General features: G+C 39.6%; 10 protein-coding genes across 24 annotated transcripts in view; 3 read left to right on the top strand and 7 right to left on the bottom strand.

Moving 5' to 3' along the window:
• Positions 1–682: 682 nt before the first annotated feature.
• On the bottom strand, positions 683–14,272 carry LOC116687989 (mucin-5AC). 3 transcript variants are annotated; one of them, XM_032513763.1, is made up of 8 exons: positions 14,052–14,272; positions 4,124–4,226; positions 3,520–3,979; positions 3,330–3,422; positions 3,209–3,245; positions 2,897–2,968; positions 1,431–2,813; positions 683–1,332 (listed from the first exon to the last, which is right to left on the bottom strand). In XM_032513763.1, exons 2-8 carry the CDS (start codon positions 4,186–4,188, stop codon positions 1,046–1,048), a joined length of 2,397 nt encoding a protein of 798 aa, XP_032369654.1. In that variant the 5' UTR covers positions 4,189–4,226; positions 14,052–14,272; the 3' UTR covers positions 683–1,045. The 3 variants fall into 3 exon arrangements, with proteins under 3 accessions (XP_032369654.1, XP_032369662.1, XP_032369645.1); XM_032513771.1 differs by lacking the exon at positions 14,052–14,272 and adding an exon at positions 5,134–6,189 and having other exon boundaries at positions 683–1,329; XM_032513754.1 differs by lacking the exon at positions 14,052–14,272 and adding an exon at positions 5,134–6,186.
• Positions 8,612–15,362, top strand: LOC116688007 (transcriptional repressor CTCF-like). The gene is given in 14 exon segments (XM_032513780.1): positions 8,612–8,705; positions 8,708–8,813; positions 8,816–8,886; positions 9,013–9,195; positions 9,318–9,693; positions 9,797–9,967; positions 10,211–10,344; positions 10,447–10,567; positions 10,672–10,821; positions 11,109–11,269; positions 11,379–11,561; positions 11,656–11,797; positions 13,717–13,860; positions 14,068–15,362. Coding segments are annotated over 14 exon segments (2,274 nt in total). The 5' UTR covers positions 8,612–8,630; the 3' UTR covers positions 14,325–15,362.
• A 5,825-nt stretch (positions 15,363–21,187) lies between these two features.
• LOC116688101 (rho family-interacting cell polarization regulator 1) lies at positions 21,188–31,637 on the top strand. 2 transcript variants are annotated; one of them, XM_032513911.1, is made up of 18 exons: positions 21,188–21,366; positions 23,848–23,935; positions 24,053–24,186; positions 24,328–24,406; positions 24,540–24,563; positions 24,684–24,737; positions 25,319–25,468; positions 25,649–25,712; positions 25,808–25,851; positions 25,934–26,053; positions 26,501–26,649; positions 26,746–26,854; positions 27,282–27,413; positions 28,309–28,947; positions 29,037–29,269; positions 29,950–30,040; positions 30,142–30,235; positions 30,325–31,637. In XM_032513911.1, exons 3-18 carry the CDS (start codon positions 24,095–24,097, stop codon positions 30,393–30,395), a joined length of 2,145 nt encoding a protein of 714 aa, XP_032369802.1. In that variant the 5' UTR covers positions 21,188–21,366; positions 23,848–23,935; positions 24,053–24,094; the 3' UTR covers positions 30,396–31,637. The 2 variants fall into 2 exon arrangements, with proteins under 2 accessions (XP_032369802.1, XP_032369810.1); XM_032513919.1 differs by lacking the exon at positions 27,282–27,413 and having other exon boundaries at positions 21,189–21,366.
• On the bottom strand, positions 30,748–38,478 carry vrk3 (VRK serine/threonine kinase 3). Of its 2 annotated transcripts, none has more exons than XM_032513936.1 (16): positions 38,382–38,478; positions 37,308–37,531; positions 37,042–37,200; positions 36,738–36,830; positions 36,462–36,623; positions 35,895–36,041; positions 35,241–35,296; positions 34,960–35,026; positions 34,412–34,496; positions 34,227–34,329; positions 34,031–34,123; positions 33,774–33,906; positions 33,323–33,440; positions 33,111–33,169; positions 32,889–33,025; positions 30,748–32,286 (listed from the first exon to the last, which is right to left on the bottom strand). In XM_032513936.1, the coding sequence occupies exons 2-15, from the start codon at positions 37,528–37,530 to the stop codon at positions 32,889–32,891; spliced, it is 1,635 nt and encodes a 544-aa protein (XP_032369827.1). In that variant the 5' UTR covers position 37,531; positions 38,382–38,478; the 3' UTR covers positions 30,748–32,286. The 2 variants fall into 2 exon arrangements, with proteins under 2 accessions (XP_032369827.1, XP_032369820.1); XM_032513929.1 differs by having other exon boundaries at positions 36,738–36,833.
• A 568-nt stretch (positions 38,479–39,046) lies between these two features.
• Positions 39,047–51,749, bottom strand: rab27a (RAB27A, member RAS oncogene family). 3 transcript variants are annotated; one of them, XM_032518062.1, is made up of 6 exons: positions 51,535–51,749; positions 44,412–44,580; positions 42,811–42,896; positions 42,581–42,684; positions 42,098–42,221; positions 39,047–41,081 (listed from the first exon to the last, which is right to left on the bottom strand). In XM_032518062.1, the coding sequence occupies exons 2-6, from the start codon at positions 44,562–44,564 to the stop codon at positions 40,886–40,888; spliced, it is 663 nt and encodes a 220-aa protein (XP_032373953.1). In that variant the 5' UTR covers positions 44,565–44,580; positions 51,535–51,749; the 3' UTR covers positions 39,047–40,885. The 3 variants fall into 3 exon arrangements, with proteins under 3 accessions (XP_032373953.1, XP_032373952.1, XP_032373960.1); XM_032518061.1 differs by having other exon boundaries at positions 51,361–51,597; XM_032518069.1 differs by lacking the exon at positions 51,535–51,749 and adding an exon at positions 44,668–44,690.
• A 548-nt stretch (positions 51,750–52,297) lies between these two features.
• Positions 52,298–52,688, bottom strand: pigbos1 (PIGB opposite strand 1). Its single transcript, XM_032514067.1, has one exon. The coding sequence runs from the start codon at positions 52,642–52,644 to the stop codon at positions 52,489–52,491; it is 156 nt and encodes a 51-aa protein (XP_032369958.1). The 5' UTR covers positions 52,645–52,688; the 3' UTR covers positions 52,298–52,488.
• A 1,274-nt stretch (positions 52,689–53,962) lies between these two features.
• pigb (phosphatidylinositol glycan anchor biosynthesis, class B) lies at positions 53,963–59,339 on the top strand. Of its 3 annotated transcripts, none has more exons than XM_032514042.1 (13): positions 53,963–54,107; positions 54,221–54,361; positions 54,480–54,609; positions 55,348–55,465; positions 55,579–55,683; positions 55,838–55,968; positions 56,055–56,195; positions 56,283–56,334; positions 56,424–56,635; positions 57,329–57,393; positions 57,473–57,692; positions 58,316–58,493; positions 58,585–59,339. In XM_032514042.1, the coding sequence occupies exons 2-13, from the start codon at positions 54,253–54,255 to the stop codon at positions 58,696–58,698; spliced, it is 1,575 nt and encodes a 524-aa protein (XP_032369933.1). In that variant the 5' UTR covers positions 53,963–54,107; positions 54,221–54,252; the 3' UTR covers positions 58,699–59,339. The 3 variants fall into 3 exon arrangements, with proteins under 3 accessions (XP_032369933.1, XP_032369940.1, XP_032369947.1); XM_032514049.1 differs by having other exon boundaries at positions 53,969–54,129; positions 54,239–54,361; XM_032514056.1 differs by having other exon boundaries at positions 53,969–54,107; positions 54,240–54,361.
• On the bottom strand, positions 58,664–68,428 carry ccpg1 (cell cycle progression 1). Of its 4 annotated transcripts, none has more exons than XM_032514029.1 (11): positions 68,281–68,428; positions 67,220–67,309; positions 66,291–66,408; positions 65,783–65,868; positions 65,502–65,688; positions 65,262–65,354; positions 63,829–64,164; positions 63,207–63,325; positions 62,374–62,499; positions 60,344–61,650; positions 58,664–59,604 (listed from the first exon to the last, which is right to left on the bottom strand). In XM_032514029.1, the coding sequence occupies exons 2-11, from the start codon at positions 67,277–67,279 to the stop codon at positions 59,415–59,417; spliced, it is 2,622 nt and encodes an 873-aa protein (XP_032369920.1). In that variant the 5' UTR covers positions 67,280–67,309; positions 68,281–68,428; the 3' UTR covers positions 58,664–59,414. The 4 variants fall into 4 exon arrangements, with proteins under 4 accessions (XP_032369920.1, XP_032369911.1, XP_032369903.1 ...); XM_032514020.1 differs by having other exon boundaries at positions 63,207–63,322; positions 65,262–65,357; XM_032514012.1 differs by having other exon boundaries at positions 65,262–65,357.
• Positions 68,429–73,617: 5,189 nt separating this feature from the next.
• On the bottom strand, positions 73,618–104,829 carry prtga (protogenin homolog a (Gallus gallus)). Of its 2 annotated transcripts, none has more exons than XM_032518659.1 (19): positions 104,651–104,829; positions 102,877–103,179; positions 93,922–94,066; positions 91,285–91,418; positions 90,646–90,942; positions 90,284–90,443; positions 89,652–89,899; positions 87,967–88,131; positions 86,847–87,152; positions 85,753–85,941; positions 78,791–78,886; positions 78,496–78,682; positions 77,581–77,708; positions 77,295–77,465; positions 75,712–75,891; positions 75,283–75,406; positions 75,042–75,174; positions 74,750–74,821; positions 73,618–74,071 (listed from the first exon to the last, which is right to left on the bottom strand). In XM_032518659.1, exons 1-19 carry the CDS (start codon positions 104,715–104,717, stop codon positions 73,643–73,645), a joined length of 3,534 nt encoding a protein of 1,177 aa, XP_032374550.1. In that variant the 5' UTR covers positions 104,718–104,829; the 3' UTR covers positions 73,618–73,642. The 2 variants fall into 2 exon arrangements, with proteins under 2 accessions (XP_032374550.1, XP_032374541.1); XM_032518650.1 differs by having other exon boundaries at positions 74,750–74,863.
• Positions 104,830–120,736: 15,907 nt separating this feature from the next.
• The window catches only part of nedd4a (NEDD4 E3 ubiquitin protein ligase a), a 30,795-nt gene continuing 9,838 nt past the window's right edge, over positions 120,737–141,693 (bottom strand). The window contains exons 1-25 of one of the 3 annotated variants that reach the window (XM_032515120.1): positions 139,364–139,883; positions 133,477–133,527; positions 132,991–133,052; positions 132,725–132,827; positions 131,691–131,854; positions 131,384–131,501; positions 130,903–131,067; positions 129,131–129,214; positions 128,040–128,159; positions 127,614–127,898; positions 127,300–127,377; positions 127,061–127,115; positions 126,909–126,967; positions 126,678–126,743; positions 125,292–125,521; positions 124,565–124,686; positions 124,385–124,455; positions 124,196–124,291; positions 124,019–124,092; positions 123,873–123,933; positions 123,717–123,776; positions 123,530–123,637; positions 123,309–123,405; positions 123,019–123,091; positions 120,737–121,355 (exon numbers count right to left, since the gene is read on the bottom strand). In XM_032515120.1, coding sequence (XP_032371011.1) covers positions 121,253–121,355; positions 123,019–123,091; positions 123,309–123,405; positions 123,530–123,637; positions 123,717–123,776; positions 123,873–123,933; positions 124,019–124,092; positions 124,196–124,291; positions 124,385–124,455; positions 124,565–124,686; positions 125,292–125,521; positions 126,678–126,743; positions 126,909–126,967; positions 127,061–127,115; positions 127,300–127,377; positions 127,614–127,898; positions 128,040–128,159; positions 129,131–129,214; positions 130,903–131,067; positions 131,384–131,501; positions 131,691–131,854; positions 132,725–132,790 — 2,355 coding nt within the window. In that variant the 5' untranslated portion in view covers positions 132,791–132,827; positions 132,991–133,052; positions 133,477–133,527; positions 139,364–139,883 and the 3' untranslated portion in view covers positions 120,737–121,252. Of the gene's footprint in view, positions 121,356–123,018; positions 123,092–123,308; positions 123,406–123,529; positions 123,638–123,716; positions 123,777–123,872; positions 123,934–124,018; positions 124,093–124,195; positions 124,292–124,384; positions 124,456–124,564; positions 124,687–125,291; positions 125,522–126,677; positions 126,744–126,908; positions 126,968–127,060; positions 127,116–127,299; positions 127,378–127,613; positions 127,899–128,039; positions 128,160–129,130; positions 129,215–130,902; positions 131,068–131,383; positions 131,502–131,690; positions 131,855–132,724; positions 132,828–132,990; positions 133,053–133,476; positions 133,528–139,363; positions 139,884–141,693 lie in introns of those variants that run through there. The other 2 variants (XM_032515113.1, XM_032515128.1) reach the window with 2 other exon arrangements.

The following is a 141,693-nucleotide window of genomic DNA, read 5'->3' on the forward strand; positions in this document are numbered from 1 at the left end:
CCAAACAACAAACAAACAAACGGGCAAACAGTGTTTTTTTTTTTTAATTTTGTGAATGAGGCTAAATGAGGATCACCTTCATTACACCCTATAGCCTACTACAGGCTTTGGCCAGTTGTCTTTATAAAAAACAGGAAAAACACAGTCACTTCTTTGAGTTTGTTGATATACATATCTGCAAATTATAGCTAGATAAGATAGAGAATTAGGCTTGGTGCTGTAATGTAAAACAAAATATAACTTCAGCATTTATTTGCTTTAAAACCTGTCTTACAATTGTATTACCAAGAAGGCATAGAAATAAATTAAAAAATACCATTTAACATCTAGGGTTACCTGTGATTTAGATTATTTTCCAACATCATTACTGGAATACTTCTAGTCCAACCAATATCCATTTATAAAGCAGACCTATTTATCCTATTTGCTTACTGGCTTTTTTTTAGAGCTTTCAACATTTCACAGCCCTTCTCAGCAAATCAAGCTATTCTGGAACCAAAGACCATTGTTGAACAGAGACAATGATATAACCACCTCTGATCAACTAAGCTATCTCCATGGGAACTGATGAAGACCATGGGCTCCAAAAAAAGACAAAAGTGTACCTTGAGTATAGCTTTCTTGTCAGAAAAAATTAATTTGTTAGTAATTTATGCAGTCACACAAAAAGCACAGGGAATGATTCAGTTTATTCAATATTCCATTTAATATTCATAACTATGTCTCTTATCCATCTATTGTAAACATGGTGTATTTTACCACAGTAGTTGTCTTATGATACATAATCATACGTGCAATGCAAAAATTCAAACAAAAGTTAAAAAAGGACAAAGACACTGCTGGATTTGTTGGTTACAACACACAAGGGGATCTCAGTTCTTTGGTCCAGTGGCCCACCCTTTGTGGTGTGCTGCTGTAATGTGGTGGTCCCTGTAGGAAGTGCCATGGATCATCACCCCCCCCTCTTCCTTTACCCTTTACTGTGGCCTCTCCTGCCCCCGTCACAGTAGTTGGTCCCGTGTTTAGCTATTTCTTTATTTTTGATTTACTTATCAACCTCTTCTTGCTTTTGACCTTCCATCTCCCCCTTGTCGCTGCACAGCTCATCCTCTTTCCCTGATGCAGGTTCAGCCTTTCCCACTTCGGCTTTCATTGTGTCTAATTCAGGTTTAACACTTTCTTTCTGCACTTCTTTTATTATGACTTTGCTGTCAGAAGTGAGAGCTGGTTTCTCGTTTTCATTCTCGTTCTTCTCTCCACTGTTGCCGACTTTCTTACTTTCATCCATCTCAGTTTGCTCGCTGTTTCGAACCATTGCAAGCTCCTCATCTGCTGTTGAGAGAGGAAAATAACACACCATTCAACATACTTATTAGAGCAGAGAATTACATACAAGCATACAATACATACTCACAGAACTCAAAACTTACCTGTGCCCTTTTCTGCATGCTCTACACTAGATCTTTCTTCAGGAGATGGCTGATCGTCATTGTCCTGGACTGGACGACCATTAGAGGGGGCTGGACTGGTCAAATGAGGAGAAGTAGCACTTGAGTTATCAGTAGTTGGTGTGAGGGTAGTGCTGATGTTGTCAGTGTAAGGTGGGTCTGAGTCAGTCATGAGTGGGGAGCAAACTGCAGCTGTGGTAGCTGAATTGGTGGTGGAAGTGATATCTGCACGGTTTAAACTGGTGGTGGTGGTGGAAGTGGTGTCTGTTTCACTGGAAGAAGTGGAGGGAACAGAGGTATCAGCAGGGCCAGGGGTGGCTGGGTGAGTAATGATGGAAGCAGAGATAGAGTTCATGCAGTCGGTGGGTGTTGGGCTTGTAGTGGTGGTGGAAGAGGTGGAGATGGTGGGAGGAAGGGCAAAAGAGATCAGGGGGGAGGAAGAAGTAATTGAGGCGATGGGTGAAACTGCAGTTGAAATGATATCACTCAAGTTAGGAGGTGGAGATGTTGTTTTTGTGACTGATAAAGCTAAAGGTACAGAGCTAGTACAGGTGACTGAAGTAGTATCATAACAAGCTTCAGTAACTGAATTAGCAGGAGCAGACAAGCCTGGTGGCACATCTGATATGCTGGTGGAGGGTGAAGAAGCTGTGGTGATGAACGAAATAGCTGCATCACCACCAGCAGCAGGAGTAGCGTCGATGGAGGGGACACAATTTGGATCTGGGAAAGTTGATTTAGTTGACAGATTTGTTGATGTTGTGGAAACCAAGCTTTCATTGCTGTGAGCAGAAAGTGTTTCTGAGGTGGTAATGGAAGGCGTAGTTATTGTTGTTGAGTTGGAAGTGACAGAGAGGATTGGAGTCATGGACTCAAAGGAAGTTGAAGTAACTAAAACTGTGGGTGTAGTGGTGCTTGTAAGGGTTGCCGTAAAGGTGGAGTCATAGTCAGTGATAGTAGCATTATCTTCATGGATTGAAGGTTTTCTGTCAGTCTCTGTAACATTTGTGGGTGTTGTAGCTGCTGCAGCGGGGTTAACAAAGTCAGTGCATATATCTGTGTCAGAGGGAGGTACAGAATTTGCAAAATTGGTTGAGTCTGGGACTGAGTTTGAGATTGTCAGTACAGTAGGAGTAGTGGTAGTAGTGGGTGTAGGAGCAGCAGGAGTCGACGGAGCTGCAGTTGGACTCAGTTTAGTCGGCGTGTTTGTCTCCCCTTCCTGTATTTGGGCTAGCTCGTTCTCAGGTGTGTTGCGGCCAGATGTTGTGGGGGGTGGACCTGGCTTGATAAGGGGCTTTGGAAGCAAAGCGGGTTTCCCAGCTGACTCGTGTGCTGACAGGCTTGGGCGAATTTGATGTCTTGTATCTAAAGAAATAATGCAATGTGTATATTATTTTGCTTCTCATATACATTCTGTATGCAAACGTAAATGAGTGCTTGTTTTTTACCTGATGATGCAGACATTGTTCGAGGTTTTGTGAAAGTAGGTGGTGGCTCAGGTTTACTGTCAATGATAGTACCTGAGACACAAAGATCATTTAAAGAAGGAATTAATTCACTATTATGTCACTATTGTGGATGGAGAGCAGTCTTATCCGCCCAAAGGGACATTACATCTTTATAACAGAGAAGTGAACCATGTTTTAAAAGTCTCTCCTTTTGATAAAAATCCCCTAAATTCAAAGATTATTTCTGCTTCATTCATACTAAGTGGGAGCAGAGAGGATTTTAATCCTATTAAAAGAGATAAAGGGACATACCTTCAGATTCTGCTTTTTTCATCTCTCCCTCCTGATTCTACAAGAATAAAAGAAACAATTAAACACTTCTGAAGACTCCTACAGTGTACATATGTAAATTCAGACATACACAGTCACACACCTGTGTCTCTCCTGGCTGGACTTTGGAAACTCCAATACGTTGAAGCATGAGATGAAGTTTCTGTTCAAAACTATGTTGGCCTTCAAATTGTTTCTGAAATCAACAACAGGAGAGTAGTAAGCGCTTTAAAAAAAAAAAACATATCCAATGATCTAAATTTATATATGACTTAAACTCAACTAACACTCACCTTTGAAGTGTTTCTGGCATTAGTAGTCCCTGCTGCGGCTGATCCAGACAGCAAAATGAGAGACTGGGACTTCCCCTCTCTGAGAGCTCGACGGGGAGGCACAGTTTCACCTCTCAGCAGAGAACCAGGTGTCTCCTGAACAGCTGACTCTCCAGTAACAGCACTCGGATGTTCTTTCATTTTCTCCTTTTCATTTTCCTTGTCGTGTTCCTTGACTTTGTCCTTATCTTTTTCTTTCTCAGCTCTGGCAACCTCCCTGAGCGGGCGAATGAGATCAGCGATGGAGGCCTTTTTGGGTCGCCCCTCCTGGCTTGTTTCTGATTTCAGACCTCTTCTCTTTTTGAGTGTAAAGAAATCTCCGAGTTTCCTCCTGAGTGTTTTTGTCGGGGGTGGTGGACAAGGGACAGAGCTGGCAGGAGCCACTTCGTGCACTGTGATAGATTCCTCATCTTGCTTATTCCTAAAGGATAATATACTGTCAATCAAACCAATATTGTGTGCATTCAGTTCTATTGAATATGTATATTTTTATCATAAGTATGTTTAGATTAGCTATATATCAAGGATCAATGAAGAGGCAAATCGGGCAGATGTTGATACTCACAGTGTATCAGTAGGAAGTACTCTCTTAGTAAAGAACTCTTCAACTCCTTCATCAACTCTCCCCATGAGTCAAGGACTTCATTGTCACTCTCAATTATCGTCTCCTAATTAACACACATGCATTGAGAAACAATTCACACCAATGATCTAACAAACTGATGTTGAAGAGCAACTTGTATCACATGTAACTTTACATTACATAACCGGCACCTATGAAAAACCCACACACTATGGCACTACTGTTTCTTCTGCCTCTATAGGTGTATTTTGGTTTGAATCTCTCATCTAGTCATGCTACAAACCCGTCTCATGAGAGTCAGTTGCTCAGTAACGTACAACGGGGGGGGGGGGTCACTTGAGAATAAAAGCAAAATAACTAATTTTGCTAATGTGTAGGTAATGCAATATCAAAATTGCAGTGTTGCATCACCCTGATCATATTAACATCTGTAGCCACAAGTCGCAATAAAAACCAGGAGGTTGACTGCAGAACACAAATTTAGTAGAAGTCACCGTTACATGAGGGGGGATTGTTTGAATTTTGTATCCCTGGTCATTGGCTCCAAGTGAGTGAATGTCTACAGCCTAATGGCTCTGTGACAACATGATCAGCTCTGTGAAAAATGGAGATGATAACACACATTTGGATACAATCCCATGCAAAAATCAAAACAGCAGTAGTATTTTTCAGTGAGAGAAAGAGAAGACATTCATACCAAACTACCACTCACACTCATTCATAGTCGTCATGCTCTTACACGCAGAAAATACCAAGTGTGGGTTCATCAAACAGCCGGTGACCAGTACAATGGGACAACCTTATTCAAGCAGGGACCAGGCATCTTTTATAGCACTCCCTCTCATTCCTTCCCTTCCCCCTGCCTCTCCCCTCTGTACCCTATTACATCTCTCCTCTCTCCCTCCCTTCCATTTTCTCTCATCACACACAACACCTTTTCTCTCACACTCCATCTTTAAAAAAAACTACCTCTCTGATCCTCCTCACAGTACCTGTGGTCTGCTGGGACGATAGTTCAGTTTTTGTCGGTGAGGTCTTGGTCTGCTCTGGGTGTAGTGCCTGAGCGCTGGTCCGCCCAATGGCAGCTCCATTGGGGAGACACGGCACGCTGTTGCCGTGGAGCTCTGTTGCCGTGGCTCTGTTGCTGAGGCACCGTTGCTAAGAGCGCAAGCAGCAGCAGTATGTAATGCCTCCACTGAGGTGGGAGGGGCCAGGCTGGCTAGACTGACAGATTTGAAAACAGAACCTCGCCTTTTCTCTGTCCCCTCCCCTCCGAGAGGAAAACCATGAGAAAAAGATGGTGATAAAATAAAAAGAGGCTGAGAGATGGAGGAATAAAATGACAACAGTGACATTTGTTACATCCCTGCATCCTAGTCTATAACAGGGACATACATATGAGTAGGCTATATACTGCAATGGAAACGGCTGAAATGAACAACATGTTCTATTGGTTATGTAACAAATTAATAATTTATTTTATATGCGGAAAAGATGCTCAGAAGGGCTGTAATTCAAAGCAAGATGTCTCACTGATACAAGATGAAAATGTCCCAAATAGTCCTGGAGGATTATTTATCTTGAATATGAGCTGTAAAACTTGCTCAGAACCCATAAAATAAGACACAGACACTGAAACACCCACAAGCACCAATCTCTGTGTATCTTATAATACTAATTCCCCTGTGTAGGGAGTTTCATGGGAATTGTGTTTAAATATTTGATATTCGAACCAGGCAGCTTGATTCCCAGTTTGAAACACTTTGATATAAATATAGTATTTACACTGGTTTCCAAGGGCAGAGTAGACATTCAACATTGATTTATGACTGTAATAGTTTAACTAACTGGCCAAATCCGCACAATTTCTCAATGGGGATCATGTTTATTTTATCTCTGTTTCTTCAGGTAGGCCTACGGAAAGGCCTGTCTCCTAACTGAGCGGTCAACAAACAACCAGAGATAACTTGTTTTGCACTTATGAACCCATGTCAGATTTTCCATGTGGAGTAATAAGTAATATTTTAGTGCTAGAGTGCAGATGTAATAGACTATGTTAATTTAACTAAGAGACAATGTTATATTATATATATATATATATATATATATATATAATATATATATATATATATATAAAATACCTATTGCTTCTTAGAGCAGGTCATAACAAAAACTAAATTTCTCAAGTTAGAACACAATGACAATGAGTTTTTGTTGTTGAACAATGAGCTAACAAAAGATCAAATACAATTTTAAGACCAGATGAGATTAAAATTTTGGTTAAATAAGCAGTTTAACTTTAGGGCTCACTCTGTCCAGATATCACCAGGGGTATGACTTGCAACAAAAGAGCGCAGTCAGACTTGAACCATGGATGGTGGGATTGATGTGAGTAGCCTACTGTTAAACTCCTAAACCACCAGGGCCTACCATTTATTTTAGAATTTATTTATTTATAAATGTTGCATAGGCTATTTCTAATTTAACCTTTTCAACCAAAATTATCAAACAATAAATCTGGGGCCTTGAAGTAGTCTAGTGACAAAAACTGATAACACTAAACAGAGAGTGTGAGGACCCAGCAGCTAATTTCTCCCTCCAGTTTCTAGCCATGGTAATATTAGGATTTGGGACAGTAGGCCTATCAATTTTCTTTTTTTATGCCAGTTGGTAACCAAATATCACCAATAGGCTACAGTCATTATTTGGATGTAAAAATGCCATCTTCAATCTACTCTATGATAACCTTTAAATTATACATTCAAATCCTTGAGAATGGTAAGTAGCCTACAATCACGACTTTCTGTGTTGTGAGGCCCGCCCTACACATAGGCTACACTCATACTGCCCTCTTGTGACTTACTTTATGAATTGCTTTAATTCACAAAATTACTTGTAATTTCGATTTAAATACAATTAGATGTTTTTTTTATTTATTTTTTACGATTAGACGTTGTTGGAGGTCTAGTCACTCTATCATACAATATTGATCTGCATTCGTTGTCCGAAAAGTAATCACTAATCTAGTAGTCAGTTAGTCAGTTTCCGGTCGCCGCGCCCAGTCCCCACGGCTGAATTCAAATCTGGCGCCCATCACCCAGCCACAGCTCGACCACGCCCCTTTAGTCCCTCGGGTTCTGTGTTTGCGCAGCCGCGATAGGTCTTAAGGGCCGCCATTTTGTGTTAGGCCCACTCTTCCTAAGCGGGAGAAAATTATTAGTCCGGCGCTCAACACGTACGGACGTTCACACAGGAACTGAAGAGCAATCAGATACACCGAGCATCCGACTGAATATAACGGGAGGAAGAAGCAGTCGAGAGTAAGTGAAGCCGCTACTTTTCCTCTAATACGGAAACGTTTTTGTAGGAGCCGTCGCCGGCCTCTAGGTGTCACGGTAGGGCTTACCGACCAGGCGGCTGGCGGGGGGTGTTTGTCTCCCTCTATCGTTATCCAAAACGCACTAAATCTGTCTATAAACGGTAACTCCATGTCTCAATTGAGCATTTTGCTTTTCGGCTTGTATTTTGCGGTATTTGCACGGGGGTGGTTGTATGTATTAGTACTTCTGTTTTAACTTTGTTTAGGCCTGACGTCCATCTTATCCTGCCCTTTGTTTCCTGTTTTCAGACGTAACGTTACTCGCGCCTTCCGAGTAAACTGACAAGAGTTGATGTTTTAGTAACCGTTAGTTTGTATCGTTTTAACAATGTATCATTTTGCGACTGATTACGAGAAGTAAGTTAAGCGTTATTACGATAGACGAACGCGTGATGCCGAAGTATCGATTGATTGATCGACTGTTATCATTGCCTAATCACCACAGGAAGACGTAAATAGTCACTTTTCCAAAGTTGTCCTCACTGTTGGACAGTACTACAGTGGGATTATGCATGATAAACTAACACGTTTGCTTTTTCACAACAAATTGCTCACTTGAGTTTTACTCTAAGATCAACCCATCAGCCAGATGTGTCAGTGAGATATATTTTTATATAAATCCCATCTATAAGTCAGGCCATACCAGGATGTCCTTTATGTTCTTTATATTCACCTAAGCGTAATATGTGACATGCTATACATAACTGCTCCCTATGGTAGAAGTATGGTCTATATATGACACTTTTTAGTAACCCAGTACATTATATAACACTAAACTATTTCAATTTATTTACTATCACTACAGAAAATAAATTGGGGGGGGGGGGGGGGGTTAAGTGTCCTCCTTAGGAAAGTTGTGTTCATATAAAAAAAAAATGTTATTTCACATCCTTAACCCTCAAAAAGCTTGAAGGGAAAAATGGCTAAAGAAGTCCACTGGGGACCAACTACAATAATAATATAACCACATGTCTTTGTGTGTAGCTCCAGTGTGATGTCCTCGAGTCACCGGGCCAGCTTAGCAGGAGTAAAGGATGTCCCTTTACTTGCCTGTCTATTTATTTTTTGATACATGTCCTCTCTGTTAAGGCTATCGGTTGGCCTATCACCATGGAGGGTGAGATCGTTTCCATGGAGACCACTCAGACTGCTGCCCTGGCTCCTGAAGGAAAGGTCCTGCCAGAGGTGGTGAGGCTCTAATACAAGGGGCAGTCATAACTACACAGGGGGAGGTGGCTGACAATATGGAGATGATGGTGATGGACGCTCTGGATCCGACTCTGCTGCAAATGAAGACGAGGTGTTGGAGGGCGGCGGCACAATGACTGTTTCTGGTGGAGATGAGGGTCAGATCATCACGCTACAGGTTGGTTTAGCACTCGTTATAAGCAATAAAGTTTATTCTAATCTAATGTTGGATTATCTGTAACTGGTCTTGTTGTGAAATGTTTTTGTCATGCATCACGTTGAAAAGGTGCTTTCTTCTATGTAGGTGGTGAATATGGAGGAGCAGACAGGGGCTGCATTAGGTCTTGGACAGCTTCAGCTGGTGCATGTACCTGTCACAACAACAACTGTAGAAGGGCTCCAGGCCACCTATGTTGATGCATCAACTGCTAACAAGGACACAGATCCGGTTATCTGTCACACTCTTCCTTTGCCTGAGGGATTTCAGGTGAGAAAATAACTCATGGCTCCTGTGAAAGAAGATTGGCCCATTTTAGTTATGATCAACTTGGCACACTCAGTGAACTCCCTTTGAGTATGGTCACAATACCATTCGTAATGTTCTTTTAGGTGGTAAAAGTGGGTGCCAATGGTGAGGTAGAGACCGTAGAGCAGGAGGAGCTTCAAGCAGCCCACGAGGAGCTTCAAGTGGTGAGGGGAGATGTGGAGGATGAGGAAGAGGCAGCAGAAGTCGAAGCCACTGTTCCTGAGGAAGAACAGCCAGAATGGTCCAAGGACCCAGAGTACCAGCCCATCACTAGTATCCGTAGTAGGGGGAAGAAAGGAAAGAAGAGCCGTCTGCGCTACGGAGAGGGTGATCGTGACATGGATGTTTCTGTGTATGACTTTGAAGAAGAGCAGCAGGAGGGGTTGCTGTCAGAAGTGAATGCTGAGAAGGTTGTGGGCAACATGAAGCCACCAAAGCCCACCAAAATCAAGAAAAAAGGTTTAAACAGTTTCTTTAGCTATCTGAACATTATGCTGAAAAAGACTCATTTTAGATTATATGATGTGAGGTTCTTATTATAATACTAAAATGGTGTGTCCAGGTGTAAAGAAGACTTTCCAGTGTGAGTTGTGTAGCTACACCTGTCCAAGACGCTCCAACCTGGACAGACACATGAAGAGCCACACAGATGAGAGACCACATAAGTGTCACTTGTGTGGACGAGCCTTTCGAACTGTCACACTGCTGAGAAACCACCTCAATACACACACAGGTAATGCAAAAACGTACACTTACACTTGTTAAATGTTTTTTTTTACTAGTTTGTTATAATTTAGATAAATCTGTACGTTAAGACTTTAAACTTTGGTAAGCTTGAGAATTCACTTGGATTTTCTTATTTATCCCATTCTGTACTTTCATCCATGCTTCATGCTACTTTTTAGTCAACTCAGATGTAGAATATGTATCAATAAATCTTGGCGGTGTTCCTTCATTCTCACTTCCATTTCTTTAGGCACTAGGCCGCATAAATGCACAGATTGTGACATGGCATTTGTGACCAGCGGTGAGTTGGTGCGTCATCGTCGCTACAAACACACACATGAGAAGCCCTTCAAGTGCTCCATGTGTGACTATTGCAGCGTGGAGGCAAGTTAATCGCATGTTGATCTGTGTTAAGGACTTGTCTGTGACTGGCACTCTGGGATAATCTCTTATTCTAATTTGCCAGTCTTCTTTTTTTTTTTCTAGGTCAGTAAGTTGAAAAGGCACATCCGCTCTCATACAGGGGAGCGACCTTTCCAGTGCAGTCTGTGCAGCTATGCTAGCAGAGACACTTACAAGCTGAAGAGACACATGAGGACGCATTCAGGTAACATACAGTACTTGAACCATCTATTGGCTGAAAGAAGGGTTACTCCCAGTTTGAGGAGAGTACTGTATCTCACGTACTAAATTCTCTCCTCTTTGGTGTAGGTGAAAAGCCATACGAGTGCTACATCTGCCATGCACGTTTCACACAGAGCGGCACCATGAAGATGCATATTCTGCAGAAACACACAGAGAACGTAGCCAAGTTCCACTGCCCACACTGTGATACTGTCATTGCACGCAAGAGTGACCTTGGTGAGTTAAGTGCTGCATTTTACTTAAAACTCAATGTGACCATATGCAGAAAATAAAACTGAGTAAGTGCTGGGAAGGCTAGGTTTTATTGGGGTCTTTAGAGCTTAAGATCACAAAGTATGTAAACATGCCGGCTCCAATCATTGTAATCTTTTGGTGTGTAAATATAATCCTTGTAGAGAGGTATCGGACAAAGGGAAGGCTTCAGAAGCATTTCTTAATTTATATAATAGGCTAAAGTAACATTTTTCAAACAGATTTTCATGTCTTTACTGTTTGTATTCCAGGTGTTCACTTGCGGAAGCAGCACTCTTTTATTGAGAAGGGAAAGAAATGTCGTTACTGTGATGCTGTGTTTCATGAACGATACGCTCTCATCCAACACCAGAAGACCCATAAGAATGAGAAACGCTTCCGCTGTGAACAGTGTGACTACTGCTGCAGACAAGTGCGTGTTAAGTGGAAAATGAAACCCTTGCGCAATGTTAATTTTATTGCTTATATTGCATTTTTATACTTCTAAATGCCTATTTTTCTCTAACCTATTACCTCCATAGGAACGTCACATGGTAATGCACAAACGTACACATACGGGGGAGAAGCCGTTTGCCTGCAGCCAGTGTGAGAAAACATTTAGGCAGAAGCAGCTTCTGGACATGCACTACAAGCGCTACCATGATCCCAACTTTGTCCCCACTGCTTTTGTATGTGGCAAGTGTAACAAGACGTTCACCCGCAGGGTAAGACTGAGCCCCCCCCCCCCCTTTTTTTTTTATTATTATTATTAAATATAAATTTTAACAGTAAGTTGTGATGGTTATGTGTGGTCCTTAGAACACAATGCTGCGTCACTCTGAGAACTGCACGGGTGAGGTTATAGAAGAAGAAGAAGAAAATGGAACTCCTGCACCCAAAAAGGCTCGTCGGGGCAGGAAGAGGAAGATGCAGGCCAGGAAGGACGATAGTGATGACACAGGTATTGTATACAGTCAGGTCCATAAATATTGGGACATCAACACAATTCCAATCTTTTTGGCTCTATACACCACCACAATGGATTTGAAATGAAACAAACAAGATGTGCTTTATCAGCAGACTTTCAGCTTTAATTTGAGGGTATTTACATCCAAATCAGATGAAGGACTTACAACAGTTTGTATATGTGCCTGCCACTTTTTAAGGGACCAAAAGTAATGGGACAATTGGCTGCTCAGCTGTTCCATGGCCAGGTGTGTGTTATTCCCTCATTATCCCATTTACAAGGAGCAGATAAAAGGTCCACAGTTCATTTCAAGTCTGCTATTTGCATTTGGAATCTGTTGCTGTCAACTCTCAATATGAGATCTAAAGAGCTGTCGCTATCAGTGAAGCAAGCCATCATTAGGCTGAAAAATCAAAACAAACCCATCAGAGAGATAGCTAAAACATTAGGTGTGGCCAAATCAACTGTTTGGAACATTCTTAAAAAAAGAACGCACCGGTGAGCTCAGCAACACCAAAAGACCCGGAAGACTACAGAAAACCACTGTGGTGGATGACCGAAGAATTCTTTCCCTGTTGAAGAAAACACCCTTCACAACAGTTGGCCAGATCAAGAACACTCTCCAGGAGGTAGGTGTATGTGTGTGTCAAAGTCAACAATCAAGAGAAGACTTCACCAGAGTGAATACAGAGGGTTTACCACAAGATGTAAACCATTGGTGATTCTCAAAAACCGGAAGGCCAGATTAGAGTTTGCCAAACAACATCTAAAAAAGCCTTCACAGTTCTGGAACAACATCCTTTGGACAGATGAGACCAAGATCAACTTGTACCAGAGTAATGGAAAGAGAAGAGTGTGGAGAAGGAAAGGAACTGCTCATGATCCAAAGCATACCACCTCATCAGTGAAGCATGGTGGTGGTAGTGTCATGGCGTGGGCATGTATGGCTGCCAATGGAACTGGTTCTCTTGTATTTATTGATGATGTGAATGCTGACAAAAGCAGCAGGATGAATTCTGAAGTGTTTCGGGCAATATTATCCGCTCATATTCAGCCAAATGCTTCAGAACTCATTGGACGGCACTTCACAGTGCAGATGGACAATGACCCAAAGCATACTGCGAAAGCAACCAAAGAGTTTTTTAAGGGAAAGAAGTGGAATGTTATGCAATGGCCAAGTCAATGACCTGAATCCGATTGAGCATGCATTTCACTTGCTGAAGACAAAACTGAAGGGAAAATGCCCCAAGAACAAGCAGGAACTGAAGACCGTTGCAGTAGAGGCCTGGCACAGCATCACCAGGGATGAAACCCAGCGTCTGGTGATGTCTATGCGTTCCGGACTTCAGGCTGTAATTGACTGCAAAGGATTTGCAACCAAGTATTAAAAAGTGAAAGTTTGATTTATGATTATTAATCTGTCCCATTACTTTTGGTCCCTTAAAAAGTGGCAGGCACATATACAAACTGTTGTAAGTCCTACACCGTTCATCTGATTTGGATGTAAATACCCTCAAATTAAAGCTGAAAGTCTGCAGATAAAGCACATCTTGTTTGTTTCATTTCAAATCCATTGTGGTGGTGTATAGAGCCAAAAAGATTGGAATTGTGTTGATGTCCAAATATTTATGGACCTGACTGTATGTTGCAAATCTGGTATTCTGTGAAGCAGTCCCTCAATTTGACATCAGAATATGCAATTACATTTGTAGAGAATAGGCCAAAGGGCCTATTTGTCATTTAACCTAGCTGGATGAGCTGGAAAAAATGTTTTGGCCTGCAGAATCCTCAGTCTTGATAACATAACACTTTGAGTTAGTGAAGATTGTACAGGCAATTGTATTGCAATTATTTGGCACATGCTGATGTCAAAATCTAATATCTGCATGATATCCTTACTCATTCATCTGTAGCAGATGAACTGGATGAGGTAGAGGAAGAAGAGGGGCTAAGTGAGATTGAGGTGGAACAGGCCCCACCAGTTGTCCCTATTCCAGCCCCTGTGGGGCCACCAGTCAAGAGGAAACGTGGACGGCCCCCAAAGAGCAAACTAGACAGTAAGTGTTGAACTACGATACTTTTGGGAATGTTTTTAACTGTTTCCGAGCTCACAAAGTGAGATTTGATAGCTGCTAATCACTAGTACATAGCTAAAATATCAAATCATTAGTTTTTCCTTTAAAAAAATTAATAAAAATCAATTTAACATTGTCAAATGTATTTATATCTTATAGTACTTGAATCTAACCTGAAACTCTTAACAGCGGCTGCTATCATCCGTGTGGAGGACGAGGTTACTGGAGAGGTGGATGACATAATTGTGAAGAAAGAAGTTGGAGCCGATGACTTGGATGGCAACGATGAAGCTGCACAGGAGGTGGTGGTCGGTGGAGGAAATCCAACCATCCAGCTGGAGGAGATGCCCCAGGAACAAGGGACGGCACCGGAAGTGCAGCAGTCTGAAGCCCCAGCGAACGGAGACCTCACTCCTGAGATGATCCTCAGCATGATGGACCGGTGATGGATGCGAGGGTTGAACCTGTAAACACACAGACGCCTGATTACATCTTCATTTTTATTTCTTGCCATTTAGGATTACAAACCCTTCCATCCAGCACAGAAAAACATCACTGATGTTATTTAAGATTTGCTTTTTAATCATGTATTGATAAAAAGTTAGATGAGTTTAAACATTTTAATAAGGATTTACCTACCCAAAGAATGCATAAACTATCTTTTCTTTCTAAGTCCTTTTTGTTTTTACTGGTTTATACACCTGTGTGCCATTCAGTAAAAGTTGTAAGTAGATAGCAATGCACCCATAATGTGGACTTACTTTTTGGTCATAATTCCAGTCAAGTCAACGTTAATATCCTCACTGAAGAGCATCATGTACCTCTCAGTGTGGAACAGAATTTTCTTTTCTCCAGTCACATTTGAAGATGAAAATTTGGCTGTTTTTGCTTCAACTTTTTAGGGCAGCAGAAGTCGGCAAAGAAATGTACATTTAGGTCCAAGATTAAAGGACACATCATCAAAAATGTCATATGATGGGGGGAAAAAAAGTTAACCGATGATATCGCTGTTAATCAAAAGCCACAATATTAATTATTGGCTTCCTTTTCTGTGGTAATTCCCTCTTCTTTTCTTTTTTTTTTAGCCCATTCTAGTTTTTAATAGCTTAAGACTGCTTATCTGCATATGCTTTCCTTGCTACTGTAACACCCCTAGGACTTGTATGTGCTAAACAGTGTCACAAAGTGCAAGAAAATGTTTTGCTCTCTTTTGTAGCCATTCCACTTTGGGTTGATGTTTTAATTTTGTACCATTGGCAATGCAACGTAGCAGCTTGAATGGCATTTTAATAACTGTGTGGCAGACGAACAGCTGTGACTGTACAACCAATAAAAGTAGGGGTTAAGACTCATGTTTTGTTTTTTGTAGCTGTAATAATGTCAATCATGGATATTTGTTTTTCAACATTAGCTGAGAAACAACTGAGTGCTAACGCAAATGTCTGTATTTTGCTTGCAAATCTATTTTATTAAATGGACAACTTTATATTAAGAGCTTCACTCATTTGTATGTCTAAAGAATGTATATGAACTGACAAGACACCAGTGGGCTTGACTATTCTCTACACGTATTCCTCCAAACTAACATTTTTACCTGAGTTGAGTCTGAGTGCTGCTTTTGCAGTCCCAGGATGCATCTCGTTTACATAACCAAGGGCTGTGGTGGCTTTTATCCACTGTAAAGTCAATCCAAAATTATGCAGCTGGCAAGCTCTGGTTTCATGTAGAAAATGCTCGGCTGTGGCCTTTGGCTCCAATGTAACTAATGCTAATAGGCAGTAGCATTACGCCAAACAAACAAATTATTTTGCATGAATTCATATCGTGAGAAGTTTTGGAACTAATTCAAAATGCTATCACTGATATTCCATAATACTTTCCCCAGGTTTTCTATTTTTTAGTGCAGTCACTTATATAAATATCAAACAGTTACTTCAATGGCAAAGAAGATGGTTATGTGCCTCAAATGATACTTGAATTAAGGAACTTTTTATTTGAACTAGTTTTCAAAAGACTAATCCCCATTAGCTGCCAGGCATTAGACATAGCAGCCTTCACACTAGCATTGAGCCCCAGGCTTCTATTAAAAAAATGTCGGTACTACTGAAACAAGGCCGGAAGTTTACCGGCACTTCTCTGTTCAACCACATCTTCTAAAACGTGTAACGTTTTTTAGTGCGAAAGACTACAATCATGAAGACATGAAATCTGAAAAAAATTATTCCACGTAATACTCTCTGCGTTAATGATACGCCTTTCCTGTAAAATAGGTGGCTCAATAATTTTTTGTTCATTGAGGCGACAGAAATGTCTTGATGGTTTCTTAGGTTTGGGATAGGGTGACCAGACGGTTTCTGGGGACAGTCCCCGGTTTTAGAGACCTGTCCCCGGAAAAACTTTGGAAACTCGTGCTAGAAGTATAGCTAGCAAGAGATCCCTGTAACTTTGGCTAAAGCTAATTATTGTTGTAGCTCAGTGGTTTTCAAAGGGGGTCCAAGGATCCCCAGCAAAAGGGGAATTTATTATTTTCCTTATAATTCCATCCATAAGTAGCTAAAGCTAGCTAACACAATGACAGAAAGTATGGCTTTTCATGAGACCATACACGGTCTGAAATAAAACATCTAAAAGCAAAAACCCTAACAAATGTGGGACCCTGGGAAGAAATCGTGTTTCGTTAGTTAGATAGCTAACTAGCTAGTGATAGTGGCAGGAGACCTATAGCGCTTAGCGTACTTTTAAAACTTTGTTTACCCGTCGGTAGCAGTATTCTCTCTTTCCAGCTTTTCTATTGTCTAACGTCAGCTAGTTAACGTTAACCTCACTCTGAATTATGGTTATTATCGCACAGTTTAGTTTTGGCTGGCAGTGGGCAGTAATTTTATACTGGAAGATTAAAAGCAACTCTCTTGGTTTTGTCTGGTGCTATATGCCCTGTTTTGAAGGAAATCTGGTGGAAAAAGCGCCACGCTGTCCTTCATCGCCACCCCGTCCCCGGCTCGCTAAACTCGGACAAACGGCCGCCGACGCTGCCGCTCTTGATACATTTAACTTAGCTAGCTAGCTAACTGCTACGTTAAAATTGAACCTACAAGTTTTACTGGGTCACCTATGGGCGACGACTGTGGTTTTGTGGGAGACGTTGACACTTTTTCTCCTTCGGAAAATCCTCATGTCTGTTTTGTTTGTTCCCCGTTAGATGTCGTCGCCAGCCAAGCACAAGCAGCAAAGGAGAAAACAGTGACAGACTGAGGGACATCCTTGTTGCCACAGCAACTAGCCAGAACACGATTTCCGTTTGGAGGAGTGACTTTTCAAAATAAAGCAAGTGCTCTCATTTTGTGTTGCTCTTTTGGATGAATTTACATGGAGAAGTAATGGAGAATTCCCCTCCCAAGCTGTAGGGGGAACAAAGCCCGGGGCTCTCGCATGGGGCCAGGCCCAGATGGAGGGCTCGTCAGCGAGCGCCTGGTGTCCGGGTTTGTTTACTCACAAGCCCCCGGCTGAGCGCCCCTGCGTTGGAGTTTACCCCGGTTGAAGGTCCCTATGCCTGCGAGGGATGGGGAGGAAAACTCTGACTGTTGTTTGTGTATATTCACCAAACAAGAGTTCAGAGTATTCTGCCTTCTTGGAGACCCTGAATGGAGTCCTGCATGGGGCTCCAGTGGGGGACTCCATAGTTCTGCTGGGGGATTTCAACGCACACGTGGGCAATGATGGAGAGGCGTGATTGGGAGGAACGGCGTCCCTGACCTAACTCAGAGTGGTTGTCTGTTGTTGGACTTCTGTGCTAGTCATTGATTGTCTATAACAAACACCATGTTCGAACATAGGGATGTTCATAAGTGTACGTGGTACCAGAGCACCCTAGGTCAAAGGTCAATGATCGATTTTATAATCATTTCATCTGATCTGAGGCTGTGTGTTTTAGACACTCGGGTGAAGAGAGGGGCGGATCTGTCAACTGATCACAATCTTGTAGTGAGTTGGGTCAGCGGATGGGGGAAGACTCTGGGCAGACCTGGTAAGCCCAAACGGGTAGTGCGGGTATATTGTGAACGTCTGGAGGAGGCCCCTGTCCGACGGACTTATAACTCAAACCTCCGTCGGATCTTTTTGTGCAACCTTGTGGAGGCTGGGGGCATCGAACCTGAGGGGGCAATGTTCAAAGTTTCCATTGCTAAAGCTGCGGTGGAGAGCTGTGGTCTTAGGGTCTTTGGTGCCTCAAGGGCCGGTAACCCACGAACACCCTGGTGGACACCCATGGTCAGGGAAGCTGTCCGACTGAAGAAGGAATCTTTCCGGGACATACTATCCTGGAGGGATCCAGACGCAGTTTCAAGGTACCAAAGGACCCAAAGGGCTGCAGACTCTGCCGTGAAAGAAGCTAAGCAGCGGGTGGGGAGAAGTTTGGAGAAGACTCGGCATCAAGGTGCTTCTGGAAAACCTCAGGAGGGGGAAGCGGGGAACCATCCAAGCTGTGTACAGTAAGGATGGGATCCTGTTGACCTCAACTGAGTAAGTAATGGGCGGTGGAAGGAGCACTTTGAGGAACTCTTAAATCCAGCTATCACACCCTCTGTGGTTGAAGCAGCACTGGAGGATGATGGGGGATTGTTGTCAATTTCCCTGATGGAAGTCGCTGAGGTAGTTAAACAACTCCACAGTGGCAAAGCCCCAGGGATTACTGAGATCTTTCCAGAAATGCTGAAAGCTCTGGGTGTGAAGGGGCTGTCTTGGTTGACACACCTCTTCAACATTGCAGGGAGGTCTGGGACGGTGCAGAGGGAGTGGCAGACTAGGGTGGTGGTCCCGGACGACGGATAAGCGGACGAAGATGGATGGATGGATGGATGGATGGACGAACACGGCTAAGGCACCAAAAGCGTTAATACTAATAGTAATTTAATGATGTAATAGTATTGGATCTGGATGGCAAGGATAACTCTGGGAGTTAAAGGGGTGTGTCGCAATTCTGCCTTCTTACTCAGCAATGCAGGTTTTTGGAGCAGTTCCGCGATTTCGCTTTTATTTTGCATATCGGTACAGCCCTAGATATTTGGTTTAGCTAAACTAATTTTGCATGTCATTGTATGGCTTGTTGCAACATTTTTTCTATCAGAGATGTGGTTGGGGTTTTCTTGAACATTTATAAGACTTTAAGTCTACAAATTGGCACACTGTCATGCATGCAACATGCAACTGGTCTATGGCTGTTTCCCTACACGGAATTTTGCCAGAATATGTACACGTTAAATATGGGGAAACCATAGGGTTTTGTCACAGTCATGAAAACAATTGTATAATTGACCATTAGAACAGACCAATAGACTATTCCTATTCTATCTAGTAACTGTCTGTCTACTCAGTATACAGTGGGGTTCGAAAGTTTGGGCACCCCAGGTAAAAATTTGTATTAAAGTGCATAAAGAAGCCAAGAAAAGATGGAAAAATCTCCAAAAGGCATCAAATGACAGACTTTACATTTGTATTATAATTCACAAAAAGTTAGATTTTATTTCCACCATTTACACTTTCAAAAAAACAAAAAAATGGCATCTGCAAAAGTTTGGGCACTCTGCAGAGTTAATACCTTGTACTGCCCCCTTTGGCAAGTATCACAGCTTGGAAACGCTTCTTGTAGCCAGCCAAGAGTCTTTCAATTCTTGTTTGAGGTATCTTCGCCCATTCTTCCTTCCAAGAGTCTTCCAGTTCTTTGAGATTTCTGGGCTGTCTGTCACGCACTGCTCTTTTAAGGTCTATCCACAGATTTTCAATTATGTTGAGGTCAGGAGATTGTGAAGGCCATGGCAAAACCTTCAGTTTACGCCTCTTAATGTAATCCACCGTGGATTTTAAGGTGTGTTCAGGATCATTATCCATTTGTAGAAGCCAGCCTCTCTTTAACTTCAGCTTTTTCCCAGATGGCATCAAGATAGCGTCCAAAATTGCTGAAATTTTATTGAATCCATTTTCCCTTTTGCTCGTGAAATGTTCCCTGTGCCACTGGCTGCAATACAACCCCAAAGCATGATTGAACCCCCCCATGCTTAACATTTGGACAGAAGTTCTTTTCATTAAATTCTGTGCCTATTCTTCTCCAAACCTACCTTTGCTCATTCTGGCCAAAAAGTTTAACCTCATTGGTCCACAGAACTTGTTTCCACAATGCATCAGGCTTGTCTATATGTTCATCTGTAAACTTCAAATGCTGATTTTTGTGGTGAGGACGTAGAAGAGGTTTTCTTCTGATGACTCTTCCATGAAGACCATATCTGTAAAAGTATCTCTTTACAGTGGAATGGTGTACCACAACTCCAGTGTCTGCCAGGTCTTTCTGGATGATCGTGCAATCAAACGTGGGTTTTTGACTTGCTTTTCTCACAATCCTGCGAGCTGTTCTGTCTGAAGTTTTTCTTGGTCTTCCAGGTCTTGCTTTAACTTCCACTGTTCCTGATGACTGCCATTTCTTAATTACATTCTGAAAAGAGGATATTGGCATATGAAAACGCTTTGCTATCTTCTTATAGCCTTCTCCTGCTTTGTGAGCGTCAACTTTTTTCAGTTTCAGTTTTCTAGACAACTGCTTAGAAGAACCCATGGTGCTGATTGTTGGGGCAAGGTCAGATGAGTCTGGGCATTTAAAACCTTAAGATTAACATCACCTGGTCTTCCAGACAATGATTGAGAACAATCCATGACCCTGTCAGGTCTCAGCTTCCCAAAGGGGGCGGTGCATGCTAGAAACTCTGCAGGGTGCCCAAACTTTTGCAGATAACATTTTATGTTTTCTGTTATTTTGAAAGTGTAAATGATGGAAATAAAATCTAACTTTTTGTGACATATTTTACGAATGTCTAATCTGTCATTTGATGCCTTTTGGAGATTTTTCCATCTTTTCTTGGCTTCTTTATGCACATTAATACAAATCTTTACATGGGGTGCCCAAACATATATAATTATATATAGGCCCCCTTTTGTTCCCTTAATAGGCTTTTTTGGCGAAGTTTTTCCTTATCCAAATTAATGATCAAATGTATCCAAATTATAAAACCCACAGAGAAAGTTGTGATTTTGAGTTGTATGAATAAAAGTGACTTTACTTGACTTACAAAACAAGCCAAACTCTGGTTCTCTTTTTGGTTTGTCATAAGCCCTTTTAATTTGTGGTGCATCTCAAGATTCAACGTGAGTTTTTGTTAACCTTGTGACTTTATGCAATCAAATAAATTTCGTTCATGTCTGTGTATTTGTGCTATTAAATCAGCTACAAATGCCGGTTCGGTTAGGCAGCCTTTGTAATGAAAACCTGTAACCGGAAGTCCTTCTGGTAGCTGCTGCTAACTTGATTGTGGACACAAAAAACTGTGAAATCAAGGAGAGGGACAGCGCCCAGAATAACTGTAAACCTCTGCAAACTGTGTGGAGCATCGCCTTGGAAATGAGACTTCGGTCATATTCTCCGGGGTGTCGGACATTAAAACAGAGGTAGGGGGGCTGCTGTTTATCGGCAAGGTCACAACAAGATGAAGCCTGTTAGATTTTTCTCAAGATGGGCATGAGTCCGTCCGACGTGAAGTTGCTTTCCTGTGACGGTATCAAAATTATATCCGCCAGCTGGCTGTGATGGAGTTAATCCATATTTTCCCCTGCTGTTTTTGGTGTTTATTGGGAGTTGTAGGACCAACACTTCCAGATAACAGGATGTTGGGGGTCCTTGTGTAGAACGGGAGTGGACTTTTTTGTGGCCTGTGATGAGCTCCGGGGGCTGGGGTGGGATATGTACGGAATACAAAATATGGCACGACACTGTTTCCCTAAATTAGCTGTTTGGGCTCCATCATTTGCTGTTTTGATGAAAGTAAAGAGCACGGCCGTGATGTGTGAGCGTGTTGATCCGACTCATTGGCCTGCTGCCGCCGGTTTAGGTTAAGCCAGTAATCTGGAGTAGCCTAGAGGTGGTTGCATTGTATTGTAACACCGTTACCCCTCATCCTCCTCCTCTTCCTCCTTAGAAGACCCACAAAGTATGGATGAGCACTGGTCTGATGGGGTGTGAGCTACGCAGTTGTTTATATCTGCACTAATGCTCCCTGAAGCCAGTGATTAGTGGTTCAACTGATCGAAAGAAAATGATTGATTAATCTCTAAACGTTACTTACATGACTTTTTTTCTAATATGTAGGCTAACCAACTGTTTTTTGTGGCATTTGTCCAGATTAAAAGAATTGAAGAAATCACCTATGGCTGTGGTACATTGTGATGATTACATGAATTAGATCATCAACAGAAAATGAATCGTCAACTATTTTGATTATAATTGACTAATGGTTTAGGTCATTTATCAAGCAAAACTTGATAAAGGATTCACTGAATCTATCTTTTTTTTAATGTTAAACTTTTATCTATATGATTCCATTGTTGGTTTTTATGCATATTCTTTAGTCTATTCATCTATTGAGATGGAATTTTGTTTAACTTTTTTTGTAACAATTAGTAGACTAAACAAACAGTTGTTTAATTAAAAAAATCTGCTTGTAATGAAAATGGTCATTAGTTACAGCCCTATTCAGTGATTGATTCATTTGTCAAAAGTAACCCATTAATAAAACCGATTCTGAGATGGTTGTAGGCCTAAACTACTGGCTAAACAAGGCTGCATGTGGTTCTGAATGCAGTGAGTGCACCAAAGGCTTTTTAAAACAAATCTCCAGTCTTGTGAGGTGATTGGAAACAGGGTCCTCTTTGTTCACTCTGCTCTCAAGAGAGGATTAATCGAGTTAATGAACCCTAATGTAAGGGAAGGAATAAAAGCACATCTGACAGAGAGGAAACTGAGTTATCAATATTACTGTATCTGCTGAGCTATTTATGGGTGGGTGGGAGTGTGTAAGATGTGAGAGTATCATCATGATGACTTTGCACTTTCATAGCTGTGCCCACCTCAGTGTGCAGAACCGAGTCCTGCACATGTTCTTTGGCCAAGTTTAGCAAACGGTGGTTGGTGGTGGGGTGTTTTATGTGTAAAGACTTTCTGGTATGGCACCCTTTCTTTGCAATGTTCTAACCCCTGACCAACTCCAGTTAATCCTCCCAGTGTGCAGCTAAGATTAGCGGTTTAACTAAACCCCCCGGCCTGGTGCACCCCGAGCCCACATCCTCATTGTGTGGCAGGAGAACACAGCAGGGTGTATAAATCTTATTCTTACACCAGCAATGTTGTCCCTAACAAAGCTTTGATCCTGTAAGACCATAATCTGTGTGTTATAGTTCCAACAGGTGGAACATTTGATCTAATCTGGTATAATAAGACACTTCTCTCCTGGTTTTGAGTTTAGTGTAAGACAATGGACAGAAGATGTCTCCAGTAGCTCTGTCCTGTTCTGGCTCTTACACAGATCCAACGTGTTAATAGCTCCTACATGACAGCTTTCGTTTTGGTTTAAATCTGTAATCTCTTTTGTTTTCTGTAAACCCTAATCTGCATGTTTAATGACTTAACTTTGAGTAGGAAAAAGGGTCAGTTTTTACCCCATGGCACACAGAGGAGGGGTGGTTTTATATTCTTGGGCCAAACTTCTGTGTAGAATTTCCTGTGTAGAGTCAGCCATGAGACTTCCTGTACTCTGGTGTTAAATGTGGATGGGGGCGGAGAAGTAGGGAAGGAAGGGGAAGAGAAGCACAAGCAGACTGTACTCCTTACTGTTTCAGTGGCGGCCACTGTGGTTGCTACATGCATGTCGTCCACCATCTCAGACTTTCAACAAAACAATGTGGCCAGACCAAGGAAGTGAAAGAGTGGTTTCTATCCTCCTTTTTTCCACTAACAATTTTTCCTCCAGTGACCACTGTAATTATCCAAATCCCTGATAATCACAGAGTAGGATCAAAAAACCTGTTAGGTACAGTGAGGTATGAAGTGAAGAGAGACATTTTTGTCTCTAATGTCTCCTTTTTATATAATTACAGGACATGTCCTTCGGTTTGTTAAAGCCACAGTGCTACACTCAACTCTCCCAGCATGCTACAGTAGTGACAATATCTCTCTACACAGCAGGTGAGCATAACTCTCGGTCTTGTCAGTTTCCTTGATGCCCATCTTGAAGATGCTTCAAATGAAATAACCATGGAGGCCTTATCAAAAAATGATCTCATGTTCCTCCACCTCTCTCAGCACTGTTTGATCCAAGAGAAACGTGCCTTGTAAGGAAGCAGGATGTTCACAGGCTCAACCAAACTGCCACCCACTAAAACCCCGCAGCCCGAGCGGCTGGATGAAGTGTACGCTGCCCTACGCAGAGGCTTACAGTGAGTAAACACTTCTCAGGCTCTGTTTGCATTGATTCCAGTGGATGGCTGCCAGGTGGAAAATCACTGAATATATGCAGGATACAAATTCTTTTGACTCTGAAAATGAAGATGTAACTGTGACGTGGGTTTTGTTGTCAGGTCATACCTCCAGGTCCACCAGCTGGAGCTGGACAGTCTGGGTCAACAGACCAGAGAGAACAAGAGGAACGGTCGTTTGGTGAGAGCTCACATAGTCAAACCAGTCACACTAGTATTGACTTATTCTATACCAGGATGGATTCTGTTGTTTCCCGTCCTCAGTTAGTGTTAATTTGATACTTTGTGATGTTATTTTCTTTTTTTTTTTGCAGGGGTCTTTGTATGAGTTGGATAAGGTAAGTTTCATCCGCACCTGTTGTATACAGATGTGAGTGCAGCACATTGAAACTGTATAAAGATGGAGGAGCGATTTTCTGCATTAGCTTGTCATTTATTTCCTCTCTTTTTTTTTGTAGCAAGTGAAAGCCATAGAGAGGTTTATGCGTCGCCTGGAATTCCACCTCAGCAAGGTGTGTATTTATATGAGGAATTGATTGAATAAATTATAGTCTTTTTTTATTTGAAGCTTCACTAATGAAAATGTTACTTTAAAACAATGGATCAAAGGGCTATGTGAAATGTGTCATTGAATTTTATTTATAGTATAAAATAATAACACAAGTTATCTCAAGACATTTTATAGCTAGGGTAGGTCTAGACCCAATAATCCCAGTAGTTACAACAACACAGAGAATTATCACGTACAAGATGTTTCCCATTAGAAGTTGGTGGAGACCAAATCAGAGATAAATGAGTACACATTGGACTTAAATTCATTAAATCGACACAAACATGTCTTCCAAATGAATGCCAATTTCTCCATATCAACATTTTAAGGTGATGTTGTGAAAATGCGGTGTTTACATCTTGTTCCACTGCGCCGAAGTGCTTTATCACATAGAAACTATGATTTTTTTCAAAAAAGATCTTTTTCATAAAATAACCAAGGCACTAAATAAAAGTATATTTGTTATAATGATCATTTTCATTCTGTCTTCAGGTGAGAATCTGTTGAAACTTTTTAAAATGTTTGTAATATTTGCTTTTCCAGGTTGAGGAGCTGTACGATGCTTATTGTATACAGCGGCGACTGCGTGATGGAGCAAGTAAGATGGTGGCGGCCTTTAACTCTGCCACTGGCAGCAAAGAGGCCAGAGAGAGCCTGAGTGAAGCCAACAAGGGCTACAGGGAATGTACAGAGGTAAGTGACTGAGCCGATGTCAGTGTGTTTGGATGTTTCAGTATGTACACTGGGTGTGGTTCTCTGTGCTGTACTTTATTTTTGTTTAAAATAGATATCAGACTATGCACTGTATAGTCTAATGTTCTACCAAATCTCTTGTTACGTTATTCAAACCGTTCACTCCATCCTTTTCTGCAGCACATGTGCTCACTTGAGAGTGAATTAGAAAGCCAGATGGGAGAATTTCACGTCAAAATGAAGGGTGAGTCACTTTCTACCACTTCCTATTTTCTCCCCTCTGCATTGTTCAGTTCTCATTTTTCTTGTTCAATTTGGATTTTTTTTTGATTTTTTTAGGCCTTGCTGGCTTTGCACGACTGTGTGCTGGTGATCAGTATGAGGTAAGAAACACAAATACAAGCATGTAGACAACAGAGTCTGTGCATCTGCTGCATCCCATCAGCTGTTTTTTGGCTCCATCAGGTCTTAATGCGTTACGGGCGGCAACGCTGGAGGCTAAGAGGCCGTGTAGAAGTCAAGCAGATATGGGACAGTGAAGAGTACATCTTCATGCCTCTCGTCACAGAACTGCTGTCTATCAAGGTAATGAAATCTGCTTTAAAAGGGCAAGGCCTGCATTAGTCCTATTTTTTCTTTATGGTAAAGAAATCCCATGGAAAGACCAAAACCAATAGTGTGTGACTTTCATAACCTGTTTGTGGCCACTGGTTCCTAAAACATAATCTTCAAATAGGTCACAAATGCATAGTTTCATTATTAAAAAGGCTAAATATTTAACTAAATTAAAAGAGTTGTTTTTTGCAAATTTAACTCAAACCGCAATAAACAGTGCATTTGTTGTGGACTATTTTCAGCTGTGCATTAATACGTATTTGCTTAGTGAGAATTTTAGGAGGCAGTTTGTGGGATTGACTCAAAATAAACTACAGCACAAAATGTTTATCGCTAGCTCATTGTCTTCTGTTGTTAAGTTCCCATGGTCTCTGCCTATCCTCATTTCTCTGAGGTTTGCATGTTTTGGTTGTTAAGGTGACGGAGCTGAAGAGCCTGGCCAATCACGTGGTGGTGGGCAGCGTGTCCTGTGAAATGATCGACCTGTTCTGCCCGCTGCCCCAGACACTCGCCGTGGATATCAACGACCTCGGGACAGTGAAGCTGAACTTGGAGGTCACATGGAGGTATTTAAACATCTCATGGTCTTTTATTTTTGTAATGCAACATGTTTAATCACGTGTTTTTTTCACTCTTTGTCCTGCTTTGTTTTTCTTTTTCAGTCCGTTTGATAAGGACGACCAGACATCCTCCACCAGTACAGTTTCCAAACGGCTGCTGTCCAATCAGAGCCCTCCTGACACGCCATCTATGCGGGAGCAGGTGTTTTATGTGAGTCACATTAAAAGGAATATTCTATCTGCAATTTCAACAATTCAGCACACCTTCTCTGTTACACCACTAGTTTATACTTTATTAGGGTTTTTTAAACAAATATTTTTTACAACATATACTGTTTATTTTATCTTACTGATGGCTATTATTACTGTCATTTCAATGGCTTGTTCTATTTCAGCTGCTCCCCAACTGCTTTGTGTGTAGTGGTAGCACTGATGTATGTGAGGAGATACACAGAGATCTGTGTGTTAGGACGTGTGGCTGTGGGAGTGCCGTGCCTAATGCAAGGAGAATGAGTGATAGCAGTAGCGGGACGTGTGACAGTGGCAGCATGTATGAACGGAGCTGTGGCCCCTGTAGCTGTTTAATAGTGGTTGAGTAGAACTCCAATATGTCCCTCCTTTTCCCCACCTTGCTGAAGAGTGTGCCCCGAGGTTGGCCCAGACAGAGCTGCTCACTGGTGGAGACGTTCCATGGTGTCTTGGCAGACAGGACGGCGTCCTTGCGTTGTGAATTCAGCCGTACAACACCCAGATTCACCTCTGTACAGTCGGTGTGTTGGGACGTAGATGTAGATGTAGTTATAGTGACCAAACAATAGATAGATAAGAATAGAATAGATAATAGAAAAAGCCTGATCATAGAGCTGCTCGATTTATGGAAAAAATCATAATCACAATTATTTTGGTCAACATTGCAATCACGATTATTTAACACAATTACTCATCGCCTTTTGGAAAGATGTTGCAATTATTGAACTTAAAAATTAAAACAAATCAACAGTGGAAACAGTTTTTATTTTTTTTATTTATGTTTTTGTAATCAATAGGAGCCAAAATCTAAAGAAAGAAAATAAGACATTTTGTATTCATTTTTTGAGTTGTTAATTCTAAAACAACAAACTTGTGCAGATACTGCTGTATATATGATTATTTGTAAGATTAAGGTTTACTAAATAATCAGCGCCTTTTTTTAATGAATAGAGAATTACGTTAATAATCACTTAGGGTAAAATATTACAATCACATTACCAGAGCCCAAAATGATATATTAACATCGCCTACAAAAAAAGTAGTGTATTCAGTTTATATTATGATACAACAAAATCTGCACGTGTGAAGCTCCAAATAGCAAATATTTGCTATGTTTATAGTTGGTAAATGATTTATATTTAATTAATCCCAATTAATCCTAATCATTTAACATTTAGTTCCGCTTCATATATTTATTATATTTCTGTTATATTTCAATACCTCTGACCCACAGTTTGAGGACCACTGGATTAATGAGTTTGTCAGTTGTATTTATAATATGCATATTCTTTTTTATTTTTTATTTTTGTCATTTGATAACCAACATGTACACAAATCCTCTAATCCCGCTGTATGTAGACACAACAGCAATTACTAAGTCTAATTAACGGTCTCTTGGTCATGTTTCCGGTCTAGTCTCTGCTAAAGCGACAGGGAGAAATGGACAACGGGACAGTCTGGTCCAACTCCTCTGAATCCTCCGACGACTCCTCCAGTCCGGCCTTGGCTCACCCCGCTCAGAGGCTGACGGCCTCCAACGTGCTACAAACCACTCTCACCACTCCGCTTTCGTTCACGCCCCACAAGTCCAGCGCGTCGACGCCGTCGCTCTCATCCAACCAAGAGGAGGATGAGACAGAAGCCGGGGAGGTTTTCTGTCAGACGGACGCGGTTCTCAACGGCCATCTGCAGACTTCCTGCTCTCGTGGTCCAGACTGTACTGTGACTGATAGAGCGTCTGTCCAATCAGCCGACCTGTCTGAAAGCTCAGCAGACCTGAACTGCTCATGCCCAGATGTTTCCTCTGTACCTCCTGTGTTGCTAATGGAGACACTGGATTTGTCTGAAAGTGCCGTCCCACAAGTGTGTATTTCAGCGGTGGAGGCAAAAGACGACGGATGTGAGGACTTGTCAGTGCACGCTGGACAGACTGAAGCAGAAATAGAGGACAGCATCACTGAGGCAGGAGAGGGACGCCAGGTAGAAGCATCAGAGAAACGCAGTGAGCCATATCAGTTCGTCCAGGAGTCAAAACAAATGGAAGCCGCTCCGTCGGTAAGTTTCATTAATCTCATTTACTGTTTTTGTAAAGTCTTAACATGTTGACGGTGATATTTAAAGACCTGCATTGGTTTTCTCTGTAGGTTCCTTTTCCTACTTCTTCTAGTTTCACTCTGGAAGTCGAAACAGCCCTCGAAAGTTTTGACTTTCTCAATTGCTCTGACCTCGAGGAAGATGAGGAGGAAGAGGAAAACAAGGAAAAGGAAGACAAAGGAGAAAAGGATGATGGGCAACATGAAGACAACCAAAACAACATGGAGGAAGTTAAAATGGAGGAAGATGAAAAAAATGAAGAGAACTTTTACTCTGGAGGAAGGTCAGTGATGGTGGTCATTGTTGAGCTCTGAATAGTTGTCTTTTAAGTATTTCAAATGAACATATGTCCATTTTTATCCCATTTCACATACCTAATTAACTTTATGTATGAACACAAAAACACCATTGGAAAAAGCCTACATTGGCTACATTTGTGTTAAGGGAAACCATACAAAATACATTCTGCTCTTTTTAAATAAGCCAACGCAACTGTATAAGTAATCAAATAAATTGCTATTTAGATGTAACTGCTAGTAAAAGAGGCTTTGGGTCATTTTGCCGATGGCTTGTGGGAGATATCGTAGCAATCCGAAATTCCAAATATCTCCAACTTGGGTGTTTTGTACAGTGTATATACTGTGTGAATGATATGTTGGCGCACCATAAGATCATACTAAAGAAAGTCTTATGGTGTCTTAAACCCCTTAAATCTCACTGACCAACTTTACTTTATTCATCTATGTATCCGTGAAAACACACATTATGTAAAGATCCCAAAATCAGGCTGTATTTTTGGGAAATGTGTATGAAATGATGTACAAAACATCCAGATGCAAACAAAAAACAAAATGGAATCATGGGTTTGACTATTTCACTAAGTTTATGAATGTAATAAAAGGTTTTCCACTTAATTGTAATTATCTGTCCCGCCATGTATGTCGCTGTTGTCTCACTCTGTAGTGATGAGGAGGAGGCAGACGGTCTACAGATACTTATGGAAGCCCCAGAAGGATTCAGGAATTCTGATGAAGATTGTTTCTCTGAATCACAGGTAATCAAAGTGTCTGATTAATGTTTTTCATGCAGTTATGCGAGTAGGTTTATTGTCACGTTAACCAAATGACGTTTCTTTTAAAAACTTTTTTTTTAAAGGAGTCAAGCGTGGAAGACGTGCAGGATTTGTGTCAGATGGAGATGCCCGAGGAGAAGGAGGAGCACAGCACGGAAAAGGGAGATGAACAACACGGTGAGAGGAGTCTGTCAGTAAACAGAGGCTGCAGTTGTTCATGTGACTGCAGGCCTGAGAAGTTTAATTTTCTGTTTTTAATCTTTTAGGAGAGGACACGTCACATGGTCAGGAGGAGCGTCCCTCTACTCCCACCCATTTGGCCACCACTGTCTTCTAATAACACAGTGGAAGCATAGCTATACCATTTCTCCCCATCTGATCTACTCATGCCATCACCCTGTTACAGTGCAGGATCGGAGGCCTTGAGGATGTTCCACTTACTGCTCAGACAAACAAACTCTTCCCTTATGGCTGAGTTTGTGCACAGATTTGCCTTGTCCTGACCAAGAACGATAAACCTGAAGGTTTCTGCGCCTCAGTCATGACTGAAAGTCCCCCCCCCCCTCCCTTTCAAACTCCTCATTCTTTCAACACATCACGTTGCCTGAGTTGAAGTGGGACACCACTTAGTTTACACTTTCATAAACTGTTCCTGTCATGTGAAAATTTAATGTCCAAAACATTTCAGGAACAGCTAAAAGCGGCCTTGTTTGTGACTTTATTACAGTGCATTTTTGAAGTTATCTAAAAAATGTTTAAATGGTTTTATAAGTTCAAGTTGATGATTTCTTCAATCTATAGAGAAGCATACAATCACTTGCTGAGTTCATTGAAAGGTTTTCAAAACTATCAGTGTTTGTGGATATGAAAACTATAGAAGTTACGATTTTCAGTGTTAAATCAGTGTACAGCCTAGAGCTCTTTTCACCGTTAGTGAGAGAGGAAAAGACAAATCTACTCTGGAAACCAACAGGATCTTTTCATTTTAGTCATCAGAGACTGTTAATTATTAAAAAAAAACACAAAGTATAGACATTCAACATTCAGCCTTCAAAGCAACAACAAGGAACACATATAAAAGGAGTAATATTGTGACTGAATCCAAACAATTAAGGAGTTTGGAGTTTCTCCTAAAAACTAATTTTGGTTGAACATGAAAACAATCTGCAGTGTAAACTATATTTAAACCTGCATGTGAAGCTGCCTCACACTGCCAGCATGTCTGTATAAAAAGCTCAACTGATCAGTTTAAGTGTGTAAGCTAGGGAGCCATCGGGTCTGTCGCTGTGTACAAAAGTCGCCTCGTGGGGGTGCTATAGTCTTTCAGCCTCATGCTTTACATTGTTCTACAAAGCCTCTCATTCAGAAAGTGCCTCAAGTGACAGAAATGTAAGGTTGTAAATGCCACAGACAGGAGAGATCAGGCAAAAGATAACAGTGTTTATTTTCTGAATTACTTAAAGAGTGTGCACAATAAGAGATATTTACTGTTTCATATAAAGAATTGTATATGTCTTGAAATGTTAAAATGTTTATGTTCAGAAATGTTTAAACTTTATAAAGGTTTCTTTAAAATGAACATGTCTGTGTTGACATGAATCAGCATATGTGTAATCTGTAATTAGGACCGTGACAGACTATGGTTAAGTACAGAAAACCTCACAATGAGCAAAAAAAAAAACAATTTTGTCTTGTATTCTTTTGAGTGTTTCTGGTGTTTTCAGACTAAAAGGTGAAAGAAAGATTGTTTTAAATAAGAAATATTGCTTTTTATTCAGGAAAATTAACTTTACCAACACGTTAAATTATGTTAATCTACATATGTGTTTGCTCACATTAAGGAAAATTTCTGCAGTTCTAAGTTCATGTCAAAGAAGTAAAAACAGTTGTAACACACACCCGGTTAAAAAATTAACACTGACACATTTAACTATCAAAGTGTCAAGAAAACCCCAAATCTGAGGATCAAATATTGAGAACTTGCATTGCTCTCACATTGATGTGAGAGTCACATTGCCCTTGTAACAGTAAAAGCAGTGCAATTAATATGAAAAAGACAAATACGTAAAATGATGATCCCAATCAAAACCCATCAGCCTAACATGCGTGTAATTTGAACTCTATACAACACTCTGCTTTCAGTGCAAGAAAACATCACAGAAGAAACGGCATGATAAAAAAAAACAAGTTAAAAATCTTCCAAATTGTCTTCCTTTTGTTCCATTTCTCTGAAAATAAAACAATAGATACATTATATTTTCACATAGAATGCACAAGGCGCTCAACTTACAACATAATAAACTGTAAACACAGTTTGGTGTTTAGGTTACATATTATTTGGCATACCATGGATGCTTTGCGCACATCTTTAACCCGGCAGCACAAGATCTAAACAATCACCACAGTTTCAAAGTGGGCATCCAAAATTAGTGTCAGCAATTCAGAAACTGACAAATGTCTCCCCTTCTGTTCCTGAGTTACGGCGTTGTTACAATGGCCAGAAAGTGTTTCGCAGAGCATTATGATGTCACAGTGAAGTTGTCATCAAAGTTTGGATACAAAATGCAATGCAATCTTGAGTTATGGGCTTTTCTTTTGTACCTTTGAACTCCAAAATCTAGTCAGATCATTCTTGAGTCAAACTGGAAGTTTGTGCCAAATTTCAAGAGATTCCCTTAAGGTGTTCCTGAGATTTCAAGTTCACAATAATGGGACGGATGGATGTACGGACAACGCGAAAACATAAGGCCTCTGGCCACTGCTGTCACTGGCGCACAGGCATAAAAAGTGTCTGAACACTGTGAGATAAAACAAACACGTGTGCCCTCACCTAAAAACTGAGCGGCTGCTCCGGTAACCCCCCCAGCTGCAGTAAGGCGGCGCTGAGTCCGGCCTTCAGCAATGAGTAGTCCGGCTGCTCTGAGTACTGCAGGGTCATCACTTTAGTCAGGTACGTTTCAAACGCACCTACACCGAGACACAGAAATATAATCAGACAAAGGCACATAATTACACACGTGTCATGTGTTATATAACAGACATTTAAACTCACTGGAAACTCTTTTCTTCCCAAAGCAGTCACTTAACAGGGCAGGAACATCCTCCATGTACCTACAATGAGAGCTCAGAGTAATTAGCATTTTCTTTGTATTGTACTACTAACTTAATCATACAGGTTTAATGTTATGCAGGCATGTTGAAACAATTTAGTATTCAAAGGTGTGTGGACTTTAAACATCCCAGTGATGATCAATTCTCTTTCACCTCTGTTTCTGCGTGGCTACCTGGTCCGGGTGAACAAAGAGGGCCCACGGCAGCGTCCCAGCATGCCAGCGCAGCATGCAGTAACCCAGAGACTGGAGGTCACTGCGTCGAGACGGAGCTGAAAGGAAAACACACAAAACAATGATGACGACATCTGTTTTCCCTCCCACATTTACTGTGATACATTGTGATTTTAATAGTCAAACGACTCAAATGACAGCATGCATAATTACACTGAAGAATATCCCAATCAGCAGCTCCACAAGAAAAAAAATCAAATCAGTCTCATCATGTGAAGCCTGTGTGTTCAGACAGATGGACTGTGGGAGGAGTACAGGTGTTCGGAAAGACATTTTGATAGTGTTTGGTTTACAGTAGCGTCTAGAGTGAATTGGCATCCGATTCGCTGGTTAGTGGGAAAAGGAATCACTGATCCACAGAAGTGACTCACCTGCTCCCTTATGTGCGTCCAGGCTGATGAACTCCATGGTGCCCTCATGTGGTGTTCTGCTGGCTTCACGGTACTCTACATGTTGTCCACCTGGACAGTACCTGAAGGCATGGCAGTATCCTACTAGGTATACCTAATCATGGCACGCACACGCACGCACGCGCACACACACACACACACACGGAGTGGTGAGCGTAAAACACATTTCAATCATGGACACTGACAGATTACAATTTGTACTTTAGAATATTTCTAACCTGTGATTTCTGTCCTGGTTTGATGTAAATGTTTTCTGCATTAATATCAGCATGAACGTACTCGTTTGAATGGATGTACTGCAGTACATCTAACTGCAAGGAAATGGTACCATTTATATAGTGAGGGGGAAATCACAGTTCTTTACAAGTTCTGGATCATGATTAAGAATATTAAGAATTAAGAATAATGTCTCACTATTCTGCAGGCGAGCTGAAGGACCGCTTTCTCAGAAAGCAGCTCATCTTCTTCCTCCATGACAGACTGGAGAGACTGGCCCATGTTGGGGAAAATAAGAAACCTATAACAAAAACAAGATGAAGAACAACTTATAGCAGAACCTAAAGTTAATGTCAAACTTTCATATGTCTTCATATTCACACCTGTAGGACTCTGCATGAAGACCAAAGCCAACACAGGAAGGAATCCCCAGAAAATCCATCTTGTTTTGTTTGATCCACTTGTCCACTAAAGAGAGACAATAGGTTTTAATAATGATGTGTGCGGTACAGTGGTAAAGTTGTGAAGTTATACTCCTGACAGACCAGGATTGCACCTAAAGAGAGTTAAAGATTAGATTTTTCCCCCAGACTGCCATGACAATGCTCCTTTTGAATAAGCAACGGATTATGAAATGAAAGACAGATATATATCGTGACACTAGAGCACATGACAAACTACCAGAACGGTTTATCTGTTTGATTATTGATTGCCTGTTACAGCCAATTCAAACACTGAAGCACTTGACTGTGATGCATACAGCCTCTACCTACGTGTTAATACGTTCTGCTCCTCTTGTTTTATCATACGAACAATTACTCACGGCATGACTGCAGCCCACCCTCCATGAGTGACAATACAGGTTTTTTTTTAGAAACAAAAAAAAGTGTTAATTTGGAGGTGCTAAACTTGAAACACACTAAATCCTCACCCGATGCAGGTTTAGCAGCTCTCTGCAGACAGTTCTGCTCGTTGAAGATTCTTCCATCTTTAGCTCCCTAAGACATAGACAGAAAAGACAAGTTTTATTGATCCCACGCAGGGAAGTCTAAGGGGAGTAGACAACAAATAAAAACAGTTAATATACAAGTGGGAAAACTATAATTTCCTAATTTATGATATCTCAGTCATATACAGTGATAATAATTCACTTTTTGGATGCAGTACTCAGAAAATCTTAAAATCTGCAATGAGTGTCGAGACAGCCCTTACAAGTTTGAGGATGTGATTCGACTCCTTAGAATTGGATCTTGAAACTGTCTGCAAAACTGAAAAAAGACAAAACAATATTATTAAATAATGATAATACTGGATCTTTTCTACCATTTATTTTTCAGAGTCAATTGTTATCCTGCTGTAGACGACAGTAGCTTTGTCCACTGAACTATGTAAGCCATCTCTTTGTGTACGGCTGCTACCAAATCTAATTTCATGAAGTTAACTGGACAAAAAGAAACTATTAAGATATATTTTTACTCATAATATGATAATAGGTACCACCAAAACATAATTTTTCTATTTTGTTGCGCTTTTTTGTTGGTAAACTAGCTATGTTGTAAATGACGAGTAAACATAATAAGTTCCCTAGTTGTTTATAAAACCTGAAGACACATTTAGTGTACAATAAGCACTATTATTTCTCCTGAAATATTAATAGAACACAAACTTTGGTCATTTTTTCCTTCAGTTTCAGTTTCCCATTTCCTTGTTTGTTTGTTGTGATCTGTCTTTATAATTTAAAATTTGTATCTGGTTTAAAGTATTTAACTGCATTGTGATATTATTATCAGTAATATATAATCTGACTCCCCAAGAATAATAGACTGTTTAACTGTACATTTATTTTCCTTTTCAGTATTGTCTCACCTTCGTAGATGAGCTCTGTTGTGCTCTGACTGAGCAGTTTCACCAGCTTCCACTTCTTGCCTGTTGTGTCTGTCACCTCTTCACTTTCCTGTAGCGGTTCCACAGTGGACGCATGCTTTGCCTTCTTGGCTTTGCCTTTTCCTGTCCCTGTACATGCAAACAAACACGACCAACCAATTACATTTTATGTTTGAGAGAAAAAGTAATGTTACACATTCACAAGAACAAATGATGCACAACTGTGACTACACAACTACACAGTGACCTGATAAGATTTAACCATGTCTCCAGTTATCCTGATTACAAACCAATTTATGTATTAGGAACCTGAAATGCAAGTTCACAACCTGAAAACCCTTTAGTTGTTCCTACTTTCATAAATGAGCCACTTCAAAAACTGTAAATGTATGTGGTGTGGTTAAAGTTAGGAGGAAGTTGTCATCGTCCCCTAAAACTTCTGTCAGCCTCTAGTGGAAGGCTTAACTTTACTGGTGAAACTAACCTTTTACTTGATAAGTAAATAACCAAGTAATAGTGTGTGTGATAACAGCAAAATGTTTTAATCACCTTTTAAAGGGGACTTGGAGATTGGTGGGGTAACAGGGGAAGTGATGGCCACTGGAAAGCCGTCTATCGTTGATTTCTCTGCTTTAAAACTTGTTTTATCAGTCAGCCTCTTTGCCTCTTCTACTTGCTTAGCAGGGCTGGAGAGTTTTTCCTTTCCCCTCACTGCATATGGATCCAGCCACAATCAAAATGAATGAGAGAAAAGATTTTAACAGAAGAGAATAGAAGAGTGAGACGCTGTATTTTTCATGAGGAATGTCTTGTGTTTCAGCTCACCAGTTCGAGGGAATTTTAGGACAGTAGAAGGCTCTAGAGCTGACTCTGCCGTGTGCTGTTTTGGTGGAGTTCCAACAAATCCAACACCATTATCTGCTCATACAAATCATAGCGTTTTTGATCCAAAGAAAGGCATCATCTGTAAAATTGTTTTATCTATACATCTGCACCACCAGTATGTGTTACCTGAAGGATAAAGCTAAATGTCACATTGACATTTTAGCAAATTAAATAAAATCTTTAAAGCAAATCTTCTCCTTCAGAACAGCAAAGCAGAGTAGCTGCTTCTAGCCATTTTAATTACCTTTCATCCTGTCATCTCTAAAAGGACTAGTGGAGGGCACCACGGGTGGAGTGGCATCTTTAATGTTGAATTCAACTTCCCTGTCTAGACGAAGGGAGTTACGGGTCTTTCGAAGTGCAGGACGAGATGTAACTGGAGTTGCGGTGTTAAATGCATGGGCTGTAGAAAAAGAGAATTTACTTTTTCAATTGTTTAATTTCAAACCAAGTCTAAAATCTATGGATAACACCAAGTAACTCCTAATTAAATATTATCAACATATTTACCCGTACTTCCCATGAGCTCGAAACTTGATCTTGTAGCAAGACTTGATTTAACTTCTGATGTTAGTGCTTCATCCCTTTTGCCTTGAAAGAGACTTAACGATGGCGTTGTGCTCACAGGTCCAGATTCACTGACAGGACAGGGAAGCTTCTCCCCACATGATGGACAAAATCTAAAATCAGGCTGTAACTTTGTCCCACATTGGGGGCAGAAACGGAAAGGCATTCTGCAAGAGTAAACACGCCCATTATTATACATCTATCCTCACCCCCCTCAAATGTGGTGTGTCTTTGGGTAGTTATGTGTTTGCATCCTTGGTGTGAACGCACAGACTTCACCAGACACACACTATAACGTTGCTACGGCTAAGTGCCTTATGCTTTGTTTTACAATAGTTGGATTAATCAATAAAAAAAACCACTTACACTCTTTACGTGAAAGTGATGGTCAGAGGCAAGAAAAGTATCAGTATTAACAGTTATTGTTGAGTAAATGAACTTTAATACTTTGGTCTGTCTGCGATTTATTCACCGTTCAGATGAAGAAATGAAGGTCCATATAAAGATAAATGTCCTGCTTGTTGTTTATTATGGCAACTACAACAAGGCATGTCTTCCCACGAATATATCCATTAAATGTGATGAGACAAAAACGGTGTAAAAGAAAATATTCTAGCTAAAGCTAACTAAATGTCTTTCAGCTCTCATGTCAATGAGGTAACTTAAACATAATCCTGCTAAATAGTTAAGGTAACGCTAGCCAGCAACCATTAGCACTTTAGTGTGTTAGGGTTAAAAGACTCGCAACTCTGCAGTTAGAGAAAAACGTTAGAGCTAGAGGTCGTGTGTTTTACACATCAAGTTATTTCAACGTGAGCGTTGAGGAAAAGCAATGCAATGACAACAGAGAGCTTTACGTTAGCTAGCTAATACAGAAGCGAGTGAGTTTTAGGTTTTTTAAGTATAGTCTTGATGCTGATTTCAAGCATTGGCTTTTATTAAAACTAGTGCCTGTGTTACATATATGTTAAAATTCAGTTATAACGTTGCTAAAAACAAAAAGCGTGTCTAAGATACCTTTCCAACCACTCCTCCACCGTTCGCAAGTAGGCTGTTTGGTAGGTGCTTCTTCTGCACCGGATAAACACTCCCGTAGTTGGACCTGTGCGGGGGACGTGCTGCCCCCTGCAGGAGGCAAGGACAGCTGCAGCCAAGCTGTTTTGTTGTTTTCAAAGAGGTATAAGTTCAGCTCCAGGAAAAGCTTGACTTTTTCCACAACTGATGATGTGTCATAAGATGGAAATGACTGACAACAGTTTATAATTTGCATCCAATTATTGAATTGGCAGCCAATGGTCTCCACCCACACTGTAGACAATTCTAGGATGACCTGAAGAAAAGTGTGTCACTGCTTTAAAAATGTTTAATTGTAAACAAGTGTGAATAATATATTTGCTACAATGGGGTATTTTGCATGAATCAGTGAGATACAGATAACAAAACTGATGCTTTTTAAATTTCTGGCTGTGTTATCATGAAATGCTGAAAAACGAACATTAGGAGGTTGAATATTTCACGTATAGTGGTGAGATGATTAGCATTCAGTGTTCTATGCCATTAATCACACACCTAACAGAATAATAGTGCCTATGAATGGGACCTGGTATCACTTGCAATTTTACAAATCACTTGGTCAAGATTTTGAAGATTGATTATATGAAATGACACACTGCTTCAAGGAATACATAAATAAAAATGTTTATTTTTGGACAAAATTTACATATTTTGCATATGAAACTGTATGGCACAATTGAAAAATTTAAATATTTCAGTGTAGTTTTACTAGTCTAATAAAAACCTTAGTGGTAGTTTTTCAAATCTGTGAATTGCAACAGTGAGTCCATGTTAAAATGGACTTGTGTGTCTTAACTAAAACTTAATTTTCAGCCTTTTATACAGCAAAGGATGACAGTGTAGGCACAATAAAATGTGAATTTGTGTGTGAAGCTATTAAAATATATATTATAACATATCATTAGTAATATAAACAGATTTGAAAGGGTGAGCATTAGGATTTTAAAAGTAAACTGAAATGCAGCCTGTCTTACTCATAAAACAAATTTGGGGTTAAAAATTTCACAAATTCAACAGCCTAGCCTTCATTAATGTAGCGAGGCATGGATAATTTAGAAATGGAGCAATCCTCAAGCACCTAACCTCTTTTTACTGCATCTAACACTTGAATAAAGGGTTTCGATCAGAAATGTGTTTAGCTGAGGCGATATACACCTCAGATCCTAGTACATCTTGTCTTATGATAAATGTAATTAGGAGATGATTGCCTACACAATAGCCCTACTCATCAAACCATACTATTTGCTGTGTGAAATAGCACATGTGCTCATTTTCCCTGAAGTTGGAAGTTGTGTTTGGAAAAAGGTGTATTTATTTTTATAATGGCAGCAGTGAAGGTGATTGTTTTGGGTGATAACTAATATCCATATGTTATCATCTTGGGTCCTGGGCATAAGTTATGAATATCTAGAATCTCGCCTGAGCAAAATCCTGTATACTTCAAAACATGTAAATTTTAAAACTGAAGGCATCATCAAAGGTGAATAATGATAAAAAATTGCTATACCGAGGAATAAGGGTCAGCTTTACCAGCTGGTGCTACTTAATGTTTACAAAAGCTACAGTAAGATTTTGCATTTATATTTCTTTCTCTAATAATAGTAAGAGATTAAAAAAAAAAAAGGCAGGATGAACATTGAAATTACCTGAGTTCCTGCTAAGTTTTTACTTTGACGTATTTATTCCTTTTTTCAAACTACTGAGCACCAATGTTTGCAATTTCTGGCCAAACTTGTCGCTGTATATAATGAATTGCCAATGACATGACCAGCCTGTTTTATATAATTTGTGTTTTGGGGACAAGTACAAACTTTGATTTAGAAAAGATAATACATGAGGGATAATTATCCACCTAGCTCATGTTAGATGGTCAATGTAAGCAACAATGAGATTGCAGTATTTAGCGGAGCATCAATAGTATGTTGCTAAAGTTTCCAAAAAGTAAATTTCTTGGCAAATTTATATCCACCATTAAACCATGACTGAAGGTACCACAGTCAACATATATCTGGCTGTAAAGAGAAACATGCTTCTTTCTTGAGTTAATTGCAGTGTGAATCTACGCTAACTTTACAGCAAGTAAAGACTATTAACAGCATATCTATAGCACACCTGGCAGGGCAGTACTGTTTGCTGCGACTTTGAGCACAACATTCATACCTGTAAGTATGATCAGCATATCTGACTGATGACTAAAGTTGGACATTTCAGCAAGACTTCATAAATATCCCCAATATGAATTAATTAGTCAAAAGACCCATTATATGAATTGAAATGAAATGCTTACATTCAAAAAGGCACTTATCTCTCCTCTGACAAATAATACAGCATGTCAATGAAAGTAATCATTAAATATATATACTCCACAGTTAACCTTGGATGCCTTCCTTTTTTCTTTTTCTTTTTTCAGTATTACGGACATAGATGTGTGACCATCATCATTCATTCTAACAAGCACATTTGCTCCTATCAGAGCCCTCTGAGATGTCTGGGTTGGTGGGTCCATTAACTCTGACAGTCCCATCAGGGATCCAGGACTTGTCAACACATCGTTCCATCCTCTTCATGATAAGATCCAGCAGGACGTCCACGGCCTTGTTGACATTCTGCCCATTTGCAGCACTTGTCTCAAAGTATGGGATTCTGCACGGAAGAAAATGAGAAAAGGCTGGAGTTAGTTACAATCTTTTCGTTTTCAGTTCTGTAAAAAGACCAAAAACCAGCAAATTAAAGTCTCTCAGTACTTTCCACCTTCCCTAGTCTTCTGTGTTGCTCTCAAACCCATTACTTCCTACTAAATATTTAAATCTTTATAAACACATCTCCAAATATATGGTTGAATTCTTTTTAAAGGCTCAGTTATTTCCTAAAACAGCTGGACACTGTCTTAATAGTTTGTTTTAATAGTTTTGGGGCATCAACAGAGCTCTATAACACAGACAATTTTGTTAGTAGGATACATTTATTGTTTGTTTTTGGTCTTTAGCTGGGATTTGTTGACATAATTTAAAATGTAGAATATCATCAGCCTATATCTTAAAACTTAAAAACATATATCATACAATGTGGGGCTATGAGTCCCATAAGGATCAAAACACTGAAATCCACACACAAGTTTATTGAATACATTTCTTTGGTTTTATTAAATCTATCTGAACCAAATACATTAATCATACAGGGTAATGGCTGAAAAATTCAAGATAATAAAAGGAGACGATATTAACTGTGGAGCAGAGTCATATACTCTCTCTCTCTCCTCTTCTCTCTCTCTCTCTCTCTCTCTCTCTCTTCCTCTCTCTCTCTCTCTCTCTCTCCTCTCTCTCTCTCTCTCTCTTCTCTCTCTCTCTCTCTCTCTCTCTCTCTCTCTCTCTCTCTCTCTCTCTCTCTCTCCCCTCTCTCTCTCTCTCTCTCTCTCTCTCTCTCTCTCTAAACATTTTAGAGGGTACATTTCCACTACAAGCTGTAGGTTTTTAGTAAAGGTGTGTCTAACAGGGCCAGAGCAGGATATATTTTACACATGCACAAATATTTGCTTTTCGAGGAGGACCAATTTAGTCTCATTCTCTTGCACAGACTTTGGCACACCGTTCAGCCACTGCCTTCTTGGCAAACAACTGAGGGAAAGGTTGATGTACAGATGGATCAAAACTGAGACATACCCGTACTTCTCTGCCAGCTCACGGGCCTCCTCTTCACTGACTGCTCTCTGATCGGACAGGTCACATTTGTTACCGCACAAAACAACGTCTGGACTTTCGCAATATGCGTGAATCTGTAACTGACCTGAAAGACACATTCAGCAATTTATTATGCATTTAGTCCTGTTTTAATGTGTAATAAGTTTGCTTTTCAGGAAGATACCAAGCATTCATGTACAATATTCACATGAAAGAAGAAAGTTGAGTACTGTAGCAGCAGTAGTTCAGGTCAAAATAAAAATTGCAGAAAAAGACTTATTCCTCATTGGGATATTATAAGTTTAATGAACACAAAGGGACTGGACGTATTTTGGTAGTAAACATGGTATTTAATATTGTTAATGTCTTGTGCTCTTAATAACTTAATAAATATGTAAAATAATTTGATAGGATTGTCAGTCAGACTGAAAGTGTACATGTAAAGTGGTATATAAAGAGACATACTCATCCAGTTTCTGACATTGAGGAAACTTTGTTCATTTGTGAGGTCAAACAGGAGGAGGAAACCCATTGCATCTCTAAAGAACGCAGTCGTCAAACTCCGAAACCTGACAACATTTAGACAAATAAAGAACCACTTCATGAAAAATATAATAAATAGTGAAAAAGACACATTTTGAAAACAACTGAGGACAAGACCTGGTTTTAGGAAAGTGAGAAAGCACTTCATATACCTCTCCTGTCCTGCAGTGTCCCACAGCTGCATGTGGATCTTCTGTCCTCTACCTGAAGACCCATCCGGATTTGTTGTTTTGTATGCCTGAGCAAAACAGAGACAGGTGAGGTCAGACTAACTGTAATAAAATTTGGATCTAAATCTGATAGAACAGCCATAAAACCTAAAGAAGCCTAAAAACATTCTATTTGTGGGAACTTGGCTTGTTGCTACTGAAGACTTGACTGCCTCCACTAGGCATACTTGGCAACATCCACCTAGCTGCTCATGTAAATTCATTAGCTACATGATCTAAATAGGTTTGATAAATGTTGTTGAGCGTTTGCAAAACCTCAGCGAGGACAGTAACTAAAGGGCACAAACTACTGAGTAGCTCTGGTTACTTGGCTAATGCTGATGGTAACTGTGTTCAGCTCACTGTACAGGTGGTGGCAAGAAACAGAACTTTATGCCCCACAAAAATAATAAGTAAACACAAAATAAAAATTTGGTTTAAGGCATTTTGACTTGTAAAACAGAAACAACACAGCCCAACCAATGTAAACGTCTTATATATCTGAGTTTGAGTCATATGATGGGATCACATTCAGAGACCTAATCAAAATAGGCTTTTCATGGTGTTTTGTCTATTTGTGTTCCAAAAACCACTGACAATCAAAACATTCAAATCTATACCTAAATGTTTAATATTCTGCATCATATTTCTTTTATTGATTTTGCATTTGAGTGGTTTCAAAGATTCAACAATGCAGCTTGTTATATGTTGAGCTGTATTTGCAGCATAGCTGAAAAGCTTTCTGATAAACAATACAGGCTTATTTTCAAAACATTTTTAATCCATTCATGAAAAGGTTTTCATGGATTTGACTTTATCATAAATACATCAGCATTAATCTGGTGTTTGGTGGTAAACTAGATGCCGGCTGCTGGTAGAAATTGAGAAAAGATGCACATCTCTGGGTTGTTTTAGGATGCACTACAATAACTTACTCAGTTTCAACCATACTACTCTGTAAGTGCGACTTTTTAAACCACAGCTGACAAAACAGGTATTTGGAAATTTTCCTTGTAGAATGTTTACTTGTTGTATCTTTATCTTATTATCAGAGATGATGGAAACACTTGTAATTAAAACAATGGTCAATGATTGGACACTGATGACATTCAGTCACTTAACATAACTTCTCATGGATTGGCTAAAACTCCAGTATAGCTGTAATAAAACTGCTGTCAGGCTATATTCTTGGAGCTTGAGGTCAGTAGCAATAGAGTAAACATTGAGTAAATATGAACACTGCTCAGCTGTTTGCCAATGGTATGTAAGTGTTTATTTTTAAGGAGGGTGCTGCCTCAACATTAGTCATTACTCTGATTTCTGTTGCAACATTCATCAGTAGCCTTTTGTTACAAGAGTTACTTAATTGTGTAGGAATGCATTTAAGCGCTTAATAAGGCAGACATAAATGCTTGTAGCACACTTGGAAACAAGCAAATGTTTCTTCAGAAGTGAAGACCATAGTGTGTTTTTACTGAAGTACTTAATAAAAGAAATCAAAACAATTAAAATGTTGGCTTTTAGTCAAAATTGATTAAACTTACCACTCTTTTTTCTCTGAAGTCTATTCCAACTGTAGTAATGAACTTGGAGTGAAACTTGCCATCTGTGTATTGGTAGAGGAAGCTCGTCTTTCCCACACCAGAGTCACCTAGCGCTAGGAATTTGATGAGGTAATCATAGTCCCCATCAGACATAGTGAGCGCTTAATTTCTGAAACACACAAACAAAACAACTCCTTCAACCAACAATCATACTATTTAGAAAAGAAATACATCTTTAAACTTTTTTTTCCTATACCCCAAATGACACCCTGAAGACGGTGAAATTGTGAAGCAATGGCAGAGGATCATGTCCATGGTAGCCTGGCTGACCGAAAGTACAGTGCTAGAATAAAGCCCGTTATCCGATTGTCTTCCACTTCCGCTATCTATTTTGCAAGGGCACTGTAGCTGAATGTGAAGATTAGTGCCGCCCAAGACAACTGGTTTAATGAAATATGTACAAGCCAGAGGGGTTCCCCCCCCCCTATTTCCCAGAATGGCAAGCAGTGTGGCCTGACCTTACTCCAGCACTGAACCAGCACTGTTAAAAAGCAGGTCCATGGGCTGGGACTATAGAGTCAATACTCTCAACCCAGAAAGGTTCGGTTGGAATTGAGAGAGAGAGACTAACTAATTGTTGGTGTTGGTCATTGCATGGCATTAGTTGACAATAAGAAAAATATGTGCTAGTGTCACTCATTAACTGCTCTCTATTTAACCCTTCTGTTGTCCTCAGGTCAAATATGACCGGTTTACAAAAACTTTCTATATCAGAAAAGAACGTTGAAAAAAAGTGACAAATGTTGAAAAAAAACCTACAAAGCAGAAAAACAACAACAACATTTTTTTCAAACGCTGAAAAAAGGGACCCAAAAAAATCTGAAAACTTGACAAAACAAACATCAAAAACATTGGAAAAAAGCGATGAAGAAATTGTATAAAAAATTGACCAAAAAGGTAACAAAAAAGGTAAAAAAAAGAAAATAGGAAGAAAATAGACAAAAGCCTTGAGAAAAGTGGAGGAAAAGAACAACAAAATGTTAAAATTTCAATCCAAGAAAAACACAAAGTTGCAGGTCGACGGGAAGACGACACAAGGGTTAATGGACACTCCCTGGACACTTATGAATCATCATTGCAAGGCATTGTGGGAATGTTAGCTCTTGCCACGCACACAATTTTTTCATTACATTGTGGCAACTTTTAAAATCAATATTTCATGTAACGTGATGTCACAAAACTCTACTGACCAATAAAAATGATAGCAAAGTAATTTGCTCCGTCAAGAGGTACAACAGAACTAACAGGAGAGGGAGAGCAATGTCAATCAAGTCAAGTTTGTACAATACTTTTCCACACTGAGAAGTAAGCAGGCAACACAAGTGAAAACATCAGGGTGTGTGTGTGTGTGTGTGTGTGTGTGTGTGTGTGTGTGTGTGTGTACACTATGGCTGTGTAAGGGCTTTTATGATCCATCTCCAAAATTTCTAGAGATCATTTAGGCTAAACATCATATATTGTTTGTTTTTTTTAAATTCCTCTGCAGACTAAAGGTGATGCAGATTGGGGGGATGGATTACCTCAATCTGCTCATGCAGTTCTGTCAACACATTTTAGGCATTTGGTCTGCTGTCTTGTCTGTCGTCTTTCCAGTCCAACTGGTTGATTTACCAGATGCAAATTACATTTAGTCTAAGTAATAAGTATCATTTCTACATGGTTTCAACTGAATCCAGTTTTCTAAAACAGAGTTACAAGAGGAACATCATGTCCTAATATGTATGTAACCACAACTGTACATGGAACCAATACCACACACACACACACACACACACACACCACACACACACACACAACACACACCACACACCACACACACACACACACACACACACACACACACACAACACACCACACACACACACACACACACACACACACACACACACACACACACACACACACACACACACACACACACACACACACACACACACACACACACACACACACACACACACACACACACACACACACACACACAGCACAGGGAGAGCTCACAATCTTCCCACACTTACTGTAACATAGTGTATACTAGGGCTGAGCAATTAATCCGAATTTTATCAAAACTGCAAAATGTACTAGTGCAATATCTAAATAGCAGGAAGCACAATATTGTTTGTGCAAAATGTGTGTCCAAATGCCATTATGAATAAAGTATTGTGATGTTGCAGAGATGTACTGGTCTATAAATTACAGACAATATTTTTGTGTGTCACTAGATCCTAATTTGTTTTTTCACTAAAAATGAGAATTATGATGCAAAAATAAAATTTCCATCCAATTTTGTGAATTTTATTGCAATAGAAGTCAAAATAATCGCAGTTAGAAAAGTTTTCCAAATTGTTCAGCAATAGCGTATAGAGTGCATTTACAAGGAGCTAACCATGACCTAGGTAACAAAACCAAATTTTTATCTTTAATCTGTACAATTGTTAGCATTGTGGGCTAACGTGTGTAACTTAAGAGCTGCTTCATCTCGCTGACACAGTGACAGGAAGCATTTTAGATTCTTCTCTCCATCTACATCTCCAGACAAGCATTACGTTTCTGTCTGTTCACTGCACTGCAAGAAAGTAGATTTTCTCCACAGATTAGTAGCTTATAACAAGTAACAGTTGAATCAATCACACATATTCCATTGCACATGAGAATAAGAAGCATACTACTCCATCTACTGGATAAAACATTTGACATGGTCAACTAATTTCGATCAAAACATTCAATGTGCAGATGTATCATATGACCAGTGCATGGAAAAGTCTCCAGATAAATCTTACATTCTTTCACTTTAACTCCTACTGAACCTTTTATCTGCGGCCATAAGCAGCTTATGTTCTCGTGCAAAATCAAGATCCATGATAATTGCACTGAGATGGAAAAAGTTCCCAGAAGCACTGATGTGGCCATAAACGGTGAGCAAAGACCACCGAGGCCCAGGACTATGAAGTCCACATTCCTGCCTGTGGGTCTGTTTTCACTCATGTGGGTTAAAAGTTAAAAACAAAGTCACAATCAAACCCACACAGTTAAGATTCTTGTCCCATTCTGTTATGTTATTAAAAATAAACAAGATGTAGTTGTTGGTAAAGCACTGAAGAATCTGTAAACTGTGTTGCTTCTGTTTGGTCAGTGAAAATCGTGTTGCTCAGATCACAACTTCCTTGCACACTTCATCTTTGATTATTCCACTTTCCTCTAATCTTCCACTCCAAAGGCCCTCTGATAAACATACTAATTTCTTATGTACATGTAGCTAAAAGTCAAGACCCATAGAACAAATTCTGGGGTACAAGCAGCAAAATGGGTTTCCTCAGGAAGGTGGCTGGCATTTCCCCTCGTGATAAGGTGAGTAGCTCAGTCATCCGTGAGGAACTCGGAGAAGAGCCCCTGCTCCTTCTCGTTGATAGGAGCCAGTACCTCAACTGGCTCCTTTTGACGCGTAGGATCAGCGGCTCTACTCGGGTTTGGGCATCTGGTAAGGATGTCCACTGGGCACGTTCAAGGCACGTCCAGCTGGAGGAGGCCTCGGGGAAGACCCAGGACTAGGTGGAAGGATTATATCTCCAACCTGGCCTGGGAATGCCTCGGCATCCCCCAGTCGGAGCTAGTTAAGGTGGGGTCCTCTGCTGGAGCTTCTGCCCCTGCCACCCAACCCTGGACAAGCGTGTGAAGATGGATGTATAGAAGGATCTAGCTAAAAACTAATGCAGTCCAATACAAGAACCCTGCAGTAAATCCTCCCTTCATGAAGGTTTTCAGTGTTTGTTAAAACTGTTTTAGAGAGTTGTTAAATCAACTCAATGATCCTTTTGTAGGATGTAGTTTGTGGGCATATTTCTTTAAAATGTTGACGGTAGACATCCAAAATCACTATACACATGAATCAACACCTCCTGTTCTGTAGATGACATTGGTTTAAGCTAGTTGTACCTAATCAACTAGCAACTGCATGTTAGTAGACCTTTTTCACAGCAGACATTTGCACTTGCCATAGCAGGGCATTATTACTATTAGAATAATTATATAATCCATTGTGGTTGCGTCACACAGTGTTAATGACCTAGACTGTAGCACCAGAGTCTTAATTGTCCAGCCAGTTTCAAACTAAAAACTGAAAATATTTTTACACTTCTTAATATTAAAGATCTCCAACGCCTGTATTTTTCTACCCAACTTACTGTCATTATTATTGAAAACCCAGTTACAAAACCTTGAGTCATTATATGATTTCTGTTTCAGTGAAAGCAGGTTACAGAAGAAAAACCACACTGCTGGAGTTGCAGATTGTGTCAGCAAATTTCTGCAGCTCATTATCAGGCTAATCAGAAGACTTCTAAGGGAGCCCTGATCACACACAAGAAATAGTTTAATTGTTTAGTTTTAATTTAAGTGAATGTTAGAATGAAAATGAAGCAAATGTTCATGCATAATATGTCTAGTACACAAAGATGTGCTAAAAACTAAACTTTCAAGGCCGTTTTCCTCTCATTATACACTTCCCAGTCCACTATCACAGCTGTGAAAAGGAAGTGAGCTCTGATGACAGAGTATGATCTTCCGTGAAAGACAAGAAAACAGTGCAACAGAAAGAACAAGACGTCTTATCCTAAATACCGCCTTACATAAACCTTTCTCCAACAACAGTTCCGCTACCAGACCTCCTCTACTGGATGGAGACCTCTCCAAATGAAACATAATGATGCTGGTTTCACATCAAAGAGCTGACATTAGGAAAACAGAAGAAGAAGACCTCTGAGACTTCATCCATGCCTATTGTTGAGGTCTGGTCTCTCCATTACCATCTCAATATTTTAACTTCCCTTAACTACTTGTTATGTCTTAGAAATCAAGTAAGTTAGGTTGGGTTAGGAGGAAATGACATTCGACAGTATCGTTTTCCCACAACCTTTTAACAGAAAACAAACAAGGCCCTGTTGTCCTACCAGATTAAGGCGTCACATAATACAGTACTCCCTTCAGTTGTAAGGGCTTCAGAAGCAGCAGTTAAATACCAAGTGGGATCCTCATCCTAACCAAATAGTTGTCGTTACCAGCAACAGAAGGGTTAGGGTTAGCCTAGTACAAAACCAACATAAAACCAATAATTATCCTGACATATGTTCTGCAGGATGGTGTGGAGGAAAGTTTAACATTCTTAATAGATAAGACATGCTCCAGTATATTGGCGTATTGAGTATATCAGTCAATGTCAGCTTTATTAAGATCAGTATCTTTTCTTTTTTATTGCGATATTTTAAACATACATTTTAATAGGAGTCACTGAATACAAATTAGAAAAGGAACGCAGTACTTTTATATTTTTTACTAATGTACTAAAACACAGCTGCACTGTTACCCAATGTTGAGTACCCACCTTGTGGAGGGGACCTAATTTAAAATCTAGCTTTAAGGCTTTTATTATTTCAGTATACAATGTGGTTACATGGTGCATTTTAGTATTAAATGTGTGCTTAATTTATTTACCACAAATTAATGACTAACTTCTACATATATTGTGCAGAAAGGGGGATAACAGTGTATTTTCACCCTGGTGCCCTCTACTGGGTTAATCTGGCCCCGAGTTCATCCCTACTACAAAACTGAATAGTTATTATAGCCTTCTTTTAAAATGTCTAAATTATCTTGCAAGAATGTATGAAAACCTTAACCTGTGTGGCACCTGCATTCACACTTTCATAAATAAAGCATATCATAAAATAAATCCATATCTCGGCTGATATGTGTGTGAGAAAATACTGGATGTTAATATTGTCTTCAAAAACATGTTGCACACCTGTCAGAGTCTTTTAATGGGGACACAGGCCTTAATCACCGGAATGACTGGCCTTATTTATTTTTAGGGCTTTTGACGTGGGAGGACTTAAGATGCTATTTAGGTTTATTTAATCTTTTACATGATTGTATTAGAAATTGTATTAATGTTTTTATAATTGTATTTGTTTGATTCCGATTTTGTGAATTTTTTTTATTATCTATCTTGTGTTGTTTTACTGTAACATATTGTCATTTCTGCATATTTTTGGCCAGATCTCTCTTGAAAGTTTTTTTTTTTAATCTCAAGGCTTTGCTACTTAGATAAAGTTTAAATAAACCTTAGTCTACATTAATATATGTTGGCATTTTCTCTTGCAGTGGAAGTTAAGATAGCTAAGTACTGCCACCCATGCAGACCAGCAAACAAAAAGCAGCTTTAATCATTTGGCAGGGAGCAGTGGAAGACCCACCCTGGGCAGCTGTCCAACATGGAAGCTCTTTAGGGAAAATCCGGATAGACACATACCATAAACTTCAAAGGGTGCAGCACGATAATATGTGCAACTCAGAATAAAATCAAATGATTAGGCTATGGGCAACATTGTATGTTTAAAACTTCTGGCTGCCAAAGCTGGTAACTATCTGCTCATTTAAATACCATGTGAGGATTTCTCTGTAGAAGGAGCAGCAGCAGCACCAGGGCACAATAAACTCATTCTTTAACAAAATAAACACTCGATTAACCGAAACGTATTTTATTTTTTTTAAATCGAATGAGCCTCCGCTGGAGGGCTTCTCATGTGGCAATACGTTGGGCAAGCTGATTTTTTTTTACGTCTTGTATAAACAGTGGTGTTGATTAACAGTTATTGAGCAAGTGTCAATGTGGACTAAACGATAAACTCTGAAAAGAGGACAAGGCAGGTGTAAACATGCTTCCCAACATATCGTAATGCGAGGGTGAATTTGACAGACTGTTACAAATGCAGATAACCGAGTCAATTAAAGTTCAAAGAAAACTTTTCAACCCCTTGCTAACTCCTGACAGATGCTACAGACGGATTTCTTCAACTCACATTTCCTGAAAAGACTTTTCTGTTAACAAACTCACCAGCCGTGGGGCGTTGCTGCGCACTGTGTCCTGGCGTAAAGAAGTAGTTTACAAGTGAGCGTTTAAGACTTTACTGAGAGGTGAATAAATGAGGACTTTACTTTCTTCGTTGACTCTGCGCCATTAGTGGACATGAGACCAGCTTCATTAACACTGAACACCTCATTTACTTACCGCGGCTGTTGAGAAACAACTCCTCCTCCCGGAGCCTAGGGCCGTTTCATTACTCACAGCTAAGCTAAGCTAAGCTAAGCTAAACTAAACTAAAGGGGAAACACTGCTACACCCGGAGGCGGAACACGATACGCTACTTGTTGGCTGCTCAAGGTTCTCGACTCAAGTAGGCATATTTCATGCCACTTTATACTTCTACTCCAATACATTTCAAAAGGAAATAAAGTACTTCTTATTCCAAAAGTATGTGTCTAAAACATAAATATAGTAGCCTACCCAAGTAAAAGTTCTGTCATTATGCAGAGGCCCAGAATTCAGATTCATATTATGCTACTGGATAAGCGGGTCCGGGAACCGGGGTCCCCAGGGGTCTCTGAGGGGACCCCCTGCATAAAGGGGAATATTTTATTTTCACTATAATCCCATACATAAGTAGGTAACACAATGACAATGTATGACGATTTTGGTAATGGGTTTTATACACTTTCTGTAATGAAACATCTAAAAGCAAAAATCCTATTAGATGCAGGACCCTGTGACAAAATCTTGTCAAATGGGGGTCCATGGTCTAATTTGTGTCAGTTGGGTTCTTCATGTGACTAAATTTGGGAACCACTGGCCTACATCGCTTAAATGTCGCAGCCGGTAACGGTGGGGATAATTTTAATTACTTTGTATCAAATAGTTTAACCTATAATTATATATGTGGTGTATAATTAAACTTTGACACACGCCATTCTGAAACAGATGATAATTCAGCAGATCAAATTATTAAATACTTTATTTTGTACATTAACAATCATACAAAGAACCCCAAAGAAGCATGACTTTATCCATGCTGGTCTTGTCTTGTTTTTAGTTTGGCCTCCAGCTCTGACAGTCCAGCAGTCTCTGATGTACAGTTGTTATTCTGGCTCCTGTGTGTAAAGTATTTCCTGGGAGTGATGATTTTTTTCAGTCTTCTTTATTCTGTTTATTTGGCACATCCTGGTTTTGTTGTCTCAAGGTCTGCACCGGCTCAAAATAAGGTCTGTAAATATAAATACCACCAGCGACTCCAAGCAGTGTAGCTAAGGCGACCTGTGAGAAGGGTACTCTTCTTCGAAACATGATGTTTCTTGATATGAAATCCAAATGTTGAAACACAAGATGATCTTGAAAGAAGAGTAAAGGGGTGTTATTAAATTAAGACACTTATTCAGACACATTTTGCATCTCCTGTACTCTGTTGGATGTTACATGTTCTTGCTAAATATTAGGCATAACTTGTTGGTGGTTTTGTTTGGTAGATTTCCATGTACTATCCTTAGCCTCTTATTATCATATACACACTATGCTTGATGGTACCTAATGTCAACAGGTGTAATCCTACTTATCTATAATAATTTGCATCGGATATGGATAATTTCTTAAATAGATCAATCAATATGAGCTCAATGTCATCATTAGACTGCAATAATGAATGTATTGTTACGACCATAAACGATTATGCAATACAAAAGTGATATTTTCCTTAAAATTAAAACTTTTGCCACTGAGAATTAGACATTTTTGACGAGTCTTACTTTGGAAATCTCTGACCGGATATGCGGGCAAGCGCATCTGCTAGCTTGACAGTTACCTTGCTAGCTAACAGTTTAGCTGAATACAATTAAAACATTACATTTTAGCTGGTTTACAGGCAATTATCTGTAACATTCACGACTCACCGAAGAAGCGGTTTATTCGAAGTGTCTATAAACACCAAAACAGAAAGACACAGAGGTGAAATCCCAAGATACAACAAGGACACAAAAGTTGTCTATTCGCAGCAGGCAAGCCTTCTTCTTCTACTCTGTCATAACAGCAAAAAGATGCAGTCCGCCACCTAGCGGAGTTTGACAAAGTGAGGCAGAGTGAAATAGAAAAAGACAAGCCGACACGAGAGGTAAATGAGTTGACGCACTAGACTTGTACATTCAAGGATTTTCACTGTATGGAAAGTAACAACGGAAGGGGGTCATAAAAAACAACAACTAGAATGAATCTATGGTAATTTAAAATGACTAACTTTGCAACGTCGAGATTGGAAGCCAAAAAAATTAACTTGCTTTTTTATTTTTTATTATCATTTATTAAGTCGTTTTTTATGCAAATTTTGACCTACTTCAATTTTCATTCAGTATCATTATTTTGATTTATTAACTCAAAACTTTGACCTTAGCATGCTGTGATTCTACTCTAAAAGTCATAATTAATTTCTTCGCTTAAAAAATAGTGAGTGAAGTGGTACTTTTCGTATCTATCTTTTTTTTTTTTACCATCAGTTGTTTAATTTTGTTGTTCTAAACATTTCCCTAGAACTATCCAAACTATCATCCAAACATTTGTAGTTTGGAGCGTGGAAGAACCTTTACTTTGAAGTCAGGAAACAACGATCCACCGGAAGTAAGTGTTTGTGCGGAAGCGCAAAACATGAGCTCAGTTCACTGTCCTTTCCTGACTGAAGTTCATTTGAAATAATTGTCGTTTAGTTAAAGATGTAAACGTTTAAAAGTGTTGATTAAATAAACGGAAGGATTGTGCAGCCTTTAGTACGTGACCATCAACTGAAATCTTACGTTAATTTGGTGTAATCAAACTTCACTGTGTTGAAGAGTTCACGCACTGAACGTGACTTATCTATCTCTTATCTGCGTCCTGACAGGTGTTCTATGTTGTGATAGACAAAATGTCCACATGGAGAACATCCGAGCACGTCTGAAACTTGGGAATAAAGCCGAAGTTGTGAAACTGAGGAAACGAAAATCCCAACTGTACTCACAAGAAGATGAAAGTCTTAACGACGGTGGGTTCCTTCGATGGGATATTGAAGTAATGGAGACCAAACAACTGTGTGCTGTGACGATAAAAATAAAAAGTCAGCAATGTCTCTAATGTGAAGTGATTTATCTTGCATCCCACAGGTAGGCTGAGAACCAGAGTTGCAGTGTTTTCTGTGGCATTCAGACTGATCAACTGCTTCCTGGTTCAGACCAGCTTCGTCCCTGATGAGTACTGGCAGTCTCTGGAGGTTTCCCATCGTATGGTCTTCAAATATCCTTTGACAACATGATCACCTGCATTGTGATTATTAGCAACAGCCAGTGGAGTAAAGGCTGATACAAGGAGCATTTTCATTGTGTGTTAATTTGCTATTAATTTCTCAATTATATATACATTTCTGATGAATAATAATCACTGGCCATAGAATTCTCTGATCCCAAAGTGATGTATGTATTGTGGAGCAATATATAAGTTCCAACGTTTTTTTCTCCTTTTTCTTAAACTGGTCTCATATTGTAACCTTTAATGATTTCATGTTCTCTTAACACCGTTTTCACTCTTTTATTTCTTTTATTTTTATTTTTTAAAGCAGGTATGTCCCATTAGATTTAAGAACATCTCTTGCAAACGCAAAAGCTGCAGACAATACAAAACAAGGCCACAGATAAAATAAAACTAAAAGTGTCAACACTACTAAGAAGGCTAGAATAAGCTAAGAGAAAATTAACACCGGAGTCATTCACCATGTACCAAGTATCTTTTGCGGTGGCTGGAAACACGAAAGCTTTCTGTACATCCGGGACAGACAGCAGATACTTTTCTTGTCTCTCTACTTTTCACATTACTACCGTGTAGAAAGCATGATTTAACAATGAAGAAAAATCTCTTTCTACTTTTGTATGTTTGCATGTAAAGAAACGCCTCAGATTGCACACCTGCTATATGGAAGTACACTATTTTTTATTCTTACTGTATTATTTGATGCTGTTCCAACCTTAACAGTGTGACTTATGGGTATCTGACCTGGGAATGGAGGGCCGGAATCAGAGGATTCACCTATCCTCTCTTCTTCGCATGCATATACAAGATATTATACTTCATGAACTACGACTCAGTCGATCTCCTGGCAAATTTACATATTTTCCATCCAGACAGCTTTTATATTGACATGTCTTTGACAAATTATATTTCCTATAGTCACTTTTTTTTCCACTAATCCTGGTCTGGTTGCTTCTGCAGATATGGCTTCCACGAATAATTCAGGCACTCTTCGCTGCCTTTGCAGATGTCAAATTTTTCTTCCTCATCCGAAAGTTGGAAAGTCCAGACGTTGCGCAATGGACGGTACGGAGTTCACCCGGAATACTGTGTGATTAACTGCAGGTTATCCTCCGAACAGCCCTTAATGTCTGTTCAGATCTCCCAGAGGTTTCATGCTATCTCAGTTCTCTAGTAACCTGAGATACACAACTTGTCTTGCTCTTGTTTTGGTCTCTAGTTCTTCTGTCATATGTGCTCGTGGTTCTCTTGGTACTGCTGCACCAGGACTCTGACCAACAGCATGGAGACCACCATCACCTGCCTGGCTCTATTTTACTTTCCCCTCCCTGGATCCAAAACACACAGCAGGTCTTGGCTTATTACGTCTTTCTCATTTTAAAGTCGTCTCTTCTCTGAAATACATATTTACAGAAACATTGTTGATGTTTTTTCAGCAAAATATATTTGACCCTGGTGGCCTTGGCTGTCATCGTTCGACCGACCGCCCTGATTGTCTGGTTTCCTCTGCTGATGTATCATTTCTGGCAGGAAGATAACAAACTGAGGCTCATCACTTATAACTTTATTCCTATAGGGTTGGTACTTTTAATCTTCTGTCAACGGAATCTGTATTTCGTTCTCAAGTCTTTATTGCATAATATATTTTCCCTCCTGATTTCCAGAGCTTTGGCTGTTGTGATTTCAACAGCGATCGACTGTATATTCTATGAAAAGGTAAAACATAAAATCCATGTGATTCTTAGATTACAGTAACCGCTGCTTATAAAGTCAAATGCAACATTTTCTCTCTCTCTGTTCCCCAGTGGACCATGGTGCAGTTCAACTTCCTCAAGTTTAACGTCTTCAACAGTGTGGCCGATTTCTACGGCTCTCATCCCTGGCACTGGTACTTCACTCAGGGGTTTGCCGTTGTGATCGGTCCTCATCTTCTGCTCTTTCTTCATGGGTGCAGCCTTGCCTTCAAAAGATACAAAATTCTGTTAGCGGTGGTCATTTGGACAGTCGTGGTATACAGGTAAAATGTCCGGGCTCACATTGCTGAGTCTGTATCTTTAAAATTTCTAAGAGTTACACCTTAGAGCCGTTAGTGACATTGATTTAATCCACAGATGTCCTTTTTGTTTCTTTCAAACAAAATCCTCAAATTTTCTCAGTGAGATTATTCGCAGATGCATATTTGATGTTTAGTTGATTTTCTTTGTGTGAAATGTTTTGATATAATAACACTCTAATAAAAGGGATTAAGATTAGAGGTGGTTTGTGGTGTAACATGTTATCAAAACCTCTTTCTGCAGAGGACGACCTACAAAAAAGCATCAGTATAAAGTACCCGATTCTGAATTACTTGTTTTGCTTCAGATAACAAATCAAAACACAAAAATGATGACTAAGAATGTCCTTCAAAAACATTTCTCAGAATGGGTAGGAGTCAGAGTAATAGTGATGGATTTGTAACTTCATCTTGTACACACAGGTATCCTGTGGAGTTTTCATGTAACTTGTTTACATCTAAAAAAACATGTTGAATGGATTTTCTTCCTCATGAAACATTTTGTCGAGCGTAAAAAGAAACCTAACCAGGAACCACTTATAAAAGTATTGTTTCATAGTGCTGATAGTGGTCCAAATGAATGAATACGGGCCCTGGTCAGTCATGATGTTTTTCTGCTCGGCAGACAACCTGACATGTTTGAATCCTTTCCTTCAGTTTGCTTCCTCACAAGGAGTTCAGATTCATCTATCCGGTGCTGCCTTTCTGTATGATCTTCTGTGGTCAGTTTTTAATTTCACATTTAACATGTCTTTGTGATAAGGAACAGCCAGATTTGTTTTAATTCTTTTTCTTCTACAGGGATCTCTTTGGCTAATTTGAAAGCGTGGCGACGAACGTCTGCGTCCATCCTGTTAGTGAGCAACCTGTCTGCAGCTCTGTACACTGGCCTGATCCACCAGCGAGGCACCCTGGACGTCATGAGCCACCTCCAGACGCTATGTGACGTCGGCAGAGCCTCCACCCCCCCGCAGCCAGACGTCCTCTTCCTCATGCCCTGCCACTCAACGCCTTTTTACAGGTAACAAAGAAAGGAATTGGAAAGCTGCACACTTACAACTCTCATGCAGTCTTTTTCTTTTAAATTCTTAAGATCAATGCTCTGGTTCTGAATTTTCAAAATAAAACTTTGGAAATGTGGCTACAAAAAAGTAAAGTAAAATGAAAGCCTATTAAAGTAAATGAATGTTGTCCATAGCTTAGAACTGAATCCAAATAAAATCGGGCTTGTTATGCCGGGACACTGAGGTGACATATTTATTCTCTACTGTACACTTATGTACATTACAAGCTTTTAGGGCTGGGTATAGTTTAAAATACCTGGCAATAAAAAAAAAAATCTTTTTACAAAACCCTTTATCTCTGCCAATTATGCCAAAATTGATGCAGCAGTTTTTAATGTTCTCTTTATACAAGCAGCTGTAAAATAACTTTGCCTACGTTCAAAATAATATTAAGAATTTTACTTATTTATTTACATCAGGAGATATCTGAGCAAAGTAAATAGTGCCAAGGTCCATCTCTGGATATAGGTTTGTGTGGACTAATAACTTGATACTGGCTGGCTGAACTTCCTCCCTTGTGTTATACTCTGATTTTGCCAACATGCCACATGCAGCTGCTGACTGTATTCTCTCTTTGTAGCCACGTCCACTGCCCGATGAAGATGAGGTTTCTCGAGTGTCCTCCAGATCTCGGAGAGGAAGGTCACGTTGATGAAGCAGACAGGTTCTACAACGACCCTCTTCACTGGCTCAGAATTGCATTTCCATACAAATCTTCTCTACCGACCCATCTGGTTTTGTTCGATGTTTTGGAGAAGGTGAGATATTCACAAATGAAATGTATCTATGTATTTGTCAAAATGTATGTGTGTGTCTCTATACATATATGTGTGTGTTTTTTTGTTGTAGGAAATCTCTGTGTTTCTGCAAGGGAATCACTTTGTGAGGACAGAAGAGATATTTCATACGCATTTTCCCGAGGGAAGAGTTGGGGGAAGCATTTTTATTTATGAAAGGCACTGACAAACACTGGAACAACGGCAAGTTTTATTCCTTAATGATAATGTCACATAATATGGATTTGCTACTGAAATAAATATTTTAAACTCAAATGTTTGTTTTTTTAAATACCAATTGTCAGATGTGTCTCAAATGTATAACACTTTTTTTCACAACTAAAGTTGGTGACATTATTTTTCCAGTAATTCTTCCCTATACACATGTAAATAGCCAGGTCCAGTTTAAACAAGCTCGAGGTGGAATGTTAGAAATGCATCTTAATTTAAAAAACAAAAGAAATGGTCACGCAAACATGTATTTGTAGCAGCACATTAAAACAACTACATGGCCGAACACAGAAAAATCCAAAATATGGCATGTCTATATTTTCCATTTTGTTTTTAAGTTTCCCAATCAACATTTCTCCACTCAAAAATTTAATGTTGAAGTTTGAAGAGAAGTATCACGTGTTTCAGAAAGAAATCTTCAACCATAATTCCATAATTAGCCAAAAAGTAAGTGTTTTATCTTCACATTTGAAAAATGTTAAATCAATTCCTTCTTTTCACACATCTTCCACTCAAACATAACAATAACTTCACTAAACACAGAACAGCTCAAGGACGTTCAGTAGCATTAAAAATTAACATTGTGCAAACTTACAAGAAAATTAGACATTGCATCTAAATACAACCCAAAAGAGAATTTGCTGCTATAATATTAAATCCGTTGACATATTTTCAGTATTTGGGATCAAAAGGCATCGGGCCCAGTTCTATTTTGACATCAGCCATGTGCCTGTCTGCATTTCTTCCTGATCGGCTCCACTTGCGTTCCCCGTGTGGTCGAGACCTGGCTCTCTGCTGCTTTCGCTGTTGATGCTTCGCTTTCGGCTCCTTCCAGTCTGTGTCGGGTCTTTCAAATGGCCCACTGTGTGGTTCAAACACAAAAAAACATACATACATAATATTGGTGTGTTACACTCAAATACATTAAAGCTTCAGCATGATAATGGGTCTGATTGGTTGAAGGACTATCCAATTGCGTATAGTCATTTGAACTATACCTGTTGGTCACGCCTCTAGTGCATAGAAAATACAGAGCAGGCTCCCCAGACCAATGCTCAACCTCAACTCTATTGAGCTTGGCTAGGTCTGGTGATAGCCGTGATATGTCCTAGTGATAGGACATATCAGTGCTAACTCTAAAGAAAAGTTTTGTCTAAGAGAAGTTGGAGACAGTCAGACTTGCGCACAATCAGTTATTCGGCTGTAGGTTGTGAACCTGCAGTACATGTTTAACTTTTAAAAGCTTGTTTTGAGGGCGGGCGAAATAATAGGAATGGAATCTATCCTTTAATCTATCCAATCCTGTAATGCTTTATTTTAAACTTTTCTATACCTATGTTTAATAGGTTTGCCCGTCACATTTTTGCATGTTAAGCTGAACACTGATTTTAAGGCTCTCAGGGTTAGGCTAGCTATAATTAGAATTAATAAATTGGAATTGTACTTATTCAACACAGCCTCTGTTTTCCCTACATTAGTATTAGATTAAGACTTTCATTCCAGGACAATTCTTGGAAATTAGTAGGATGTTCAACTCTTAGCTGGGAACGTTTAGCCTAAAATGGACTCCTACTTGTAAGAAAAGATACTTTGCAACTTACTTTGGGCCATAGCTTTTTCTGTAAGCCTCTCCGAAGAAGTGCCGGTAGACAAAGTCATCAAGATCTCTGAACACGTCGTCATCAAGGCCGTGATACTCGTGCATGCCAGTCAGATAGTTTTCCACGCCACTGACAAAGTCTGTGAAGAGCATCTGCTCGTGGATGAACACGCCGTTGTGGAAGAAGTTGTTGACAAACATCTCCAGCTCTTTCCAGTGGTGGAAGTGGTCGACTTCTTGCTGTAGGTAGCTCTGCAGCAGCTGGTAAAATTCGTCTGCTCTGATTGGGTCCATGGCTTTGTTGAAGAGACTCATGGACTCCTGGTAGGCACAGTCGAAAACACCGTAGCATCCATTCAAGTTGGCCTTGTGTGCATTTTGAGCTCGATCTTGGTGAACTTTATCTCCTGATTTTCGAGTGTTGTGGTTGTTCTGGGAGGAGTCATATTTGTGCTGGTGTCTGTGAGGAGGCTTGTGGGATCTGTGCTGCCACGACTCCTCTGTGTTCTTCTCATCCCGTCTTTCATCATAAAAGCCTCTGGCTTTGTTGAGGACGGTCGAAGCAGAATTCTTGAAGTGGCGGAAAGTTAATTTGACAGAATCTGAAAACTTCCTCAGGTTCTCCTTCACGGCTTCCTTTGCTTTCTTTATCTGCTCTTTGTGGTGATGAACAAACTCCTTGGTGGAGTTCTTCACAGCATCAAATGTCTCTCTCACTTTCCCTGCCATGCCCTCTTTTGTTCTTTTCACTTTGGACTCTTTGTCTCCTTTAACTCTGTCTTCTTTGGTTTCCACGTACAGCCTCTCCCACAAGTCCGAGCGTTGCTGCTCGAAGCTCAGTCTCTCCTCCAGTTCCATCAGACGTGACTGGAGCTCTTCTGGTTCGGAACCTGCTTCTTTCCCAGCTCTAGGGATGTGACTTCTCAGCACATTTAACTCTCTCCTCAGCTCACCTATAATCGCTCTCTCCTTCTCGAGCTTCTTCCTCAGTGTCTGCGCTTCAGCCATCATGTCTCCCCTTTGGACGTGGAAGCTTTGGATCAGCTGTTTCTCCTCCTCCAGCTGGTCTTTCAGCCTCTGGTTTTCAAACAGCAGGGAGTCAGCACCAGCTCCCATCGCCTCCAGATCTCTAATCTTAGAGCGCAGGTTTCTCAGCTCCTCCTGTAAGGTGGAGAGGGACTTTTCTTCACGTTCTAGGGAGGTTTTCAGCTGCTGGTTCTCAGCTGTCAAACTCTGCTGCTGAGACACAATGTTATTCCTCTCCTCAGCCTTCTGTTTCAGCAACATTTCCAGGTTATCTCTCTGGGCCTTAAAGGGAAAAGATGGAATAAAAGAGCACAAGTTATAGCTTTTAAAAGGTCCCATGGCATGAAGATGTCACTTTGAGGTTTTTTTAACATTAATATGAGTCCCCCCAGCCTGCCTATGGTCTCCCAGTGGCTAGAAATAGTGATAGGTGTAAACCGAGTCCTGGGTATCCTGCTCTGCCTTTGAGAAAATGAAAGCTCAAATGGGCCGATCTGGAATCTTGCTCCTTATGAGGTCATAAGGGGTAAGGTTACTTCCCCTCTTTCTGCGTTTCCCATCCAGAGAATTTGGTCCATCCATGAGAAAGAGACATCATGGATTTCAAACGAGCAAAGTGGCAGTTGGTCAAGGCCACACCCCCAGCCTCCACCTTGCGCCCCCCTCCCCTCCTCCTCAATAGCTACAGACACAGAAATGACACATAAAAAAGCTCATTGTGGGACTGGCTGTAATTCTGCACCAAGGCTGAACTTTAGATACAGTATTATGGGACCACTAGGGTCTATATAAAAGCCTCCAAAAAGCACCATGTCATGGGACCTTTAAAGTGGTGTTTACAAGAGAAATGGTGATTGAATTGAATGATTACTCATTCAAGCAGTCAAATAAAATGCAAAAAGAAAAATGAAGCCGTGTTTTCTTCGGTTTTGACTTATAATTTCCTTATTACACCTTTTTCCTTTTTAATATGTTACCGAAGCAGTACACAGACTTTCAAGTTACCTGAATCTGCGCTTGTTTGGTGTTGACCTCCTGGTTCTCTGTCTTTATCTTCTCAATTACTTCTGTGAGCAGCAAAATAACTGTTTGCTCATCCAGGTCATCTAGGTCATCATCACCCCTTTGGACCTGAGTGAGAAAAGTAAGAAACAAGTTATGGTCCATTAAGTTAATTGTTATATGGGTCATTTTGAAGTTGATCAAAATGTTCACTAAATATATGAATCATCTGGCACTTGAATACGTAAGTGAACACAACTAAATTTAAATTTCTATTTTGTGGCAATGCCTTCTAACACAATAATGTTTAAAATCTGTCAAAATCATATACACATTGGCCTACTTGACTATGAACTCCTGGTAATATGTTTGGTTTAACTACCAACTCACTTTGAGACTTCTGCTTTAGTTCTTGATGTGTTGACTCAACACAGTGGTAGATTATAAGGATTTGTAGTGAACTATATTATATTTTAAGTTATTTCTTAATATTTTGTCCACTTCTTTTACATTCAGTACATAGCAACCAAACAATAACCATACACTATGATGTAATCTCACACAACACTACAAACTGCAACCCTCAAGAATGATCAGAGTTGAACCAACACCTGTTAATTAAGCCGACTGTTGTGTTGCATTGGTATAAGCAGGGTTTCTTTTACTTGGTTTGGTTTATTTGGTAAACATTTAGGAATAAAATTTATATGTATAATGCATGACAGAAATTACAAAGGTCAAATGCATGGTACAGAATAAGTTGATGATTATTGTTATGTACTTTGCTGCTACAAATGAGCTTGTTATTGCTTGAGTTGTGACCTGTGTTGACTGACCTGGTTCGTAAAAGATTGCTCTCTAACATGTTGTTGAATCAGATCCCTCACAACATCAAATTTCCATAGATCGTCATGGTAGCACCTGTATTGTGGTTGCAGCTGCTGCCGTGGTCCTGCTTGACACAAACGACTACTATTATCATCATTAGTCATATTTACATAATTATTACTGATACTGCAGTTATTATAACTATGCTCTCTCTTACACTCGCTCACTCATATTAACTGTTCATACTGTAATTTCATAATTCCTGTCTGTCACACAACTATTGCACATCTGTCCGTCCAGGGAGAAGGATCTCTCCAACTGCTCTTCCTTAAGTTCCTTTCCATTTTTTTTGTCCATTAAAGTTTTTTTTCTTTCTTCCTTATCTGATGCGAGAATCAAAAGACAGAGGGTGGTAAATGCTGTACAGATTGTAAAGCCCTCTGAGGCAAATGTGTGATTTGTGATATTGGGCTATAACAACATTGACTTAACTTGAACTAAAACCAGACTTAAATGGAGAAATTTTCCTACTTTGTATGTGGATGTCCAATCAGCAGGAAGAACTACGGGCTACTTCTGCGTTTACAAGAAGGTCAGTAAAATCTTCCAGTTCTGCAAGGAACTTCTCACCATAGAAGTGTCCGAAGCCCATACTGATGGCTACGACGAGGGCGATGAAGATACAGCTGTTGAGGATCCTCCTGGCCCGGCCTTGCATTCGCTCATCCAGACTTCTAATTTCTGCTTCCTCCTCCTGCTGCAACGTCTGTTTTTTGACCTCCTCCTCCTCCCCCTCTTCCTCACTCCGGCCATACTCCAGCAACTCCTCCCCCTCCTCAGGCTCTGTGACAATGCTCGTGGTATTCTTCCTCAACCTTCGTCTTCGGACAACAGTGCTGGCGCTTCGACTTCCCTCATCCTCACTGCTGCTTGAGTTTGTCAATGTAGGCTGCTGCACTGGGAAAACTACAGTAACAATACACAAAGTTATGGCTACAGTGATTATATGGTGGAAAGAAAAGAGGTCCACAGAAAAATAACAGGCTCAGAAATCATGTGGAAGTAAGGTTAATCATGCAGGTAACAAATATTGCAGATTACAATCAGCTGATTCACAAATGTTGAACAATGGCTCTTTAAATGGAATTTTAAAAAAATTGATCACAAAAAAACCCTGCTGAACAATATTGTTGCAAATTCTTGATTCGTTTTTTGTTTGTGAAATGTTTTCATTCATTCAATGAATAGTTCAACATCTTTGGGAAAACACTTATTCGCTTTCTTGCCAAGAGTCAGATAACAAGATGAATCTCACTCTCATGCACAAGAAAAAAACCGAAATAGGGACAAGACATAATGCGGCACAGAACCCCCGTAACATTACAACTTGTTGTTTTTACACATTAGTTTTTAAATGGATTAATCAAATGAGATATAATGCGATAATTAATAAGCTTTAGAGTCTTGGTAGATTTTGTTACTTTTAGATAGAGCTTTTCTTTTCAGTCTTTGTGCTAAACTAAGCTAACCTACTGCTGGCTGTAGCTTCATACTAATGAGAGTTGCCTCATTCTTATTTGACTCTCTGCATGAAAGCGAGTAAGGGTACTTCCCAAAATGTTAAACCATCCGTTTAAGCAAATAAAAACATGCTATTATTATTTTTGGGATCATGTGTTGTTGCTTGCTTACCTCAGTTCATCAAAAAGGAAAATTTATCAAAGAAATTCACACCATAAATCTGCTCAGTCACACAGATGTTAACATGCAGGCATACGCTATGACTTTCTTGTTTATCTGTTCACAATTCTTAAACTGACTGAATTCCACCATAATTTTAATATCACTACATTCATGATATGAGCTGCACTTCTATTCTAACCTTTTTTTCACATGTGGTTGATCATGCTTTCATTAAGTATAGCTGTTTTAATAAGTATAGCTGCCTTACATCATTAAACAGCATGTGTTCTTGTAAGAAACTGATCAGGATTAGTTATGTGCATTGCTGACAAGCTTAGCATCATACAGTATTAGATTCACTCAAGTTTCAATCAGGCCACCTGGAAAAGAGCGACCTCCAGTGAGCTGACTTCTCAGATGGTAGCCTAAGTTCACAAGACTCTGTGGAAGTTTCCAGTGACTCAACATCAAACCTGCTTTGGCAACGTAGAAAACAGGCAGAAGAAAAAAGTTGTCGTGTTGATGGGTCTAATTTCTCTATGTTGACTCTTTGGCTGTGAGTGTAAATTAAAACCATCAGAACAGTTCAGTGTGTTGTGTGTGTGGTGCTGCAGCCCTACCAGCTTCTGTAGCAGTAAAAGCGTACTGGCTGCTGCAGGACGTTCCAAGGTAAAACTCCTTGTTTGTTGCCACCTCTTCTATTGCATCAGCTTGCTCGTCTTCCTTTAAGTCTCCTAGAGTCACAATGTCTGAGTGATCGCTGGAGGACAAAATAGTCACATGCTGTTTCCCTGCAGTGTCTTCGGCCTGGACAAGATACAATATATTGAAGATCGAAGGCAGATGGAGCAGATTCTGGATTATGAGAACACCCTTTAGGTAATGTTTATAGTGTTCTCACCTCTGAATCACACAATGTCTCATCTATGGTTTGTTGTTCCAGAGTTTCATCAAGGAACTCAGCAACCTTCTTTTCAACACACTGAGCTGAAAATATAATAAATACAAATTAAAAATGCAGCCGCAAGTGGCGATTCGCGGGTTCAAACCTTTTTTCTCAATAGCGACTTCAAAGTAATTTCACACATGTGGTCCAGCGTTGTTGGATATACATATCTTGCAAGCTTTGTAATGACTGGACAAACAGTGCACTTTGTTTAAAATTTCTACAACTTATTTATCAAAAACATTTATTTTCAATTCAGTGTGTGTATGTAGCTCAGTCCAGCTCTCACTTTTTATTAATGCCTTAAATTCCTGTACGTGCGGAAACACTCAATGTACCAAAAATAAAACCGTTTTCATTCATATACTATCATACTAACATAATTAACATTTAACATTACTGTAAAATCTGCTATTGTTAAACTCAGGTTGAAAAAAACAATAATACTGTATGAGGCCTTTACCATTAGATGTTGAAGCCTGTTTTTCCCGCAATTCTGCTTCCTCCAAAGAAGGGCGCACTAACGGCTCGGCTCCATATTCCACTGCAGCCTCCAATCCCAACGTCTCAATATCTGAGCCCTGTAAAAACAAAATTCATTAAAACTGGGCATGATGGAAGAAATAGCCAGTAACTCTCAGTAATACACATACGTGTGTGTGTGTGTGTGTGTGTTTGTGTGTGTGTGTGTATATGTATTACTGAGTTACTGGCTATTTTATTCAGTTTTTAACTGTACAACCATAGCTTGTTTTTATGTAAAAAAAAACACTAATTTTATCACTAAAGCCCCATTTCAGTAAAAAAAAAAAAAAAAGGTTTTTGCATACAAGTTGCTGCAGTTCATTCTAGGGGGTTGCTGACTGTCACCTTTTATATTGCCAGTTTGTGCTGTAACATCAGTGTATGTCTTGAAATAATAGATTTAAATATAATATAAAACTGTACAAAGGTTGTCTCAACAATTCAATTAATGAGTTGGGAAAAAAATGTCAACTATTTGCTAAAAAGTTGTGATTAACTTGTATGTTTGAGTGGCCAGGTTGTCTCAGCGGTAGAGCAGGTGCACATGTAATGAGACGTTTATGCCTCAATGCAGAGGTCCAGGGTTTGTATCCGACCTGTGATGATTTCCTGCATGCCTTCCCCCTCTTTCTCACCTAACTGTCCTGTCAAAAATTAAAGGCGGAAAAGTCCAAAAGATAATCTTAAAAAGATAAATAAACTTGTATGTTTGAGATAATAAACTGAAATTCTCTTGATACTGTTTTTTTTTTATAGTAATAATACACCTGTCTCTCCTTGCTGCCACCTTAAAATGTCAAAAAAATAATACTAAAAATCCAAGCTAAACATAGCTTGGATTAGGAACTTTATAAAAAGGATTTATACCTCATTACTGATAATGGTCCACCCACAGGACGACTCTGCATCACTCGACGTCTCTGACATTTCTGTCAGTTGTCAGCAATATACAGGGATCTAGAGGAGATAAGTAGGTCAAACATTGGAGACAGCTTGTGTGGAAAAAGATAAAGTAGATCACTGTGTCAAAAGGTGAAAATAGTGTCATTTTAAACAGAAACAAAACGATCTTATTATAGTAAATAATCAAGATATGAAATACCATTATATGCCTGAAAGTGTGCTATACAAATAAATCTTTGCGTTTCTTGGGGTGTATTAGATGGTCATAAATGTTAAGTGCTGTAAAGGCATTATATTAGCATTGATTTGTATATTATATAGGCATTGATTTGATTTGGTTGAACCTGCATGTTATTTGTGTGGTGTCACACTAACAACAAATAATGAAACTAAACATCTAATTCTGAAGCAGGTGTACACCAATAGACCGCTGGTGTATCTGACTAGGCAGATAATGCAGACTGCAACTGTTTAACGTACTGGAAAGTACCTCTCACTGGAGACAACTTTTGGTTTATTTTTAATGAAAATGTGCCATAGATGTATAGAGATACTGTAGTTACATTACTATGAGTCACACCTGAGTGAGTCACACCACTTGTTTTAGACATACATACATAAATAACAAAAATATAAAATAATAAAGGAAATTGCTACATGTGTATGAAACAAACCAACCCATGTAAAAAGCGACACACATCGGTGGTAGACAACAGTAGCAGCTTACAATGATAACATATGGCTCCAGCGGCCTGACAATGAAAACAGCCTTAACAACAGAGACAACAACGGTTGACACTGCAGCTGTTAACTGTAGCTAACATTAGCTTCGCCTGTAACATTAAATACTGACATTTAACAGTTGGTTCGCAGCTAGGTAACTAATTTAACAGGCTAGTTATTAACGCCGCCTCTCTGAGCATCGTCGGAACACTTATTGCCGTATCGAAAACGTCATCATAAGCAGCCTTTTAACATCCCTAGCTTATAGCTTTTTCAAAAACTAGGAAAATTACTTAACTTACTTGTGTTTTGTGCCCTACGACGAAGCAGCTGTTTACAGTGAGCTCCAGAGTTTTTGCAGTATGACACAGCCCAAGCTATCCGTTAACATTACCGTAAAGCCAAATGTAGATGGGAAATGTAGTTTCGCAGTGTGTCGCTGGACACGCAGCTCAAAACTCTCATCGAATTTTTTGAACTACATTTCCAACAGATCCGCGCGGTGGCCAAACAGGCTCCGCGAGGGTGGAAACAGAAACAAATCTTGCGGTTCCAAAAAAACATAAACAAGGAAGCGTGACAAAGTAGATCTCCAACAGAGTTAATAAGCACGAAAAGAGAACAAAACGAACTCATGAGTGTGTTTTGTAGTGTGTTGTAGCGTTAGCATACGTTTGTCACTGTAAAGTTCAACTGTCTATGAGAAAGCACGTGCTCGTCGTTGTTATGGACTGCTTACGTTTATAGTCTGGCTCTTGTCCATAGGGGTTGACAAAAAGTTATGATGCTCACTGGTAGGTCGAGTTCCAAGCTTAGTCACGTAAATTATAAATACTGCTGTTGCTATGACTTATTATATGACGCTACTGTGCAACATGTGGAGAGACTTCATCAAAACCACCACATCATGGTTTATTTATCATTTAATTGTACGCAAAAATTAACCAACATTGCAAAAATACTGACATAACACCACAGACGCACAACAGACGTACGAATGTTATCATATTGTTATACTGTAGGCCTATACCTGTCTTTCTGCCACTCTACAGAATAAGGAAACATAATGGAAGCAACCTTTCAGATAACTTAATTATTGATTAGTAATTATTTGATTTGCTGCTAACATATAATACCAATAGAGGTCACTGTTGACTAGGTAAAGGCGCGTGAGTAAGTAAGCGGCAATTACTTAAATGTACAGGTGCTTTCCTCCAAAGTTTTTCATTATAGCAAAAGAGTATAACCTTAAAATAAGCATCAATAAGGGGCATTCATTTTAGACCAATAGAACAAAATAGCCTACATTTTAGTTAGTGCTGTTAACTTACAGTAAATTTAAGGTACTGGTTACAAACAAAACATATGAAGAGCTTAAAAAATATTATGCTCTGTTATAATATATAACACCCAACCGTATATACAAGTCGAGCTGATCAATAAGTCAATTGACATAAATTAATTATCAACTATCTTGATAGTAAAGTAATTTGTCATGCAAAATGCCAAACATTGTGATGTTTTAGACTTGAGTGGACAAATTTTTGTGAATGCGTCACTTGGGGCTTGGGGTAATTATGACAGGTATTTCTTAAATTAATTAATTAATTAAGAAAATAAGAGCTGATTAATCCAGAATGAAAATAATCAGTTGCACCCATGAACAAAATAGTTCAAAATTAGCACTACTTCAACCAACTTTGAGAGTGATGGCTAACAAACATAATGTAATATTCTAATCATGCCTCTCAAATTAATGTACAAATACACGTGTTTTTATTCTTCAAATTGGTCTCCTGTCTGAAAGGCCACTCAAGAAGTTAAAGGCACAAGATGGATTGTGGATAAAATGATTAAACATTAAAGTAGACAAGTTGCAATTTTTAGACTTTTATTGAAATTGAGAGTCAGACTTATACATAATTAACCGCAGTCTAAAATCTCCTCACTAAACATTTTTTGGCAAAAACCTAATTGCAAGTGATTTTTCTGACAAAGACAAACTGACAAAGTTCAACAAAACATTAACAGAAAATATCAGAAAACATACTAATTACCAAAAGGTACATTCATTTTCAAGAGTTGAAACCTGCTTTCTCTTTAAGGAGGAGCAGCTGTGGGTTCCCCTGAGTTTGACTGTAAATGACCCGCAACTCTCCACCTAACATCATACAAACAACAATTCTCCAAAAAGGGAAAACAAGACTGTGTTTTATCCTTGAAATTCACATGTTTGGATAGGTACATAATTCCAACATAATACCATTAATGAGATGGCTTATTTATTTAATAATCTTGACCTAAATCTTACAGACATTAATGACCCAAGTAAATTGCATCTGCACTTTTCACATAAATGTAAAAACTAAAAATCTGAGGTAGCATTTATGTACCTGTATGACTTACAAAAGGCCCAATTCAGAACCTGTATGACTTACAGCAGCTTGGTGTGTATGTGTGTCTGTACTTATCGTGACTTGAAAACAAACACACAGTTTTTTTGTGAAACAGGAGGTCAGTATCTTAGATCTTTCAGATTCTGGATTGAGCCCTTAAAGCTCTAATAATACAGGATATATGAATACATTATGGTTCAAGTTCAAATGGAAATGTATATCCTTCTTTTACTTTCCAAAAGCATGATCAACATGACTACAAAAAAATCAATTTTATGCTGAAAGACAACAGATAAAGAAAAAGGAAAACTTGATTTTGTGGAAATGAATAATGATTAAGAAACAGTTTTCATCCTGCTTTCTCATAATATGACACAAACAGTTGTGAAATTAGTATGAGAACACTGAAAATGACAACATTTCACACAAAGATAGGATGCTTTTAAACATCTTTGTCAATATGCCAATATGCAACGGTGACCTTTAAAAATATCTTTGGTTTACATTGTTTGCTTTTCAAAAGAAAGTTAAACTGATTGTGTCACTTTTCATCCCGAAGAATTTCCCATGATTGAATCCTCTGCAGAATCCTCTGATTAAAAATACAGAAATGTGAAAAACATTTGTGCACCCACTGACCACTACTCTTTGTTATGATAAAAATAAAAATCATTTGAGATCTTCAAACTGTCAATATAGAGGCATTAGATTTACTTCACATATATTTCCAGCTAAAAAAAGTACTTTACATGGGTCAAATTTGAGGAAATCACTCAAATACAAACTTTTAAATCCTTTTGTAAATTAATTTTCATTCAGGTGAAAAGTCGGTGGGTGCACATTTACACACAACTGCACTGTTGCAACACAGACACTACTCAATATAATATACTGTATTAAATCATTTTCACCTACAATGTACAGACATCTGTGTGCAACAGTTTGAGTAACTCTGCGACGGGATATTTTAGTTTGTGTGCATAAAATTGAATATTAATTGTCACTCCATCATCATTAAGTGCCGGTGTATCTTGCTGGCACTTCCTCAGAGTTTTAACCCGCAACTCTCTTCACTCATTTTGTCGCAGGTCAAGGCCACTAATGTGCAAGGCTTTGTTTGAGGAGCTCAACTGATCTCAAAGGTTGCGTTGTCATCTTTGGTCAAACGTGTTTTGATTATTTCACATTTTTTCGCAACCTTATGCCAGAGATTAGTTGAGAGACTAAAATAAACTCAAGTAGCAAACAACTCTTTGGGCAATAGCGTCAGTCACCGCTGCACATTGGCCGATAATACATAACTAATGGACAGACAAGTGCTAAACTTCATCTACGCTACAGAAAAAAAATACTGGGAACAAAGGTAACTACAATGTGTACTCAGTAGTACATTATCTTCTAACAAAAATATATAGTTTTGTGTTCATTCAATTCTTCACTTTCTACTCTGATTTAACACTTTTATTGCTTTTACTACAATCATTCTTCACGTGTTGCATCCTCACGTGGAGCTTTTCCCTCAGAAAGATTAGGCTTTGGTTTACACATCTGAGGGATGCTTTCCCACGTTAGGCCAATTATAAAGCTTTTCTGTACCGATACGCCACTGCAAGCACTTCTGGTGTGAATCTTTACACAAATAAAAAGGAAGAAGTCAATAAAAAAAAAAAAAAGAGTCTGTGAGGAAAGGAGAAACTACAGAGGGGGTATCCATCTGTGGGGAGGGCAGCACAAACATCTGAGCTACTGGCACATAATGGAGATACATTCATCGCATATTCTATTAGGCGATTACACACTACAATAGTTTAGTACTGAGAAGATACCCTGTCAGTTTAACATGTAACACTACATGACTTTTCATATGTACTAAACTTTGTTCCCTGAGTTTAGGAAAACAAGACCAAAAAAAAAAAAAATTCTTAATCGAGGTAGTATAAAACATGAATAGCAAGGGCAGCTGCACATTGACATACAAAACAAAAGCAGACATTCGTTATCTTTTCATTCCATTACTCAATAATGGACACAATGAACAAAAATACGATTTATAGTGGCTCAGTACCTCAACAACATCCGAGGAGATAAATAAACTGTGTGTGTGTTTTCCATCCTTCAGTCCACACAACAGGTGGAGCGAGAGGAGAGAGCTGCAGCGCCCTTACCATCCAGTAAAATTAGGACAAAGTAAGAGAAAAAGACAAAATTGGATGACAATCAGACGAAAAGTCATCAGGAAGTATCAAATGCAATGGAACTGAAGCAGCCCATCACATAACATAGGTATAAGTAGTTATTAAATATACAATAGAAGTTTACCAGGGGTAAACCGAGGTAGATAATCAGTGAATAGGACTCTCGCTTCCCTTTCTCTCCAGTGATAAACTCTCTTAAATAATGTCAGAAATGTCACTTTTGGTCACATTTTCGACAATCTTTTAAAACATTCATGGTGGGTGAGATATTTTTTTTAGACATACACACATAAAGAGAAAATTAAAAAAAGACATTCATTGAATGAAAAAGAAAAGCAAAAGAACTCAAAAGACCCCTCCCGCGAACATTTCATACTGTAAAAGGCATTTATCGGTTTTCTGTTCATTGTGTTTAAAACAGGATAAAGGTTAAAAAAAAAGGTCTCTCTCCTTGTTTCTTTACACCTGTCTCTAATACTTACATTCAGGCCTGCAGTACACTTGCAACGCAAAATAACTGCAGGTATATGTTGATGAATTTTAGTGAGTTGACTTGCTGAGTCAGAGTAAAGAGCTTTTTAAAATAGTTTACTAAATCTGCATTTCCCCTTCTCTATCATGCTTTGACGTTTTCTGATTGTTCTGAGTGTCAATATTGTTTCCTGTTGGTGGCAGCTACATAGATAAACATAGACGTAGATAAATATAGATAAACTAACATGAGTTTGATATTTTGGGAAATATGCTTAAGTAGAGTACACGAGAGTTGGATAAGAAGATCGATACCACAAGAGTGATCTCAATCTTCACAGCTTACTATCCACCAGAAGTGAGTGTGACTAAGCAAAAAAGTATGAAGCTGCAATGAGTACACAACTGTTTTTCTACTTCAGAGCAGGTTTTTGTAAGTGTACCATTGCCTTCACACACACAGTTTCACACACACACACACACACACCACACACACACACACACACACACACACACACACACACACACACACACACACACACAGTTACACACACACACACACACACACACACACACACACACACACACACACACACAGAGTTTCACACACACTCGGACACACACACTTGGAGAGAAAGTGCAGACTTGGAACTGCTCTGCGCATCATGATGACAGCAGCCGTTCTCGACGGACTCCATTAACTTCAGGTCAATCTGACTTTCCTCCATCAGGTGGACTGACTGTTCAGGGAGACCGCTGCATTCCGAGCCTCCGCTGTCCTCTGCTGTCAGAGAAGGAGGGCGGCTGCTGGTACCAGAAGACAGGTTGGTCATCTCTGTCTCGTCGTGAGAGTAACGACCCGAATCACCGGTGGCATGGCTGCCCTCGCTGTTGGATGAGCCTTCCGAGTCACCGGGACGCCAGAGCAGGGGCTGCAGAGTGGTGGGCTGGTTTGGAGACATCGACCGCTCCTCTTCGTAAGCCAACACTGTGGTACCGGGCTGATAGGAGGCGGTGCCTTGTCTCATATTCTACAGCACAGAGAAAATGTTGCTTCAGTTAGTCTGAGTGTTTATGGTTCGTTGGTGTAGTTGCAGATAGCTTCAACCTAACTTGATCTCACCAGCAAACCTGCAGGAAAAGATCTTATTCTGCCTTTTGCATGCCATCAACCAAATTCATTCCTTAAATCTTTATGATATAGTTCTATAGTCTTTAAAGCATTTCCTAAAAAAACGCCGTATTTATATTAATTATTCACCTAACCAGTTTCCTTTTCACTTAATTCTGTCTCTCTTGGAGTAACTTTAAGAAACGATAAAAAAAACGTCTATGTGATCCTGACATCGTTTATAATTCTCACGTACACTGGATTCATAATTACTATAAAAGGAGCAGCTGAGAATACACTTTAAATGTCAAAATTCACTCACAAGTTTAAGGCCTTCTTTGTCTGAGTTGACCAAGTAGTGCTTATTTCAACCTCTAACACACACCATCAATCAAATAGGTCTGTTTAGGTCTGTTGAGGTTTGGGTCTGCAATCCTTTATTCATTTTAAAAGCCAGGTTTATATGCAGCCTGAGGCGCAACTCAGGACAAGAAAGTAATTTGTAATTTACAAACACTGGTAAGCAATGAATTGTGGGGAGTTTTTCCAAGTTGCTGATGACAATTTAATAAGCAAGACTCCTCATTCTGAGTCTTACCTGCACTGCTTTACTGTCCTTTTTCACATTACTGCGGAAAGAAAACCATTTCTCTTTCTTCTCAGTGCTGGGCTGAACAGGGCCGAGAGAATTGATAATGAGATTTGTTCCACCCTACGAGTGTAAAGTAAAAAAATAAAAAATATATAGTATATAGATATATATATATATATATATTTTAAAGTATGAAAAGGTATGAGCCATATAAAGTACTGTACTGTAAAATGAATATGATAAAAGTGATAATCTTGCAACTACATGTTATGTGAATAAACAAAAAACTTGTAAGGACCTTGGCATCAATGAAACGGTTTTCACTCATCATTGGAACGCTCCCATCAGCGTTCACGGCTTGTCCGTGAGAGCCCAGATGACCTGCAGATGTGTTCACTCCTTCTCTGAGCGTTTTAACAGCTGAAAATTTCCTGTAGGCAAACAAACATGACGTCACTACAGACAGAAGAAACTCAGGGAAACTGGGCTTTTGCTGTTAAACAATATTTACTGGCTACTGTTTCAGACATACTAAGTACCTGTTTTTGCCTCTGCAGATGATGATGAAAGCGCAGATGATGATGCAGATGAGAGCAATGCAGACTCCCACAGTAATCCCTGTCATTGACTTTTGGTCCAGGTGGTAGAAGCCATCAGAAAATGCTATGAAGTGTCAATGGAACATTCTCAGATTATCAATCTTTTTTTAAAGATTTTTTATTTTATTTTATTAAGACAGCTGAAGAGACAGAGGGGGAATGACAGAGTCAAATTCATGACTGCTGTGTGTGTGTGTGAACCTCTATATATGGACATGCGCTCTACCAGGTGAGCCACCTAGGAGCCCCAGATTATCAATCTTATGTGGTGCAGTCTGAAAAAGCTTGACATATTACAAGTTCTGTGATGGAAGACCACAATCCTAAAATACGAAGGGATTCTGTCAGGATGATGTTGATGTTACTGACCTGTGGACTGTGTGGAGCCACGAGAGAGCCGGGGATCATGACCAAAGGAGAGATCTGCTCGGACCGTCAGTTCCACCGTATGAGAAAACGGCCCATCACCCACATTGTTGGATGCAGAAACTTTCACAAAGTAAATCTGGCCAGGCTTCAGGTTCTCCAGCAGTGCCATGGTGATGGTTCCTGTTTAGTGAGATTAAACTGAGGTGTTTAACTTAGATTGGACAGATAGTCTAGTTAGCTGTCTGGATTCACCCTGCAGAGATGTGAGGATGTGAGGAGTACTATAGTACTCATAAATTGACTAGAGTTTAGAATGTCAACACAAATAAAGTGGAAGGTGCCATTTGGCCAAAAATGAGGGACATCCAGCGGATCTTCTGGTGGCAACGGAGCAATTCCCTAAATGAATCATTGTTGATATAGACTTATGTGTTTAAATACTGCATTGAGTGGAATATTAAAAGTTGGAGTTTAAAAGTTTGGGATATGCGTGTATTTGCTCTCTTTATGAGAGTTAGATAAGAAGATTGATACCACTCACACGTCTGAACACTAAATATGCAGATGGAGCTAGCAGCAAGTTAGCTTAGCTTAGCATAAAGACTGGAAACAATAGGAAACAGCTAGCCTGTCTCTCTCCAAAGGGAACAAAATCCACCTACCCACACCTTTAACGCTAATTCATTAACGTTATGTTATAACTCATTTGTTCTCATTCATACAAAAAACAAAGCCTGACAAAGATAACAACTTGCAAATTACCCAAGCTGTCCAACTATTCCTTTAACCTCCAAATGTGTTTAAGCTGCCTGACATAAGAAAAAATCCTGAATAAACACATGTAGTTCTGTTACTCCAATATGTTACTGTTGTGATACATGCACACCTCTGACTAACCGGGACTTTCTGATGCAGTAAAAGACACATAAAAACAATCCTCTTGGCTGAGAGGTGCTATGTGAGAGAAGAGCAGGGGGTCAGGAGATCAGGGCTATACACATTCCCTTCACTGTTGACCCCTTCACTAAGGGCAGGGGAATGTGTGTGTCATTTTATGTGTTTCCTGAAGTTGTCTGCCCTGAAAAACACCTACGCTGTCTGCTTTTGAATTCCTGTGACTGAATGGTCACTTACAAATATTTCTCACTTTATTTTGCTTGGTGCAACATATTGTATAAATCATTTGGTATTTTGATCATGTTGGTTTTCTAAAAAGAGCACTTTTAACATTGTTTAAACACTGCTGAACTTTGATCGGAAATTAATATTTGAATGTGCATAAAGTCCATCACTGGGACAGATATGGTCTGTTTTACATGAATGCACAGCGATTTAAAATAGTCTTTATGTGAACAGGGTCAATAAATAGGTAAATCAAAGTTTTTGTTGTGATCACATTGAACTTCCAAAATGGTCTTTTATCAGTAAGACAAAAGCAGTGGCCTTCACGTTTGGCACCATTTAGACCAGAGACAAGACTGGAAGATGAAATGAGTTACTAATTTCCAATGGGCCATTTATGTGGGACAAGAGGAAGTATTTCTGGTTCCCCCTGCACAACTGTAGGGAGAACCACTCCTTACCTTCTTTTTGCAGCACTTGCCATTCCCCAGCTATCCAGGCATTTCTGGAGGCGTACAGGATGGTGTAATGTGTCACAGCTACATTGGGTTCATCTGGGGGTTTCCATGAAACCAATGCTGTGTCTTCTTCAAGTAAAGTCACTTTCACATTGAAAGGGGGCTGAGTGGGAGCTGTGTGGGGCGGATAAAAAGGTCAAAAATATATATCATGCAGCAGCAGCAATAACAAACTCCTGGTACACAAAGATATAATTAATAAGATTGCAATGTTTGATAATTCACTCACCGTCAGGTAAAGTGCTCTGATAAACAACAGGGCTCCAGGGGCTGGACAGCTGGTCAATGTGAAGGCGAACGGCAAATTCATACTTGGTGTTGGGCTCCAGATCTCGCACCAGGAGGCTCTGCTTACTCCTACAGAAGAAAGACATAACATGGGCTTTCTTTTGGCTAGAAGATAATCTATTATCCAAATCAGTTTATGTGACTAGCTGAGGTTTGAAGATCACTTTTGTAGATCACTCTAATACAATTCCAGCAGTGCCATGGTGATGGTTCCTGTTTAGTGAGATTAAACTGAGGTGTTTAACTTAGATTGGACAGATAGTTTGTAGATCACTCTAATACAATTCACTCAATAGCATTTGTGTGCCGCAGAATAAAAATAAATACATTCAAAGACTTTAACAGCTTGTGTCTTGTCATGATTTTAAGATGTCATATTTACCCATATACTTATGTTATCAAGTTTTACTGCGTTAATGAAATGGTCTTTTAACAAATGTTCTTGCCCAGCAGATGGGGATATGGAGCTGTACTGGCAGGAGGAAGAAACAACTGAGGTTCTGGTGACCAATCAACTTTCCCCAACAAGTGTGGAGACAGTATATATGTTGTAAAGAAACTGTTTTGGTGATATGATATAGCTTGTAAAATATCAAATTATTGTCAATACTATGATTTGATGTGAAGATAGGAGCTGAATTGTGGCATGAGACCAAGTCATCACACCGTAAGATAAAAACATACAGTTACATGGGTTTTACACCTGGTTTCACTTTTCTTAACACATCCCCATCTCCAAACGGGAAAGCACAATACAGTAGTGCCCACACATTTATTAAAGCTGCACTCATTAATATTATAGCTGAACACATAAAACAGCCTTAAATGAAAAATTGTATTATAAAGGAAGTCTCACGTCTGCAGGTAGAGCACCAAGGAGGCGTTCTGCAGGCCTACTGGGTTGCAGCGGACTGTGTAGTTGACCGCATGGCTGGAAGTGAAGGCTGGTCGACCCCAGTGCAGAAACACAGCGGTCGAACTGTTGGTCTTTGTGTACACATTGTGTGGAGGAGGTGGAGGGGGCACCAGGCGATCTCTAACAGCTGAGAGATACAGTAAGGGTAAAGTTATTTATTGTTCAAATACAAGGGACACCATCGTGCTTCAGACACACTTACAAAATATCTATAATAGTATATTGTGGGACTTACAGACACATCCAGGGGTGCTGATAGTTTGGTCTGCCTGGTAGCCTTCTCCGACATAGTTATAAGCCAGTAGCTTAACGTGGTACTTCTTCCTTGGGTCTGCATTAAGAAAGAAAAAAAAGAAACCAAAATATCTAAATAAATCACATGATATAAATGTGGAAAAACACCAAAGGTTCTTCTTACTTCAAAATACATCACGCTTTGTGCAGTCTATGGCTACATTAACATTTCTACGTTTAGGTTTTTAAGCAGAGTTTCAAGGCAAAAGCGATTTGCATGCACAGAATGTTAGTAGCTTAGCTAGCTTTTTAGTAGCTTAGTAGTTTTTCAAATTTCTCCGGATATGGGGCTCTGAAATGCCAGAGTAGTGTAAACATAGCAAAAGACATTTGTTTTTAAACCAAATCGTAGCAATATAAATCTAGCCTCAGATCTGGACTTCTATAAACATCCATAGAGATTTATTCTCAACACTCAATTATTTACCACGGACCACAACACCAAGACAGATGACAATGTGATTCCTACAGCTAACAGGAAGCAGGGGTGCTACATGAAAGAGACCAGGGCTGTGTGGGTGTGGGGTCAGTGAGGTTTTCTGGTTTGATGGTGTGGTGGGAACCAGAGGTGAGGTATAGTGCGACAGATGCTCAGTGCCGTAAGTCCTTTGGTCAGTTTCTGCAGCACTCAGGGCAGCAGAACAGAAGAGCTCAACTATCCATCACACTGTCACCCTGAGTCTTTTGATAAAATAAGAAGGTCCTTTCTCCGGCCCCAGTCAGGCTTGCTGCTTAGTGGTCAGTGGCCACTCCTATTCAGGACCAGAATCTGGGGGTCAAATCGACGGACAAAATCCCCTGGGAAGGACATTGCTGACAGTCAACAGCAGTTGCAGGCCTCAGTGACCCTGAAGACCCTGCGCTGAACAAAAGCCATCTGACCAAATGTCCCTTTTACCCCTAAAAGAATAATGATTAGGGTCTGATTTGAAAGTTGCATGCAATATCAACATTGTGAGCCATACCTTTTAACTCTTAGAGACAGACATATAAATGCACACTGATCCCCAACCTCTTTAATTCATGTTTCTGAAATGCTTGGTCACACTTTGGTGGGAAGGTGAAAATCACATTTGCAATATTATTTATGATGGTCAAAATACATTATTTCTAATCTATGATCTTAAAGTAAAATATGTGTAATAGTGACCACTCAAGAACAATATATCCCGGCATGTTAGTTACAGAAGTGCATAAAAAAATGTATAGCTCAAATATGAACATGTGCATTTTGCTCAAACTGACACTAAAATAATCACAACCCTATTACTATTAAGACAGTCCTTTCTACCATTCAGAAAACAAACAAATACACTTCTATTGCTATATGAGACAGTTGACCACAGGAGATGAATTTGTGTCCATGGAAGTTAGAGAAGTTTAGGAGGGGTAGAGTCCAGCTCCTTGCACCCCCATGCAGCCCTGAGGAGTTTTACTGGAGCCAGACCAGGGCCAGCAGGTCAGGCCGAGATTAAACTCTGAAAGAATCTCAGGTCACGGGTGTGGAATATGAGATGAGTCTCTCTTTTTGCTCAGAGATTCTAAAACTTTATATGGCTATTTGTAATGACAATTAAAAGAAACATAATATGATATGAACCGTATCATGAACTGCAGGAAGAATTATCCTCACAGGGCAGATAAATGTCTTGCATATCAAGACTGATCTGAAGCAAAATAAGTTCTGCAAGAAATAAATAAAACCATAAGGCCTGTACTTTTTATACAATGTCCATCTTGCTATCCAGAGTTTTCTGCCTAATTTCTTATGCCTCAGTGTCTACCTCGAAAGAGGAGCAGGCACATAGTATGCACCTTTACCCAGCCCCACGATACAATGGGCCACCCATAATTATGCAAGAGAGTAGCTCTGCAAGGGGGGAAGCTGTGACATCTAGGCCATAACCTTTGACATGGAATCTGGGCAAGCTAAATCCTGCAAAAGGAGGGGTGATAGGGCTCTTTCCGAAGGGGGGGAGGGTCAAGCAGAGGAAGTTAGTGGAAAAACAGGGAAACTACAAGAGTCAAAATGAAATGCCATTTAATAGGTGATGACACATTACTAGTGTCCTAATAAGAGAAAACTTTGAGAACAGGTTTGTTTCTCACTCATAGTGGACCTGACACCTGAAGGCTCTTACTTTAAAACATTATATGATTTGACCATGTAGTACCACAGATAACAGTAGTCATAATTCATCACATGTAATACACTTTTCTTTAAGACTCTTAAATCAAGGCAACAACTAACATTTATTTCTATTCAATTAATCTGTTGACTATTGTTTTGATTTATTGTGAAACATCAAAATGTTCGTACCACAAATTCTCAGAGTCAAAGTTAACTTTTCCAAATGTTTTCTTTGGTCAAACCAACAATCCCAAACCGAATGATATTCAGTTTACAGTGACATAAAACACACACAAAAGCAGCAAATCCTCACCTCTAGAAAGATGGAAACACTAATGTTTAAAAATGTCCCTTAATGAAAATACTGAAAGGATGCATCCACTACAAAAATGAATGCCAATCAATTTTCAATGAATCTACTTATTGCTTCAGCGTTGTTTCAGAGTTACAAAATATAAATGTGGCTGCATTACTACACATATTCTTAGAGTGCTGTGTTCTGCTCGAGTTTCCATTCCTTGAGTGTAGACATTTTCCTGTTCTTCCTACTGGGAAACATCTCACATGGCCTCACTCCCATAAATCATGGTGTTTGGCATGCCATGATTTCCTCTCTCCCCCTTTTCATGTCTTCATCTGTCCTGTCAAAAATAAAGGCCAAAAATTCCCAAAAAATAATCTTAAAAAAAAGAAAAAATGATGCTGTTTGTATTAAAGGGCATATTTGACCCATTTGTGGTCAACCCTTTTTTACAGCCCAAATGCAGATCCTGTTGGCCCCTGAGGTTTTCGTTCTGCCTTGCGAAAGGCCCCCCAGGCCGCAGCAAGCCAGGCCTGAACAGGGGCCGTAAATGTCAACTCCTGCATGAACCCTCACACCAGAATCTATCATCTCTTGCTCTCGTTCCTCCCCCTCTCTCTTTTGCTCCTTACTCACACAAATCAACACACAGACGCATGCCGACACACACACACACACACACACACACACACACACACACACACACACACACACACACACACACACCACACACACACACACACACACACACACACACACACACACACAGCACTTTCCTCACTGTAAATTGAACTGAACTTTTCTTTTTCCACTTAAGCCCAGTCTTGTTTATTGACATGTGTGTGACGGTGCTCTTCTCTTTAAGTTAAGCACAACAATACCTTTAAAAATGATGCTCCGAATACAAATCTAGTTTTTACACTAAGTTTGTTTTTTACACACTACTTGTGTTTAATAATAGGAGTGGACAAGATGTAAGATGGCCTGCAGCTATGAGATAATAAATCTACAGTTGTGCTGCCTGGTGCCAACAGGTATGAGAACTATTTAAGCCTCGACTACGACTACATGTTCATCTTGTGGGCCAAGCAGAGAATACACATGCGAGGAAAGGTCACATCACTGTGTCATTTATACCCAACTGGAGCCTCTCAAACACATTCCTGTCTCTCAGGGTGTGCTTTCAATCATCTGGATGGGTCATAAGTGATAATTTAACAGCCAGCTCAGAGCATGTCCTTCTGCAGCCATTCACAGAGCTGAATCAGCATCACCCAGTGTTGCCACAGCTGACAGTTCAGAAATCAATGTTATTGGTAAAAAGGGATGGCTGATGTTGCATTACAGGAAATACAATTTACAGTACAAGCAGATTTAATTTGCAAAGCAATTCCCTGCTGAGAAAATTCTACAGTCAGCATTTGGTAGTCTAGGACTATACTAGAATGCATCAGAAGTAATTTACCCAAAAAAAAAGGAAACTCTTATTGTACCGGACAAGAGCAAAATATTTGTCAACGCAATGATTGAGGCATAAAAGTAAATGTTATTATTTAATGAGACCAACTTGCATTAAATAACATGTTTAGCGGAGACAATCACAGCATGTATTCAAAATTAAATAGTCCAATATTTTGTCTAACACTTCCTAAAATGAATATTCCAGAATGGAATATTGTTGACGATACAGAGTAGTACCTATGCTACACGTGTGGATCAGACGATCGAAGGTGTGCCCCAACTCTTCCCCTAATCACCTGTAAAGCGAGTCTATGTAACTTTTAAGTCAAGAATATATTCTTCCCCCTGGAAATGAAAAGTGACACAATTTGCAATAAAATTTAATTCTGGCTCAATTCCTTAGTCTCAGAGGTTTTAATTCCACAGCCTTACTTAGCCTGGTATGACCAGCAGCTTACAAATACAAATATTTGGTTATTTAAAAATCCGATATGCTAATATATCGGCCGATATATACTGTATATATATTTTTTAATCCAGAAACACGTTACAAACATAAACAGATTTACCTAATATTAGTTATTTGTAGTTATTTATCAGCTCTCACTAAAATAATATGATAATAATTTGTGTTATTGTCACAACAGAACAGAGGAACATCAAAATATATTAAAGCTTTGATAAATAAAATGTATAAAACTACAAACTTAAGATATGAAACTTAAAGTCCTTTGAACAAAAGTCACATTAACAAAAAAAATATCAGTGTTACCAAAGGACGTTGTAGAGCAAAACTATGGTAAACTATGGTAAACAAACCATGCGCCAACGCTCATAACATGGTTGACAGTCCATTTTTATTTTTTAAATATTTATTCATCAGAATCATTTATTTATTATTATAAATGATACTGATAAATGAATATTAATATATATATGTATTTTTAAATCGACCATTATAAATGCCAATACCACCTGACCGGGAAATGCCTAACATCAGCCGATAATATCCGCCTGCCAATATATTGGTCGGGCTCTATTATAGTGACTAATGTTAGCACAGTTTAGATACAGTAGATGTTGCTATTAAACTGACATTACTATATTTTCTCCATGTGTGCTACCTAGATTTTAAACATATATCAGGATTGCTTCCAAATTCATACATCTGTTTACATTTGTGTATTCCATTTTTTAAATTAAATCAAATATTTCAAACTGCCTCTTGTATGTATTACGCTATATCAAAAGATTTGTGTTTAATAAATGGTGCAGTGGTGATAGTAGCAAAAACTAATGTCTTGAAGAAGGAAGTTATAATTGGGAAAAAAAGCATTTAATCAGATTCCTCCCAACACAGCAGGATTTTCTCTGATGCAGGATGTGTTGCCACACGGGAGGTCACATGAGGCATTTTACACCTCTTTCCTTGTGCACAGGGCTGCAGCTAATTCAGGAGAAAGAAATCTCAGAACTGCCAGAAAGTGAGCTCACATGACATCCTCATTGTTTGGCCAACAGCTCAGTTGGTGAAAGGCTGCATTTTCTTTAGGTCTTGGCTAATAAACTATCTTTGTGGCTCTCAAACAGAAACAGCTTCAGAAGCCAAACACAATGAGAGTCTTTGATGTCAATTCTCCTCCAGCAACGCTGCTCAAAGCAGTCATAAAACACATAATAAATCTGCCTCCACAAAATAGCTTTCCTCTCTTCAAAACCCAGCCCTGCAAAGCTCCTTTATCAGAGAGGAACAATACAATGATTCTTTTTATTCAGCTTAAGCTCTATTTTGGATGTTGCTAATTTTTTTTAATTATCTTAATATTTATCAGCAGCTTCGTCTACTCCTAGAATATTTATTCATTATTTAGAATAATCTCCTGAAGGAATAGCAACTGGACTGCTTTATAAATACAAACCAATTCAACCATTTTGACAATTACATAAATTAAAAATATGGATTAGTTAATAAAACACAAATTGAACTGAATTTAGTGAATTCTTTTATGTTTTTTCTTACTTCTAGATTTTATCAAACGAGCATCCCAGATATGACTTTATATTTAGCTAAGTCAGTTAAGTAGTTATTGTAATGTTCAGTATAAGTGTTCATCATTATTAATGTCAATATCATCATTAGAAACATTACAAGTAGTGGGTTTAACCCATTGAACTAAATATCTAACTAACTAAACACCTGCAGCAGTTAGAGTTAACACCTAAACTAATTTATAGTGCCATCTTTCTTTCTTTCTTTCTGATCCTGTTCAAGCACCGAGCTTTCTGATTTACAAGTCAGCTGCTGACCACCTGGCTGACCCCTCTAGCCACAGATGGTCAGATGTCCACTGCATTGGCCTGAGCCCCCTCTCCTCTCTTGCACAAAAAAAAGCCAAAATAAATGTGACCTAAAGGCCAAAAGAGCTGTGATATGTCCAAAACACCATCCAGCAGCTGCTGAAAAGACACACACTGAAATCCTGCACAGAGGTTGGGAGGTCATGGAGGAGGGATGTGGTGCAGTTTTAACGCTCTGCTTGACACATGACGAGACAATAAATAAATGTTATCAATAAATGTTGTTGCTGGTTTTAATCACCACAAACTATTTTAATAAAGCTTTAGTAAGCTTAACATTTTAAACCACCATTAAAAGATGCAAGCTTTAATTATGAAATAAGAACAACTTATACAATCTTTGGGAATGTCTTTTACTCATGTAGAAAAATGTGGGTGCATGTTCAAACCTTTCTATGTTGTCATAGATGACCCACTATAACCACTAACATATATAAAGTTTTATAAGTTGTGCTAGTAAGGCCAATAATTACATTAATTTAGGAATTACTGTAGATAGTATAAACATACCTCTTTACAACAAACAAGTTTTAGGAGTTGTAGGAAAAGTAATTACTTTTGTTTACAAAAAAACAATGAAAATACTGTCCTGTGTCCTGCATACCAGGTACAGTGGGAGCAGGTAACTCAAATGATTTGAAACAAAACTCACCAAGGCCTCCGATGGTGTATGCATTATCCAAGGCACGCAGCTGGAGCGGGGCCCTCTCTGACTGGCTCTCCTCATGGTAAAAGAGTCTGTAGCCTTGAACACTGACTGAGTTCCTAGGTGCCAACTGCCAGCGTGCCAAGATAGTGGTGCAGTTTAAAGGCTCCAAGTGCAGCTCGGGAGCCATCGGAACTTAAGAAAGAAGAGTCAGAAAAATTATTTAAATAATAAAATTCCGCAAAGGATTACAAAACAAGAAAGTATCCTCAAACAGTCTTTTCGAGTTTATGACAATAAAAACATTTTCACAGTCCATGTGATTAACTGTGAATAAAACAAAAACAGTGCCGCTTCATAGACATTGTTCTGCTATGTGTATTGCTATCATTGAAGCTTTTCAGAAAACAGGAACTTGTTCTTAGAAAAATGGAACCTCTTTACCTCTTTTTAAGTTTTTTCCAGTGTTTATGTGAGGGACAGAGGAGGTTCCTGACCAGAACTTTTCTTTGAAAAGTGAAACTACCATCTAAAGCCTTACCAGCTGTGTCACACTCAATGCAAACCAGAAACAACCCCACTAGCAGTCAGGGGAGCCATTTCACACATTTTTTTCAGGAATGAGGGGAATAAAGTTTACCAACAGAACACTCCTGTCTGAGTTTAAACTGGAGACGAGAGGGCAATAGAGATGGGAAGGAAAAACAAAACCTCCCCTCCCCCATCTCAAAGCTTCAGATGTGGCTCTAAACAGCCATCTACTCTTTCCCACCCAAAGGCCTGAGTTTCTCCCTTTATGGCCCATGACTGAAACCCTTCCAATGTTACTGACAGTCCAGGGCAAAGGCCACAGAGTTACAAACGGAATGCCTTAACAAGATTACGAGTGCAAGCCTCTCTCTCCTCTTAAGCACAAGAGAAAGGTTCTGTGATAATTCCGCTTTTTGCGTCAACTTCTGTGTGTGTGTGTGTGTGTGTGTGTGTGTGTGTGTGTGTGTGTGTAGATGATCATATGTTGTGCATGCATGTTGCCTGCCTGAAAATCACAAAATCTTTACTTCATCTTCATTAAATTATAAAGGCAACTCTCACAAATGTACCTCGAGCACTGGATGCCTTCGGAGTGCGGTGGGACGTCCAGGCAGACTGCTCACCCCACCCAACGCTGGTGGCGGCAACAATACGCAGGAGGTAGATGGTGTCAGGCTGCAGGTTTTCCAAGAGATACTGGGTCTTGTCTGCAGGTAGCTCTATCTGTGAGACTGTATTCTCAGCACTAGTGCGATAGGACAAACGGTAGGCGGAGACTCTGCCACGACTCAGCTTGCCTGTAAGGGGCTGCCAACACACCTGGATGTCCACAGGACTGCGGCTGGTGAGGCTGAGTTCTGGGGCGCGGAGAGGAACTGTGGACCAACAAGACAGACAGATTAAGACCAAAATAACTCCTATGAGCCAAAGAAAACAGAAAAGTCACCCCTGATGCTTTGATTAGCTTTTCCTTATGTACTAAAAAGGAAAAGGGTAACCTTAGGAATGGGTTTTGAAAGCTTAAACCTTTTGCAGACATACTAGATTATTGTTGAATGTATTTTGATAACCATAAACATTCAGTAGCCTCCCCTTGAGCGACTTCAATTGGTACATAAAAGCATGAAATCAATAACTTGAGTTAAGCATGAAAAAATAACTTAAATAAACATGAAAAATGTCACCTGTGTTTAAATGTGTAACATACTGCACCAGTCCAGAAGACAGGGTTCGGCAATACAGTAAGACGATAATATACCCTAATAGGCAATATAACTTTGTCAGCCACTTAAATCGTAGCAATCTAATTCATACGTCCCGTTGTATAAGGCCAGGGTTGTTTTATGGATGTTGCAAATCAATGCAGGGCTGTTTTATGGATCTACAGTATTTGATTTTTTCCCCCCACAATCGATTTTCCAAAAAATGAACCTTACCACAACATTTAGCGACATAAAATTATTTTTATAAAATAATATCATTCAATGCAGTAAAACTATTCTTTGAACATCCTCTGAGCTCCCACTGAAATAATGTTTAAAAGATCGATATTAGGAGTTTGTCCCCAGTTTGTCCTTTACCTGTTGATCTCACTCTCTATATAAAGCTTCTGATTTTCTATTCACTGTGAAAAAAAATGTATTGTTTGTGACCTTCACTAAGTCTATGTCACTAATCTAGGCTCCTCACCATCCTCAAGCGTGTGCTGGAACACATTGTCAGACATACGACTGGCTCCCATGGGCATGTAGGCCACCACGTAGAAGGTGTAGTTGCGAGCCGGCTCCAGGTCATCAATAATGTAGCGAGTTGTATCATTTCCAATGACAACTTGATATTCCTCATTGTTTAATCCTAGACAAATGACAAGATTGTAAAAAGAGCATTATACCAAAATCTACCAAATTAATACTACTCCTTATATTTTGCCGTTTTGTGATAATGACAGGGCAGACATTTGTTTAGATAAATTACAACATATTAAAGATTTAAAATATTTATAAACAAAGCAGGAGATCAAAATCCTACTTATTATTATGTCCACAGTTTTTCAGATGACCTATTGCGGGATAGTCATTTAATTAGAGCAGATTAGCAAAGTAAAAAGATATTTTTTGTCCCAGGGAAAAAGATTACCTGGATTTCTGACTTGGTAAACAAGGTACTTGAGGAGTAAACAAAAAAGCTTTCTCTGTAGTCTGAATGTCTCAGTGAGCCTCAATGAAAAGTGTAACAAAGTCTGCTTTCCTGTCCAATTCACACCCTCCCACGGCCCTCAGAGAATACACACTTTTGGACACTCCATCACACGGGCTAATTAGTTCCTCCTTTCATTAGAGCCTCCATTTAGTGCTGAGCTCTGTAACCTCAGAGAATGCAGAGCGTACTGTCTGAAACTCTGTCGATGTCAATGAACAGCCATTCTCTGTGACTGGAACCAAAGAGATTTTGTCACTATATCAAGTGCAGACAAATCCCAGACAGATGCCAATTATTCAGAGAATTTGTTTAATTTGTCCTTTTTATGTTGACCTCCTTATCTCCAACAAAATCCAGCAGGTGTTCTTTTCTCTCTAGTTGAATTCTGTACATTTCACCTCCCCAATGGAAGTCAGTGGCATTATAATGAAGTGCAGTGCTTGAATGAATAAGCTGAATTTCATTCTCAAATGTTGCATTGTTTGAATGTGACTCTTGTTGTCAAAAGAAAGAGTTCCCAGGAAAGCTGAAAGGCTTTAAGACTTTCCTGCTGTCACACTACAATCCCTGTGCTTTATGTGAACAGTTTTGTGTGTATCCTGCATTTTATCAGCCAAAAGGAAGGGACCCTGCATCTTGAAAGGCCACTGGGCTAGGATCTATAGAAGACTATTCCTGTTTGTCAAGAAAAAGCTGTTGTTCTTCCTTATTTTGGAGAGGAATTTCTTTTTTTCTTCCCTTGACCTCTGCTTACCAACATAGGCATTAACAACACATAGTCAGCTCCCTCCCGCAATATACTTTCTAGACAGGAAGTGCCGAATTGAAGTAACCTAAACTGATCATTTCTGAGGATTTAAAGGGTAACTCATTATCAAAGTGTTTCCAGGTCTTAGGGAGTACTAATGCATTTCTGAATAATGTTGTATAAGTTTGAAAATGAAAGAAATTTGGGCGTGTGGAGTAAGAAAGAAATTAATGAAAGTAAAAGTAATGTAGATGCCAGGTTTTAACAAAGAGTAATAATGGATATAAAGACGTGATCCTTTATAACTATGATCCTTTATGTTGTAAACTGTCCATTATGCGTCCAACAGTGTTATAGGAGTACAATGCTAAATCAATGGATGAAATACCTAAATATATAACGGTAACGTTTTTTACACACCACTCACCTTCAGCCTTCATGTAGTGCACTGAGTAAGCAATAACTTTATCTGAGTTATACTGAGGCCTCTCCCAAGCCAAAAGGATGGCGGAGCTTGACACGGTGTCAGCTCGGAGATTCCTGGGAGCGCTTGGCCGATCCTCAGACATCACCACAATGAGCCTCGCCATGTAGAGGACCGACCCCTGCTCGTTCTCTGCTTGGCACTGATAGATGGCATCGTCCTCAGGGATGATCTGGTTGATGACCAGTTTGCTAAGTGAAACAGACACACATATAAAGAGTATGCACACAGATGGCTTCATCCTGAGGCTCCTTTATCAAGGTGTAATCATTTTATAATTACCTTTACCAAGCGCTGACAGAAGCACAAGCAAATTATAGGGAAACTAACTGAAACCCCATTTGCACTGCTGTAAATTATTCAGTTTCCTTTCCACTGTAGGGACAGTTGTGAATTATTTATTTAGACCAGCCAACAAAGACTGTCAAACGAGCGTATAGTAGAACACTAAAAACATTAAAAGGATTTAGGGCTCTGTTTTCATTATCTTTGTGCATACAGACGCAGATACATGTCCAGAAAACCAGATTTATGGATCTGAAGAATTATCCTTGAAATGGAAGGAGGAATAATACCTGTTGTACATCTTAATTCGACCATTGGATTGAACTTTCTCTCCATTCTTAAACCAAGTGATTTCAGGCGTTGGAACTCCTTCAGCTTGACAGACAAAGCGGGCGGTGCCAGCACGTGGACGGGTCAGGCTCTCTGGCCACTCAACCAAGGAAGGTGGTGCTTAAGAAGAAGAACATCAATGACAAATATATATATATATATATATATATATACACATACAGATATATATACACCCACATATACATAGTATATATATATATATATATATATATATATATATATATATATATATAATATATTGTTTTTGAATAATGAATTTTTAATTTTTAATACAACATCCAAACTATAAATAAATCTTTACCTAACACAGTGATATTGGCTGAAGCGACTGTATAGTTTCGTGTGCCAGGAGTGGTAGCTCTGCACATATAGAGTCCTCCATGCTGAAGTTTGATATCTGTGATTATGAGGTTGCCGTTTCCTAAAACTTTTGTGTTGTAAACATCAATAGACTTGCTGTCCGCTCTGCTCCAGGAGATGATGGGTCGGGGATTGCCTGTGGCTATGCACTCCAGGATGGCACTCTGGTGCAGCGACACTGAAATGTTCTGTGGCCCGGCAATGATGCGAGGCCTCTGGGGAGGATGGGGCATAGGAGCTGTAGTGAGAGGGAGGAAGACAGCTTTAGTGCATGTGGTGTGATGTGACGGACATTGTAGATTCGAATGACATGCTATCTCTGTACTTTCCCTTTAGCGAATAATTAAGCATTTCAACAAACTATTTACCAGCGACACAAAGCAGTTACCTTACTGTGATATGGCAGTATGGGTTTTAATATGATGAAAAATTAATTATAGAACACCCATCACATATTCCTTTTGCATAGATTTAGGTAAATGTCTACAACAAACACAGTTTATGCTCCATGATGGATATTTTATTATTTAACTATATGTTGATGCCCTTCACACAACAAAAAGAGAGCTGGTTGACACACCTGGGGTGACAGTGAGGGTGGCCTCCGTGCTTCGGCGGCGGCTGGCAATGTTGGTGACGATGCAGCGGTAATTTCCAGCATCTGCCCGCTGCACCCCGTGGATCTGAAGAACACCACTGGGCAGGACTGTGATTCTGGATGACAAAGATATGATACAGCCTTTATCACTTACAATACGGCGGTGATGGTTTCTCTACGGGAACCATCACCTTACCGTGGTGGAGAGGTTTGTGTGTCCCTATGAAAGCTTTGTGCTCCTGGTAGGGTCTCCCATGACAAAGTGGTCTCAGGGGAGGGGCCAGACAAAGAATAGTTTAAAAGATCCTGCCCGGAGGAAGCCCGGGGCCCCTGTCTGGAGCCAGGCCCAGACGGCGGGTTTGTCAGCAAGCACCTGGTGGCCGGGTTTGCCACGGAGCCCGGCTGGGCACAGCCCGAAAAAACTACGTGGCGCCTCTCTCTCCAGCCCATGGGCCCACCATCTGTGGGAGGAACCAATGGGTTCTGGTGCGCAGCCACATGGGTGGCAGCGAAGGTCAGGGGCTTCGACAGACCAAACCTGGGCGGCAGAGGCTGGCTCTGGGGACGTGGAATGTCACCTCTCTCTGGGGGAAGGAGCCGTAACTTGTGCAGGAGGTGGCGCGCTACCAGTTAGATCTGGTGGGGCTTACCTCTTGGTCTTGGTTCTGGAACCATACTCCTGGATAGGGGTTGAACTCTGTACTACTCCGGAGTTGCCCAGGGTGGAAGAGAATACTCCAAACAAGAGTTTGGAGTATTCAGCCTTCTTGGAGACCTTGAACAGAGTCCTGTATGGGGCTCCAGCAGGGGACTCCATAGTTCTGCTGGGGGACTTCAACTCACAAGGGGTGATGATGGAGATACTTGGAGAGGCGTGATTGGGAGGAACGGCCTCCCTGATCTAAACCAGAGTGGTTGTCTGTTGTTGGACTTCTGTGCTAGTCATGGATTGTCCATAAGAAACACCACGTTCGAACATAGGGAGGCTCATAAGTGTACGTGGTACCAGAGCACCCTAGGCCAAAGGTCAATGATCGATTTTATAATCGTTTCATCTGATCTGAGGTCGTATGTTTTATTTTGAAGAGAGGGGCGGAGCTGTCAACTGGCTCACCATCTGGTGGTGAGTTGGGTCAGGGGGTGGGGGAAGACTCTGGACAGACCTGGTAAGCCCAAACGGGTAGTACGGGTACATTGGGAACGTCTGGAGGAGGCCCCTGTCCAACGGACTTTCAACTCACACCTCCGGCGGAGCTTTTTGTGCATCCCTGTGGAACAATGCGGATTCCGTCCTGGTCGTGGAACAACGGATCTTCACTCTCGCAAGGATTCTGTAGGGAGCCTGGGAGTACGCCCAACCAGTCTACATGTGTTTTGTGGATCTGGAGAAGGCGTATGACCTGGTCCCCCTGGAGACACTGTGGAAGGTGCTGTGGGAGTATTGGGTGAGGGGGTCCCTTCTCAGGGCCATCCAATCTCTGTATGACCAAAGCGAGAGCCGTGTCCGGGTTCTCGGCAGTAGGTCGGACTCGTTCCAGGTGAGGGTTGGCCTCCGCCAGGGCTACACTTTGTCACCAAACCTGTTTGTAATATTTATGGACAGGATATCGAGGCGTAGTTGGGGTGGGGAGGGGTTGCAGTACGGTACACTCAGGATCTCATAGCTGCTTTTTGCAGATGATGGGGTCCTGATGGCATCATCGGTCTGTGACCTTCAGCCGAGTGTGAAGCGGCTGGGATTAGGTTCAGCACCTCTCAATCTGAGGCCATGGTTCTCAGCAAGAAACCGATGGAGTGCCTTCTTCAGGTAGGGAATGAGTCCTTACCCCAAGTGAAGGAGTTTAAATACCTTGCGGTCTTGTTCGCGAGTGAGGGGACCATGGAGCGTGAGATTGGTTGGAGAATCAGAGCAGCGGGTGCGGTATTACATTCAATTTATCACACCGTTGTGACAAAAAGGGAGCTGAGCCAGAAGGCAAAGGTGGACAATGTGGAAAAAAGGTTTTCGTTCCTACCCTTACCTATATTCATGAAGGTTCGGTCATGACCGAAAGAACGAGATCCAGGGTACAAGCGGTCAAAATGGGTTTCCTCAGGACGGTGGCTGGCATCTCCCTTAGAGATAGGGTGAGAAGCTCAATCATCCAAGAGGAGCTCGGAGTAGAGCCGCTGCTCCTTCGCATTGAAAGGAGCCAGTTGAGGTGGTTAGGGCCTCTGGTAAGGATGCCTCCTGGGTGCCTCCGTAGGGAGGTGTTCCAGGCACGTCCAGCTGGGACAAGGCCTCGGGGAAGACACAGGACTAGGTGGACGGAATATATCTCCAACCTGGCCTGGGAACGCCTCTGGATCCCCCAGTCGGAGCTGGTTGATGTGGCTCGGGAAAGGGAAGTTTGGGGTCCCCTGCTGGAGCTTCTGCCCCCACGACCCAATACAGGATAAGCGGATGAAGATGGATGGATGGATATGGCGCAATTACACACCAGATAGTCACAAACTGATAATTACTAAAAAAATAGATCCAGATTATATTCCATGTCCTGCTTTAAAATATCTGCTGTCCTTTAAGTATGTAAAAATATGAATACTATGAAGTTAAATTGAAAACAACAGAGTGCATACCTTTCAGTGGCAAGGGGTAATGTGACCCGATTGAACTCCCAAGTGATGATGGAAGGAGGGTGTGCACTGATTTTGCAGGAAAACCTGGCAACTGAGCCTTCAGTCACCACTATGGACGTTGGCTGGATTGCAAAAGCTGACATACCTGCAGCAAAACAGAGCAACAAGAGACACATGTTTTTTACCTTTATTTTATAGTGTGTCAGAATGAGATGGCATATACTGTCTCCCAAAATTAGTACAACAGCTTTGTTTATCAACTTCTCTTCAGCCCCATATTTTAGGTTGTACATTTGTAAGTATAAGGCGAGAAGTGGCACAGATGAACAGCTTCTTCTAACACACACAATTCACTGTGTCTCGTGCAGTAGAATTTAAGTATTTAGAGAATTTAAGTATTTAGAGTATTCATGTTTTTATCTCTTACATGTGGTCTTTCTAAGAAAAAGTCAGAGGACACTCTTTTCCTTGAGGTGTTTCTCTGTTGTAAAACTTGGTGTTGTATTTCAATCCATGTGTTACCACAAAACTTTCTTTGACATAAACATAAAACACATTATGAAGTCTTAGCCAAGACAGGAAATCAGTCAAAAGCCCTGCACTACTACACAACTGCCCACAATGTCAGGATTAGAAAGAAACTAACCAATCGGCAAGGAAAAGATGATACGAGGGGAAGTTAAATAACTATTAATATAGTCTATTTCAACGACATTTCTTTTCAGGTATTATTCAGGTGCCGCCGGAAATTTCATCGGATATCAGTCACCTTCCGCTTTCTTTGTGTTGGCATTCTAAACTTTTCTTGATTTATGAGGACTATGGTTACCTGCTCCTAGTCTATATCCACAACCTTCCACTTCCGGGATTACTCTGTTGCACGACTAATACAACTCTTGAACGTACACATCTTCCACCAAAACAAGTTCCTTCCTGAGGCTGTTTTGCATTGGCACCGGGGTTCCGTGCAACGCTCAGTGCCACCTATACAGATTGTGAATGGTTTAAAGACGAGCCAATAAAACAGCACTTTCTCTCCTAGCCCAGAATGCTGTGTGGACTAGCCAGACCTTCCTCCAAAGCACCATGGAGGAAGGTCTGTACTATTAAATGCAATTATAAACATAAAGTGTGTGTGTGGCTGGTTCTACAAATTAAATCCAAAGGATGGTTATCTTGTTATTATCTATTGCTGAGTTATTTCTTTCCGAACATGTTGATGTATTTCATAAATCCTCCATCTCAGTCATATCCAATAGATGTCAAAACAAAGATGCATATTGCCTAAAGCTACAGACCTGCTGAGTGTTGCAGAAAGGTGATGACTGGAGTGGAACAGCTACATCCTGCGTGGATAGGGTTTCCTTGAAACTGAGCTGTTGTCAGCCACCAGCTGAGCAGCAATCAAATGAGCCCCAACATAAATTACAATAAGGCTTTTTATATTAAACTGAAAAGTCAACAGACGTTTATGCATTTGATAATGATTTAAGTTGTTTTAGCCCTTTTTGTTAATAAATGCTCTCTTTGACAGCAGTTCCTCCTGGGCAGTAAAAGCCCTAAAAGCCATTAAGGTTACCCACTGCTGTACTGCCCCCATCTGCGCTCAAAAAGCTGCAGGAGCCTGAGGTCAATCATTTGTTAAGAGAAATCAATTGCACTGCTGTGATAGAATACTGACATTACCAGAACACAGAACTAACATTTAATTCATTATCATATATCAAAGAATCCATGGTACAGACAGAGATGGACAAATCAATAAATTGCTAATTGTGAAGCTAATTAAATATTCCCTAAGTAAGTAACTAAATATTAAGCACATATAACTCTTTGTTTTACGTAATATCCCATTATTCTGTACACTGACGTGGATGGACACGCAGCCGTCCATCACGGCTCTCATAGACTCTAAACACAGTAGGATCTATGAGGGCCATGATGGATGGCTGCGTGTAAGCAATGCTGCCAGGTGCTGTGGTGCTAAACAGCATGAGAGCTCTGACTGCCAAAAAAACCATTCAGTGATATATGACTTGTACACAATTGACAGCGCCTTGCCTTCAAATCAAGCTGACTTTTGGAAGAAAGAGCACCACATTTTGGCCAAGGAAAAGGTGATAGCTTGCCGAGATAGAATTATGAAAAATAATTTGTATTGCAACTACAGAACAATCTTCAAAATCCCCTTTCTTAGTAAAATACTGGAAATGGTTGTTTACAAACAGCGGCATTAGTCTACAATCTGTACAGTGTGTTTCACCAATCTGGCTTCAAGACTAACCACAGCACTAAAACAGTTCTAATAAAAGTAGTTAATTACATAAAGATCAACAATGCTCCAAACAAACCTTCCATCTTAGTATTTCTGAATCTGACTGCAGCCTATGACACCGTTGACCACAACATTTTACTCAGTAGATAAAAAAATGAAATTGGTCTATCTGGCTCTCTTCCTATCAAACAGGGAGGACATTCTCTTTTTCCCTGACAACTTTAAAACTGTAAATTTTAACATTTGATGTGGAGACTCAGTTCTAGGCCCATTACTGTTAACGTACATATATATATGGTTCCACTTGTTTCCATCAGACAGACACAATGTACAAATGTATCTTACCATTCATATGATGGTGACACACAATTATATATACGACTTTCACATAAAAACCCCAGCCCTATAAATTACCTTTTTACTTGTCAACTTTATCAATGATGTTATACACAGGATGACCCAAAACATTCTGCAGTAAAAGACATGACTGAGATCCTTGCAGAGAAGTCAGAGAAAGAAGATCCACTCCAAACTGATCTTGCTGTCTCTGAAACCAAGTGAGCAGGTTAGAAACCTACTTCCCAAGCCACAGTACAAGTATAACTTGGACAGCATTTTATCACCTAAAAATATTTTCAAAGTCAAATCCATGTTGTCTAAGTCAGACGCTTACTTTTTTCCTACTCAGTTCTTATTTTATCTAGTTAATAATTGTTTTGTGTGAAGCACATTGAGCTTACATTTTATGGAATTTGCTAAATAAATAAAGTGGACTTGACTTGTGTTTCTGGGTTGTTGTCTTTTTTTCCACTGTCACAGTGCTGTCATGGGACCTGTTACAAGGGAAATGAGAAAAGTATTCAATCGAATTGACTCTGTTTATTAAAGGAATAGATGCATACATGGAACATCCCGGGTATGTGCCTAATATTGTTCTTGCCGGACAAGAGGCAAACTCTCGTTAGATCAGGTTCTTTCCCCATAGACACACTTAATTAACAATTAATTAAATTAGTCCTGACGTCAGCTTTTACCCCTCTTACCTCCACTGTGGATCTTCCATGTGAAGACAGAAGCACCAAGAGGCATTTAAACCCCCTACTTCACATGGACACCCTATCCTACCCCCGGTGTTAACACAGACTCTTAGAAAAATGGCATTAATGTGCTGAAGTGATGTGACTGCAGGGCATGAGAGATGAGCTGCACTGATCCTCTACCTCACTACTTTGCCTTTCCATTCAATCAAATGATGCTGGATTGACAAACAGTGGGACGGCCATTGATTATTGATGAACTACTAAAACAAGGAGGAAAATCTGTAACTGCTAGGATTTGTTGAGCATTGACCAGAGTACTCCAAGCTTTAAATAAGAGGCTAAGCTTCTGCTTTGAGCAATGATGTTTGCCAAGGGACATCTAATGTGCAGATGAAATTATCATATATAAAGCAAATATGAAAAGCTGTTTGTGCTTTCCTTTAATTATCTTCATTCCGTGTTGCAGTGTTGTGTATTGTGTTACTAAATATTTAAAAAAAATGTATTGTATTCCACCAAAATATATGAGTTTAAAACCTTGGGTCTTGTTTGCCATAACATTGTTGCCAACTAGAAGACTAGAAGAAGAAATTCCTCAGCCTATTCCCTAAAAGCATGAAGGAACAGTTCTGACTTCCCAGCTATCTCACCTCTAACCTCTGACCTCCACAAATCCTGGCTAGCACCAAACTATGAGCCCCTATATGACCACCCCAAACCAGGACAACTGCTCACAACGCTGCCCTGCAACATGCCTAGAAATTACTCACTTTGTTCTCCAGCTGCATTTTCTTAAAATGCTGTTTTGTAATATTTTTTTCTGCTCTATAGATGACATCTGCCAGTTGCTGCTAGCACAACAAATAAAACAATACATGTGGTCCAGCTGTTGCATGTTGAATCACAATGTTAAAACTAATTGCGTGCTTGACATAAAGTGACAGCAATGTCCAGAAATCAAGCTAAAGATACACAAATATGTACCCACATGCCTTCCCGGTTTATTACAGTACATTCTCCCTACAGTCCAAACCTGAAAAGTAAAGATATATTTGCAACAGATGGGCCTACCGATCGCTAGCAGCTCAACAAACTGAAGGTCAGTGAACAAGTCAGGCCCAAACAAAGGTTCACTTAATGGCCGGTTCCCATTTCAGGACTTACAAATACCGGGACTTAGTTTAGCCCTCTCTCTTCTGGTTACTGTGGTTACTTTCTTAGTCAAGACACAGCACAGCATAGTCTACCTGCATGTGAGCTTCAAACACTGACAGCGCTGTCATAGTGATAAACACCAAACCACATTTTAATCTCATATTAAATATACACTTTCTATTTCCTACATGTAGTTCTTATTCAGTTAAGGTAATAAACTGCACACAGTGCCATGACAAATTGTCAAACTGTTTTTACTTAAAAGAAAAATCTGAGAAGATATCCACATCTAAAGTAATTCTTCAACTTCCTAACAAACGGAAATGTTGTCATTAACAGTCAATGACAGTACGTTCACTTCAATCTGGTTTTAACGTTTTGGATGAGAGAAGCCATTTGTGTTCTGTTATGCTATGTTTAGCTATATGTGGATGGCTTTGGTGGCCCCCAACCATCATCCACAACCCAGCCCTCCTAGGGCCCAATCTTTTGGGAGAGAGGGAGACATTAAAATTGATCATCTTCTCCTGATCCTGCAGTCTGCATGCTAAATTGATGGTTTTCAGCATCTTAAAACCTTCATTGAATCACTGAAACAACCCTGAAAAGTTTTTCTTATGTGTCCTATTCCTGCGAACTGGAGTGCACCACATGGTTACACCAAAATTAAAAGAATTCTACATTTACTCATTCCACAACTCCTACTACAAACACTGCTATTTACCATGACCAGTGACCCCAATGAACATTAGTAAAAGGCTCTTGGAAAAGAAAGAGGAGTGATAAGCAAGAAAGAGAAGAATGCAAAGCTGAAAACCCTACAAATCAATCACTAGCTGGCTGGCAGATGTGCTGCTGCTACCCAGGCTGCAGGACAGTCAAGTGACCACTGGCCTGGCTGACAAAGAACTATTCCCATGAGCAGCATGGCCTCTGAAAGCACCGAGCGGGAGGTGGGGGAGCGGTGTTGGAAGGAGAAGTCATCCCCTCCTCCAACCCCTTATCTCTGCTAAAAGGTTTTCCAATCATTCAACAGCAACTCTTCACTCACCACACACAGAGGCTTCATTGTCTATTATCTCCATATCATAACATGAAGCTGAAGAAGTCAATTGTTCCATTCTGTTCAGTTTTATACTTTGTCATGGTGTATTAGAAAAATAAGTTGATGGCAGATAACAAAATAAAAGTTGTGTTATAATACTACAAATGAGAGAGAAAAGTACAAAAGTACAAAAGTACACCCCATGATAAAACTAGATGAGCATTGTAGTAAAGATTTAGGTCCTGTGCTCTGTCTCACTGCCCTCCATCTATTGAACAATATAAAGAAACCTTTGACCTCTGGGCCTGCCGTTCAGGGGAACCATGGTAACCTTTCATGTCCAGCAGAGGAGAAAAACAAGATTCCAGGCTTTGAGTTGTCTCACTTCAGGCAATTTTATTTATTCACACCACAGCCCACACTTTCAAGGTTTGCTTTCCTCTTATTGGGGTTTCTAATTGTGCCGGGCCAGTATCGTTCTTTAGCAACTAAAAATAATGCTGCTGTGGTCCTGCCCTGGCTTTCTGTGGACACACCAGTAAGGATAAATAAACTTTTTACATAAACAGCAGCAGCTCCTTCAACTAACTTATTTAAAGCTCATTCTGGTCCCAGCTTTAAATATGAATAAAGTGAATAATACTCTGTAGAAGAGATACGTAAGATCTGTATCTATGAGGATGACATACTCCCTACCCGAGCTAGAGGAGTGCATCATTCAAACAGATTACTCTCAATGACAGATGCAAATTAAGTGGTCACCACAAAACAAGCACTTGACTAAATTACTTGTCATTCATCAAGTAGCAAGAGCATACAAGTTAAGCTTTTTGTGGGTAATGTTATGTTAAAAAAAATCTGTGATGTAATTATAAATAAATACATATCCATCTGTGGGAATGCAACACATATTGTTATGTAACACAGCTGAGTTTTCAATAAAGCCAAGTCCAATACAGGCCCAAGCATCTACTTTTTACAAAGTAGTGGAGCTGGTGTTTTGTCCCCAGCTTGTACTGCACAATAATGCCAGTGTACAACACAGCATGACCATAACCAACTTGTAAATGCTTTTCTTTAAACCATCATGTCAAAAAACCTGCATCACTGCAAAACATGCATACAACTTGACATCCTTGGACAATTTACACCATCTGACTGCCTAATTTACACCAACATTGGGGCCACAACTGAGCCATACCTGTAAAGGTTAATGTGAAAATCTGACATTTTCCTCAGTATTATCCTTATGTACCTGTGATCACATGGTGGCCAAAACAGGAAGCTAACTCAGGAGGCAATCCCTCTACTGAAATCCCCATCAATCTGAAGTCTGTTGACAAAAGTCACATGGTGAGGCTTGTGTGTCACATTCCTTTTCATCGAGGCCAAATCCTTTTTCACCTTTGTGCTTTAGCAAACCCAATGTTTAAGGTTACCCCCATCACCATCACATTCCTCAAAGAACAACTAGCAGGTCCAAAGCTTCAACACATAAGCATACGATTAAAAAGCTCACCAAGGGTACTATTCCTGCATACATAAAACATTGTCTTTCTTACCAAATCTTCTAAAGGACTAGCATGGCATGTTACACTATTCATGTACAGCTAAAATTAGAAAAACCAAAACAAATGACCACACATTGCCAAAATCTCAAAGCAGACTGAGTAGGGCAGGCAGTTGGCAGGTTTGAAAAAGAGAGCCTGTTAAATGCTGTTAAATGATGATTGCCACCCTGACTTTTCAATCAGATTGTAAATTGTAAACTTAGAATCAATCTCTGATGTTTCAATTTTAAAATGAATGTAATTAGTCTTTCAGTGGTGAACTGGTCCAGCTGTTCTGTCCACTGATTTGAGGACAAACAATTGACAAACTCTTTTCTTTTGCCAGCAAGGGGGCAATGTGGACAAAAACGGTCAGAGTGAAAAGCTTTTCACTCTTCTATCGGAGTGCTGAGGCAGAAAAAAAATTCGGTGCAAAGCGTCCAGCCCCTACTGACCTGGTAAGACCCGCAATAAAGTTTGGTCATTTAGACACTCGGGGTCAGGCAGTGGTACTGGGAAACGACAATTCACATTTGTGTGTGTGTGTGCGTATTTGTGTGGGCACACCACTCACAACAACCCCCATTGCTATCTCTGTGTCCTTCAACTGAGCATTTCTCAGGTATGTGCAAATTTTATGAGCTTCCAGATAGACCCTCAAGCAGGTCTAAGTGCCATTTTAAAACAAACTAGTAAAGCTTACTGGCAGACTTTATCACCTCTTAACTTCAAACTATAAAGCAGATAAACCACTAAATTAATTAATAAATTATATAAACTTTTTAAGTACCAGAAATTATCAGAGTTACGACTGGGATCTCTACCAGAGGGCATCACATATAGTTTAGTACAACTTCAGAATACAGTTATGCACACACCTAAGTTCATTAACAATTCTTAAGAAATTGCGGGCAATGTTATCAAGCTCCCATTAATCTGTATAGGTGATTTATGCTGGGCATAGAGGAAAGAAAACCATGTCTTACATAAGAGGAGACCACTATATTTCTTTAAATTAAATTAAATTGAGAAAATCATCTTATCTTTGGCAATTCAGCTATCGTTTCTCTATTACTTGAATCTTCTCAACATCTGGGATTAATATCCCAGGAAATGCAAAACTGGTACTTTCTATTTCATTAACAGGTACTTTCTGCTTCATTAAAATTAAATTATAGCAATGTTGACAATGCAAGTTTTAGTAGAGGGGAACAACTTGCATGCAGGGTAAAAGGGTTAACATTCATTCTGCAAAAGTGGCACAACAAGATGCATGCCCCATCATGTGGGAGGAGGGGATGTAAGGTCCCAAAAGACCAACTCTGCCTGAAGCTTCTCTACTCCCCCCTTTAAAATACGAGGCCAACTCGCACAGCACTGGAGGAGAAAGCATTCCAAAAGAACAATTCCTCAACCGATCAGGGTGCAATAACATGAAAGCCCCAGCCTGTGAATAGGGGTCATCTGCTCTTTAGCATTGGAGAGCTGGTATCCTGGACAGCTCCTGACCTTTTAAATCTGCTGCCCCTTCATTAACACACCAATGGGCATATTCCCCTTTCCAAACAGCATCTTTTGGAAGCTCTAACTTTGAAGACCTTGTCCCTCTTCCTCCACTGCTACAATCAAAGCTGCCTCTAATGCAACACTGAGCAGCAAAAAAACTAAATAAATAAAATAAACAGTAATGTGCATAAATTGAAATCCCTTTGGATGATTCCTGCAGGGAGATTTAAATCTCACCCAGTAACTATTACAAGTAAATGGTGCAAACAGCCAGAATACAAAACATCAGACTCTGCTGCAAATGATTAGTGGTCCATCACCTACATACAATCTCATGTCCTCAACACTGTTATGTTTCTAATGTAACTCCAGCATGATACTCACTTGCGATTGTAAGACGGGCTTTCTGGCTCAGGATTGCGCCGTATTTGTTCTGAGCAAGGCACTGATAGAGCCCTTCATCTGATTTGTCTCCTCTTCTGCTCTCCACCTCGGAAATATAAAGGGAGCCATTGGAGAGCAGGTACACCCGTTCGTTCTCCAACACTTTTACTCCGTTCTTGAGCCATCTGACGTTGATAGGCGACTCTCCGTGCGCCTGACAGTCCAAAACAACAGCTTCTCTCCGTATGACAGTGACATCATGGGGCTCTTTGATGAAAAATAACTCGCTAAAGCATAAAACACCTGTAGAAAGAGAGAAGAAAAGTATGTGAGGTTGAAGGAAGGTGGTTATTAGCATGGGGCCAGCACTAACAGGAGTCCAGTCAAACATTTAAAGTATTTACACACAGACCTAACTACTGACTTAAACTAATTTGAAAGGTGAGTTTTCAGTGAGTATTTACACATATTGAAGACTGTGGCTCAGTATCCTCTGGATGGGTATTTTCTGTGTTCATAGTCTCAGATTGTCACACAAATTAAAACGCTGTACTAAGGTGAAATATCACATTTGAGAGGCTTGGAGGGCTACCTGTACAGTAATATATAAATATTTTTTTATTTTAGCTTTCTTTCAGCACCACTTTAATCCAATTACGTATGGCTCATAAAGCCACAACCTGAAGGTGAAACTGTTGATCATATTAGTCCCTTTAGTTTACACAGAAACCTATTACTAAACTCTAAGCATGAGCTTAATGTAATGTGTCATTAATGTGACCTTTATAGACCTAACATAAAGACACAGTGTCATTCTTAAGGATAAGATGCCAGGATATACTTTAATATATCAACAGAATACATTGCACTAATTTACTTTCAACTTCTAACATGACAACCTGCAACATTTTCTCCCAAAACAAAGGAGGGGACCATTCATAAAGCATGGTCATTATAGGTCTCTTCAGTCTTTCCTGAGCCGTATATCAATAAAACCAGCGTTTAATATTAAATTGTTGTGGACTGACATACTGATCAGTCATTTCAGCTCTGTAATTGGATAATCCTGCTAAAAAGATCAAATAGTCACACTGTAACTAAATACTTAACAATATAAATTAATCAAAGTCACTTGACTCTTACTCTTGCTTCTCATTTTAAGCATCAATATGACCGTTAGATGTGGCAATTTCTTTGGATATTCACAGCTTTTTTTAGACCCTTAATAGTATCTCTTTATATTTATCTGTAATTTAGAACAGTATTGAATTGTGTAACTATATTTAAATTAACATTCCTTCTAACAGTTAGAGTAACCACTGCTGGAAAATATTATAACTGTTAACTAGCCTATTTGATATATCTTCTTTTTATACTGTATGATGTGTAATATGGACCTGTGTCTGCAATAAAGCTTTATTATTTATATCAAACCTAACGTGAATAGCTGACGGCAAACATTTGAAGAATAAAATGCCCAAGTTTGAAAGTAAACTGACAGTTGAATTAATGTTAACTAGCTAGCAAAAACATGACAGATTCTCTGCAGGACGCCGACTTGGTTCATAACGTTAAGTTACAGAGGTGCTTTAAACTAGCTAGCTAAGTGGTGACGTTAATTAGCTAAACTTTACTTTAAAGGTTTGCAGTCAGCTCCTGTTGAGGATCTAGTCAAACGTGTACCGGTAAATTAGTCCGAGTGATGTTCCTAACAGTTTGTTAGCTAGCTAGTGTTTTAAATATCTTACAACATATAACTGAAAACGTTCCATACCTGAGATTGGAAGGAAAACCACAAAGAACAGCAACCGCTGATATAATTTCCTTTTGACAGGCGCCATTTAGTTACATTAAATGTCAGTGCATGCTAGCTACTCTCTCATAGTTGTGTTCTCCACGTGAACTGCGCTGCTACTGAGGAGCAGGAGCTGTGGGAGCTGCGGGAGTATTAATTTCCCTTCTCTGGGATGGACATTAGTCAGGTTATCATGTCTGCAGGTCTTAATGATGCTTTTAGTCCAGCGCCACCTAGCGTTATCTGTACACAGAGAAGACAGTCACACCTCCTAAACTCGTGCATCCACGTCCGCATGTAGATAAACTTCAGCTCTGATCCAGATGTTGTCGGAGTTGACGTTACCTGTTTGATCATAGCAAGTTGTCTTTTACCTACCTAAGATTATACTGCTAATGATGGAAAAATAATGATTACAATATAGCCTATGCACACATGATTACACATTATATACATACATACAAATACAAAGTTTTGCAAGTTCTCTAAACAAAAAAATACACAAAGATATTGGCAGTAAAATATACTCAAGTTAATATATAAATAGTATGCAGCTACACTGATGTTGAAGGTATTCCAGCACTAGATCTGACTACTTTGTGATACTTTTTGGCGTGATGTGACATATTGTATAAACATTTCTCATGTTGAATGTAAAACACTTGTGTTTATCTGATAAGTAGTAACTAACTGCAGCTGTCAGATAAATGTAGTGAAGTATAAAGTAAAATATATTGCTCGCAAACTAGTGGGGTGAAGTCTGCCTGTTAATGGCCAGGTTAACCTGCTAGAAGGGCAAAAATTACACATGGGCCCCCAAGTTTTCCCTTAATTTACGCTTAATGTTTTCAGGGACATGCACTTTTTCCACAAGGCTCCTTTATAAGACAGATAGACATGAACGCTTAAATTCAGTTCAATTTCAGTTCAGATGTTATGCTTTAATTTAGCACAGTACCAATCTAATGTCTAATTAATCAAAAAAAAAACAATTTGAATAAAAAATATGAGGCCTTCAAGGCAACTGATGGTCTGGGGTTCCAGGGAAGTTCCCCACTTCGACTAGGTGCAAATCCAGCCTTGATAACATCTCACAAAATGGCATTAAATGGTAATTATTTAGTGTTATTATGTACAGTATATCTCTAGATGTTAAGTATATAAAGATGGGGTATACTAATAAAAAAGATACTTTTCTGCAAAAATTATATATTTGTTTGTATTGGTGGTGTTTTACAGTAAATCCTTTCAGTAGTCAAACTCTTGCGTTTTACGTTCTTTTCTGTAAGGTGTATCACCGGAACCACAAAAATCTATCAATTGCATTACACTTAGGGTCACCCAGCTACTAAACTGTGTGTGTTTGTAACAATGGGAGTTTAACACTTGTACACTGATATTGTTTATCTCATTTGCCCTTTTACATTTTCCCTTTTACCCAAGACCCTTTTACTCTTCCTTATCAATACAATTGAAGCTGTATTGATGAGAGCAGATCCCTCAGTATCAGAGACCAACTGCACTTTATGGTCTCTACAGACTGAAATATAATGTTAATGGAAATGAGTTTGTCCGTTATAACTGGATCCTGCAATTAAGAGGAAGCATTCATAGCAGCAGGACAGCTGCCGTGTCAATGTCGATATTGATCCAATGTCCATCACTTATTGTGGAAAGCCCCCCCCTGTGTGAACCTTTTTTCAGCAGCAGGACCACAGCTCAGCTGTGATGTCCACTCAATCAGAAGAACAAAACACCAAGTGCTGATTTGGTCAAGAAAAACTGCACTTCTAAATAAAAAATTATGCAGAAATACTACTTATAACCTAACTGTGTCACTGTTTCAAAGGTTGTTAACAATATGTTTAAGGTACATTCAAAATTGTATGTATGTTATGTATGTATGTTGTATGTATGTATGTTGTTGTGTATATTTTAAAAAACGGAGGATCCTATGTCCAAAGGTTCAAACTGCCTCAATGAACTGAATTTTAGGTGGGGGCTAAATTTGTTTGTTTCCCCAAAACAAATTTAGTAAAAGGCGATAAAAAAGACAAAGAAATCGTCACCATCAAGATTTCTTTACTTTTTTCTTAACATCAGAGTTTTGACTCTTTCCTAAATTTGAAACCAAAACCAGGATTAGTTTTAATTAGAACTCTGGTGTAACTTTATTCAGAACAAGTCAACTCATTTCAAAACAAATCAGTTCCAAGTGTCCTCTGGAACTAAATGTGTTATTTTTCATAGTTATCTGCATAAAGAAATATGCAAAAGTGTGTTTACATAAAATGTAAATGTAATAATAACTGGTTAAACAATGTAAAATTCTCAAATTCATTCGAAGAATGATCTCAAAATAGTATACAATAAATCAAAAACCTAACCTCTTCCAACATTTTAGCTTATTATGTTTCCATGTAAAGTACTTTTAATATATATATATATATAACCAAATAATAGTCCATAGCCTCGTAGCAGATTGCAGGCTGCTCTCTTACATAACGTGAGAAAGTGAGAACTTGGCCTCATTTATGGTCAGTAAGGCTCTCCCCAGGGTGTTTAATTAATCAAATTCAGTTTCGGCACCTGCCAACATGGCACAGTTTGTAGGTGGAGTGAAGGCCGGCCTGCATGTGAACTCGGGTCAAGCTCTGCGGCCGGATCAATGGAGTAAAAGTCATTGTCGAGGGTATGAATGTTGGTAAGGTTGTGGGTAAAGGAGAGCCCGCTTTCCCAGGACCTGCTGCCATTGGCTAAGGCCTGTGTCTTGCTGCTATTATACATGCCCATCCCCACTGACCCCCAGAAGTGTCCAAAAGGCTGGCCTGAATCGTGTGCGACCTTTCCACTGACCCCTGTGGAGGGGAGGGGCTTTTAGTGCCACAACAGGGGGGTTGTGGAGAACATAGGATTGTGGCTGTTCAGCTGAGTCACACAAAAGGCTATGACCAGGCTATCTCCTCACACCCTGCTCTTATGAACCACTGCCCTATACTGTAAGTCAACAAGCACACAGGAAAGATAACAGATTTATATTTGACTGCAGTTCAGTTATCAACAATCAAGCTGTCCTTCCAGCTCTGCTATGCAGTGAAATGTAATTTAAGATAAATCCCATAACAAAACCCATGAACGGCAGGTAACAGTTGGAACATAAAAAAGCAGAATATTTAAAGAGAAGATTCAATGTTTTCCTGCGCAATACCGTTTGAAACAAACCAATTTTGTTCAATGGGTGTTAGTTTAAATGTTTAAAAGTTGGGTGATGCCAATCAGGAAGAATACAATGTGCTTCATCTCCCTCAGCTGGAACAATTCAGTACTACAGACACCTACATCTATACAAACAAAAAAATGTGCCATCCAAAAAAGAAACAGTACATCTCTGGATTAAAAAACTTGATTAAGAAAATTCTGAAATGATGGAAGCAAGATATCAGTGTTAGTTGCACAGGTCTGTTCTGCTGTGTATACTGCATACTGCTATAGGGCTGAGTCAAACAGTGAACTACAAGCTACAATGGTACAGCGGTAACTCACAACATACATTAATTCATATACAGTATATTTAATTTAAGCATTAATAAATTCAATTATAATTAGGCCTACCTAATTAATGGATGGTTTTGGGTTAGTGTTTTAAGCCACTGACAAACCTTTTGTCACCTTTTGCTGACATTTTTTGCCGTGTTTTTAAATTTTCATGGAAAACAAAAAGGGATTTAGTGTTGCTTTCTCCAGAATATGGTTGATTTGTAATGTACCATGTACGGTATAAAACAATGTAAAACACTAAAGTAATATAGGTGCTACATTAGTAAGATCATGACAGACTAAAATATGCTAGCCAACAAAACTAGGAATGACTGCTGAGTCACATGATCGGCTAGACGGAGATGGTGGGTTAAAGTGTAGCTCCTGGCCCAACCTAGCCATATTTTGTTTTACATGGTTCCAACTCCGATATTCTACTACTGTGTGGTTGTCAGAGTTATTTAAAGCAGAGTGGCAAACAAGAGCACAGCACAACACAGTAATGCTGATGCCATTGCAGAGGCCAGGGCTGTAGTACTCGAGTCCAGTCTTGGACTCAAGACCGTTTTTCTATGGTCTCAGACTTGTCTAGTATTTGGAGTCAGACTTTTCTCAGTCTCAGCCACTGGTCCTGCCAAATATGGCTTTTGGGCTCAACCGAGTCCATGTGTCTTTGTTATGTTGATAATAATATTGGAGGGAAAGTGAAGCACAGTTCAGGAGAGGATGTTCGGCTTTTCACAAGTTTAGACAGTTACAGGGCTGCCAACTCTCACGCATTGGCCGTGAGACACACGCATTTGACTGGTTTCACACGCGCACACGCCCACACCCCCCGATTTCTCACGCTGAAGTGTCAACCCGGTCGGTCAAATTTCTGAAAGATGAGTTTATCTATGTTTTACCTGTTGAGCCACTTGTGATCGACTATTGTGCTTTCAGAGACTGGACCCAGCTAACAATTTTTGGTTCCCAGAACGTTCTGGAACGTTCGTTTTTGGTTGTGGGAACGTTCCCTGAAGGTTTTTTTGGTTGTAGTTTGGTTGTCTGCTGGTTAATTGGAAGGTTTTCTTAACGTTCCGGGAACGTTCGTTTTTGGTTATCGCGAACGTTCTCGGAACGTTCTCCTAACGTTCTCTAAAAGTTGCAACCTTTAGCGAACGTTAGGGGAACGTTCCCTTAACGTTGCAAACCTTTAGCGACGTTAGGGAACGTTCCCTTAGCGTTGCAACCCTCAGCGAACGTTACGGAACGGTCTCTTAACGTTAGGGGAACGTTCGCTGTAACCAAAAACGAACGTTTCCCAGAACGTTAAGAAAACCTTCCAATAAACCAGCAGACAACCAAACTACAACCAAAACAACCTTCAGGGAACGTTCCCAGAACGTTAAGAAAAGCTTATTCCCCTAACCTTTAAACAACACCCATACTCTATGTGTGTATGTATGTACTGTAAATACACACGTACATACATACAAAAGTTATATTAGTAGGAAGGAATGAACAGCAAACTTGATGGCATTTCAAAACTTTAATATTCAAACAACTGAAAAAACAAACAACAAAGATAAGGATTGTAGTGTAAATGTAGTGCAAGATGCATAAAGATGGGTTTGTAAGTGTGTGCAAAATAAGTCACTAAAACATATTAATAAAAAAGTTAAAAAGGGCCCATGGCTCAGTCCTTCTCAGCTGGCCTATAAAGAATAAACAAAGTTAGACATGTAATACTAAGAATGAACACATTAACACATTTTTTTGATGAACTTTCTTATGAACATAATGCAGAAGAACTTAAATTTACCGTGTGTGTGGGGCAAACTTCAGAACTTGCCCAATCAAATCCTCCGCTTCTGCAGCAGTCAGCGCAGGGAAGTTTTTCTGGCAGGCCGCTAGAGTAGAAGTCAAAATGAAGCAAAGTTATAGGTCAAATTAAAACCTCTTGTCAGCCAAGCTAAGCATAATACTAATGTGAAGAATAAAATAAAACCTGCCTGTTATAACCCTGCATACAGCCAGGTCCTGGAAGGCTTTCTTTGTCTTTCTTCCCCGCAGGCTGTACTGTATCAGCAGCATGCGGCGGACGGCATCACCTCCAGTACAACCACCGAAGGTTGACCGGAAAAATTGCTGTAAAACATATAGTAACAGATTATGCATACAGTGTAGAGCTTGTACAATCTCATTTTGTAAGAGAAGTCAGTTCAGTTAAGATATTAGATTTTATGCAATTATATAGTGTTTGTCTTAGGGCAGAACTATGGCCACTTAATTTCCATATTGTTCCTCCTCTCCATACACACATACATACATCCATACATACATACATACAAACACGTGAGCAACCTGAGTCTTACCTCTCATTTTGATCTCCATGTCTGAGCCACCTCCCTCTGTGTGAGTTCTTCTGTTTAAAACAACAAAAATGTTGTGTTACTCTAGTGATCCTTGCCATTAAATTGTACTTCTTTGCAAATACAAAAATCAAAGCAACTGTACCTTCAACTGTGTCCCAAGATGAAGTGGCAGTCCGTGGTAGGGTCACTAAAGACTCATCCTGCTCTGGGCAACCAGCTGGTTTCCTGCATGGGTTGATACATATAAAAATAAATTATATGATTTTTTTTATAAGATGAAGTTGATAGGTTGCCTGCACATGCCATTACAAAATATGAACCTATTCTTTATATCAGACAAAATATATTAAAACAACTTACATGCAGGTGGTGGAGGAAGTGTTATCTGCTGAGCTGAAAAAAGACAGGAAGAGACAAACATTAGAACAATCCCATGATATGCACCATGTTGACTGTCATTGGTTCCATGTTAAGAAATATGACTGTTTTATATAAATGCATACATAAATTTTAACTTCCAGACAGGGCTTCCAGACGCACGCTCCGTCCTGGACAGTTTATCTGGTCGTGCAACAGATTCATCTGTAATACAGAGACCATATAGCGTGTACCCATTGCAAAATCTGTGATTTGAAATATGTGAAAAAATGTAGTCTATAATAAAGGTCTTACCATCGCTTGAAGAATCTGTCATGAACCTCCTTGGGCGTCGGCGCTGCCTTTTTGGACACTGCTTCATCTTCTGTCTGGATGCGGTGTCCTCAGCCGCCGACACCGGTCCACAGCTTTGGCGTAGGAATCTATGTTAAGAGAACATTTGTGATCCAGTAGTGCAAAAAAAAGAAGAAGAAAAGCAGTTCCATACAGAGAAAATTATTTATTTACATATAGTATAGCACAATAGGTTACCTGTACACAGCCATATTTTTTAACTGGATATTTGGCCCAGCTGCTGTTGGGCAAATGGCACGCTGTGATTTGGAGCAGAGCGAGGTGACATGGAGCTCCTGTAGAGCATGAGCAGATAATCCATCTTCTCCTCAAATGTCTCCATCCGGATTCATCTGAAATAACAGATCATACAATTTGTACTGATTGCAAAAATATTTAAAATGTATACAGTCAGTGTAAACATTGAACGTGACAAGATTTCTGCATTGTACCCCAGATACTTTGTAATGGGGAGACACAGCATCCACAGAAATGCATAGTGTAAAGCCAGTACTGCAGCTGTGTAGCAACACATTACGTCCCTTGCTGTATCCTTCACTCAGCTTGACGATAACTGGCTAAAGTGCGTTGCAAGATGGCTGCCTATCTACCTGGACTAAGGATTTTGATTATTTTGGCTTTATTTATGTACTGTACTACACTAATTAAAAAAAGACCGAAAACGGATATCTTATTTGTAACATAAACAAAAGCATTTTAACATGATTACACAAAACTTACAATGCAACAAAGCAGAAACGTCGTGCACGCAGCAAACAAAGGGAAAGATTAAGCAATCCATTAAAGCCCAACTCTGGCCTCGCCCTTTTGAATGGGAGTGCTACTACGGGCCCTTCTATGATAGCATCAAAATCAACATTTTTAAAACACTAAGAAGGCTCGACACAACATGAAACTTTACTCCAAGTCTCACCTGGGGTGCTCAACACATAAACTCAGCATTGAGAACATGGTTTGTGCACAAATAGTTTACTAAACAGAAAAGACTTGGAGCAGCTCACTGCATGACTAGCATAGCACAATGGCGGAACGACGTTGAAAACTAACTAAAGTTAGTTGTTTACTTCAGCCAAACTTTTATTTTTGGTCAACCTAACAAGAACCGGAATATAACAAACCCATACGAGGGAAAGAGTTTAATGTTAAACCACAAACCCTCCCATTACAACAACAACAACATCATTAAACTGCAAAGTATTTCGCTTACCTCTCCGTGAGCTGAGGCCGCGTGGTCCTCCTGTGGCTTTCTCTTCTTCTAACGGGGGAATCGGTCTGCTCAGAGCAGCGGCCCCCTACTGGTGTGGGGTTGTAACGGTTAGGTTTTCAAACTGAATAAAGAAGTGAATTATCTTAGTTGTGAAAATCGTCCCATTGATAGATTCCTCTTTTAAGTTGTTTCACGAAGACAGTTAAAAAAACCGAAGTCAAGCACAAAAGTACTATTTAAGCTAAATTGATATCAGCCTTAAAATAAATGTTATGCTTTCTTAAATTTATAAGTCAAATCATTTTTGAGTGAATAAATCAAGTGACAAACCATGCTACTTCTAACTCCGAACAACCAAAAACAACCAAACGGGAACGTTGTGTGAAGGTACGGCGCAACCGCAGGGGAACGTTACCGTTGGTTGGTTCTCTTAACGTTTAGAGAACGTTATAACCAGGAGGGAACGTTCCCTAAACGTTAGCTTTGGTTTGGTTCGAACGAACCTTTAGAGAACCAAAAACTAACGTTCCCTAACGTTCCTAAACGTTCTGTGTTAGTGGGGGAGGGGCTTCAAGAGCGCTCCCTGTCTGTGGAATTTTCAAATTGTCGCAAATGAGAACATTTTTTTCACGAGCCATCCCAGGTGCATTTCTCCGGTTTAGGTATGTGCTCTGAGTATTACAGACCCGTCCGGCGCTTCAGGTATGAGCTCTGAGTATCACAGACTCGTCCATCGCTTCGTGTCCACTCTCTCTGTAACAATAGAGGTGAGCAGCGCGGCTGGTAGTGTAGCAACTTCAGTTCATTGTAGTGGACTCGCTCTGCTGGGGGCAGTGACGCGTTGCATCCATGCGTAGACCTCCGATAAAGAGCAGCGTACGGACACCTCTAAACTCTGTCAGAACGCAGAGACCCAAATGGGCCTCTGCGTCGTAACGGTCTGAATGGATCCACCATTCACGAGGAATGACATGCACAGCAAATGATTACAACTCTCCAATCTCGGAAAAAGATGGGAGGAGTTATGGCACAAATTTTAAATTAAGCAGAAATTGGGGAACACACCTGAGCTTACTGCCTATATACTATAAAATATTATATATATATTATTAATATTTATATAAATATATATTTGGTCCCTTTAGGAAAAAATATTTTATATGAAGTTTATCCCTCTGAAAATTTTGGAAGAAATCAATATTGGAAGGAAAGTCTGATATATGGAATAAATCTGAAATTAGGAATAAAGTCTGAAATTGGTAAGTTGAATATATGGATGAAGTCTGAAATATGGATGGTCTGAATATTTAAGAAAGTTGAATTATGGGAAGAAGTCTGAATATATGGAATGAAGTTAAAATAGGAAAGAAAATTGGAAACATTTACAAAAATGTCACCAAAGGGATACCTTTCTGAATTCACTGGATTTACAAAATGGCATCGGCTGAAATAGTCCAATACTTTGTTGAACTGCAGGGTTTTTTTTGCAACAACTGGTCATACTCCAACGACACAAACAGTTTGGAAATTAGATAGCGTCACCTTGAGGATCATATTTCCATTATTGCGAACTTCTTAGTGCTTATAAGCAATCCTGTTCAACAAAACGTTGCCGAAAGAACATTATGCATCATTCTTGAAGGAATTTATGAGTCTCTTTGGGAGATGTCGGCAGAAGTAACACTTCAACTGGAAGCTAATGGTGTGGGCACTGGATACGGTTACCAGTATTTTTGGCCCGTACATGCATTTGCCAGAGTGTTAATAATCTCTTCATTGCTCAAATAGCTGACACTAGATTCCTAGCCGATTCACTCATAGCGTCCACATTTGTTACATCCTGATTAATCAGCCACAACACAAGATGGCGCCAGCGCCGTAATGACGTCAGCTTTCATTCCATATATTCAGACTTTCATTCCATATATTCAGACTTCCATTCCATATATTCAGACTTCATTCCATATATTCAGACTTTCATTCCATATTCAGACTTCATTCAATATATTCAGACTTCATTCCATATATTCAGACTTCATTCCATATATTCAGACTTCCATTCCATATATTCAGACTTCAATTCCATATATTCAGACTTCCATTCCATATATTCAGACTTTCATTCCATATATTCAGACTTCATTCCATATATCAGACTTCATTCCATATATTCAGACTTCATTCCATATATTCAGACTTTCATTCCATATTTCAGACTTCATTCCATATATTCAGACTTTCATTCCATATATTCAGACTTTCATTCCATATATTCAGACTTCATTCCATATATTCAGACTTTCATTCCATATATTCAGACTTTCATTCCATATATTCAGACTTCATTCCATATATTCAGACTTTCATTCCATATATTCAGACTTCAATTCCATATATCAGACTTCATTCCATATATTCAGACTTCCATTCCATATATTCAGACTTCATTCCATATATTCAGATGGATAACTTCATATATATATATTATTTCCTAAACGGCATGCCATAATATGTATTATATATAATATATATATATATATATATATATATATATATATATAATACGATACTGCAACGTTGGGCCACTATTGTGCATCTCTAACCTCTGCATCTCTAATGTAACTGTAAATAATTAATTTGATGTTTTTTAAAATGAACAAATAGTCTTTATTTTCACAAAAGTAAAAACAGTAAGTGGGGCCAGAGGATGAGGGCCAAACATTACTGAACATTGGCACAAAGGTTAAAGGAATAGAACTTATGTAACTCAGTGGTTCTCATTCTTTAGAATTTCAGTGGTCTAAGTTGATCCCTCAACATAATTTAACTTTGGGTCCCTGGTCCCTACACCAGGGACCCCTGGACCTGTTCACCACAGACCCAAATCTTCTCAGCTGTTGCTGACATATGCTACTGTCTCTTCATGTGGTTCATTATGTTTGGCACATTGTGTGGGTCAGTTCTTATATCATAAGAAGTTAATAATGTAAATGCTGAATGCCCTAAAACCTGTTGATAAACAACACAAAGGCTCCTAACCCTACAGTTTTGCACATATCATGTAAGACTTGATTTCTCCTTTTTTTTTTGCAAAAAACTCTCCAGAAAGTGCCATTTAATGGTTTATTTTTCAAATTTTTTTCCTGGGGGGCATACCCCCAGACCCCCCTAGGGAGTCCCCCATCCACCCACATATACCAATCCCAATTTAAACCCTAAATGATAAAGACCAAAGAATTGCTTTGCACGCGGCAAAATATGGGTTGGCCCCCCCCAAATCTCACTCCAAGGTTTTTGGAAAAGTTGGCAGCCCTGCAGTTAGCTAACATTTGCTAACATTAACGCAACAACGTTAGCCTAGCCTAATAGGTAAATATTACGACTGTCTTCGCAATTTCCTAAATCGTCCACGTTGTCAACATAAGATCTGTGGCATTAGTCCTCTTTTTGTACCATAATTTTATTGAATAAAATGTAAAGTTTTGCTCCTGTTTATAGTTAGCCTGTATGTATGCTTGCAAACATGAGTAAATGTTGCCAAACCGGCCAGCAACTTTGGTAGAAGAGTTTTGGCAAGCTAACCACGACAGCATTGTTGCCCACAATTAATTTCTGCTGCTAAAAGCAGTGAAACTGCAGTGAAGTTTGAAATGGAGACACACATATCGAGCCTTTTGAAGGATACAACAATGTAGACATGCTTGTACTGTTTTATATATATATATATATATATATATATAGTGTGAGAAAGGTTTCTTATGAATTTTTTAGCTAATCCTAATCTGTAAAAAAAAATAATGTTAAAAATTGATTAAGACCTCACTCTTAATTAATGCTCTACCTAATTTGAATCAGCTGTTGGAGGCGTTCACCTTCTTGCTAAACCAATCATAATTGTTCACAAATGGCAAGGGCCAATCACAGAGTCATAACCCTGCTTTAAATATTCATTTCTCCCTTTGCTATTCAGCTGTCATTGCAGGCAAAGAGTGCAACCCTCCTCCTCCAGTCATCTACTCCAGCTGATTGGTACGGAGCTTCCCTCGGTTTGGTCTTCGGGCTCCTTCGTCGCCAACACCGGTGTCTAGATTCCATCAGGGGTCTGATGGTCCGATGGTTCTCTACCCATATACATATATACAAAATATATATATATATATATATATATATATATATAAGAAAGATGACTGTCTGGTGAATTCTGCACTCAATTTCTTTTGCTTGTGTTGAATGCTCTGCAAATCATGTTTTCTATGTGATAGGTGTGACAAAACTAGGCAGCACTTTAACCCTCCTTTTAAGCATTTACAAGGAGTAGATTAAGACACTATAATGTAGTTGTACTCAAGTAAGGACATTTTAAGTATTTATTAATATACATTTATTATTAGTCAACAATTAACAATAACTTCTTAAATTGAGACAGGTTTATATTTTTTTGTAGCTTCCACATATGGTTGCCACAGGAGGAGTTGTACTGGTTGACAAATACTTTAATAAACCCTTATATCTGCGCATAACTACAATATAGTGTTTTAACAATGTATACAATGTTTGTATACAGCTTATTGTAATTGTAAGTAAGCGTGACTGTGAACTGTGTGAAAAGAACTGGAAATCATTAAATGTTAATGAATGCATTTTGAGATCACTCCATAGAATACCTGAAGTGCATGAAATCAAAGGAGAGAAACTGCAATAAAAATACATCAGTGGAAAAGTTAGACATAAAGACACTGGATAATTGTTTTTATATTTCTTTATTTTTTAAATATTTATATTCAATTTGGTGTGATACATGTCATCAAATTGGTATTTAACAGCTACAGTTTATTCCACCTTTTAAACTGTTGTGTATATGTTGCATGTATGTATGTATGTATTGTATGTAGTATGTATGTATGTATGTTGTAATGCACTTATAGGTGTTATAATAAATTCTTTGATAAGTAAATTTGATATATCAGAAATTAAATGATCTATTCATTATTCAGTAGACAATATATAACAGTACTTCCATTTAGAGATTAAAACATCAATAAACAATCAAATTCTACAATACATTACAAATGAAGGCCTCTGTATTTCATTTTAAATATAAGTGAAAGAAGAGAATGTGCTTATTTTCAGCAATGTTTACATGTAAACATTTAAAACCACATGTGCGCTTGAAGCATAGGATAATTTTCTTAAAGAGCGGTTTAAGCAGTCTGCAGGTGACAGATTGGCAAAGACAGTTCAGAAGTAAGACTCATCGATATTAACAAAGTGCTTCACTTTATAAAAGCATGAAGTATAAAATTGTGTTGTCGGAGACAAGAACCTGTAAACATGGCAGGTAGTGTAAACACATGTTTTACCATTCAGAAAATGTTAAAAACTACTGCTTAAAAACAGTTGTTTTCCTATAAAGGTATGAACAAGTGTTACTCATTTTGAAAACTGACAATCTGTACACAGTTTGACAACCAACAAAATCTTTTTAAATTTGTACTCTTAAAAACAGAGCACCGTGCTGCAATTGGACACCCATGATGAGTAGAGGAAAACAAACATCACTCATTGACAAAAGGCATCAAAACACAATTTCTGACATACTCTATGCAAAGTGTGTGATACCGTCCGTCTATTGGATAATGTTTCTGTAAGCTACTGGCCAGGAGATATTATGTGTATGTACATTTGTTTTTTCCTCTGATACACAAACGGTAAATGTTAAACTTGAGTATGAACGTGTACTGATCATAAAAGTAAATTATTTATGAATGTGCACCAATAACCGTTATTTGCCAATGTCATATGTTTGAGTCAACAGTTTTAACAATAAATACTTTGTTTTGTAGAAAGCAAAGTAATGTAGTATATGTACAGTACATGTATGAAATTACTGAAAAAACAAAACAAAAAACATGCCTGTACTATGAAGCAAGATTTTACGTTAACGAGGTAACTTCAGGTTCAAGGTGGATCACTTGTTACCGGGTTAAATCGCAGTGGTAACTTTTGCTGAACACCTGTTGGAGATCAACCGGAGTAAATGTACCGACTTACTGACTAATACTCGGTTGATAACTGCGTTCTTAGAAGATCCGCTGGGGCGCGCAGAGAGAGAGAGGGGGGGGGGCGAGAGAGAGAGAGAGAGAGAGAGAGGAGAGAGAGAGAGAGAGAGAGGAGAGAGAGAGAGAGAGAGAGAGAGAGAGAGAGAGAGAGAGAAAGAGAGCGATACACTTATAAAAGTTAAAACATTTAGAGACCAACAACCACGTTAACATTCCCTGAGGGGTATTTTTATGAAATATACAGATTTTGAGGGAATTAGGCTATTTGTCGGCTTCTTGAGCCGTGTGTTGCCAATGTGCACATCGGTTTGAATTATGTTTCTATATTTTTTATTTGCTTTCATGATCGCTTACCACTGCCAGGGTTGCAACTGAAATAATAGGCTAAAGAAAAGACGGTTTATTAAAAGCAAAAGTGTTATTATGCTCAGATCTTGTGCCTGACTGATGAGGAAGTGATCTTGATAAACGTTGCTATTTTTTGCCAGCTTTTCTTCCTGATTTAGGAAGTAGCGACTGTAAAGCATTTTGCCTGTAAAACACTGTCTGTGTTCTTCAAATTTATGTTGAATTATAGTTTGCTCTAGTTTGCTCTTCTTATGTAAAATATGTGGCTCTGGTAGATGTTTGTGATTGGTCATGCTGTGCAAAGTAGGCTACGAATCAAGATCAACATGCCCTGGATTTCTTTCGGTTACCTGGCACTAACCCTAACAACCGCGGTCCCGCCTAAATTGTGTCATGACGGTGGTTAACAATAGCTCAATCAACCCAGGGTTTCTCAATCCAGCAACACGCGCATTCACATAAAAGAGGCGGTGTTTGCACAGCATCACCAATCAAAAACATCTAACAGAGCCGCATATTTTACATAAGAAGAGCAAACTATAATTCTGCATAAATATGAGAAACACAGATGCTATTTTACAGGCAAAACGCATTACAGTCGCTATGCTGTAAATGAATAAATCACAAAGCTCAATCAATATCACTTCCTCATCAGTCAGGCACAATGCTCCGACCATAATTAAACTTTTGCTTTCCATAAACTGTCATTGCTTTAGCCTGTTATTTTAGTTGCTACCCTGCCAGTGGGAAGCGATCTGAGAGCAAATAAAAAATATTAAAACATAATTCAAATTCCGTATCCTAAACTCACTCAGCCAACATTTGAATGTTTTTATATTATTATATTAATTTAAGGACAAAATCACCATCACCAAACCCACCAGACTTCATTTAAATAAACAGTACTTTTATCATTGTAAAACACAAATAGCCTAAACGTAATTCCCTCCTCTTAAAATCTATATCTTTCATTAGGATATCAATTGGGGAATGTTTACAGGGTTGTTGGTCTCTCTCTGTGCATCGAGCTCCATCGGTGATGCCATTATCAATCAATGTATTGGTTGGTCAGTAGGTCGGTGCTTTTATACCGGTTGCTTTCTAATCTCCAACTTAACCTGCTCCCAACCAGGTTAGGTGTTCAGTATAAATTACCACGAGATTTAACCCGGTAACAACCGATGCAACGTTGTGATACAGAACACCCTGGGATGAACCTAAAGTTACCTCAATAACGCCAAATCTTGATATGTAGTACAGGCCTCAGGTGTTTTTGATGATCTCATGTCAATATGTACAATTATGCATAGTATTTCAGCACAATCTAACACTGCATGTAGTCTGATACAAACTACTGTAAAATTAGTTTAGCGTTTTACTGGTCCTGGCATTGGTACATCACTACTATAATGACTCAATGATACACCTTCCTTCAGTGTAGTCGCTCAAACTTACTTACGTATATAACTTGCACATTTTCCACTACTAATGCTTTTGGGGTGAATATATTTGGGATTTGCATGAGTGATTCTAGTGTGATGGAATGAAAAAAATTATAATTATGTATACAATTTAAATGATAGGAAAAAATAAACTTCACATCCGTTTTATTTAGATTGTATTGCCATTTGATCATAAATGTTTTAAACTTTTGACAAATTGCTGTCTTCATCTTTTAATTTTAAAACATCTGGATGACATTTCCTTTGAAATACTGTTCCAGTTGGGCCACGGTCAGGTTTAAAGGGATTTTAGACTTGTTAACTTCTTTTTAAATGTTGAATGTATGTATGATAGGAAACATGGGTTGTGAGTTTTTTTTAAGTTTTTTTTATTCAAATATCAAGAGTTGATGTTATCCTTAGGTAAAACATAACTTATTGACTATTCTGACCCACATCCCACTCTTTCCAGTACTAATATGTGGTGAAGGGACAAGTTAACACAACTAAACTAATTTTCCACCAACTACAATGTGAAGCTAAACCTCACAAGTACCTGATGTGAGAATCTGAGTATAAAGTTTTTCTGAGGCAATTCAGCCCAAATAAAACTACTGTTTAAGGTTAGATTTTTTCGTTATGCAGTATACAGCTTTGTATGTTTGCTTTGTAAACTTTAGAACATGAAGAGCGATTAAATACCTCTGTCACTCCAGATGTAATGTCCTTTCTCCACATGTGCCTCAACAGAGGACCAAAGTGAAGTTGTGCGACGGTCCTTCATCTGTCACACAGCTGACAGGTTAAGACCTGAATCTGACGCACAGCTTGTTTGTCCCATTGTCTTCACCACATCACGCAGTAATTAGTTAAGTTAAGTTCAATTCCAGGCACAAGCTCTAATCCACCCCGTCGAAGCCTTGTGCATTCTCAATGGCGATGTGAAGTTTTTCCCTCAGCTCCTCAAAAGACTCATAAGGAGGCAGGTCCAGTCGATTGAAGCTTTATGAGGTGAAAGTAAAGACAATGAAGGAATTAAGGAAGAAATCACATCCAAGCAGGGGTCAATGAAAATAATTCTTTGCAGGAATCAACTTTAGCTGGCATTGGGTCATTACCAATTCTTAAACCAATTTATCATCACAACTCCATAACGTTGAGGGACTTTCAGAGATAGATTTTACAAAAGGAATGGGCAAATGTGGTGCAGAAGGGGCAGAAATATCCCAACTTTTCAGTCCCTGGTATGCGTCAAGCTCCAAAAACCCTGGATCCAACACTTACCATAATGCAACCTTTGCATTCACAAGAAAATTTACTTTGACAATTAAAATCAGTGGAGTTCTCCCTTAAAGGGGAACAATGCAGTTTTACCTTAACTGAACAGCTTTGGAGTTATTGGAATTTGTTATATTACTTTTTTGAGTTGAATGTTGGTTTTTGCGTCCCCCCCTAGCGCCTGTGAGCGGTAAAAACACCCTTGCAACTTTTGACTGGCGAGCATGGATGTATTGCTGACGAGTCGCTGGACACAGCATCATGAAGTATTGCATGATATTAGGTCTTGCGATGTAACAAATTCAGGAACCGGCTAACAAGGTAGCGATAGAGTTTTTCACACTATCATCATGGACGAGCCGGCAAAAAAGAAGCAGAAAGCTAGGAAAGCATTTTCGGAGGAACAGAGAAGAAGCAAAGGCAGATTGCTCGACGAGGAATCAGACACAAGTAAACATAGGTGCTGCCAAATATATATTCCAAAGCTGGAGAAACCTGCGAGCAAAAAGCGAAGAAATGACTGTTCTCAAACAACAGAGTTTGACAATGAGGGATATCACTCTCTCAGTGGTAGAGTGGTCGCCTGCCAATCGGAAGGTTTGGGGTTCGATCCCTGGCCCTACAGTCCCATGTCAAAGTGTCCTTGCGCAAGAAACTGAACCCAGAGTTGCCCCCAATGCTGCGCCTTCGGAGTGTAAATGTGTGTGAGTTTATCTGATGAGCAGGTAACACCTTGTACAGCAGCCTCGGCCACAGTGTGTGAATGTGTGAATGGTGAATGGTTCCTGTGCTATGTAAAAGAACTTTAAGTAGTTGTTAAGACTAGGAAAGGGCTATTTAAGAACAGTCCATTTACATTTACAGAGTGAGAGCTATGACTGTATCCAGCCACTAAAGGGCTTCAACTCACTATGCTTAATTAGATAATATTTTATACAAGCCCTTTTTATTATTACTCATTGATTTATTTATCCATTCATTCATTCATTCATACATTATCACAGCCACACAAAACCTTGCTCACATTGTGAGCTAAGATTAAGAAAACAAAGTGTTAATCAGGGCTGATGTACAACTCTACAGTAATAATGCTATTTTCTTTCTCTGAGCCTGACATGAGACAACATCCTCGTGAAGCCCCTGGAGCCCCAAATATATCTTTTTTTGAATTTGACATGCACAGATAATTATGAATAATGGATCATGTGCACACAATCAAATGTCATCTATAGAGACCTTCTGGGCTCTAAACATCTGAGTCACATTGCAGTAAAGTGATCAGATTTGTCACTGCTAAACATAGCCAACAAATCAGTGTCAAGTAGAGCAAAAACATTTTTTTTTTTTTTTAAATGTATTTACGAAAAAATCTAAGTGTAGTACTTACCATGTGTGGGCTCGGGGGAGTTTATCACGTGTTCCCCACTGCTCAATAGTGAACAGCTGTGGTCCGTTAGACCCTGGAAAATAAAACCATCAAACAAACTGATTTTTTGATTTTAACTGGTATTTATAAAAATAAAAAAGTTCAAGCCACTTGTGATTTGGAGACAAGTGTACAATATTTGATGAGGCAAATACATTCAGTCCATAAGTGGATACTAGAGTGAATTACCTAGACTAATTCATTAAGCAGAAAAAAACACTTTCTAGCATTAATAAAAAGTGTTATCTCACCATAGAGTTCAGCAAAGCCATTCATTGGGACCCTTGATGTTCCTGTCACAAACTGTAAGAGTCTGATTCGCTTTTCTGCATCCATCAACAGAACCGTCTAGAACAACACAAAACAATATACAGATAAATAACTAACACAAAGCTCTTCTTAGAAGGGAGATATAAACTCTGAACGGTCCAGAGCCCAACTTGATGGATCCAGGCATGGAAAGTTGTCTTACTTTCCAAAACCACTGGATAACAACGTGGTTGGAGCAATAGCTGTTCTTGTACTTGGTGTTCTCTCTCCAGTCATTCACATCCACATCGCCAAGACCACACATGAGCAGCTGTGGAGTACAGGTGGACATCCAATTATTCATCTTTCTGGAACGAATCTGGTTAATTTCAGCACATTGAAAAACTTACCTCGAGCTCATTCTCATCAAAGATCTTGATCAGATCTTGAGGTATCAACTCAAAGAATCCCTAAAACAAAAAATGATTATTTTTATTCTCACTTTATGCCATTTAATACTTTCTACTATTGTATGCTACAAACAATGTATAAAATCGAATGTTAACCTCTTTGAAGGCAGACATCTGTTTCTGTATCCTGTTCACAAACCTCCACTGCATTACCAGACTATGAAACACAAAACAGCAGATTAGCATCAAACCATCATTTTAACACTTTTAAAATGAAGAAAACATTTTTTTTTTTTGCTTACTGGATGTACTCCTTCTTGTTTTCATTAGTGATGACAATCTCTGCCCCACCCTGCTTCAGTTCATGCTGGCGAGTCTGAACAGGTAGAATGGGATACATCATATAAATTAAACAGATAAACCACTTATTAACCACAAATTAAAGGTTGTAGAGGCAAAGACAGCATGTTTGAACGCACCTGTCCAAACAGCTCTTCATCGATGGTGAACCTTAAGTCCAAGTCTTTTGGGTCGTTCTCCAAAATCCACTTCAAGGAGTTGAAATATTCACTGTCCTGAAAATACAACAGAAAAAAATGTATGTCTTCCAGATTATCTGATTTGGGGTGTGCACTCAATTATTTGCAGTGAAAAAATGTGGCACTCACAACAGACTCCATGTCCTGGAGAGTGATGGGCTTCTGCAGCATCATCTTGTAGAAAGGCCGAATGAAGAATGCTTTGAAGGCCAGAAACAAAAAATGTCTGGATCTGTTAGAATCACATAGTTTGCTGTAATCCCTTTGACCTCCCCTCTACCAACATTTACACTTTCAGGTGGAACTCACCATCGAGCAGTTTGCCGTGATAAACGGCCATGCCTGCCACACGGCCGATGAACTTGAAGTAGGACAGGTGGTCCTCATTACATAAACCTGAGTTGGGGTTAATCTGCAGTGTGTAGTTGTCCCTGTAAGACAAATCACAACATTAAGAGGAACTATAAAGAACAAATATTTTCTTAAATCAGCTGTCCTGCTTCCTGCCAAAAGATAATTACAGTTCTTCTATGTCTATTTTTGAATTTCCACTATTATAACAATTACAATGCTGTGATTGTATGGGCAATTTTGACTTGAAGTTCGTATTTTTTTATTGATGCTCATCAGAAGTAAATAAGTAGTTATTTCACAATTACAGTTTTCCAGACCACATTGTAAGGTAAAGAAGAATGGGGCCTGATAATGTGTAAACATACATGTACAGTATCTTCCCAACAAGAGAAATCTTACACACAGAGTCAGTGACTTCACAATATGAGAAGTGATGCATTATGTTAATGTCTCTGAGTTAGTATTTCTACATATTAATTTCAGACCTAGAGGTAGAATATCTGTCCTGAATGACTTTCATTTACTGCTCCTTCATACAAGTCAGTGAACCAGTGCATGTTCCTCTAAATGTGTATGGATAGTGCCATACAATTGTGTTTTGGATGTCTGTACTCGTTTAAACACACCATAATGATGTATAAGAACAATAGGAAGATTAAAAAGAGGCAGTGTTTGGACTCACGTGGCAGAATACTCAAACAGTCCATAGTATGGGTTGAACATCTCCTTGGACATGAGGAAGAACCATTCCCTGGCCACGCCACCATAGTCCAGTCCTTTTTCTCCCTCAAATTCCACCCACAGTCTTGCCTTCAGCAGGTCCGCCCTCTTCACTGATAGGATGCGCCGGTACGAGTCCTCCAGCACTGCATTACGTTTCAGTTTCAGCTCAAAGCGGTTTGGGATGTCAGCCTACATAGAAATGTATCGTGTTCATTAAGAAGAAAGTTTGTGATCTATCATATCACCAATAGACCAAGAGGTAATAGAGGAAGTTAAGGAATTTAAATGTGTAGGTATTATTCTGGATTCCCAACTCAAATTCAATAAACACATTAACAAACTCTGTAAGACTATCTGTACAAACCTGAACTGTTTCAGAATGATAGGGCATCACATACCTGTCAAGGCAGCTTTACTGTTTTTCATGTCATGATACTCTCTCATCTATCCTACTGTGCTACTGCATGGGGCCAAGCCTCCCAGACAACAGTCAAACCAATCATATCATTTTACAAACAGGCACTGGAAATAATGGATCGGAAACCATCAATGTGGCACCACTGTTTGATTGTACAGAAATACAAGCTTTTAAATTTTGATAGCTTTATTGAAGTTCTCTGACTTTTAAATGCGCAAATAATCTAGCTCCAGCCGTACTCTGTCCTTTTATGACTAAAACAAATACTAGGAGAGTGGCCACTAAGGGAGAAGTGGGTGACAACTGCATAGCAGAGGGGCGCAAAACCACTGCAAATGGCTGGGTTCTTGGGGTTTGTGTTGTTACGTGATGTACTGTTATGTGTAATGTGGTCATGAATCTGTGAAATGTTGATGTAATAAATAAGTATACATTGTATAAGCTGCATGATTGTGTAACTCACACTATGTAGTTCTCTTTTCTTTATCCTTTTCTCCTCAAGGTTTGTTTCTGCTAGTCATCCACAATGTTACTGCTGCATCGCTTCTTAATTTCCCAAAAAACATTTGGATTATCTTTTTAGAAACCCCTGACCAGGGATTGGGGTTGCAAATTAGCCTATTTATGCTAATTAGCCTTTTATGCAACACATCTACACATATTGTTATTGCTGTGACTGTGACAATTATGTATGTAATAATGTGTACTGGATTGTCCCTGACAAGTAAACTAATAAATCTAAAATTTAAAATGATCATAAAAATAATCTACGGGTTGAAAAAATACATCATATGTGAAAGTGACAAACTGATATCAGAGGTAAAGGCAACACCAGTCCTTATTAGAATAGTTTTATTAAGTATTTGTAAGGTAGAGGTAGTTGTTAACAATTTCAGTCACAGTTGCTCTTGCTCTAAGAACACTCACCGGTTTCTTCATTTTCTTCCGGAAGTAGTCATACTTCTGTTTATAATCTCTGGAATAAGGCACTGCCTATAATCAACAAAGGACAGTGATCAATGACATACATCTTAACCTGCACTGTGGTCAATGATATATATTTACAGGAAACCTGTAAACTATAAATAACTATTTTTATTGTGTGCTAACATATATATGTTACTGATGAATAATCAATCCAATATAATCTATACTCACTGGTCCAGTTATAGCTGAGTTCTGTAATCTGGGATCATCCCATTGTGTGGTCCTGGTGTCTGTAAAATATGATACATCAGAAGCCATTCATTAACATGGAAACATATACACTAAGTCCAAGATGTATTCTTAGTATTAAATGTCATACGCACTGTGATCTATGTAGAATATTCTGCCATCACTGTGGACCCTCTCCTCCCAGCCAGGCTACAAAGAAAGACATATATAAGAACATACACATATATATATATATATATATATATATATATATATATATATGGGGTAAAATGCATAACAATGCCAGGGAACCACCAAATTTGTCAAATTAGGCAGTACTTTCAGCTCTGATTATATGTAGCAACATAGGATTTTCTGTAATTGCTGAATTCACCGGCAGAGGGCCAAGATCAGATGGATCGAGTGGGAGTCTCTTCCTCGTCTGCACAGGGATCTTTAGCCTGGGATCTTCCTGTTTAGAAAAAAACAAACAGGATGTGTTTTCTTCAAAGAAGAAATACTTAAACAAGAAATGTTCTTTGAGATACTACCGACTAAGTTGCCACCATGAAACACATTTAAAAATAGTTAACTTAGCAATTGGTAACCTTCTGGTTGTGGAAATAAAATAAGCATTGACTGTCTTTTGTATTAGCTCTCTTAGAGCAAGCCCCTAGTGGCCATTAAAAGGAACAGGTCACCACTTACGATTAGAGGTAAAAGCACATCTGAAGTCTGCTGCTTTCTCACCCAAGTAGTTGTCTTAGTGTTGTGGTCGATGAAAAACGGTCTTCCATTGGGAGCACTGCGAACCTCCCAACCAGCTGGCAGGAAGCCAGATGTATGTGTGGCCTCTGGGCTTGGGGTGTGCTGAGGAGATTCCTCTGGGGACATGGATGGCAAGGGTGGAGTAAGGCTCTGGGCTACACCTGCCCCACTCTGTGTTGCTGCTGCTGCAGCTGCTGCTAGTGCTACTGGCACCTCTGAGGTTTTCTGTTATATTATACAAAAATATAATATGGAGAGGTATGGAGAACTTGGGCTTAAAACTGGCAATGGAGTGTCAGCATACATACATTTACACCTGTCCAGTATCAATAAAAATAAAAAAGAATAAAAGAAAACATGTTGTACCTGAATGAGGGGTCGTGTCCATGAAGTGGTTCGGCTGTTGTGGTTGACAAAGTAGCGTCTCCCTTTACTGTCTCGCTTCTCCTCCCAGCCTGGAGGCAGCCCAGTTGAGGTTGGAATTAGCTATTGAATTACATAAATGAATACAGTGATCAATACTGAAAACCTCAAACTCTTACTGCCTGATTCAGGGAAAAATATGACTCACGTTTTTTTAGCTTAGACTTGATATCACAATTCTCTGCCACGATTGTTTTTTCACTAAGTGTAATCTTTGTTGCACATATGAACCATGACAAAACAAAACTAATTGGCAGTACCAAAAATAAATTAATTTTGGCACCTATAGCACACTGCGCATCACCACAAGCCTGAACGAAGAGAAGGGAGAGCATTGCAGCACTCGGGAGTGCTTTAAAACTCACAGAAGAAAGTTTGTGATGCAGTCGTAAAATTAAATGAGAATTGAAGAAATAATCATTTGAAAAAAATTAATTACAAAAAATTAAAAGCTATTAAATCTTAAATTTTATAACAATAGCAATGTGCTATATGTGTCAAAATAAAGGGGCGGCTGTGGGTCAGTGGTAGAGTGGTTGCCTGCCAATCCGAAGGTTGGTGGTTCGATCGCCTTGGGCAAGACACTGAACCCCGAGTTGCCCCCGATGCTGCGCCATCGGAGTGTAAATGTGTGTGAGTGGTTATCTGACGAGCAGGTGGCACCTTGTACGGCAGCCTCGGCCACAGTGTATGAATGCGTGTGAATGGTTCCTGTACGATGTAAAAGCGCTTTGAGTTGTTGTAGTCAACTACAAAAGCGCTATATAAGAACAGTCCATTTATACAATATTTACATAACGATTAATCGTGCCTACCTCAAACTCAGAAAGTAAACCAAACGTACAGTATAGTAGTATAGTTTTTAGTACCTTGCTAAAAACTATTTTATTTCACACCATAGGAACTGATTCGAGAAAAAAAATAACTGAATCTTGAACGCTGACATCCATCCACTCAAACAGCAACAATCTGATGTAAGACAGGTTTGGCAGAAAGTAGGAAGGAGTGATTTCAACAAGGAGTGAAATACTCACCACAGGATTAACAGGATGTTCCTCTCCTGTTGAAGTCTGGGCATTTCCTCTGAGACTGGAATGGCTTGAATTATTAGCATGATCCTGCAGGACAGAGAAAGGATGTCAAAGACCACAACAACAAATTAATACTGAGCGATCTTTATCCTTCCTCCAAGCTTGGGTCCTGGGAGCCTGACGGTTCTGAGCAATATGTTAGCTGTTCCTAGGACTGCGCTCTTCTAGACAGACATTGCAGATGTTGTTCCTGGACTTTGCTGGAGCCATTTTCCCAATTTGGGTGGTACAGCCCTGAGTGCTCTGACTACCACAGTTGCCTGGGATTGCTAACTATCACAACTGCCTTATTCTGCCATTTGTCGACCACCACAATGTCATGTTGGTCAACCGTCACCATTTATCAGTCTGGATGTGGAAGTCCCACAGGATCTTAGCTCTGTCATTCTCTGCCACCTTTGGAGATGCCTACCACTTTGACTTTGGGACTTCCAGCCCATACTCGGAGTCAGTACAGATGTTCCTGTACACTATGCCAGTCACTTGGTCATGGTGGTCCTTGTATGGTGTACCTACCTGCATCTTTCACCCCACCTTTATGTGTTGGACTGTCTCAGGGGCATCTGTAAACAACCTGCACTGTCTGGTATGGTACAGCCCTGCATTTGAGCCAGAGCCCGATAGGACACAACTAATTTCCGCCCCTTGGGCCGGGCTTTGTGAATATTCTCTGGTAAAGGGCACATACAAGCTGGACATCAGGCCTGTATTAGCCTTCTCCTTTTTATGTTTTAGCTATTGGATGTCTGCCAACGTGATGTTTACTGGGTCTTGTTCTGAGAGGTTGCTGTGGGCTACTCTTAGACCTACCACTGGGCATTGGTGTTGTGTGTTGCCTCATGTTTTTCCAATATTGCCCAGTCTCAGTATTGCTGTTTTTGTCCTGCTGTCTTGCCACTGAGAGTACACTTTAGATGATTTGGTTCAAGATACAGCTCAACACAAAACAATGGACCTGGGGAACCCTGGCAGCTCACCTGGTTGAGCGTGCACCCCATGTACCAAGGTTCAATCCTTACTGCAGCAGCTTGGGTTTGATTCTAACTCGCGGCCCTTTGCTGCATGTAATGTGTTTAACCTCACATGTGGGAAAATCAAGGTACACAGAAACATCCCTTTTTACTTAGTGGGATCAAAACAGGGTGATACAAAAAAAATTTGAAAAAGTATTTAAGACTCAACGTACTCCGGTGGTAACTTAATTAATCAACAGTACATCCAAATAATTTGAGAGAACCAGCTGGAAGGGCTTTGAAAATGAACTTTCAAAGAAAATTCAAAGACTCTTTTCTTTATCCTTTTCTCCTCAAGGTTTGTTTCTGCTAGTCATCCACAATGTTACTGCTGCATCGCTTCTTAATTTCCCAAACTACGGAGTGGCCCAAGGCTTAAATATATATATATATATATATATATATATATATATATATATATATATATATATAATAACATACATACACATACATATATATACACACACACACATACATATATATACATACATAGACACACATATATACACATATATATATATATATATAAATACACACACACACACGCACGCACACACACCCACACACACACACACATTCAGTTTTAGTTGTTAAAGACACTGCTGAACTTCTCCCTCTCTTAATGAAAGCATTTTGTTTCATATTAATCCCATTGTAAGTCTCTCCTCTTCTGACTTAGAGGAACCACAGAAAATGACTTACCGTCTGGTAAGTGCGCAGTTCGCCAGCTGTGGCCCGAGAAATGTGACTGTTTCTCAGCTCAGCGCGGGACGGGTGGAACTCTGCAGGCCCGTGGGGTGGACTTGATGTGAGCTGGTTATTGCTGTGGTACAAGGTGGACACATCCTCTGTAATGATCTCCCAGCTCTAGAAGATGAGAGAAAGAGCCTCATTAAGAAGACACAGTGGGGTACTGATCCAAGGTTACATCCGACATCAGCAGCTCTGCCAAATGACTTTGTGCAAACATATAAACCTAAAAGTTAGTTTGTTTAGACCTAATAAAAGTGGATTTCCTTAAGCGTTTATGCCAAAGCCCTCAGAGGACAGGCCAGAACTACACTGCTACATCCCCCATTGAAACACCTGGCTTCAACATGGCATCAGAACAGACTTGCCCCATCCTTAATTTCCTTTCCTCACCCATTCACCTAAAAACATTTATAAAAACTACTAAAATTACCTCAGGAGACTCTCGTGTGGTGTTCTCATCATGGTCCGAGATCTGTCTGCGTGTAATAATAGCATGCTCTGCATCTATGTTATTGTTCTGTCTTCTTTGCATCTCCCCATCAACGTTCCTGTAAAACACACACACACACACACACACACACACACAATATAACTTGATCTCCATATATATTTAACATGTAGCCTAGGCAGCCATTCTTTGGGTGTTTATCAGCACCCAAGGAATGGCTGTGCAGTACTGCACAAGAAAAGTGATCTAGAAAAAGGAACTTTGCTGGGGAGAGGGGGAGCCTTCTTACTGAATTGTGGGTCGTGTCCACTGTGTGGTTCTGCTCTCATGATTGACAAAGTAGGTTCTTCCCAGGTTGTCCTGCCGCTCCTCCCAGCCAGGGGGCAGAGCAGGCAGCAGCTGATTTTGTCTGGGACCTGACATGTCCTGAGCCTCCAGAAACTCCCAACCAGGCTGCATGACATAAACAAAGTAACAAAGTTTAAATTTAAAAAAAAAAAAATTAAAATAAAAGGACAAGCCGGATGGAGACAATATCCTAATGTCAGCTGTTTAACTGCACAACCAAAAAACAACTGGAAGAAAATGCACAGACTGGAGCTCTGACTCAGCATCCGCATATTTTACAAAGGCCATGGACACACAGTGGGACAAATATGAAATGGACTCATGGACTATGTGTTTTAAGACAAGACTTACAGTAGACGCTATAAAGAGCACATATTACTGCTATGACATTTCATTGTTCAAAACTCTAAGGTGAAAACCATAAAACCAAAGTGACAATGCCAAGGTTATATTATTTCCAATCTATCAATATCTATTATCATATGGGTTAACACAATGGTGATTGAGCCTATGGCACACTGATGAAAGCCTTTGCATTTGCAGTATTATAACTGGGTGTCTGTGTTGACATTCTCTGGAAAAATCACAAGCAGTGCAAAGTTAGTGAACCTTTTTCATCACCCAGCAGTGGTTGGTCCGTCAGAGAGGGTAGGCGGAGCTAACACAAAAGACTTGCTCTCTGCATCCAGTTTTTCCCGGTCTCAGCAGGCTATGAGAGTAAATGGATACTATGGCCTAACAAACTTGAATAACAAATGAAAGAGACGTATTACGTCTCGTCATTTTAGTGTGTTCCAAGGCACTTTTATAACCAACTCGGGGAGACTAATCAGTCCAACTGCCTTTTCTGCCAAGGGTCGGCCGTCTGGTTGGTGTATCAGGGGCTTAAGAAGCATTATTGCGTAGGCACACTCAACAAAAGAGGATCTGTAGGAGATATCTCTTTGCTGAACAAGCATTATTAGCCAGACTTACATCCATGTCCTCAGTCTGTTCTGTTGTTTCTTCCTCTGAATCTGGATTTTTTGGCAGGTAGGTCATTTTGAGACGCAGGTGACCTTTGATTCTGGACTTGTGGCTGCAGGACAAACAAAATGAATTTATTTATTTTTTAACAAGAAAGAAATTAATATTGCCAGGATTATTTGAAAGTAAAGAACTGTGGCTTATTGTTTCTCCTACAAATAAACGTATGTAAAAATGAAATGTTAAACAGGGAAAGATCATGCAATAATGCCAACCTTCGTGGGTGAAGCAGAAAATCCTTGAATGTGTATGGTCTTTCTGTATTAGGATTTTCTGTCTGAGAAAAAAATAAAATAAAAAGGAAATTAAATTACATTCTCCCAACATTTTTACAGCTGCGTGAATAAATCTGGTATTGTACCAGTAGTACACAGAACATTTAAAGAGACTGGTGATGGTGACTGTGTACCATGAGCTATAATTTATTGGTGTTGTATTTATAATGAAACAGTAGTAGGAAGGCAACATAAACATGACAGACTGTGTTTCCAAAACTATAGACAATGATGTGGAACAGACACCTGAGTAAGGGCGTGCAGGTTTTTTTTTTTTTTACATGGTGACATTGAAGTCAAGAGCTTGTGCAGCTAAAGCTACAGTTAAAACAAAATAAATTAAAACATACAGTACATGAACTTAAACGAGTCACAGTCATTAATTTAAAAAAAAAAAACAAGAGTTTCCTGCAACCAAGGACTCACCGGTATCTGATTTAATGGGATGTCCACCTGTCCCAGAAAGTCATCACGTGTCTGACAGAGAGAGAGTCACACAGAGATATGAGGATCATGACACACAGACACACACTGACACACAACTTGATCTCCATATATACATACTTAGCATGTAGCCTAGATATTAAAGTGTTTATTAGCTCACAATGAATGGATGCACTGTGTTATTGCTAGTGAGACTGGGACCAAAATAATGTAGCATTTGTAAACTGTCATTTTTTTAATACTTCACACAATCACTGCATGCCTTTATCACAGTCGTTAGAATCTCGAAGGCAGAGGCCTGAAGGCAAAAACACACTGTACTGAGGGAGTCAGCTTTGTGACAAAATTAACACCCGCGGCAGGTCAAACTGTCTAACCGCAGTATATAGAGTGTGTACGTGAACAAATATAGATGGAGGCCTCCTTCGTCCTGCCCTTGCATGTCTAACAGTGCAGCCAAGAAAGGCAAGTCCGTGCACACCAGCAACGAGCCTGAAAACTCATATGAATATCTCCTCTATATGCATTTTTTATTTCACGAAGATTTTAACCACAACGGTGGTGGTGTTTTTTTGAATTATTTTCCTACTTACTAGTTTGATGAGCACAGTTGTCATTAATTGTCTTGGAATCATTTTCAATTTTAATTTTATTTATTAACCCATGCTGCGTTACATGTTATATATGGTATTTTTTTATTTTGGGCATTTTCAGCCTTTATTTTTTTTTGACAGGACAGCTGAAGATATGGAAGGGGAGAGAGCGAGGGATGACATGCAGCAAAGGGCCACAAGTCGGAGCCAAACCCGGGTCCGCTGCGCTGAGGAGCAAACCTCAACACATAGACGGCCGCTCCACCAAATGAGCTATCTGGCCCCCTGTTATATGTGGTATTTAACTTGAACTACATCATAGCAAATAAAAGGTAATTATTGGATATTGTCACAAACCGCCATGGGTCTTGTAACAGATATTTAAATAAAAATGCGTAAAAGGTCACAAATCAATAAGTAAAGACACACAAGTCTACAGTAATGCTGTGTTCCATTTAACTCAGAAGTTGTAGCTTAGAACTGGGAATGATGTCACACCCAAGGTTGACTGTGGTCCAGTAACAAGTCAGACTATTTTATATAATTATTATATTTAACAGGGTGTAAAGAAGGAGGAAAAAGGGGAAATCTGACTTAAGAACTACTACTACCACCACTACTACCACTACTACTACTACTGATGTTTAAGAATGTCTCCGTATTTAGTGGTTACAGTATAATGTTGGTTACAGTATATTTATTTACATACCAGTCCACAGGATATTAAGAAAATAACAATTTGTGTTTCTTTTGGTATTGTTTACGAACAGTGTACTGTAGAACACACAGTAGGGTGGTTTCATATAGAACATTGTCATGAACCGATATCCTCCCCCTAAAATGTAAATAACTGAATACTGACTAAGACATTTTTTAAGGACATTTCTGAACCACACTGTCCTTTCCCACAATATGTCTGTGTGGATAATCTTATTTTTTGGCATTGTTTTACATTTAAAATCAATAAATTGAGTGCATCATCGTTCAGATCTACCTTCATCTAAATTTCACTTTCAGTCCACAGCATATTTGATCTTACACTTAAACCCAGAGCCCATGTAACAGCCACCCACTACTTATATGTATAAATATGTATCAATACACTGCCCTTCATAGCTTTTAATGATCCGCTCAGATGACGAGAAACTGAACCATAAAAATAATGACAAACTTTTTGGACAACTGATTCCTCTGTCTTAAATTAAAACCCAGTATTTCATAAACAGCAATGCATAAACAATGAGTGAGACCAAGCATAACAAATCGTTTATATGCTTTGGACACATGACAAGACTGTCCAAGATAAAAAAGACAGCCATAGATAGATCCTTTCAGAGCATCCCCTGAAGGTTCAAGTGACACTACAGTAAATGCAACTCAGATTAGCATGTGGCATTCAGCAGTGCTGACCACGTACTGTATGAGGTTGTGGCAAACAGTTACAGACACATGTTGGGCATCTGTGGAGCAAGCTCAGTGATATCCATCTTAGCTCTGCAACGACAAACTACTTTTAACAGGTGGACAGCAGCTTGTGAAACCTAAACTTCTGAAGAGCTACTCAGCTAATGTTATTGGAGCAGCCAAACAAAGTGTCCATCAAACCATCCTGATCAGAAATTCCATCAAATAAATTGGAACAAGTTATATTTTGGCAAAGACACACATTAAAAACTGCCAAAGTAGCAGAGACTATGTTTGATTTTCATGACAATGTAAAGTCGAAGCTGTAAAATCAGGAAGCCCTCGTTTTCCACACATCCACCATTTGCTGTCACAGCAGGAGGCAGTAACACAAAGTCTGATGGCCTGTTCTGTTCATTTGTTTTGCTGATGAAAGTGTAAAGCAAAATATATTAACTCTAAAAGGAGGAAAAAAAGTTATATTTTGCTCTCTATTTCTCTCCAGTTTTGACAGTGAAAGCCTAAGGGCTCCTGCAAACTGCCAACATGGCGTGACCGTGTCAGCTGCGTGGCGTGTCCGTTTTTATTTTGGCTCCCATGTTAACAGGTTAGAGCTTGTACACTGCCTGCGTGACACTCACGTCTCAGGCCGCGCTGAAAACGCGTCCATGCTAGAAATAGGACAGGCGCCTATTTTTTTTACGCAACACACTAGTGTGTTGGAAGCAGTTTCAGGCAAAACAGATGTTTATATGTCATTTTCACACAAATACATTTAATAAATGACATTTTAATGTTTGAAAGTCTCTAGGTTTTGACATAAATGTAGATATAAATGTAATTTAAAAAAATAATAAATAATTATCGATTTTCAAATATTGCACCTGTCAATACAGAACAAAATATTCTGTAGCCTATTTTGCCTTCTTTGCTGTTTTGAAACAAGAATATATTTATGTTTAACATTAAGTATACTACTGCTATTATTTCATTTTATCAATGAGAAACATACATGTGTACAGACAAAGCTAGCAGCAGCAGCACCACCACATCAGACACATTTCTGGTGTGCAAATAGAGAACATGCCACGTAGCCGCCCCGCAACGGACACGCCACGCAAGCAGTATGCTGGAGGCCTAAGAGTTAAGCTTGGCGTTGCAGGGCTCTTTTCATAATGGGTGAGTTGCTTCTCTAAACCACGTTATCACTTCTGAAGGAATCAAAAAGAGTTCTAGCTTGAACCAAGACATTTTCTAAAGAAAATCTAGGTTTCCTTGGCCTGAATCAGGCAATGCAGCGCACACACACACACACACGCACACGCACACGCACACACGCGCCTGTGGCAGCTGCACAAAACTAGTTGAGAGAGTTGAATCTGGACGGCCCATAATGACATAATTGTCAACTTGATAACCTAGAACATTTAATTAAAGAATCTTACTTACTTCTTGGGGTTGTTCAAAATACAGCAGAAAGACTCTTAATTTTACGTTTTCAATTTATTCACGTTCATAAAATGTAATTTCCTCTTGCGTGATTAATAAATGGCGTGGTATGTCTTTTTCACTATTGGTTGTTCATTAACTTGTAAGATGAGGTTTACAGGGTTATGAGAATTGCAGATAAGAAACCTGAAATTTTCATAAAAACACCACCCCAGCTGCATCACAATTGATTCATTTAACTATTTACACAACTGTCTTTAAGTGCTCTTGTTTAGTTAATTTCTTACTTCTACTATTGTAAAAGTTGTCTATACACCTCATATTATTTATTCCATTATATATTTTCTATTCACCTCTAGGGAAGGGATAAAAGGATTATCTTATATAGTTTATCTAGCATAGAAATCTAGCAGCAGCAAATGTAATTTCCAGCCGGTCTGGCTTGTCAGGCTATAGTTCATCAGCTTTAACTTTGTTTCTTTTGCAGTATTTGTATAGATGTTACAATAAGCCCAAATAGGTGTAGGGATAGGTAGTTTAGATTTTGTCAAATTTTCAATTGTTTAAGCCGTTTATTTCCCCCTTTGTTTTTTATAGATAAACATTGTTGTTGGACTGTTTTTAGGCATGAGGTAATCATTTTTGCTGCTGCTGTAAAAGGAAAAAGAGTACAAAGCTCATTTAACCATATTTAGTAATTTCGTATTTAGTAAGGAAAGATTTACAAAAGCAAATTTAGATCTTTGAAAGTAAAATTAAAGGTGGGCGCCCAGATAACTCGGTGGGTGGAGCGGGCGCCCATGTGTGGAGGTTTGGTTCTCGGCACAGCGTGTCCGGGTGCAGCTCCGACCTGCGGCCCTTTGCTGTATGTCATTCACCCTCTCTCTCTCCCACTTTCATGTCATCCACTTTCCTATCAAAAATAAAGGCTGAAAATGACCAAAAAATAATCTTTAAAAGAAAAAAAGAAGAAAAAAAAATGACAGGCTAAGTAAGAGACCTTTTTACTTGTCAACCTGCTAAATGCAAGGGGAGAGGCTGACACTCGATACTTCACAAACACTGCCTGGCAGGGGGACCCACAGCGAAGGGAACGCACCAACCTTTTACTGGGAAAGGCTCCCGCTCCCATCCTGCCTGCATTACATTTACCACCCCCCCCCCCACACACACACACACACCATGTCCACAGATGGCTGGCATGACTATGCGCTGCTCTAGTATCATGCTGTTAAATTTGAATCCACAGGACTGGGCAGTGCTACAGACCACCAGACTATCTGGAGTCAGGGAGAATATTTCAGAGGCACTTTATTTATATCAGCAAGGGGCACTGCTTTTCCCACCACTAAAATTAGCCCGGGTAAATACTTAAGTCGATTACTCATAGCGCTAACAGAATAGTAAAAATATAGAACTACTCTAAAGTTGAGAATCTCCACACACACGGCAACAAACGAACATACTCAAGATGAAAGACGGGCAACTTTTCCTTCTCCTTCACCCTTTTCTTAGAAACCAATATGCAAATGGATTTACTGTAATGTAAACGAATACCTCTGAATGTTTGTCCACATTGGGCTTGTTAATTGCATGACTTAGCTGTAGCGATCTTCTCAGTTACTGAATGCCACTCTAGCTTGAGGCAAGCCTAATGGCTGACCATGAGTAAACAGAGTTTTGAATGGCGAGCAGTAAAGGAGAGTAATGTAAATGTAAATGTGCTGTATTTATATAGCGCTTTTCCAGTCTTAACAACTGCTCAAAGCGCTTTTACATCTACAGGATACATTCACCATTCACACACATTCATACACTGTGGCCTGGGCTGCCGTACAAGGTGCCACCTGCTCATCAGATAAACATTCATACACACTCACACTCCGATGCGCAGCACCGGGGGCAACTCGGGGTTCAATGTCTTGCCCAAGGACACTTCGACAATGACTGCAGGGGCGGGGATCGAACCACCAACCTTCCGATTGGCAGGCAACCGCTCTACCACTGAGCCACAGCCGCCCCGAGAGCACCATTATCACCGCATATGTATTCCATACTGAAAAATATAGTGTCAAAAACTATAAACTTTCCTTAAGCAACTATAAGACAAAGATTTAGCATAAAGCCAGCAAGCCAAAGTAGTCGTTTTTTGCAATTTTCAGGACAGTCCAACTTTAATTTTACAATGTACATGAAAGTAGGAATAAAAGTGGCGTCACCTGAACAGTCAAACCAAAGCAGTATGAAATCTACTTAAACCAGTTAAACAACTCCATAAGTGGCTCCACAGTGTTCCTTTAGAGGGCATTCATGTGTCATGTAAAGACCTAATTGAAAGCTGTTTGCTTCTGAATACAAGTTTCAGGCATTTCAGGTTGTTCCTGTTGATCAGTGAGCATAAGCTAGATCCAATGAACACTCACCTTGGTGTTTTGAACCGGGCTCTTTGGTGTGTTATTTCCTTTGTGGCTTTGTTTACATCACTAATAAAGCTCGGCAATTTAGCTGGGCAGCAAGGAGACAAATGAATGTGAACATGTGGAGAGAGAGGGCTACTGAGTTTTGGATTTGAAACATGACATGATATTCCAGTGTTAGCGTAGGGCACCTCCAGGGAAAAGCTCCTTTGTATGGCGCGATAACAATGGTTCTCATCAGGCCTTTCCTGACCTTTTTCTGATGAACAGACCTTGTGGGCTTTTTCTGACAGTTTAGTTGAGGAGAACAAACAAGCAGAAGTACTACGATACAGTTTTTTGTGGGGTGTGGTTCACCCTCGAGATGTGTGGCTGGGTTAGGATCCTCAGGATATTCCACATTGAATGTAGCGGTGGTTGTAGCTCCCTTCGCAGACATCATTGGTCTCTGGTGGGCAAAGTGCAGCAACACGCTGCTAGAGTGACGATTCAATCGGTCTACAGTTGAGGAAAGTTCCCTTATTGTACTCATGTCATCCATTTTTCCTTTTGGTTCATCCTGTATAGGAATATTACATTGCACTACGTGTTTGGTGTCCCTCAACTCGGATGAACAGCTTCCTTTTGGGAGACGTCGGCCACTTCCTGCCGTGGTGGTGGACTCTTTGCAATTCAATTCCTCATCTTGTAAGAATTCACTGGCAGATGTCTGAAGAGAGGACTGATAAGACCCCCTGGCTGGTTGGAGAACAGGTAGAGCCACTGGACTGACTGGGGAAGCCGGTGGGGTGCTGCAGGGGCTCTTTGGAAATATAACCAAGGAGGAGCACCGTCTCAGCGGGACTTTGGACTTGCGGCTGAGTAGACCCCTCTCCTGGGTGGTCCTGTGCTTTTCTAAAGCCTCTGGCTCAAATATGCTGTTGCTGCTGCAGTACCCGGCATCGCTGGCCATGCTGCTGCACGAGCTTCCGTCAGAGCCACTGCTTGCTCCTCCTTCACTGGCCCCCGGGTCTCCATCCTTTATATTGCCATTAAGCTCTCCACTGAGCTTTCCATAGGGCTGCAGCGAGATCTGCAGAATGCTCTTTTTATTAAATCCTCCAGTGTTAACCTTGGGTACGAATACTGAAGAGTACTGCTGTAAATTAGCATAGTTTGGTGACAAAGGAGTCACCTTCAAGTGTACAGAACTGTGCGACAGACTCTCTGCAGGGCTACGGGCTGACACACCGACTCCGCTCTGCTCACCATGGCTGCTGAGGCTTTCTGACAGAGGGTCCGTGTTGCTTCTCCTTGATGCAAAATGCAAGCGCAGCCGACGTGCCATTCGTTTAACTCTCTAATCCCTGCAGCATCGGTGAGAACTGCATGATCAAAATTGCTGCTAGGAAAAAAGGAAAGCAAAGCAACTGCTCTGAGCTCTGCTCTGTGATCACAATCATTAGCGGCTGTACATTGCCAAAATAGCTCTGTTGACAACCTACATTCCTCTCAAGGCTGATCTCAGCTTTTAGTCAGAGGAGGTCAGTGGTTCTGTTTGGAGACATGACCCAAAAATATGACCTTTGAAACAAGAGGAATCCTTAAGGAGGAGGAACCCCTTTAGGCAGCTTAAACCCTATACAGAAAACAAAGTTACACTAAAACTTAAAAAGGACTTCTACTACTGACCTGCTTTATAACCTTAGCTTAGCTGCTAGTTAACCAAAACCTCCTGAGTTCCAGCCAGACTAATGTCTAACACCTCGTGTCTGTTCCAGCAGCCTCACTCCTGTTCACCCTTGTAGAAAACAACAACATGGTAGCCCTCTACGTTACATCTTAGACTGAAGCTCTGGTTAACTGTTACATCTGCTTCAGGCCACTCACTCACTTCCTGCTGCAGCTATGCTTCTAATGTTTCTGCTGCTCTGTGCCTCCAGAAATATTTTTACCAACTGCTATTGAATTACAGAAAATCAAAAGGGAATGACTTTCAAAATTATTCTGTATCAAACAGAGGACTGCGGTGTAAAATCCCATAGCACACAAAAAAACACCACAGCCTGTGAAAATATGCAGGGACATTTTTGTAAACTGCTTATTTCATAGAAAAGTGCAACTAAAGCAAAGAAATATTTGAGAAAATGTGTTTTGCTTGCAAGTGTGTTAGGCGATGACAAAATAAGCTGCGAAATATTATCTGTCTGCCTACAGAAAACAAATGGAAGATGAGAACAAGATTTGAGAGTGACATGACACCTGTTATATGACACTTAATGTAACAGTCAGTGCTGGTCTGATTTCCTCTCCATGGCTGTTGACAGACCTATTTATTAATGGCAGCCTATTGTGAG

This window comes from Etheostoma spectabile, chromosome 1 (genome assembly GCF_008692095.1).
Source record: "Etheostoma spectabile isolate EspeVRDwgs_2016 chromosome 1, UIUC_Espe_1.0, whole genome shotgun sequence".
Taxonomy (NCBI): Eukaryota; Metazoa; Chordata; class Actinopteri; order Perciformes; family Percidae; genus Etheostoma; species Etheostoma spectabile.

What these genes read in the sequence shown, in the direction of transcription:
- LOC116687989 (XM_032513763.1), bottom strand. Translation starts at nt 4,188, where the DNA reads ATGGGGAGAGTTGATGAAGGAGTTGAAGAGTTCTTTACTAAGAGAGTA. An exon ending in GTACTTCCTACTGATACACT is followed by an intron (nt 3,980 to 4,123) that starts GTGAGTATCAAC and finishes ATTATCCTTTAG; the next exon opens with GAATAAGCAAGATGAGGAAT. An exon ending in ATGCCAGAAACACTTCAAAG is followed by an intron (nt 3,423 to 3,519) that starts GTGAGTGTTAGT and finishes TGTTGATTTCAG; the next exon opens with AAACAATTTGAAGGCCAACA.
- LOC116688101 (XM_032513911.1), top strand. Translation starts at nt 24,095, where the DNA reads ATGTTCACAGGCTCAACCAAACTGCCACCCACTAAAACCCCGCAGCCC. An exon ending in ACAAGAGGAACGGTCGTTTG is followed by an intron (nt 24,407 to 24,539) that starts GTGAGAGCTCAC and finishes TTTTTTTTGCAG; the next exon opens with GGGTCTTTGTATGAGTTGGA. An exon ending in CTTTGTATGAGTTGGATAAG is followed by an intron (nt 24,564 to 24,683) that starts GTAAGTTTCATC and finishes TTTTTTTTGTAG; the next exon opens with CAAGTGAAAGCCATAGAGAG.
- vrk3 (XM_032513929.1), bottom strand. Translation starts at nt 37,530, where the DNA reads ATGCCTTTCCGTTTCTGCCCCCAATGTGGGACAAAGTTACAGCCTGAT. An exon ending in CGAGCTCATGGGAAGTACGG is followed by an intron (nt 37,201 to 37,307) that starts GTAAATATGTTG and finishes CTTTTTCTACAG; the next exon opens with CCCATGCATTTAACACCGCA. An exon ending in GTAGCCACGCAGAAACAGAG is followed by an intron (nt 33,170 to 33,322) that starts GTGAAAGAGAAT and finishes CTCTCATTGTAG; the next exon opens with GTACATGGAGGATGTTCCTG.
- rab27a (XM_032518062.1), bottom strand. Translation starts at nt 44,564, where the DNA reads ATGTCTGATGGGGACTATGATTACCTCATCAAATTCCTAGCGCTAGGT. An exon ending in ACTTCAGAGAAAAAAGAGTG is followed by an intron (nt 42,897 to 44,411) that starts GTAAGTTTAATC and finishes TGTTTTGCTCAG; the next exon opens with GCATACAAAACAACAAATCC. An exon ending in GACACTGCAGGACAGGAGAG is followed by an intron (nt 42,685 to 42,810) that starts GTATATGAAGTG and finishes AAATGTTGTCAG; the next exon opens with GTTTCGGAGTTTGACGACTG.
- pigbos1 (XM_032514067.1), bottom strand. Translation starts at nt 52,644, where the DNA reads ATGTTTCGAAGAAGAGTACCCTTCTCACAGGTCGCCTTAGCTACACTG.
- pigb (XM_032514042.1), top strand. Translation starts at nt 54,253, where the DNA reads ATGGAGAACATCCGAGCACGTCTGAAACTTGGGAATAAAGCCGAAGTT. An exon ending in AGATGAAAGTCTTAACGACG is followed by an intron (nt 54,362 to 54,479) that starts GTGGGTTCCTTC and finishes TGCATCCCACAG; the next exon opens with GTAGGCTGAGAACCAGAGTT. An exon ending in TGTTCGATGTTTTGGAGAAG is followed by an intron (nt 58,494 to 58,584) that starts GTGAGATATTCA and finishes TTTTTGTTGTAG; the next exon opens with GAAATCTCTGTGTTTCTGCA.
- ccpg1 (XM_032514012.1), bottom strand. Translation starts at nt 67,279, where the DNA reads ATGTCAGAGACGTCGAGTGATGCAGAGTCGTCCTGTGGGTGGACCATT. An exon ending in ACAGGCTTCAACATCTAATG is followed by an intron (nt 65,869 to 66,290) that starts GTAAAGGCCTCA and finishes TTATATTTTCAG; the next exon opens with CTCAGTGTGTTGAAAAGAAG. An exon ending in AGACATTGTGTGATTCAGAG is followed by an intron (nt 65,689 to 65,782) that starts GTGAGAACACTA and finishes TATCTTGTCCAG; the next exon opens with GCCGAAGACACTGCAGGGAA.
- prtga (XM_032518650.1), bottom strand. Translation starts at nt 104,717, where the DNA reads ATGGCGCCTGTCAAAAGGAAATTATATCAGCGGTTGCTGTTCTTTGTG. An exon ending in AGCCAATATCACTGTGTTAG is followed by an intron (nt 90,444 to 90,645) that starts GTAAAGATTTAT and finishes CTTCTTCTTAAG; the next exon opens with CACCACCTTCCTTGGTTGAG. An exon ending in CCAGCACACGCTTGAGGATG is followed by an intron (nt 87,153 to 87,966) that starts GTGAGGAGCCTA and finishes GTTGGTCCACAG; the next exon opens with TTCCTCTCCGCGCCCCAGAA.